Source organism: Panicum hallii, chromosome 8 (assembly GCF_002211085.1).
Source record: "Panicum hallii strain FIL2 chromosome 8, PHallii_v3.1, whole genome shotgun sequence".
NCBI lineage: Eukaryota > Viridiplantae > Streptophyta > Magnoliopsida > Poales > Poaceae > Panicum > Panicum hallii.
The window spans coordinates 41,146,757-41,288,821 of NC_038049.1; the positions used below are offsets into that span (position 1 = coordinate 41,146,757).

The following is a 142,065-nucleotide window of genomic DNA, read 5'->3' on the forward strand; positions in this document are numbered from 1 at the left end:
TTACTGCTTCAGGCGCGAGTTTGGCACAATTTACGCTGGAGACAAGAACATTGCAGGTCACCAAGGATTTTCTTCTATATAGCATAGGCTGTTGAAGCTGATCAAATGATCTGCGCTCTTCAGTTTCCACCACCATCTTAAGTGTCTCTGCTGGCTACCTTAACGCTACCAAAACATTTTCTGATTTTCATGCAAACGAATTTCTGCAAGGTTTCAGGCTGGATGCTACCAAAGCTGGTTTATATATAGACAGACGGACAGCACTATTTCTGCAAAGAAGTCTGTTACAAGAACGCAAAACTGACTTGCAGCTCATACTATGATCCTTTGTGTCACTCCTTTCCATAACGATTAAGTTAAAAACCATGCATCGGTTGCTTCAATGTCATGCAAAATTCGCCCAAGCCTGATTGCAGGGATGAGGCCTGCGGTTGCAGCACAATTCTGATTTTTTGAAGCTAGCTATAGACAGGCCGGTCTACATTGCTGACATGACGCATGAAGCTAGCCCATGCCTCTCCGGCGAATGGCTGGGGACGTTGCAGGGTAGGCTGGTTCTGTGTCCATGCCGTTTTCATTTCACGACATACTTCGCGTGTGTCATATTAGCGTCACCAGCTTTACCTTAAAAAAAACAGTCACCAGCCTAGTCAACAAAAAGGACATCAGCGCTCTAACTTGAGCAACAAAAATAAAGCCACCATTCCGCCAAAAAAAGTAGTATATGAGTGACAATATTTCCCAGGCATGCTCACATCACTATCACTATCAGCAGTCCTTTCTAATTGCACTGACAACACAATCTGGTCCATGCTGCAACAAATATCTGTGCTCTTTAGCAGAACAAGACTGAGAATTGCTCATTTAGAAAGATGGAAAAGCTCACTGAATTTTTTTTTGAGGAAGTAGCTCACTGAAATTTTGAACGTTTTATATGAATTAGAGCAATTATAATTTTGTATTACAAAAATTTCGAACTCACCACATGCACGAATCAATTAAATTTGCATTTTGGTTTCTTGGAGTCTTTTATGTTGGAATTGGATTCAAACTCAAATCCAAATTCTAAGTCAATTTCAATCTCTAAATACTCTCAGACCCAATCTCACCTTCCTTTTTCTTCACTTAGACCTGGCTCGTCAGTTTGCGTAACCGACGAAATGCTCTCTACTCATCTTGTTCTCTTGGGCTTAATACCCAGGATGAGCCCACCAGCCTATTCCAAGCCTAGCCGAGCAGGCCCATTCGCCAGGCAACACGTCAGGACTCAGGACCATCTACTGACTGTGTGTGATACTCCCTCCGTAAAAAAATAAATTATTCTAGAAATTCTAGGATAAATTAATAAAAAGATAAAATAAATTCTAGGACAAATTAATAAAAGGGTAAAATGATTATATTTGCCTCTATTTATTACTCATATTTGGCACTAATTGATTCTTGCATGCACATGCACCTTCTAAATAGGGTAAGATGATCTGCTTTTTGACAAATTTTGAATATAGCACGACTTGATCTTTAGGACGGACGGAGGGAGTACACATGAAACGTGACTGTTGGAACAAACGAGGTCACTCTTTTATTCTTGTCCTCAACTAAAAGAAATTATTCCACAGCGAACCTACTTTTTTTTGCAAAATTCGTTTCTGGTAATCAGATGTGAACAAGTGTCCTTGAAAATAGCAGGATTCTGAACCAAACTCCTGAAAGAGAGATGACAAAAGCACGTACCATCAGTGGCGGAGCGTGACGCGTAAGCAAGAGGGGGACAATTGCTCAACTATTTGTGCTAGTATAATTAGGACTAGGGGTATAATTGCTCAACTACAGGTAAATCCACCCTATTAGTAGAATTTGTTCTGGGCCGGGGGGGGGGGGGGGTGGTTGGGGGGGGCCAGGACCCAGTATAGCCTACACATAGCTCCGCCACTGTGTACCATTTCAATCTTCAGAGAAGCAGCATATGTTCATGTGAACACGCATACTGAATTACAGTATTGTGATTCTATGTACATATATAATACAGTGATGGCTGGAAGTACAAAGAATAACTGTACACATTTGAAGAAGTTGAAATGTTATATATATATATATATATATATATATATATATATATATAACCTGAATTATTGTTGTCTGCGCTACAATAAGTTTGATCTGAACCACCTTTTGTCTATCGTTTCGGCGTTCTGTAAACTGAAGAGCAGTCCTCCTTAGGATCAGTGATGCGAAAAACTACAAAGGCTAAACGGGTAGTAGATTCTTGCTGGAAAATGCAAAAGGGCGTCTAGTTCTGTAGAATGGACTGAATAATTCAGTACTGATTTTTGTTTAGAAAGCTGACTATGTACAGTAGGGCCACATATGTCTGTCATGTCCCCTTGCCATGTGCTTACATATTTCAGCTTTAGGATTCAACGAACTCATTTCAGTATTGCCATTCTGCAAAAACAGCTACTCTTCATCTTCCTTAGCGCCGCTGTAGATTGTAGTCACAGTCATGAAATTCTTCAGATGTCTGTCAACATCCACACACGCTGCTTCTCTGAAGATGCAACTTGTACAGAGGATCTGTTCTTGATCACCTACAGAAACTCCAGGCTCTGACACTTGTAATTTGCACTCGCTTATTCCTCCAATTTGTTATAGTATTAAATCTTTACTGCACAGCAATGCATGATTGAACATAATTAAGCTCTGACTGAGAAAGGAGGAGGCTGTACTGGCGCTGACATGTGAACGAAATGCAGTACGAAATGTTACTACGCTGGCCAGGAATGAAGGGAAGAAATCTCGGATAACTCTACCAGGATTTTGCCCTCCGCTTGCCAGCGAGATGAGGAGGCACAGGTCCAGTATCGCCGCCGGCCAGTGACGGCGCAGTAAACTGCACCGGAAGCAGAGGCCATGGAAGAGTCCTCCAATGAGGGTCAGCAGCGCGCCGCCGTCGGTCGGAACCGGAGACAAGGCATGCCGGAATTGGGACGACGGCAGCGGCAGCGCCCGCACGGCGGGCGGGCGGGCGGAAGAGAAGGTCCGGAGCGTGGTGCGATTTGTAAAATCCTGGACCCGGAACAGGGGTTATATGCAAAACCTCGGAGCGCGATTAGTAATCGCGATCCAATCCAGGGGGAATTTTGCATATATTCGGATCGCGATTAATTCAGGGGGCTTACTGCAAAGTTTCAGGGGCCATATTGCAAACGTTTCCGGCCAGCCGTGAGACAGCTAGCGAGGCCGCGCCGCCGCCTGGACAATCACGGCGACGCACAGCGCTCCTCTTCTGGCATGCCGTGAAGACCTCCAGGGCGCCCCCAAGGCTCTCCTCGAGATCCTGAAGCGCGCCGCCCGTCGCCGGGTTGCTGCTCGACATCCCCGCCCGCTGCACCTGTGACTTGACTGCGAGACGATGGCGTTAAGCCTGTCCTGAGCACGCGCCGGCCGGCTGATCTCGCGGCACGCCGGCACTCCTCCTCGTTCAGCCAATCAGCTGGGCCGCGTCCACCGCCTCCTTAATGGCGAGGCCGAGCTTGGCGATGTTGTCACTCAATTCTTCTTCTTGTTCCACGGATACATTACAGATGCGAGACTCTGCCGGGTCTTCTCACACATTTACAGATGGAAGGGTTTGAAAGCTCTCTCTTGTACAGAAGCCAGAGAATTTTAACGAACGAGAGCGAGCTAGGTCCCGGCGGCGGCGGCGGCGGAACCATGCCCGCCCGACGCTCAGCGGCTGCGACATCTCGATGTGCAACCAAAATCGACGGTAAAAAAAAATTACCGGCCGGGGACGGTACCGCCGGTAATACTAATGTCCGGCATTCGGGCTTTGACGAACTGCCAATTGGACCCACCAGCGTCTTCCCTGCACACTGATTACAGAGCTCCCCCGATGCCAGGTTGAACCCGAACTGGATGCTGCAACGGCAAGGTGGTTGTTGCCCAGCACGGCGCGCTCTCTGGGCTTCTGCTCGCCTCCGGTCGTCCGGGTGGCGAGTGGCGGCGCCGGTGCAGCGGGCTCTGCTGCAGAAGCACGCTCGCCGCGGGTCACGCACGCCCTCCGCGTTCCGACCCTGACGAGCTGAGGCGTTTCGACAGACATGTCTGGGCGCGCTCGCACCACCGCTGGCCGCCGGAGCCGGCGCCGAAGCCGAAGCAAGCAAACAAGTCGCTCCTGAGCCCAGGGGGTGGACGGTATTTGTAACACCGTCCACCCGGTCGGTATCTCAAACACCGTCCACCCTCTTTGGCGTCCTCATCCGCGGCTCTCCGGAGCGCCGCCGCGCTCAGGGCGTCCTAGCTTCCGTATCATTCCACCTTCCTCATGAGCGTCTAGAAGCCTCGCCCCTTGCATCTAGCCGCCGCCACGGCGCCACGCTCCGGCGGCGCTTGGTGTGGAGGCGTAGGGGCCAACCGCGACGCGACCGGCACTGGCTGCTGGGCGCGGCTGGCCGGCATGCGCGCGCAGAATGCTCTCTCATGATCTCGGCTCCGCGTTCTCATCCTCTCGGCGTCGGGCCGGCCTCTTGCGTGCGCAGTGACAGCGCGCTGACTGATCGAGGGCGGTCAGAAACGGCGGCTGCAATGGCCAGGCCCAGGCGCCATTGTCCGCCGCCGGTCGACGTTAGCGGTGCGCAGCCATGGAGGGGATTCGTGGATGCTCTATCCAGACGTACTTGCCGTCCATCTTCTGGTCCGATCCGCCGGTGTGACGCACACATCGCCGTACGTCGGCGATGACCAATTTGTCATCTCGCCGAGGCTTCTATGTGATCTCGTGACACCACACAACATAATAGGATTGACAATTGCAGAAGCTATCTGCAGAGTGATCACGCACGTTCTGAAAGATATAGAGCTCCAATGTCGGGAAAAAATATGCATTTTGCTGAAATTTCAGAGATGTGCAATGAATGACTTTTTTTTTGCAAATTTTAGGCTGGATTTCGAGGGCCGATATGTTGCAGATTATGGTCAAACTTTCGCTGAGTGTCAAGTTGGAACATAGGAATATAAGTTCTAGAAAGAAATATCTGAGAGTTTATGAGCAAAGTTTGGAGAAAAACTAGTGTCCAAGGGGTGGGTTTGTTTTTCAGACTTGGACGATTTTCAGGTTAAGGCTGAATACATGGATTTTGACTGCATTTTTGAATGTTTAAACTGACTTCTCAGATTATATATGCTGGGTTACAAACTTTATATTGGACAAGCGTGAAGTCCTCCGGGGCCGGGACTGGGATGGACGCACGGGAGCAGCCTTTCCCGCCGTCCTCGTGCTGTCGCGAAGGCCATCTACCAGAGACAACCGGCGGCAGCTCGGCGATCTCCTCGACATGAAGCACGGCGGGTGCGAGGGCATTCCTTCGCCCGCCGCCGCCACCGCGGCGCGCTGAGCCGCCCCTGCTTCGATCCGCCGCAGAACACCACCACGATCCAGACGAGGGGCCTGTATGTAAAAGTGGGGATAAATATTTGCACACAGACCCCTGAATTGGATCGCGACTACAGATCGCGATCCGATTCAGGTGGGTATATGCAATTGCTAGGGGCTATAGTGCGAAATACTGGATCCGTTCTAGGGGCTGATCTGCAAAGCGTTTTCGAGCCGGAGACGGCCTCTCGACCATGTCCTCCACACCATGAGACGCGTTCTCCTTCGCCGCCCTCAGCCTTGTCGTTGACCCCGAGCATGCGTTGATTCCTCTGCAATTAGACACCACGCTCAGTCTTTGAACTGAACCCAGCATATCGGCCGGTGGATCTCTTGAATTGATCTCGTATTGACAGATCAGGAAGAGGGATCTGAGGCGCTGAATCTACTCGGCCATGCCGACGATTCGATTCTCCATGCTAACAAGTGCAGAGCTCGCCGGTGCCAGACTGCCGACCTGAATGATCACAGCTGCCAGGTCTGACTTTCTGAGACGACAGCGACGGAGCCTCACCCCTGGGCTGCTGATCCTGCAGGCGCCGCGGAGCGGAGGCCGTCGCTGGCAAAGGGAGCGGAAGCTCTGCTCACCATGGCCACAGGCCACCGGCTGATTCTCCCTGTGACGCTCCCAATCTCGGCCGCACACGTCGCATCGGACGGCCGGTACGTGCCAAGGGGGTGGACGATATTTGAAACACCGTCCACTCGGTCGGTATCTTAAACACCGTCCACGCTCTGGGGCGTCGTCCTCCACGGCTCGCCGGAGCGCCGCCGCGCTCACGGCGTCTCTAGCTTCCGTATCCGTACTCTTGAGAACCTCGGAGCCTCGCCGTCTTGGCCACCAGCGTGCTGACTGATCGAGGGCGGTCAGAAACGGCGGCTGCAATGCCCAGTCGCCATTGTCCGCCGGCGTCGACGTTGGCGGTGCGCAGCCGTGGAGGGGATTCGTGGATCGATGCTCAATCCATCCCTTCAAGTACATCCGATGTTCTTTGGGTTGGCGCATCTTTCTCCCCAAATTAGCATCTCTAGAACATCTGCCATAGTGCCATGGCGGGTCGCTTCGCAGGCTTCAACTGAGTACACAGCAACCCAACCTCCACACACCTTTTAACTTCCATGAGCTGAGGCTACTTGACCAGTGCCAGATCAGATAACTCCTGCATTCCTTTATCTGCCACCATCCGTGCCTACAGGAAAAGAGAGAACAAATTTGCGTCATTTTTGTAATTTAATCGTAGTTGGATTGCACTACTTGATATATACACCACATTTTTGTAATATGAAGATGTCATTTTTTTCTTTTAAATCTCTTGCACACCAATCCTATGCCTGTTTTAATCATTACAGCTACTTTCTTCAGGATAAATTCCATTAAACATAGTAACAAAGGGGGCATATCTAATTGCTTGAAAAACACACACAATGGGGGCATATATTTGGTGGAAATAGGCAAATAAAATTGAAAGATATTGCATATGTTGAATTTTCTGTGAATAGTGCTTGTGATGCTGTGACTTGAATGCTCTGCATCAGAAGGCATACACATTTTCGTTGATTGTTGCAACTGATGTGACCATATTGCTTGCTATATTTCTAAAGACTTCTTTGCAACAGATCTAAAGAATGATAAACTTTTCAGATTTTATACATTTAACCAATTTTCACAAGATTTTTGAATCGAGACAAACTCCATTTCCATTGAAATAATGGAAATATTGAAAAGTCTTACAACCATAGAACGAGAAAAAGGGTGAGAGGAGGGGATGATCAGACAGAGTAAAGAAGCGTCCGAAACCTGACTTTCTGGCCAGGAGCGTCCCTATTGATCATCCAACATTCTAGGTTTTCTAGAAACCACCGAAACACCTACTGAGTTTGGAAAGACACGACCAACTAGAACGGAGCAAGAGCAAGGGAGTAGAAGAAGTAGTTTCCAGCCAAGGTCAGATCCTCCAGAACTGATGAAACACTGAATGACAGAACATAGAAGGCGGCGCTGCCAACATGAATAGTAAAAAACATTTCATTATTGCTTTTTAAAAGTCAGCTATTTCAAGTTTCCATCCTAGTGTTGAAAATGCTAATCCAAGCAATAAACATACCACTTGTTGTTAACACGAAGCAGCAGAAGTAGAGATGAGTATCATCTCTATGGTGTACATGTTGACCCCTTGGCCGTAATCAGGCTCGTGAGGACAAAGCAAAATTGGTGCATGTGCTTCGCTCAACGTTGCCTGACAGTTCTACTCTCTGATCTCGCTAAATTTGACCTTTTCAGTTTCCACTAACAGCTCACCAGTCTCTATTTATCTAAGTGTCACTGGAAACTAGCAGATATCTTGCAACTCTTGCTTCAACCATATCCTCCAGTTCCATACTCCACCTAAAAAATAATCTCATTGACGTGCCACCTCTGTTTTCTGAAGTTAATAGTTCTATTTATACCGCCTGTCCTCTTGCCCATGAACATCATGGTTTTGGCATGCAGTAGCGGCAAACTAATTAAAAGCATGACTAGGATGCTGCTACTTCTTACAAACCGCATCGCCAGGAACCAACTCCGGAAGCCATGCATTTGTTGTGATCTCTGAATTTCACAAACTATTTTCCCCAAAGAGCCATTGATTTGTAGGTCCTGAAAATCAGTTTTGCAGTGCCATGTTGTTCTGGGGCAAAATGATCGGGCTACTACTCGCTGAAAAGCCTTTCATCCGATCCATGGATGATGTATATTCAGTACGCCTTCACAGTCACAGCTGCTGCAAACTTTGTAACTTCCCCACACAAGTGAAACAACAATAATTCTGGTTTGTTATCTGTATCCAGGTTTGCCCTATTTGATCACAACTATGATCTGAAATAATGGTGTTATACAAAATGATCTTGATATTTTCATACCAATTGCCAAGAGTTTTCACCCGTGCCCTTGTGATCGCATTGTTTGTGGCGCACAAGGCTTGTTTGGAAATTCGTTCATTCCTGTCACACGCTTAAGAACCATATAGTTCATCTCTGGTAGCCAATATAAGACTGGTAGACTTGCGTAATACTCCCTCTATTTTTATTTGCATGTCGTGTTAGGTTTGTTCTAAATCAAACTTGGCCAACTTTCACCAAATTTATAGAAAAATAATAATATTTACAATACCAAATTTATTTCATTGAATCCACCATGAAGTTATGTTGATAGTGCATATGTTGGATAGTATAATTGTTGCTATATTTTTCTATAGACTTGATCAAAGTTAGCTAACTTTGACTTAGGACAAACCTAATACGACATGTAAATAAAAACGGAGGGAGTAGTGGGATGGTAGACGTTCTCGTGGTAACATAAAAACTATAGTTCAATGGCTGATGCTGGTGTGGTAGCAATGGAGGACCGGAGTGCGAGTCCTGACGGTGCTGCTGGGAGCTGCAACGGGATTTAGAAGAGAGAGGGAACAACAGGAGTGGGAGAGAAGATATTTTTTTTTCCTTATGCACAGGCCATAGCTATATGGGTGCACATTGCTGCTGCCTATAGTGCCGAAACCGTAGAGCTGGCCCTGCACCGAGCGGTGACGAGGAGGTTCGAAAGTGGTGGTGATGGCAGCAGCGGCGGGCAGGCTGGAAGCCCAGACAAGGGCTTACTCTGCATAGTGTGCAGCAGCCGGACTGCAGCTGCGGTGGTGATGGCGCTGGTGGCAGTGGGGGTATCAGAGTTGGCGGCCATGGGCATGGCGCTGCCCGTGACAGCAGAGGGCGTCGGATTCGTTGAAGGCAGATCCCGTGGCCGTGCTCAGGATGATGACACCAACGACGAACAGTTGCGTGGAGGAGAATATCATGTTGACCGCTCAACCGTTATCAGGCTTGCCGCACTTTTTCTGATGCCCAACTCAGCCTTCCAAGAATCCGATACCCTGCTTGGCACCTCTGCTCTCCAATTTGACCATAGTTTCCACTAACAGCTCACGAACCTCTATTTTTCTAAGTGTACTGGAAACTAGCAGATATCTAGCAACTCTTACTTCAATCACATCTTCCAGTTCCATACTCCATCTAAAAAAATCTCAGAGGTGTGCCACTTATATTTCTTGTTGAAGTGACTAGTTCTATTTATACTAGTATGAACTACTATTCGATCACTACTATGAATTAAAATAATGTGTTATATGAAATGGTCTGGATATTTTCATAGCAATGCAATTGCCAACAGAATTCACCCATCGTGTGTGATCCCACGTTTTTTTTGGAAGTGAAACATTTGATCTCGTCGTGCTTTTTGGCGTGTGCATTTTCTCGAAGAGAAACTCATGCACTAGTCGTTTTCCAATCATGCAAAGCTAATCAAACAACCTGTACTCATCAGAAATGGCAATCCACAGTGTAAGCAAACTAATCCATCACTAGTGCTGCATTGCAACTTGCATGAGCATGTGGCTGGAAACGTCTTGAGTTCAGTTTGTGGCCGGGAGTTTTAGTCATGACAGGGTTATGTGTGCTGGTCACATTTAGGTTTTTAGCCACAGAGATAGGCTGCTGTGTGTGTTGCAGTTCGGCGAACAAGATGGCCAGGTCTTTAGGAGTGGAGTGCGGTAAATTAGCTAGCTGCATGCATGGTTAGTTGGGCACGTCCATGTCGTGGCTCGAGGTCAGGTCGGCGGATCGTTTCATGCGGCGTACGTGCAGCACATCAGAGTTGGACGCTCGGAAGCTGGGGATAAGTGCGTATGAGACCCACCGGGTAGTAGTTGCTCCTGTATGCATGTAAGCTGGGCTACTTGAGCCATGTACCCTGCATGTTTGTTTATTGAGTTGAATACAGAGAAAACAGAAAAGGGTGTCTGTCGCTGCAAAGCTAGCGTGTGTTCATCACACTAGTTCTCGCGTGTGTGTGTCCGCGTGAGTTTTGCCGGAGATTGTTGCAGGAGGAGATTTGATCTTGGGTGGTTCCAACATTCGTCAAAGGCCGCTCTCATGGCCGTGCTTAGTATGATGACGCCGACGGCGAACATCTACGTGGAGGAGAACATCATGTTGACCGCTTGGCCGTTACCAGGAGAACATATCTTGTTAAGTAAATGGATATTTAAGTTAATGAATGAAGGTGGGCTCTGGCAGGATATTCTAAGATAAAGAAGTACTTAAGCAACAAGACTATGGCTCAAGTAGAACATAAACCAGAAGATTCTCAATTTTAGCTGAGTTTAATGGGAGTTAAAAACGAATTCCTAGCACGGGGTAGATTCTTGGTGCAAGATGGTAACCAGACCAGGTTTTGGGAGGATTTATGGGTAGAGGATAAACCTTTTATTTGAAAATACCCTACTTTATACAACATTGTCAGAAAGAAAAATGTTACAGTAGCTCATGTGCTAAGCACAACGCTACTGAATATATCCTTTAGACGTGCTATTTTATTTTAAGGGGGTAACTTGACTCAATGGCTTGAGCTGGTAGTCATAGTGGTGCTGCCTCAATTTACAGAACACAAAGATGAGTTTGTGTGGACTTTGAATAAGGGTTCATTCTTAATTAGCTCACTCTATAAGGATCTAGGAAGTAAATGTTTTGGACAATTTGTACCTCCCGGAAGCTAAAACTTCCATGATGGAACATCAGAAGCAGAATCAAGAACTAATCTTTAGTCTTTTGTCTTTGAGTCTTGGTTTTGCTCTTCTTATCCTTGGCAGAACCCTAGCGTGAAAGGCGTTTTGCATTTTCAGAACTGCCTTCTTTGTACTCTTTGGCCGTGAGCATCCACCCTGCGAATTCTGAGGCAGGAAAAATCCTTAATCTAAAAAAAATCAGGCTTGCCGCACTTTTTTTGATGCCTACCTCAGCTGGGGTTACCAACCAAAGATGGTGCCTGTGATTAGCTAAACCCTGCTTCCCACTTCTGCTCTCCAATTTGACCATACTTGCCACTTTCAGTTTCCACTAACAGCTCACAAACCTCTATTTGTCTAAGTGTACTGGAAACTAGCAGATATCTAGCAACTCTTACTTCAAATCACATCTTTCAGTTCCATACTTCATCTAAAATAATCTCAGAGACGTACCACCTCTATTTCTTGTTGAAGTGACTAGTTCTATTTATACTACTATATGAACTACTACTTGATCACTACTATGAACTAAAATAATGTGTTATATGAAATGGTCTGGATATTTTCATAGCAATGCAATTGCCAACAGAATTCACCCATCGTGTGTGATCCCATCAGTTTTAATTTACTTTTTTCATGCTTAAACATTTAATCTCGTCATGCTTTTTGGCGTGCATTTTCACGAAGAGAAACTCATGCACCAGTTGTTTTCCAATCATGCAAAGCTGGCCGGTCAAACAACCTGTAGTCATCAGAAATGGCAATCCACGGTGTAAGCAAATTAATCCATCATTAATGCTGCGTTGCAACTTGCAACATAAAATTTCAGATTTCCGAAGCTATCAAAATGGAGCTGTATTGCTGATAGCGTAGCCTATGCAATCTCTGTAGGTAACCGATGCGGCCCGTCCTAATAAGAGAGGAAGGGTGTAGGTGAGGTGCAGGAGGAGGCCGTTCATGCTCTCCATCTCGCACTAATAACAAGTGTTAGAAAGCTGACTTTGATTGTAAATAGGCACCAAGGCATAAAGCAATATCTCCCAGATTCCCAGCCAGGAAAAAGTGCTGTCACGAATTAGAAATTTTCAGGCTCCTGACTGCATTGTAGTTTAATTTGAGCTGCATTATAATCTATTAGTTCCACACATGCGTGTCGAAGTAACATTGAAATTTGTTCTAGCTGTGAGGGACAACGTACTGAATTCGTAATGGAAAGCCAAACATTGCACTACTAGTTCTCTTTCACTCTACAATTAGCTTGACAGTGAGCAACTCTACAATCTTTAGCAGAAAAATTGGTAACAATTGGGTTTTGAGGATCCACACGTCATTGAATCTTTGGAACTGGATCGAAATTATTGCTGTTTTCGGGAGAGAAACTGAAGAATGGCTATGCCTTTCAGGTAACGTGGTAAAAAGAATCGCAGTAGCATGCTAGTCATGTTTTGGTTTGTTGCTAGAGCAGGCCAAACCCATGATCTACTTGTAAGAAAGGCATGCAATTATATATACATATGAGTCATGTCATTTATCACAATGAATATTTAGTACAGGTAAACTAGGAAGGAGCGAGCAGAAAACAGAGAAGCAACATCTCTGTTTTCAGAGAACTCAGAGAAAGGTCTAAGGGTGTTTGAGGAATTGAGGTTTCTTTTCCATTGTTCTACTAGGAGTATGGATGGCAGAGTAGGATAAAGTCTAACAAGCTTTATGTGTTAGTTGTGTAAAACGATGAGTTTAAGGCAAATGCGGGTTTCTAGGGACAGAGAGAAAATCAGAGATGTTGAGATATTAGAGAGAGAGCTGAAATGGCCAAGCGAAGTAGCGTCGATATACAGAGCAGAGCCGTCAAACAGAGAATGTTGATCAAAGCAAGCAGATACAAATCACTTGCGAGGAAAGGACCTCACACACATTATGCCAAGGACGCTAACTGTACTAGATGCCAGAATCTCCTACACTTCTATGGTCGAGATGGCCATCGCCTCCGCTGCACCAGTCCAGATCACTCCATCGTTATGCACAGCTTGTTAGATTAATCTTGTTGGTTTTGCATTAGGAGCATGTTTAGTCTCGTGCATGTGAATTTAGAATGTAATAGGTTAGTCCATGTGAGAGGAGTGCGTGCTGCATGGCAAGGCAAATTAGAAGTGAGTAGTGAGCTGATTGCCGGCCAGGAGATGAGTGCATGCAGGTATTCATGGGTAGCCATGCAGAGAGTTGCGGCCAGGAGTTTGATCAAGTCATGGAGCATATTCAGAAGGAAGAAGTGGTCTGACCATGCAGATGTGCGTGGCGTGCGTTCCTGAAGAGATGGCGATGTGGCTGGTTGCGTTAGTTATGAGTCGTGCATGTAGTTAATTAGTGGACGAGTTTAAGCAGTTGTGATCCGACTCTTGCGGCTAGTTGAGCACGCGCAAGAGACAGCATGCCACCAGTGTGAGTTTTTAAATATGAGTATGTGTAATCAGTTCAGAATAAGAGAAATAAGAGGAAAGGTATAGTTGTGTGTGCTGCCGCAAGAGCTCTTAGTGTATCTCTCTTCCTTTGTATCAGCTAGCTTTCTTCCTTGCATCTCCATCTCGCCTAAGTATTTCCAACACAGCTCACTCAACACTCAGCTCTACGGTCTCTGCTTCTCTGCATCAGTCAGTAATGGTAGCCATATACACACCAACTCTTCTGTGTCGCAGAAGGCTTCTTCGCCGACCGATGGATTGTGTTCATTTCTTTTCCTTGGTGAATTAGCTTGTTTCATTTTGCATGGTTTAGATATCAAATAGTGTTTATTTGAGAGCAAGTTAGAAAAAGAGGGACATCCACCCTTCAAAATGCAGAGATTTGGGATTTGACATATTACTCGGCATCACCTCAGCAAAATATTTCTTTTAAGTTGATATGGTAGAGGCACAAAGGGATGCAGTAAGACACCACTTGACGTGACGGAAAACATCCTGAATCCTACAGAAGCAACACCGCGGTCCAAAAATACTTTGCATCATCATCTTCCCGCGCCGCCTCCCCTCAATCGCCCGTCCTTGTGCCGCCTCTCCTCCGCTTGGCCTCATCCACCTTCTCCGGGGCTCCAGCTGGAGCGGCTGAATCCACCGCCGCCTTAACCTTGCTCTTTCGAGGAGCTCATTGTGACTTCCTCACTACCTCCACCGTCAACCAGGATGTCTACCATAACCTGAGGCCGGTGGCGTCCCACTGCCTCACCCCCACGCAGGAACCGCCACCACTATAAGTACTGCTACCTTCAACCTAAGGCCTCCCTAGCTAGCAATGGCAGCACAAGAAGGGCGGCAGTTAGAGGAAGAAGATGCGGTGTGCGTGGGCCATCAGCCCATCATGGGCGCGAGGGGTCGATGGGAGAAGCCGGAGGAGGAAAAAATGCACATGAGACATGCGTGAGTAACAACTCATGAATTTGAAATGCAAATGATACATAGTCGTGATGGCCACAGAGCGCCATCCATCTACAATCAGTGAAGGGATGAAAATGAGAGGCGTCGTCAGCCAGCAGCGACAGGCTGCTCTGCTCGTTTTTTTATTGGGCCTGTTGAGATACCGTGGGGCTAGGACCTTGTGACGAGTGATTGAACAACACAGTGTGCGTGTGATATTTCTCTTGGTTGGTGTCGTTGCAGGTGATAGGTGGAGACTGAACATGCGGCGACGTGTGAAGAATGAAGATATGATGCCACGCCGATGGACCGAGAGCGGTGAAGGGTGGATCAAGACTTGCGTTCGAGGGATTTGAGATCGTGCGGTGTATGTCTACTGTACCTGACGACACAGCGAGAGAACGTTGGTGGACGGTTTCTTGGTTAAGCCACAAAACCAAGATCCCAGACGTTCGTTGCGGCGGACGTGGCCGAAGATGAGGACAATTGTCGATCGCGAGAAGATTCCGGATCGTCGTGCAGCGAGATCACGGGACGCCATGGTGCTAGATGGAAGGATCGCGGACATCGAGATTGTTTGCCGTGGAGGATGATATTGCGTGATACGCGCCGATTACGTTAATTTGATTTACGTAATGGCAAATTTGTAATTTAGGTAGTGCCACCCTATGGGTTATAAATACGTGGCACCTAGGATTGAGGGGTGTGTTTTTTGTTTTTGGGCGTTTGCTACAGTAGCCGCCGTGAACAGTCTGCGCTACAGTAGCCGCCTCCCTGGAGCTCTTCTTGCGTGCACTCCTCTCTCCAGTCTAGCCTAGGGTTTAATTCCTAGTGAGGGATTTTTGTTGATCTCTCTAATCAAGAGAGGGAGGACGATCGCGCGGAGGCTAGATGCAATTTTGGAAGAACAAGTACTTGATTTAATACTTTATCATTAAGTATTGTTCTTCGTTTCATTGCATCGTGCTTATTTGTTCTTCGTCAGGTTTATCGTCGGTTTCAATCTAGGTTTTCTTGATCCGCATTTTATACTTAATTTCCTTGCATAATATTTTGGGAATAGCTTTCTAGTGATCTTGTTAACCTATGTTTCAAGTTTCCTCGCGTTTGGATCTAATTTGCTAAAGTTCTTGAAATTTGGGAATTTGATCTGTTTGCTTCCGTGCAAAATTATTTTGAGTTGCTCCCATTCACCCCGCCTCTGGTCGCATTTTCCGGTCCTACACCTGTCAATATGCAGCAGATCATGGGCACATGGAAGTACGCTGGATTTATTTTTATGCTAAATATCATGCTAACTACAGATAGCACTTTTAGTATCTGTGGAATATTGTTTTGTACCTAGGCTCATCATTTTTTGAGGAAACAGGAGGGGAGGATACCCTACTGGATATGTATTAAAAATAAAAAAGTAATAAAATCACAAAGAGTTACCTAGGCTTATCATCAATCCATGTTTTAACCATGCACCTTCATGTGGGAGATGAAGCGACTTTCAAAGTGCATGACAGGGTTGATTATTAGTGACCTTCTACTGGATACGGTTATCTACCACATGTATATGGTAAATCAAAGAAACGTATACATGCACACTAGTATTCTGCTTCTAACTGCAAGTTTGTGTGAGCTAGCTGAACACTTAAATGTCGATGTCTGACCAATATAGGATGAGACCAGTACGAAAACCAGACAATATATGCATGATCGAACTGCAAAGGGTGACTGACTACTCACACCAAAGCTATGACAAGTTTTTTTTCTTTCTAAACTGTGGCTCACAAGTTTGGATCAGGAATTCCTTTTGGAGTTTCAATCTTCGTCCTCTTTCAGCGACCCTAATGGACCCCTATAAATAGAGGGATGGTGTGTTCACAAAACTTCTGTCGTCTGAAAATGACAAGTGCGAACTGAGTGGATAAGAAAAATGTTGGCTGAAGCTATCTCGAGATAAGCTAAGGTGTTGGTGGAAGCTGAATGTAGTATTGATTTGCAATCTAGAATGGTTGATCTATCTGGTTATATAGACTACAGTATGGTGCCAAGACTCTCTTTATGACTTCCTCTTTAACCCCAGAGAGGTACAGTACAAGCACTAGGAGTGCATCCTGCAAGTCACACTTTTGAACCTCCACAATTTTTTCAGCATTTCCAACAAGGGGGCAATGGACTTGAACATGATGTATTGTTATTCTGATATACAAAAGTATTCCAGTGTCCTGTTCTGTTAGCAAAACTTGTCACGTACAGGCTGTTCACCATGCATGAATCTCATCAATTTGTGTTGCTTGAGAGGAAAATCAAACATTTCTGTTTGAGATACCTGTGAGTTATTCTGTTATCTTAGAGGGGGTACAATTGCAATTTTCAGATTTACATATGTATATATGGAAATGGAAAAGTAGTGTGCACTTTCAAGAGTATATGTCTGATATTCGAAGTTTTGATTTTTTGCTTCCTGCATCATGGTGCCATTGATAGCGCTTGTCCTTTTGATCAAGATCATGTTACTTTGTTTTTTATGGGAAGAACAAAGACATGAAAATGGCCACTCATCAAGATGTAGTCATGTACTTACATGTGTTGCTTGTGAGTCTATAAAAGTTTGTCATGAACTGAGGTTGAGACTTGACAGCTTCACATGTGTGTATCTGCATTGTCATCATATTTTTTAAGCTGAGTGCACCTACATTACAATAGCTCTACTTATGAGAAACAAATAACTGCATTGCACTGCATTCAGTGAATCATTGGAAAGTTATATATAGATACCAAAGTGATAGAATTTGTGAGATAATAGGCACAAAGTATGGAAGTACTAGCCTACTAGGATGATAGTCGTATTTTTAGTTGGTAGCTAATAATGCAGGTGAACCCATGATGTGCACGAACAATTAATAAGTGTTAGAAAGAACTGTGAGATCCAAATGAACTACTGGAAAACAGAGGAGGCACACCTCTGTTCGTAGAGCACTCAAATCACGATACTTTTCGAGTGATTCCTTTCAGATTTTGAAGTATCCGGAGTTACATGCAGATGAATAGGTGGGGTTACGCTATTGATGGCTTGGCAGTGTGGAGTAGCATGATATTTTCTCCTCGCCAATAACGCCGTTAGAGGATCAGCTGAAGATCAACTCTGATGCTGCATATCACCCAGCATCGGGTGATGGAGGGTGGGGCTTTGTCATCAGAGATGCAGCTGGCGAAGTGGTCAGAGCTGGTGCAGGGAGAAGCTCATGTCTGCTTGATGCTGTTCATGTGGAAGTAACAGCATGCTACGAAGGGGTCAGGAAAGCAGCTGAATGCGTAATGGGGCATGTGGTGATCGAGACAGACTCGTTGATTTTGAAACAAGCTCTCAAATCTGATGATTTCTGCCTAGCAGCAACAGGTGGCTTGATCTACGAACTGAAGATGCTCATTCACTCGAGTTTTTATTTCTGTTTCTATTGTTCATGTTCCTCGCTCATGTAATTCAGTAGCTCACGCCCTAGCGGCGTTTGGCTGTAACTGTGCTCCAAATGTGCCCATGTCTTGGGACAGTATGCCGCCAGGCGTGGAGACAATTGTGGCCAGTGATCTCGCTGCGTCGTTACGTTAATGGAAAGTCCTTTTCCACTAAAAAACAATGGTAATCGAAATGTATTTCTGAGGACCCACAGGTCAGTTGACCTTTGGAAGGAAAAACAGCTCTGAAGTTGTTAAATTTGATTGAGATGTCATAATAGAGGATGCATGCCTTCATGAGTTCATGGCGATGTGGTAGGAAGTACCAGTATGCTAGTCATCGTTCTTTTAGTTTTCAGCTAATTCAAGCCAAACACCAGCGCAGGCCAGTCAGCTTTTGAGAGATGCACGGGCGCATACGAAAGGCTTGCAACCAGCTGTGTCCCCTTTTACCAAGGACCAACACGGCACTAAAAAAATGATTTTGGGGACCCCCATGTCAGTGGCTCCCTGGGAAAAGTAAGTATGGAAAGTTATTAAATTTTAGGTACCACAGCAGATGCATGGCTCCTCGAGTCTCTGTTCCTGGCCAGGTAATGTTGTATGAAGTAGCAGCATGCTAGTCATGCTTTTGGTTTCAGCTAAGGCATGCCAAACGCATGATGTTCATGGACAAGGCAATAGGCAGTATACATAGAACTATTAACTTGGGAAAACAGAGGTGCCACATCTCTGAGACTACTTTTAGATGGAGTATGGAACTGGAAGATGAGGTTGAAGAAAGAGTTGCTAGATACCTGCTAGTTTCCAGTGATATGTGAGATAAGTAGAGATTGGTGAGCTGCTACTGGAAACTGAAAAGGCTAAATGTGGTGAAACTGTAAAGCAGAGTTGCCACGCAGGGTTGAAAGTAACCGTGGGCGGCGGATGAAGTGTGGCCAGCCTGATCATGGCCAAGCGGCCAATATGGTGTTGTCCCCCAAGCAGCTGTTTGTCGTTGGTGTCATCATCGTCCTCTGCACGGCCTTGGAAGCAGCCAGATCGATGATTCCGTACCTCACCTGCAGCCTCCTGAACGATGAGGACGTTCGTCACAGCGGAGCCAGCCATGGAGAAGTTTACGCCGACGGGTCCACCCCATTTGGGCTTTCAAAGCCTGTACACCGGTGGAAGTTAGCCTTGCCCCATCAGTGTATATACCAACAACTTCATATGCAATAATGCATCGAGATGGCGGGGGCGGGGTACAACGTGCTAGGCCCATGGTGTGAACTCCTGGCAAAAGAGGCAAAGCAACACATAAGGAATATTCTTCTATATTTAGATTTTTATAGTGTGAAGCAATGCATGCATGATCCAAAATTGCACACTTAGTTTATCACATAAATTTTGTAGCATCTTGTTTTTGAAATAATGTACAGGCTGTTCATGGTTCTCCCAACGTGTAACGATGATAAAGGGTGTTTGATTCTACATATGAATTTTAGTTGAAAGAAAACTAGAAAAGGAATCACATATATTCAAACAGGCACCGAGTACCTGTTAGTCCTGTGAGGTTGCAACCTTGCAGCAGTAGTGTGAAAATATGCACGACCATGGGAAGAAGGTTGGCTTACTAGGAGTCAGGGTGTGTGTGTGTGAAATGGGGAGAATTGCAGACTCGCCAATGGGTGGTTTTTGCATGCATACAATGTGGCCAGGTGCCCTCACGCTGGTTTGGTATTTGGTAAACACAAGATAAGCTTGGCTGAAGGCTGCCATTGTACAAAATGTAAAAGTAGCATGCCTCCAGTCATGTTTTTAGTTTGCAGCTAATGCACGCCAAGCCCATTGGTGTACATGACGGCAGGTAGTATATATGCATATCAGTGTTATTAGCTTTGGCTAGTGGAGCGGGTCGAAATGGGTATTTCAGGTCGGGTATTTAGATGGGGCTTGTTTGGGTGGGTGGGAATGGGTTTAGGGATTTGCGGATCGGAGTGGGTTGGATATAATGGAATTGCGGGTTGGAGCGGGTAGAAGCGGGTCGGTCTTGACTCCTGTTGACCACGCGACTCAGCCCCCCTACCCCTCAAAACCTCTTTGCTGTCGCACGAGACTCGGGAGACCCGCCGCCGTCGCCGGCCGCCGCCATCTCCGCCCGTCCCGCAGGTACACCTCCTCCATCCCCCTTCCCCATCTCCTTCGCATCACCCCTCCCCAGTCCTCCTTTTCCTCACCGGCTCACCCCATTCATCTTCTTGCTAGATCTACGGTGGTTCGAGGAGGCTGCAAGGAGCAGTGGCAGCCGCTCCGTCCGTCATCCCCACAGGCCGCCCTTCCCGCCGGCCTCCCTTCTCGTCGGCCGTCCCCGCCAACCGCCGTCACCGACGACCTCCACTGCCATCGGCGCCTCTTCCGCAAAAAGGTTCATCTCCTCGAGCTCCCCTCTGACCCTTCCCAATCTCTTCCTGACAAGATTGATGCAACAAATAGAATTTGCCGTGCCTTTCTTTCTTTTTTCCTCTTTCCTGTGTGCCCTGGAAAGCAGTACTGTTACTGCTGAATTTTGGTTGGTTTCGGTTGAAGGATCTAGGCAGTACTTGTGCCTAATGGCGTACTTGTTTAAATTGGGTTAAAGGAAGAAGCAAGTAGTAGCGTTTGGCACTGGAATTAAACTCTGATCAGCTTGGTGAGTCAGCTTGTGAATTGGTGCCATGTTGGGACCCTGATATGTCATTGTGAGTTCCCGAGTTATAGAATGATATGTTTGGCATAATCTTTTCCCCTTTCATAATATAGCTATGTAATGGCTTGCCTTGATATAATAGAATGATATATGTCATGTGTGTTTGCAATGTAATTATGGCCTGCACCTCTTTGATGGCTTGGGGATGGCTGCTTCCATGAAATAAGCATGTTTTAAACTTGTATATCTCTCTGAAATAAAAGCAATGTAATTATGTTTTAGGATTGCATTCTTGTTAATTTTAGCAACAATTACTAAATCTGTTTGATATGGTGTTTTTAGATTAAGCTTTCTTATCTGCCAACATATGAAATTCTCTTTAGTTAGTAGTTATCTTCGGTTATATCATTATATGCTAGTAACTTTGATGAAATTCCCGCTTCTTCTCGTTGATTGCTATTTGTAACAATATGTTTATGATGTTTCTTTTTTACTATTGACAGATGTCTTCTCATCGTTCTGATGCCTCAACCACCAATGACAACACCAAAAACAGTTCCTTGCAAGAAGGTGGAAAGGCTGATATGCTGTTTGTTGGTGAGCATTTGCACATTAGATGTTGTGCTCATATACTGAATATATTAGTTCAAGATGGAATGAATGTTGCTGGTCCTGCAATAGAATTGATAAGGAATTTGGTTAGGCATGTCAATTCATCAGTGTCGCGAATTCAAGCCTTCAATGAAATTGTTGAAAGGGAATGCTTTCCCACGAAAGCTGGTTTAGTGCTTGATGTTCCCAACCGTTGGAACTCAACACATGGTATGATTCTAGAGGCAGTTGAGTATAAGATTGTGTTAAAGCGATACGCCACATCACAGCAGCAACCCTTTCCCACCGAGAATGAGTGAAGTAAAGCCGAGTCTATTGGTAAGTTTCTTGGAGTTTTTGAAGAAACTACAAAGGCATTCTCAGCTGATAGATTTCCAACAACATATTTGTTTCTTGTCAATGTGATTTACATCCACCGAGCTTTAAGAAGTCATGCATGACAACATCAGGTCATAAAAGAATTGGCATGAGCAATGGATAATAAGTTTGATAAGTATTGGATGGCAATTACAACATGATCCTTATTATCGCTATCATACTTGATCCAAGACTCAAATTTGATTTTCTAGACTTCTTCTATGAAAAAGTATGTGAGAATTTTGTTGACATTGAGTTGAGCATAAATTTGGCTAAAGATTGGCTACGCAAATACTTCACAAAGTATCAAGAGGTTATAAGAAGAAATGGTACAAATGCATAACCTCAAGTTGATGTGTCTAACAACATGGTGAGCCGCTCACCAGTGCTAATGCAAGGCAAGAGAAAAATTCACCAGGAATTTGATCAGTTTAGGTCTCAGAGAAGAGAGAGCTGGGTAGAAAAATCAGAACTTGATGCCTATTTGGAAGAAAAACCAGTGAGAGAAGATGAAAATTTTGAAATCTTACTCTGGTGGAAGATAAACTCCAATAAGTACACCGTGCTGTTAGCTATGGCACGCGATGTTCTGGCTATTCCATTCATCACCGTTTCTTCTGAATCTGCATTCAGCTTGGGTGGTCGGATTCTTAGTGACAATCGAAGCTCGATGACACCACAAACCCTTGAAGCCCTGGTTTGTTGCAAAGATTGGTTGTACAAATATCCAACCAATGAAGGTTATTTTAATTCACCCATCTGCACACTCTTGAAGTGTTATTTCTGCTGTACGTTTGCATCTGCAGCCACCTGACACATTGATCTTTGTTTGCGTGTGCACTCCAAGAGCAAGTCATGAGAAGCTGAGATGGCTCCTAAAGGTACACCTGACATAATTCCTATATATAGTTGTAATACCGATTATTTGCTCTTAATTTTTTTTAAAGTGGCTATAGTGGTTTATTTGGTTTCAGTCTTTCAGCAGAGTATCAAATTGGGTACTGGCTGTCAGGTTTTAAGAGATACTTGAGTACTTTTGAATCTTATGGAACTATTATTGTCTTCCAGGGAGAATTTTCCTCAGCTTTTCACTCTATGAAGAAAACAATGACAATCAGACAATGTTGTCATCCATGTCCCCTTCTTCAAGCTCCAGAAGTTGCACATCCTGGTTACCAATTGTTCTTCATGACAATGAGTTTGTACATTTGGTGCGTTGCAATCTGAACCTATTAGGTGTATAATTCGGGTGCACAAATTCCTGGCATTCCTTGTGCTTCATCAGACATTCGCTCCTGAAACTTTGGAGATACATTTGCCAAGGACCTTATCCTTTCCGTATTTTGGATTATTCTTGTACTTGTGATCGAGCAAGAGCTCATTAATTATTCATGTATTTCTTCGGTGATGACGATGATACTATTTGGAGGACGCTAAAGTGTTGGCGTATAGTGTTTTGGATTATGCTCATTAATTTTTGTAGCTTTTGTAGTAGCTTCCTTGTGCTGGATGTTGCTGACAGCTCTTTTTAATTAGCTTTGCAAGTTCTGAAATATGTAGAAGGACCCATGGATTTCTATGGGTTATCCGCTTGGAATGGGGTGGGTTGGTTAGAGTTGAGAAATTAAATATTTGGGTGGGGTAGAGTTGGGTACATAAGTATATTAGTTTTGGATGGGGTTGGGTAAGGTGCAGGTTACACCTCATTAGCAAGCCTAAGTGTTATCATTTACCAAATTGAACAAGGATCTAGGAGAGAACACAGCAGCAACATCTCTATTCATGTAGTACTCAGAACAAGGTTTTGGAGTGTTTGGACTTTTTTATAAAAAAAATTGCAATATGAAGCAGAGAAGGTGAGGTGTTGGAGGAAGCTGAAAAGACCAACCCAAGTATGTTCAACTAGAAGAGCAGACCCGTTAGACAAACACACTGATTGTGAGCTAATGTATCTGCTGCTTGTAGGGGCCAGAATTAGACCCTGCTGCTTTGCAAGTGTGTCTGCTTGGCCAACGACACGCATGCACCCCCAATTGTCTATGCAACGTCACGTTTACCTGACCAAAGCTATGCTAATAAATTTGTATACGTAGGCCCCGTGAACATGGTTAGAAAGTGAGCATGTCATGAGCGGAGGAACTCATGCATTTTGGGCATATCCACGAGTCATGATGGTTGCATATTTGTACATCCACTCATGCAGGGTTGTATCTATTTCTGCAGGCAACCCAATTCTTCTATAAAAGATTACATGTATCCACCGGTTCAGAGGCTGATGCGAACACCTAAAACTTAGGGTGGCCCTAATTTGGTTTGCCGCCCCGATGCATGTGGCAGGGTGCGTTCAGAATTTGTCCCTGATGTAGCTATTTATCAGTACCTAGGGGTTGCTTTTAAGCCATGCATGGACCGTCAAAAATGCTTTTAACCCAATTTAGTTGTAAATCTATTGGAACCCTAAACCTCATAGATCAACATCCATTGATCATTTAATCCAAATGGTTTATGATTGGCTCTTAGGCACATTTCCAACAAAATAAACATCACAAATGCAATTATTGTGTCATCGACCAGATTAGGATGGTTGCTATTTTCGCATCCATTTGTACAAGCAACAAAATACTCTTCTCTATAAAATTATATGTATCCACCTTTGTATGGTAGCTCTGATGCACACAACCAAACACACCCTTAATGGCTGGTTTTAACAGCGGGTCCCGGGATCAATATCTTTCAGGTTTGAACTCCCAAAAAACTCCTGAGCGATAAATCCGCTCTGCATGTAAATAGATTGTTGAAAAATAAAGAGCTGGACTACCAGATTGACGGTCGGTACTTTTAACATGTTTGTGCCTATCAGAATACAACATTGTAAAACATCTGATGATTTGATCTTCGATGGTCGAGGTACCTATCCTGAAATTCAACTTTCTAATAGCTGTGGTCTTTGTACGAAGGTTGCTCCTTTCAACTAAATTATTCCCATAACCTTTTAAAAATAGGATAAAGTTGTAGTTCACCAATAAGTTTCTGTATTCCTTCCTTCTCCTTATCATGGTTCAAAGAGAAGAAAAATGCTTTAAATATGCAGCAAAAATTAAAATAAACAAACATATGAGCAGCACCGATTTTGATCTTCCTTTGTGTTGTGGTTATAGGCAACGCACCGAGCTCCCAGACAGTCGGCACATTTTCTTTGTAATTAACCTAGCTAGAATAATGTAGCATGCATGTTGTTAGGCTTGCTTTTTAGGTTTTCAGCAAATGCATGTCAAACCCATGATACAAGCCAGGACGGCAGGCCGTATATATACGTGTTCATACAACACTCAAACTAAGGCTTGAGTTATTGATAACACTTTCAATCTGCAAACTACAATTTTTTCAATTGGTTTTCATACCGAACTCCTTTTAAAATTAAATTTAAATTCCAAAAAAAACTGACAATAAAAGTGTCAAGGCGGGTCAATTGTTCAATAGGCAGCCGTCGTCATTTCCACGAGCAAGGCCGCATCAAGGGTCAAGTACTAATCAGGTCTACTCAGGTCTTTGGACAGAAACAAACCCATCACTTTCCTGATCTTATTACGTGAGAAATTTTCAGCTTTAGCGATTGAGAAGACCAGAGGCCGTGGCCAACAAGTCTGGGATAGTTGGATCTTTACGTTGTCGTGCAGCTTTTAGGTACGTGAAGTCCGGGTCTGGGCCTCTGTCCGTGGAGAACGAATGGAACCTGGCATTTGCTAGTTGCTGGACCCCTCCCGAGTTGCATGATGACTTTATTTCCTATCATGCAGCTACATGCATCTACAGTGCACAAAGAGTCATCAAAGTTCCTGAATTCATGAGTGCCCGCATAGTCCCATGTCTTGGCTGTGCATCTAATATAAGTGCGGTGTATGCTCTGGTAAATGTTATTGCTGATTTATCATCATAAAAGAGTACTCTTGTTACTAACCGAGGCTGAAACACAAACGTAGAGGTTAACAGTTTTACTCAAAGTGAGGACGAAAGAATAAATAGGTTGGTGGGAGTTTGTGATTCACCCAGCATATAAAGTGAACATGCATGAACCATTTAGGGCGTTACATCAAGTGCTGGTGACAGAAATGCAAACAAAATTAATATTCTTACCGTTAGATCAAAGTTATAGTAGGTCTAGTCAGGTCTATGAACAGAAATGAAACCCATCACTACCTTGACCTTATTACCCCAAGAAATGTACAAGTAGGCCGACACGACAAAAAAGAACCAGTGGGTGCAAGGAGGCAATGGCCCTGCCTTGCTAGTCGTCGTCCTGTGCACCGGTCCACGACGACGACAGGGATGTGAGCGAAGGACAAGTGTGGAGTGATGATCGGTGCTGTGAAGACTAGGTCTGATGGCTACATGCCTACATTTTCTTGTCGCTGGACCCCTTCCAAATTGCACGACGTCCCGACAGTGCAAGAAATCTGTGAAAGGGAACCATTTTAAACATAGGATCAAAGTATGGTGTGTGCTCTAATATATATATGTTACTAGATTTCTTTCGATAAAAATATGTTACTAGATTTATCTTCTTAAACAAAGTACTTCCATTAGCAGTCATGGTTCATGGTTGCCAACCAAATGGGCCGGGGAAACTATTTGTTTGAGCATGCTTCCTAGAGTTCAGGTGGTTGAAAAGCATGAAATAATTAAGGCGGCCGTCGCCACGGTTGTGGGGATGTTTCCCAGCTGCTAAGCTTAGAGGACATCCTCGGAAGGCAACAAGCCGCCCCAATGGTGGAGGAGCGAGGCGGAAACAAGGCAAACCAGTAAGGCAGTGAGGATGATGCTACCGGTGACGTTGTGTGTGTCACTGTAAGATTAGAAACTATTGCCGAGAGTTCTACTTGAGTGGCCAAGGGCATTATCACTCATTGCTAGTTTCTCATCTCATGGCCGACAGTGAATCTAAACACTGAAACTTTTTATTTGTAATTATTTATATACGCAAATATTTGATATAAAATATTAGACTAATCAAACGACCTTATAAGGAAAAAAGGTCAACATCAAAATTGTAGTGCTCAACGAGATCTAAAATTTTGAAGTTGAATATTTTTATCTGAGATTGCCTTAGCATATAGAAATTTTAATATAAGATTTAAAAAAGTTAGTATAAATGAATAATATCCAATCACTTGTTACAAGTGACGGTGTAGTGTAGTGGTAAGATGGAGTCGCGGATGCATATTTCGCATATGAAATGTAAGAATCCTGGACGTTGGATATTGAGATGGTTGATTGTGCGGTGGTTGCTTGGATATTTATTTTTTTTTGTTATTATAAATCTTTTACAGAACTTTTAAAAAATTCATCACCGCCAGCTCGTAGCTCAAACCGGCCTTGAAATCCGATCATCACCGCAGCGGTGATGACCGAATCCCATCACTACTGACTCTAATTCAACTCCTCCCATTTACGGTGAAGGAGGACTTGAACCGGCCGTGATGGGGTGGTTGTAGCAGTCTCTCATGCCGATCGAGCACCCTAATAGTTTCCATATGGGCCCATGCATTTACGTTCAGTGGCCTGGCCGTCCAGATGCAGCGCTAGCTTCATTTCATGATACTGATAGCAATGACTTTTCCACACAGGTCGCTGCTTAAGATGCCCCCAAGTCGCCCGTTAACAATGATGCAAGACTTGCACCTTGAGCTAGCAAGGCAGCCATGCCCCTCATCGTCCTGCTCATGCTTGCTGGCTTCGCGGCCATGGTCACCGCCGAACCCTGGCAGATCTGCGGCAGCAGCACGTACACGGCCAACAGCACGTACCAATCCAACCTTGAGCAGCTATCCTTCTTCACAGGCACCGACCCCAGCCGTCTGTTCGACAAAACCTTCGAGGGCGACGTCCCCGACAAGGTCTACGGCGTCGCGCTCTGCCGCGGCGACATGGACCCTGATGCCTGCAGCACCTGTGTCAGCGCCGCGTTCCTGGGCGCGAGGCAGCGGTGCTCGCTCAGCAAGGACGCGACCATCTTCTACGACAAGTGCCTCCTCCGCTTCTCCGACAAGGAATACATCCTTAACTTGGACTCCACTGGCCGTCTCAACGCCTCCATGTTTGATTATGGCGCGCTCATCCTGATGAACATGAGCTCGGAGCCCATGCTACCTGCTGGGTGGGACACTCACAACCAGGCCCAGAAGACAAACTTCACCCAATTCTTCAGATCCATGCTGACTGACATAGTAGGTCAAGTTCGCTCCACGACGGCACACTACGCCGCGATCCGCGTGGATACGGATGATGGGAGCAGCACCAAATAATGCTGTTCCACGGCTCTACTGCTTGGCGCAGTGCGCGCCGGACTTGGTAGAATACGTCTGCTACAACTGCCTCACGAATTTCAGCTACCTGGCGGCAGCAAACTTCGCCGGACGGCGAGGAGGACGTGTTCTTGGTCTGAGGTGCAACCTGAGGTACGATACGGATAAGTTCTTTGCCGGTGAGCCGACGTGGAGCTCCGGGTCGTCGAGCGCTGCTCCGAGTCCAGCACCGCAGCTGGCACCGCTGCCACCATCGCCAGAACGCAGGAGTAGGCAGACCTTCCCTTTCTTTCCGCATCATCTACTAACGAGAGAGAAGATTACTTTCGTTGTCACCATATTAAGCTTTGCAGTGAACTAACCATTTGCACTCAATAGAGATTATAAGGAAAGGTTTGGTCATTGCCTTGGTAGTTCCACTACTTGCATTATTGATTTGCATCATCGTTGCCTTCAGACTGAGAAGGAATATGAAAGGTCAGCTATCTGCTAGACAGAAATTAAATGTTGTGTCTAAGCTATATCAACTGAAATTACCATATGAACTCTTAGGTAAGATGAATGAGCATGAAGATGAAGCACTAATTTGGGGGTTGGAAGGAAGAAGTTCAGAATTCAAAATTTATGACATCTCACAAATATTAGAAGCTACAGGTAACTTCTCAGAAGAAAATAAACTTGGGCAAGGAGGCTTTGGTCCCGTATACAAGGTAAGAAGGAAAATAAGAAAAAGAATGAGCATACATAAAGAGATAAAGTCTAAACAATAATGAGAAAGAGTACCTTTACATATTAATCATTAATTTACATATTATGCAATTAACTCTTCTTTAGCTGATTATCATGTTGTCCTTGACCAGTATACAACTCTCAAATGACAATTGAAAACTTCAAAATTGAGTCACTGCTAATCTATCTCTTTCGCACTTGTCTCAAGGGCCGATTTCCTGATGGGTTGGAGATAGCAGTTAAGAGACTTGCTTCTCATTCAAAGCAAGGGGTAACACAATTCAAAAATGAAATTCAACTCATAGCTAAGCTCCAGCACACAAATCTGGTTAGGCTCTATGGATGCTGCTATCAGGGGCAGGAGAAACTACTAATATATGAATATTTGCCAAACAAAAGCTTAGATTTCTTCATTTTTGGTATTACTTCTCGCTCTATCGTAGTACTGATAAAACCTTGGTTCATTAACTCGAACTATCAAAGTATTTTTCTTTAATACACCTGTTTGAACTGATTTTGCAGATGAAACAAGAAGGGCTTTAATAGATTGGAATAAACGCCTAGCGATAATAGATGGGATAGCACAAGGACTTCTGTATTGGCATAAGCACTCTCGATTGCGTGTCATCCATAGAGATCTAAAAGCAGGGAATATTCTCTTGGACCAGGAAATGAACCCTAAGATTTCAGATTTTGGGCTTGCAAAACTTTCCAGCACAAATGATAATGAAGGCAACACAAAAACCCCAGCTGGGACATAGTAAGATTTTCGTGTGAATCAATACATTCTAGCTACACACAAATGTAAAAATAGTGACCTCGCTTCACCGTTTCCCATATACATCCTTTCAGTGGTTATATGGCTCCTGAGTACGCTTCAGAAGGCCTCTTTTCAATCAAATCTGATGTATTCAGTTTCGGGGTGCTAACTCTTGAGATTGTTAGCGGAAAAAGAACATCAAGTTTTCATCGATATGGTGACTTTATTAGCTTCCCCATATATGTAAGTCTTCATCATTTAAATATATAATGACTTGAGTTTCTAACCTTCACAAAAATAGAAGGCACAATGTTTTGATTGTTTTCGACCATCCAATACTTACAAGAATACTAGCAAATATTCGTGTTTTTGTTTCACTTTTTTAGGAGGTCACATTTAGATATTTTGTGATCCAACACTTTGCAGGCATGGCAGATGTGGAAGGATGAAAAATGGTTTGAACTTGTAGATACAACATTAGACACTGAGTCTCAGAAACTACAGATGATGAGATGTGTTAACATTGCTTTGTTGTGTGTCCAAGAGAATGCGGCAGATCGACCAACTACGTCAGAGGTTGTTGCAATGCTAAGTAGTGAGAGTATGACCCTACCTGAGCCTAAGCACCCTGCATTTTTCAACTTGAGGGTGACAAACGAAGAGGCACCAAATGTTGTTGTGGCATCTACTGTTAATGACATCACATTATCTGCTGTAGAAGGTAGATAGTTTTCATTCTGTTCGAGATCATGTGAAAATATTTGGTATTATACAATGCCCCATTCGAGGCTGTTCTCCGTGTCATCTCTTAAATTAATAATGAAATGATAACAAGACAATGTTGAATGGCAATGTTATCTGGAGTGGAAACTATATATGTATTTACGTTGCATTATTAATTTTTCCACCGTTTGGTAGAAAATGAGATAGCCATTAGACCAGAATTTTTAAATATCCCATGTAACTGTGATAGAGTATTTCAGATGCCATTTTGGACATATAACTAATACATTTTGAGAAAACTTGAACAGAGAATTTTTGACATTTTACCAGCTTTCCGATGGGAGGGATATCATAGTACAACATGTTCATTGTTCAAGCGGTTTTAGAGCATACAATCGGCAGCTATTTGCACCTATTTCTTTTGTTCTTTCATATATTGATGGTGACGATCCAGGGACGCCTGCTGCAATTGGTGAAGTTGAAAGCACAGTTGGCGAGATCAGGAAGGCTTTTTTCTGATTTAGTAGCATGCTCGTCAAGATTTTTTTTTTCTACTATGCATTGCATACCAAAACCATGATGTACTTGCACAGGAGGGCAGGCAATACATATGCATATGAGTCTTATTAGCATACGTTGACTCCAAAAGGAACTGGTAGAAAACAGAGGAGCAACATCTCTGTTTATAGATCCAAAGCAAGGTTTTGGAGTGATTCCTTTGGGGATTTAGTTTTTGTTTACATGTAGCATGGTACTGGCTGATAAAATGGAGACGTTATATTTGTGTTGTGATTATGTAAAGAGTTAATAAGTAACTGCAGGCTTTAGGGTGAGAGGTCGGAGGAAGCTGAAACGAGAGTACATCCAATTTCGAGAGCAGAGCTGGTGAACAGAAGCCGTTCCTCAGCAGCCAGCATGCATATTACATGACTTCTTGGGCAATATGGACGTTAGCCTCAGCTTCAAGTGTGTCGGTGTTCTCATCCACTTCTGCAGCAGCGTCTCCAACAATCACCGTATGATTGCGGCAGTAGCACATTCCCATACGCATCTCTAAGTTTAACTTGTAAACAGCACAATGGTATTTCTGTAATGAAAGTGGGATTGACAGGTTGGAAGAGGGTATGATCACACATTAACATATGTTGCAAGACGTATTTCTATAACGAAATCTGGGATGGACATTTGGGAGCCATATTGTCCTTCTTTCTTCTGCTGCCAATGTTGGAAGAGAATACCATCACACATTAATGTAGGTTGCAAGACAAGAAGAATGGTTTAACCAGTACTTTTCTATGTGATATGAAGAACATTTCGTTTATTTTTGTGCGCGCCTAGTTAATAGGTTGACTCACTACACGTAACTGAGAATCGTCTACTTGGGTCTTTGACTCATGTGTGTTCGGTTGCATGTACCATTTGATCATAACAACTATGGAGTACATGAATTCAAATATACTAGTTGCTTGACATTTGACAACAGAAAAAAATCAAAAAATGTCCAATAAAAGGGAGACCTAAGCATTTTTTAGGACCCCACTTTAGTGGATCTTTTGAACTTCCCAGAATCGTAAAATTTGAGAGAACAGATGAATGCAGATGCTTTTCGTATCATGTCGTACAAGAATAACATTAGCATGCACGTCATGATTTTGATTTGCTACTGATGCATACAAAACCCATGATGAACTTGCACCGGTGGGCAGGCAATATATCTATGTGTACGAGTCTATAGTTACCCGAGTCACCAGTTAGCATATATAGACCCCAAAGGAACTAGTGGAAAACAGAGGAGCAACATCTCTGTTCAGAGAGCACTCAAAGCAAGGTTTTGGAGTGATACCTTAAGAGTGTCTGGATTTCTTTTACATGTATAATGGTACTGGCGGATAAAATGGAGGCAGTTTTATGTGTAATTGTGCAAAACTATATGAGGTTATGGACAACTCAGGCTTTACATTGACAGAGAAAGCAGACAAGGGTGAGATGTTGGAGGAAGCTGAAACAGTCAGAGGGAGTGCGATTCGACAAAAACTATTTGTCAGCATGCAGACATGATGTCTGGAGCGATGGTGACTAGAACCTTCTTTGCTTGGGATGTCCCATCTGCATTCTCCTCCGCCGCGGTAGAAGTGTTCCCAATCCTGATCTCATGATGGTGCTCGCTCAGCTGGCAGGCGCCATTTGCATCGCAATCTTAAAGCTTGTGAAAGCAAACAAATGTTCAACTCCATGGTCTCTGGACAAAGAGTGTATAACAACACATTAACATATTGTTGCAACGTAAGAAGATTATTAGTTTAACTAGGGCTTCTCTATATGGCATGAAGAATACTTTGTTTATTTTTTGCATCAAATAGCTTCTTACAGACCAAAGGGAGAAGAAAAATTAACAGGTTTCAACACACCTGCATGTAGTTGGAGTCTTTGGCCTATCAAATCCTGGCCAGAACTATGTGGATGATGTGAGGCAACTTCCATGGCGCTGGATCCATCAGCAGGCACCAGCCACACACTGCGGTTATGTGTTCCAGAACGGAAATTATGTTTGGGGGCGGAAATTATCCTGCTCTCCTTCTTCCTCGCATCTGTTCTACCAACACACAGCCTGCAAAACATTCAACCTCATGGGAACATTAACCGCTGTCACTTGTCTTGATCCACAGACAAGAACTGTATTGACAAATGATGAAAACAAGCGATGGCATGTAAGGCCCAAACTTCGCCACCTTATCTCGATCGTTGCACAAAACCAGCCTCTACTAGTGAGCTGATTAATCAATTTTGATAACTGTTGCTTTGTTAAACCGCCTCTATTGGAATTGTAATTAATTTATTGACATGCTTCCTTACAATGATACAGTTATGGGACTTAATTCAGAGGCAATTCATCATGGTGTGACTTTGACTAAGTGTCTTGAATGTGGGATCCTTTAGGAATTGTGAGAGAAAATCGACTATTTTGCCATGTCTCAGCGTGTGAAAAACACACCTATTTCTTTTTCCACTGTTGTATTGGAAACTTTTTCGAGTTTGCTGTCTGACAATCTCAGATGAGTACTGCAGCAATATGCCTAAAACTAAAAAAAAAAAGAGTCCAAAGAAGAAAAGTAGACTCGGAGCATCTGTTCCACACACACCCCTCTTAAATCCGATGGAGTGGTGAAGCTAAGGGGTATAGTGACGGCTTGTCAAGTGCCAAGGTGGAGCGCACACACATGATAGTGCTCTCGCGATGAAACATTGCGCACGGCAGCAACCAAACTTCTTTTGTTTAATTTTCTTTAGTGTTCTATGTTACAAATTTCTAACACATGTTTTTTTCAGAAAAAAGTGGTTTTCTTTCCACGTGATGAACACCATCTTTTTAGAAATGGAGCAGGCCATCCGCATATCTCTATACAACTAAAAAGAAGCAAATGGCTGCCGAGGACGCGGCCGCGCCTCCAGCCTCCACGGCTCGGGCCCCGACCCCCTTCGATCCCCGCCCCAGGCAGACGCCGACCCGATCGGCATTGCGCGCCGGCCGCCTCGGCCCGATCTGGGGCGCCACCTCGGGCGCCAGATCCCGCCACCCCCGCGCCTAGCGGTTCCGGCGCCGGACGCCAACTTGGCGCCCCAGAAGCGGTCCCAGCGCGGTGGCGGTGGTGGTGGTGGCGCCGCCGCGGGGGACTCCGGGGACGCGGTCATGGCGCGGTGGCTGCTGTCCATGGGCTACAGGCCTACAGCACCTCGCGGCGTCCTCGGCCGCGGGTGGGGTCGGGGCAGGGGGCCTCCGCACGGCGGCCTCGCACATCCTTCTCGACGAGAACCTCACGCCCAAGCTCTCCGACTTCGGCCTCGCGCAGCTCGGCCAGACGGGCGGTAACATGCCGGTGGCCTCGTCCATGATGGGCTCCTTCGGCTGCTGCCCGTCGGAGTACGACCGGAGCGGGCAGGCCACCATGAAGTCCGACGTGTACAGCTTCGGGGTGGTGCTCGTGCAGCTCATCTCCGGGAGGAGGGCCGTCGACACCAGCAAGCCTGTGACCGAGCAGAACGTGGTCACCTGGGTAAGGGAACTATACGCACTTCGATCTCTTGGCATGATACAGATTCTCTATGATGCGGTAGCAGTTACTGAAATTTTAGTTAAGAGGGGTCATGTAAAGAACAGGTTCCAAATCACGATCAACCTTGTTGAATGTTTTGTTCGATTAAATTTCTACCGTTACTAGTAGCTTAGGGTCCTTCAAAACAGGTCGATGACCCTGATAGGAGTGACTTTGACGGGCTTCTATCAGGGTCCAATCAAAACTGGGATACAAACCTTTCGTTCCAGTCTAATAAAGTCCACACACGCACTTGGACTGAGTATTTTTCCAAGTCCAAACAGGCTGCTGCTTTCTGAAAGGATGACGGGAAACCATTGTGCAGGAGCGATGATCGAAACCAGGGGTAGGCTGCTAAACCACACGCGGAGCCTCTTGGAGTTGCTCTTAAGTCAATCATTTGACCACCGTTTTAGAGAAGAGCATCAACCATTTATGAGACTTATTTGGTATCATAAGTATTGACATGTTTCTTGTATAAACTTGTTTAAACTTTAGTTGGTTTCACTTATGATTTCCTTTTTGCATGAGGGAGTATGTGGGCCATGCGTCGGTAGACTTCCAGACTACAAGGATTAATTATTTCCTTCCATCGTTGTCGCTCTTTCCACCGCTACCAAACTCCAACCAACCAGGTTTGGCCTCTTAAAATGGAGTCTGGCGGCTTCAAATTGTGGATGCGTTATTAGTTAGTTGCTGTTGCTGAGTGACATACATACACTAGAGCTAGAGGTGATGACGACTTGATCTGATGAGACTTATTCGCACTGCCATGATGCGTGTGCAAGAGTGCTGCTGATGGAGCCACCATATCTGATGTTATTGTGGTGTGACCATTTGTGCCGTTTGTTCCACGTATGTAGAGGTGACAAACATAGGGGCATCCACAAAATGATGAGCCATCTAGTCTTATTGATGTCACTGTACATGTCCCAGCATAACCGGACTCGTACGAAATATCACAATGGTTCCTTATTTTTATTCCACATCGTGTTAAAACATTTGACTTCTCAAAATTATTGTGGTGTAGTGGCTGCAGAGTAGCATTATATATATGTTCTTGTTCTTCCTGGATTTGGTCACTTAATTCAGATGTTTGGAGTATGCCATTCTACAATTCTACCATGGCATTGCTACTCTTTTAATTTAGTTGGACCAAATTTTTGTTTAGTTAAGCTTTCGGTAACAAGCGAAGAAAGCTAGACCTAAGAGGAATTAAACATTACTCCGTGCTTCAGAAAAGCCAGTCCAAAAGAGAGGTCACTATGCAGGTTCATGTTCGGTGTTGGTGCTTTTATTTGGTTGGTGGTGGGTCCGTTTCAATTTTTCCGGATGCTATTATTGAGTTTTTGTTGGTTCGGTATTATACTATACTCGGGACGTACAATTGCATGATGGAATTCACAAAAATTAAAGTATTCAATAATGCTGGCGTCCATCAGGCGCTGTACCTGGAGATAAATAAAGTCTGTCAATGCTGGCATCCATCAGGCATACTTTATTTATCTTAAAAATTCCTTTCAATAATCTCAACTTGGATTGCATTAAGACTGACAGGGACTATTGAAAGGAATTTTTAAGGCTCCCTTTTATTTATTCTTCTATTGCAGCAGCTTTGTACTGTACCTAGAGTTCTGACATCCGGCTCGGTGTGTCGGTGGCTGTTTTTGCTTTATTTTTGTTTGAACTTTGGCAAGTCAGAAACTATGTGATAATCATTCTACCAACGATGAGTGCATAAACGTACCAAACCAGAGAGCTCCTTGCACCAAACGCATACATTTTTTAAATTATGAACTGGACTCTGGACTTACCTTGTTGAATGTTTTGTTCGATTAAATTTCTAACGTTACTAGTAGCTTAGTGTCCTTCAAAACAGGTCGATGACCCTGATAGGAGTGACTTTGACGGGCTTCTATCAGGGTCCATCAATACTGGGATAGAAACCTTTCGTTCCAGTCTAATAAAGTCCACACACGCACTTGGACTGACTATTTTTCCATGTCCAAGAAGGCGGCTGCTTTCTGAAAGGATGACGGGAAACCATTGTGCAGGAGCAATGATCGGAACCATAGGGGTAGCCTGCTAAACCACGCACGGAGCCTCAGCCAAAGAACGGGTATATTTGGTTGGACTTTCCAATCTGCTTTTGCTTTTGCAAAAACCAAAAGCCAACCAAAGTTCTACAGCTGCTGCTAGTAGCCTAGTAGTAGCAAACATATGCTAGTTCTACCGGTGTAGAATCATTGGTTAGCCAGCCATGATCGCCGCTGTCCTTCTCGTTCTCGGCTTCATGCTGTCCTCGACGGCCACCAACGCTGGCGATCCCCTTGACCAATTCTGTGGCATCAGCAGCAATAACAACACTACCAAGAGCACCGAGCTCCTATCCCACATGCTCGTTAAGAACGCCTCAGCCAATCCATCCCCCTTCGCCAAGGGCTCCATTAGCGCAGTCTCGGGTACCATCTACGGCCTCTTTCTTTGTCGAGGCGATGTCGGCGCCTTCGACTGCAGCCAATGCGCCACCATCGGGTTCCAGGACGCACAACGTCTGTGTGAGTTCACTAAGGAGGCTACCATCTTCTATGATCAGTGCCTCATCCGCTTCTCCAACAAGGACTTCCTTGATCATGTTAGTCCTTTGGTGAGAGATTATATCGTCGTACGCACGACTTCGGATGCGTTGCCAGGTTTATTGGATCCCAACAGGCCCAACAGTGTCACCTTCATCAACGACATCATCAAGGTCCTACTGCAGGAGACGGCTAAGCAAGCCGCATACAACTCTACATGGAGGTTCGCGACTGGACGCATGGATGTCAACGGCAACTTCGCGCCGCTGTACTCACTGATGCAGTGCTTGCCCGATTTGACACCTACTGACTGCTGGGAGTGCCTCAAGAATATCAGCGAGATGGCAATGAGCCGGCAAGGAAATCAGGTTCTCACTGTGCCATGTAATTTGAGGTACGGCATGGTTCAGTTTTATGAAGGCCGACCCATGTGGCGCATCGTCATACCGTCGGCGGATGCTGTTGTGCCTCCAGATCATGTCATGCCCACCAACCAGAAGCACAAGAGTAAGCAACACAACATATTCTTTCCTTGTAGAGAATCTAGTAAATACAAATTCCATAAATACTACTCCCTCGTTTTGTTATTGTTTAAATATATGACATTTGGGGCAAGCTAATTAGTTCAAAGAGCCAACAGAAACAGACCGAGTACCAAATATCGATTCAGCATACCACAAAAGCATCCCTACCTAAGGAATTGTTTCATTTGTTCTGCTTGCCAAATGCCAAGATTAAACTTATAACTTGATTCAAACATTTTCAACTGGATGGACAATGTTTCCTGATCCAGAGTGCTTACTTGCCTACCAACAATCAAGTCTCATTTGTTCAGACTATGTCTTTGTTTTTAACCGCATGCAAAACATTTTAGAGAACAATCAGATATTCAGATTTGCTGATTGTTAGTTGATTACTTCCTGCACTTACTTCATTCTGGTTGCAGTATTTCTAGTTTAAACTAAGGCTGTTATAGTTTATATTAGACACTTGTATTTTAGTACCTCTATGAACTGTTTTCTCACTTTATCTGTCAGGTCTAGTCCTTAGGGCCTGCTAGGTAAGGTGCTCTCTTGTTTGGATTAAGAAAGAGTACTAGGATCCATCTTTAGGCATGGCATCTAGAGTTATCATCGAGCTTGATTTGCACCCAAAACTTTGGATAGTTATGTAACCAATAGATGACAGCAGTCCTGTCCGGCCAACATATTCCACCACATGACAGCAGTTGGTGCTGTAGAACTTAACGGTGGTCCGCACTGGTTCCCCTTCTCATCCCCGTCTGAGAACCATTCTAACCCGGGTGCCCGAAGTATACGGAGCTAGATGCAATAGTATTTCTTTTAGTCTAAGCTATGTGGTGCTAGTTCTTCACTACAATTAACTCAGGTAAGGCAAGGGCAGAGGCCACAAGCAACAACCGCCTCGGCCACAGGGCAGGTCGAGGTTGCGGTGGCGCGTGATGCGGCCCCTGCCACCAAGAGGAGGCCAGCCTCCCTCGCCGTTGCTGCCATCACCACGTGGGCTGCGGCTGCAACCATGGCCTTCACTTCGGCCTCTATGACTAAACCTGTGAGGGCTGCTTCTTCAGCGGTGGCTAGTCCTGCAATTTTGGTGGGGCGGTGGAGGAGGAGCGGTGCGATGCATAGTAGTGAAAACCCATCGAGCACAAAATCAACCAACTCAACCCAAAATACAGTCTCGTAGGTGACAACTACCCCTGCTTTATAAGTTGTATTCCCTACCCCCATTTCTCTGATGATGTGGAACTAAACCCAACAACTTTCCATAGTACACCTTTAACCATGGACAATCTCCCCCATTACCCAACCACCCAGGACATGATACTCAATCGCATCATACCTCTAGTGGTGACCCTAGAGATTCCTGCATCACCTTTTAGTTTTCAACTCTCTCCCATCACACACAACAAGTATGACTCCGAAGATGCTCTTAAGATTTCCAACAACAATGTGATAACCTTGTAATTTTTTTTGGGTTTCTCAACCTTGGGATTTCATACTTTTTTTAAAAAAAAGAAGCTACTATACCACATTGATTGCACTTAAAATTATTAATCAGAGACTATACTTCCATGTTTTGCATATATGCTTACTTACAAATGTTTGGTGACACCCAAAAGATAATTGTGCACTAAAAGTTTTTGGTGCAGATTATACTGATCACCTTACGATCCGATAATGTAGGGATAGGATCAATTTCATCACTATTCTTATTTTTCAAACTAAAAACTTAAGTAACTAATTTTTCTAAGACCACCAAAATAATTTATAATGATATTACGAACCATATGCACCAAACTTTGAAGGGCCTTGTTACAATGGTTGGAAGGTACCAGGCAGTACCTTTCGTACTATTTTTGTTGATTATTGTTGGCCCCTCATCTGATATGTCAATTAAAAAATAATTTTCGAAGGCAAGGTATTTTCGTAATCTCGTAATCTAATAGATTAAAAAAAGTGAATTAATGTCGGTATCAGCCTCACCTATTTTGGTACCAGTCCTACATATTTGGTACTTTTTCTAGGTACATCTCGTACCTCTTATATCTCAACCATTGATTTTACCGCGATGAAGGTTCCTTATTTATTCCAATCATGGTAAAATTTCTCAAATTTGAAATCATAAACCATTTTTTGTTTATTTTGCAAAATGGCTGCCTTGTTACATGTCAGGGAGCATGAGCAAAGTTTTGGTCACCGCCTTGATTGTACCACCACTTGCATCAATCTTTTGCTTCCTCTACTTCATATACAGCAGAAAGCACAGGAAAGGTAGCCGCCTCCTGACATTCTACACCCTTTCTCAAGTCTCAAGCCATTGTGCAGCAGTTACAACTAAAAGGATCACATGAAACTCTGATTACAGGTTCACAGAAAAGGGTTAAAATGAAAGTGAAGGAAGATGAAGCCCTAGATTGGGGACTGGAAGGAAGGAGTTCAGAGTTCACGGTTTATGACTTCTCCCAAGTACTAGAGGCTACATGTCACTTCTCAGAAGAAAACAAACTTGGGCAAGGTGGCTTTGGTCCTGTATACAAGGTAAGAAAAAAAACAATCCTGAGGTACATAGAGATAATTATCAAATTAATGCATGCTGAGAAATAGTCTTAACAGTTGTTTGGAACATTAGAATTTTTCCCTATTATTCAAAATTAAGCTATTTCCAACATAATTCCTGTGAAACTCCTGAGTGCCAAACATACCCATAGATTTGACAAACGAAAGTAGCTGTGCTTTTTTACTAAGTCATGATCATCAGAACAATAGTCAATTGTCTAAGTAATGACTGAAGTACAAACCGATCAACTTCTTTTGAACTTACTTTCAGGGCCGATTTCCTGACGGGATGGAGATAGCAGTTAAGAGACTTGCTTCGCATTCAGGGCAAGGCTTCACGGAGTTCAAAAATGAAATTCAGCTAATAGCTAAGCTCCAGCACACAAATCTGGTTAGGCTCTTAGGATGCTGCTACCAGGGACAGGAGAAACTACTGATCTATGAATATTTGCCAAATAAAAGCTTGGACTTCTTCATTTTTGGTAGTAGTTCTCACTTCACTGTAGTACAAAATCTCGTTTATTAAATCTGACAGGAAAAGGTATTTTGTTTAATATATCTATGTTGAATGATTCGCAGATGAAACCAGAAGAGCTTTGGTAGATTGGAACAAACGCCTAGTAATAATAGATGGGATAGCGCAAGGACTTCTGTATTTACATAAACACTCTCGATTGCGTGTCATCCATAGAGATCTCAAAGCAAGCAACATTCTCTTGGACCATGAAATGAACCCAAAAATTTCAGATTTTGGGCTTGCAAAAATATTTAGCAAAAATGACACTGAACAGAACACAAAGAGGATCGTTGGGACATAGTAAGATTTTCTTACCAATTATTCGATCTCAGATATACACATAGCTATCAATACTGTTACTTGACATCAGGATCGAATACATGTATCATTTCAGTGGTTATATGGCTCCAGAGTATGCTTCAGAAGGCCTCTTCTCAGTCAAATCTGATGTATTCAGCTTTGGTGTGCTAATTCTTGAGATTATCAGCGGACAAAGAACATCAAGATTCCATCGATATGGAGACTTCATCAACCTTCTTGGGCACGTATGTCTTTTCACTTTTGAACGTAAAAGTTTGTGTTTCTGATCTTTCAAAAGGGGTATGCACAAAGTTTTGAAGGGCGTAACACTGTTTTTGCTGTGATCAACGCTCTATCCTGCTTACCACAAGTACATTTCCAGGCTGTTAAGAAAGACCCAAATAGAGTTGCCAATGAACTTGCACAGTTGATGAAATATACGACTCAAATGGCGATGTGGCTTACACAGGTTCCCCTATGTGTTAAGTCAGTAGTTGCCAAGGAATGTATCCATGCCCCTGAGTAACCAATAAAGATCTCTCTTTCTCACAAAAATAAATTCCGCTAGTGCACCACTAACAGTACTCATCTAGAATCTGCAGCTATTCTTTTCACTTCTCCAGTAGATCATTGAAGCATTTCGAAATTCAAAAAGATCCGTTACATAATTTGTGATCAGAGTCTGTATTTTGTGCTCATACACAATTTGCAGGCATGGCAGTTGTGGAAAGAAGAAAGATGGCTTCAACTCGTGGATGCATCGATTGCCGAGTATCGTACTCCAGGGATGATGAGATGCATTAATATTGCATTGTTGTGTGTCCAAGAAAATGCAGCTAATCGACCCACCATGTCAGATGTGGTTGCCATGCTAAGTAGTGAAAACGTGACGTTGCCTGAGCCTAAGCACCCGGCATATTTCCATGTAAGGGTGACAGAGGAAGAGGAGTCCACACTTGTCGAGCCATGTAGTCTCAATGATGTCACAATATCTGGTATTGATGGCAGATAGTTTCCAAAATTTCGTTTTAAATCGTGTTAAAAATTTAGTATTTTGTTCCACTCAGTGACTTAGCAAGCCTTAACTCTGTAATTTTTGGTCATTCAGCACCAGCAGAGTATATGTTTTTCTTAACCAAAATGGAGCAGAGTATTTCATTTTGTAGTTTCTCGTTTGATCATTTCATTCAGAGCATGATCTGTATACATCTGCCTGCTCCTTTGGAGTTATTAAATTAGTTATCAGTACTACTTGTTGGTGGCAATGTTAATATACTGCCTGTCCTATTGCAGCACATGATATGGATGGGTTTATTAGCATGAATTAGCACCAAAACAATCATGACTAGCATGTCATTCTCTACTACATCAACAAGAGGACATGCATCCATTGTCATCACCCTTGTTTTTCCATGATAAGAAAATGCATGGCTGCTGTGCCATACTCATGCCTTCCGCCTTGACTGAGGTATTTATTGCATTGTCTGCGGTAATCCAAGAGCAAATGATAGAAATATTTCAGATATTGTTATGTTTTGTAATCAGTTTCTTGTAATGATATGGGGTGTAACAAGCTAACAATACAAATACTGCCTGATTGAAAAAGATTTGTATAACCGATTCTGAATCGTTGTTGTTCCATTCCTGTCTCAGTGGATTTGATACTTCAATCAACATATGTCACCTTAGGAATTTTAGTATGATATTTTTAATATTGGTAGATTCCAGGTTTCAGCTTTTCAAAAGTGTTCGTAGGAAAAAAGAGTAATGTCTAATTGCACATATTCAAACTAAAAACTTAACTTGTTAAAATTTGCTCAATATATAGATTTGCAGTTGTCATGCATGTTCTTGAGGAACAGAAAAAGAGAGACGAAACCCTATCAGAGCAATTAAAACTATTTCATGACAGCATCAAGAAAGATACCAAATACATGCATTTCTGATGATGAGGGATGCAATAGCATGCTACTCATGGTTTTAAAGTTGGTGTCTGCAACTATATAACCCATGTGACCATGTTGTACTTGGGCAGAAGCAATGGCAGTATATATATGTACATTCAGAAAGTAGAGTAGAAATGGAGTCCAGAAGAACCTGCAGAGAAGAGTGGCATTTTCTGTTCGTGTGTATTTTTTATGACAATTTTGGAGAGGAAATTGAGCAAGATGTTGGCGGAAGCTGAATTGACCAACACATCCACCGAAGCTAGATAGGACTGTCTATGAGCGATGACAAAGTGACTCCCCAATAAAGTATCATATACAGATCAATAACTTTGAAGCTAGAAAATGCAAAGCGCCTGAGCGTTCAGGGTGAAAGATTTTTATCACAACTACTTCATTCAATGACTTGGAGAGGACAATGGTCCAGCAGCATGAAGAAGCGTGGTTCCCTTTAGCTAATATTAGATTGTAGTATTTCTATAGGATGTCATCCGATTACTAGCAGTTTTCCTAATCTGACACCGATATTAATTTTGAATAAGCTACAATTTCATTCTTCCACGAAAAGACACCACTGCAGCATAAGTGCTTGACATCTAGAGAATAACCTTCGTCTGGTGAGCTCACAGCTTGATGGAGGAACGACATTCACCATGAAAAGGGAAGAAAAAGCATTGCCTGTTACCTCTCTTTAACTTCTCATGTACGGGGAGCTAGCAGCCACCAGAGGACTCTGGCATACACTCGAACAGAAGAAACCGACAATCGCGTATAGGGTTCTGTGGTCCGGGAGGGAGATAATTAGACGACACCATGCCAGACACGTGAGCTTAAGCACGCAGCTGCTAGCGCTTCGAGGCAGCGCGCACGCATCCGGTTGATGCCGCACGAACATAGGTGGGGTGTATTCGTACGACAATTTATAGTTGCTGTTAAAAATCGATGGCATTTGTATCCTGCATTTATATTGACGAAAGAATTCAAATTATCAAAATCGAGCTCCTCCCACAGTCATTTGTATCTGAAAGCAAAACTAATCCACAATACAAAATGAGGAGCCATGTCATAGTTGTTTTGTGAAAGACAAATAGCGGAAGCACAATTGAGAGCATATGTCAGGCAATCAGGATAGACAAAAAAAATACTCAAAGCTTAACCGACCCAATTACTCCCTATGGCAAATCCTACTGCAACAGTTCAGAAACATTTTTAGAATTTTGATTTCCATCCTAGGCATCAGATGGCCATTGAAGTAACAGAAAAATCATGCCAAAGTCATGATGTACTTGGGGTCATGGGCAAGGCAGTATATATATATATACATATATATATATATATGCGCGCGCGCGCGTGCCTTATCATAATAAGTGGTAGCATGTGGTGGATATACTAACTTCAAAGGAATTACAGAATAGGTTTGCCAATTATCTTACGGACAAGAAAGCAGAGTGAGTGTTTGGACTAGTCCATTGATAACATCTTTCTTGTGTAGAGCGTGAAGATATGAATTCCATACTGTTTTTAGTATTTCCTATGAATTGGATCATTGGAAAAGCAAAACCCAATGAGATGTTGGTGGAAACTGAAATGGATCTGCCATCTAGAGAGCTGAACTAGTGACTGCGATCGCTGTCTTTAGGGTAGTTGAGCATAGTCTTTGCACCTGATCAGTATCTGACACAAAGACTTTCACTAATTGTGTCAACAATATGAGAGGAAATAGATCACGATGGTATTGACAAGATATGGCATTCAAAACTTCAGCACTGATTACTTTTTTGAAAGAGAAAATGGTAGTGAAAGGTCTCCTCATATTACTCGCTTGATAACACTTCTACTTCTGGTACCCCTCCTATCCTCTCTATTCTGCTTGTTTATATATCTGTGGATAGTTAATTAATTCTTCTTCAATCAAAATCTACACATGTTACATTTTTTATGAAAAAAATATAGTGGGAAATACACTTAGAATATATAAACCAGATTCTGAAATTCTCTTTCATAAGTTTTACTTAAGTTAATGCTGTTACCCCTGCCATTTTGTTGATTCAAAAGGCGGCTTTGTATGATGGACTTGGTGAAAGAGGTGAGTCAATTAAACATTATGTACCATGTTGTTTCTTAAGCTGTTAGGTACTTATGTGTAGTGTAGAGAATGCTAAAGTGTTCAACATCTCGCATTCAAAGTATCCATATTTAAAGTTGGCAGAAGCAGTCATCTTCCCTGGTAAACGAGGGTGATGATTGAAGAAAAATGGTTTCATAAATCAATCTTTGGAGAGAGAGAAAAATGCAACTCATAATGAATGCATCTCAAGTGCTAGAAAGTGGCATTCTAGTCATGCTTGTTTTGCTGCTAATTCATGCCAAACCCATCTGGGGGACAGGCAGTACATAAGTATCTTCATCTGAACGATCACAGTGAACAAGTAGTATTACTAACTAGCTGTCAACTCCAAGGACCACTCTGTTCGAATTGTTCGTATAGCAACCCAACAAGGAGTTTGAATGATGCTCGGTTTTCTATTTCTGTGCGTGCAGGAACATGTGCAGTCAAGTCTCATGAGAGGAAAGTCACATGTTAGTCAGACATTGGAGGAAACTGAACTAATCACAAGGCAAAACAGAAGCAGAGGTCCATCATTCCGAAGCATGCTACAGTGTTTTTGCAGAGGAGTGCATGCCGTACCATCTACGTGCAGTTTGAAGAATGTTGTACCTGTCCCTGTGTCAATCTGACACCTATGTACCTTTTTTTTTCCCGGAACGTGATGTTCCAAGAATGTTGTGCCCCTTAAATTTTTGTCTCCGCCATTGTGAACGTGATTCTTACAAAAATGGTCTCATGTCTAAACACGAGTAGCATTTCTTTCCTACAACGTAATTTTTGCAGCTTCCAGATGCAAGAAAACATATGTTGTGTTATTTGTGCAGAATCGTCAAAAAAAACTATTATTTTGCACAAGAGCATCTTCAGCGAAACCTGTTTCCCCAATCCAACTACCATATTATGAAAGTTTGTGTAAAAATTATGATCCAGCAGATCCCCTTTACCTTTCCATTTTCTTAATAATTATTAGGACAAACCAATAATCCACCCCAACCCTTCTCAAATAAAGGAAGCGTTGCAGCTCTCCAAAACAGTAGTTGGCTTCGGATGAGATTATTGGAAAGCGAGTTTTCCAATAACCATGAAAGAATTATTGATCCCCTCAAAAAAAATGAAATAATTATTGAGACATCCCCGTTAGCTGGTTATTGGGAAAAAATTATTGGGAAAATATTGGAGATGCTCTAAGAAAAGATATTATATACTAAATGATTCCATCGAGAATCAACAGGGTTGGCAGAGCGAGATGTTGGCGGAAGTCAACAAATAACCAATGCGCCAAAGAAAACTGAAACATTCATGTACAAGGGGTGCATTTGCCGCAGATCATAAGGTTGTTTCAAATAGCAGTTAGGGCACACATTTTTCGCAATAACATGCATGCCTTTCGGATGATTTTCAGGAAGCGTTGCCTGTACTTATAATTTTGCAGCTTAAACACACATGAACTTGGGCAGAAGGGTTGGCAGTATATATGCGTGCATTCAAGACGGTACCAGATGAAGTTGCATGGAGGATCATTACATATTAGTTGATAAATAACTACAAATGAGGTTACCTGATTTAATTGATAATTTTTCTTCATTTTTGTACTTCAAGCTTGAGTTTCAAATCATCAAACCTAGGTGTGTATTTTCAGTTTACAACTTTACATACAGAGATTCGAGTGAGATGTTGGTGGAAGCTGAAATGAGAGAGATGAATGACCCTTGGTTCTTCGAAGCTGAGAAGGTGCATAGTGTTGTTCAATGTCGTCAATGATTTTTCAACTATATGGAGCATCTCACTCTAGCTAGTTGTATCCCTATATCGAATCCCATGTAATCTCTCCTTGGCATTACCGTGACGTTCTATTATTAATGTTGTTGATGGTCTATTTTACTAATGTTGTTAATTATCTTTCGATCAATAAGGGATTGGTATAAGGCGCACACGTAATATGAAGTTGAACACTGATATACCTTCTCGAACATAAATTCTTCTTTGCAAAAGAATTGGTCCTAACTCTTCTTCAGGTCAGGTGGCTGACATTTTATTTGGATGCTAGATATTAATCCGATTGCCCATATCAGTCGTCCGTTTTCTCCTTTATAAGACCAAAATGTGACGTCATATATCTCTCAACCATTTTTGAAAAAAAAAATGTTCGAGCTAACTCCTTTTTCTTAGGCCCTCTTCTCTCTCTCACCATGCTTCCAAGATCCGGTTCTCTCTCCTTCTCGTTACTCTGCATATCTGACACAAACCGCGTCACGTATTCCTCCTCACCTCCCTCGATCTAATGCAAGAGCAGCGTTCAGATTTACCACGTCGTTAATCGATCAAATTAGAGCTGTGAAAATCGCAATCAAGGTTCGCATTGCATTCCACTCCGATTCATCCATCGCGCATTTGCACATTAATCAAATTTTGTAGAGTGTTTTTTTATCTTGTTCCGATTATTGTTCTTGATGTGGCAGATTGGTTGATCGAATCCAATCGGCAGCTCGGGAGCGCGAGGTCGGCCATGGCGAACAAGAGCAGCTCGGGGGCGCGGAGCCCGCTGAGCCTGGTGGTCGCCATGGCGCTGTGCTGCTTCTTCTACGTGCTCGGCGCGTGGCAGCGCAGCGGCTACGGCAAGGGCGACCGCATCGCCGCGGCCGTGAACCGGCAGACGGCCTGCGGCGGCCCCGACGCCGCCGCCGCGGGGCTCAGCTTCGAGACGCACCACGGCGGCGACGCCGCAGCCGCGACCGCGAACGCGTCGGCGGCGGCGGCGGCTGCGGCCGGCACGGCTCCGGAGTTCGCGCCGTGCGCGGCGGCGCTGGTGGACCACACGCCGTGCCACGACCAGGACCGCGCCATGAAGTTCCCCCGCAAGAACATGGTGTACCGGGAGCGGCACTGCCCCGCCGACGGCGAGCGGCTGCGGTGCCTGGTCCCCGCGCCGCCGGGCTACGTGACGCCGTTCCCCTGGCCCAAGAGCCGCGACTACGTGCCTTTCGCCAACGCGCCCTACAAGAGCCTCACCGTGGAGAAGGCCGTCCAGAACTGGGTCCAGTACGAGGGCACCGTCTTCCGCTTCCCCGGCGGCGGCACGCAGTTCCCGCAGGGCGCCGACAAGTACATCGACCGCCTCGGCTCCGTCGTCCCCTTCGCCGGCGGCCACGTCCGCACCGTCCTCGACACCGGATGCGGCGTAAGCACCTGGGCTACCTTGGCCGACCTCGTCGATGCCACCGCCTGCAGCTGCTTTCCCTGACTGGCTGACTGACCGATCGATCCATCACCTCGCCGTCCGTGAGTGCAGGTGGCGAGCCTCGGCGCGTACCTGGACTCCCGCGGCGTGATCGCCATGTCCTTCGCGCCGCGCGACTCGCACGAGGCGCAGGTCCAGTTCGCGCTGGAGCGCGGCGTGCCGGCCTTCATCGGCGTCCTCGGCTCCGTCAAGCTCCCCTTCCCGCCGCGCTCCTTCGACATGGCGCACTGCTCCCGCTGCCTCATCCCCTGGGGCGGCAACGGTGAGCGTCCTGCCCTGTGTCCTCCTCGCCGGCGGGCACCTCCATGAACAAGCAAGAATTCTGACGCGTCGCGTTTCACGCAGGCGGGATGTACATGATGGAGATCGACCGCGTGCTCCGGCCGGGCGGCTACTGGGTGCTCTCCGGCCCGCCGATCAACTGGAAGACGAACCACAAGGCGTGGGAGCGCACGGAGGCCGACCTCGCCGCCGAGCAGCAGCGGATCGAGGAGTACGCCGCCATGCTCTGCTGGGAGAAGGTCACGGAGATCAACGAGGTCGGCATCTGGCGGAAGCGGCCGGACCCCGCCGCCGCCTGCCCGAACAGGCCGGCCGTCCGGACCTGCGACGAGGCCAACCCCGACGACGTCTGGTAGAAACGCCACCAACTTCTGCGGCCAAGATCAGCACACTTGGCTGCTCGTAAATAAAAAAAAACGTAACGTGGCAACGTCGTTGGCCAACGCAGGTACAAGAACATGGAGACGTGCATCACGCCGCCGGCCGGCGCCGGCGCCGGCGAGCTGCTGCCGTTCCCTGCGCGCCTGGGGGCCGTGCCGCCGCGGATCTCGTCGGGCGCCGTGCCGGGCTTCACGGCGGAGTCGTACGCGGAGGAGAACCGGCGGTGGGAGCGGCACGTGGCGGCGTACAAGAAGGTGAACTACAAGCTCAGCAGCGAGCGGTACCGGAACATCATGGACATGAACGCCGGCGTGGGCGGGTTCGCGGCAGCGATCTTCTCCCCCAAGGCGTGGGTCATGAACGTCGTGCCGACCGCCGCCGAGCTCTCCACCCTCGGCGTCGTCTACGAGCGGGGCCTTATCGGCATGTACCATGACTGGTAACACAAGCAGAGCAGGAGCTGCAGTTTAATTTCATCTATCTGGATTCTGAAGAATGACACGAAAATTTGTAATTTTTGTTCTATTGAATCTTGTTCAGGTGTGAAGCATTCTCTACCTACCCAAGAACATACGACCTCATACACGCCAATGGGATCTTCACCCTCTACAAGGACAGGTGAATCAAAATCTCATCATTTACAAAATTCAAATTTTTGTTCACCATTTCTCCTCTTAGATGTTACCTGATGAATAGACTCTTATGAATCTGCGGTCTGTGCCTGAAAATCTGATCTCTGAATTTGGAGCATGCAGGTGCAAGATGGAGGACATCCTGCTGGAGATGGACCGGATCCTGCGGCCCGAGGGCACGGTGATCCTCCGGGACGACGTCGAGATCCTGCTCAAGGTGCAGCGGACGGCCAAGGGGATGCGGTGGAAGACGCTGATGGCGAACCACGAGGACAGCCCCAACATCCGCGAGAAGGTGCTCTTCGCCGTCAAGCGGTACTGGACCGCCGCCGGCGAGGGATCGGCGTCGGAGGAGCAGAAGAACACGGGCAGCTCTCCGGAAGGCAAGGGTTCAGAGGATTAAAATGGTGAGCGAGATGAGGCAGAGCCAAGAGGGTTTAGGTGATCGGGGTGGACGTGTGGATGCTCTCAGTTTCCGTCAATGTTTTGGTAGATCTGTTCGGCATTCAGAAGGTTAAGCGTTTCTGATGCTCTGGATTTTGCAGTTTTTCAGAGCCAATGCCAGTGAAAGTTTTAAAAAAAGAACAGTATAAGCCCATGAGACTTGAATTCGGCCCGATAGTAAGAGGCCCGGCCCAGGTCCTGACAACCCTGTGGCCCAACGAAAATCAAATTCTGCAGTGGAAAATAGAGTGGAAATGGAGAGCCCGACCACAAATTGGTGTCTTGATAATGCTAAATGGAATCTGAAATCAAACATTCGGTAAGTTAGTTAGATTTATTATAAATCGGTATTTTAGCACTTTTGCACTGGGAAAGGCGAGCCCGGCCACATAATGCGAACTCTATTGTCACAAGCATATTTCAGCAGGTAAATATTGGAGCCCAACCTCAAGTGTAGTAAAGCACAGATGTTCACCCAAAAAAATGGACAATAATAAGTCTGGCTTTTTCAGCTACTGCTCTCTCCGTTCAGATTGTAGGTTATTTTTATAAATCTAGATGTATAATTTTTATTATGCATCTGGATATACATTATGTCTAGATATATAGTAAAAATTATATATCCAGATTTATCAAAAGATGGATAACTCGGAACCGAGAGAATATTTCTTTACTTTCTACGGGCCTGCCTGCCTTCTGCGTACCGCTTCTCCCAATTCGTGCTAGTGGTTCCCAAAATATTTCGCCCATGGAAATTTGAAAATCGTTCGTTGGCAGCTACTCCCAATTTGTGAATATGTTTATCTGCACTACGAGTATTGGCAATTTATTTTACCTTTTCTATATGCATGTAAGAAGAGTAGACTCCATGGCCGCAGGTCGAGGTCAACGTCAACGGACCAATCCCGGCCTCTCTCACTCCCTCTCCATGGATTATCAGAAGAAAAGACTGCCAATTATGCCAATAATGGAGGGAACCTCCCTCTCCATGGATTATCAGAAGAAAAGACTGCCAATTATGCCAATAATGGAGGGAACCTCCCTCTCCATGGATTAGCAACTTGTGATAAGGATCAAAAAATAAAAGTCAAGTCAAGGCCTCAAGGGCCCGGCGACAGCGAGAGGTCCCATCAGTGACGACCTTGTCGTCGTCGATGGAGCTGATCGAGAGAGCTTACATCTAGATCTAGATTTACGAACAACAGTTGGCAATGGCTTCATCGCATGTATAGTATAGCGCATAGCAGGGCTCGGCGGCTCGCTCGCTACTAGCCTATCATGGAGGAGATGTGGGGCGGCCTGTCGAACGCGGCGAGCGTCGCGCAGCTCATCGGCGTCGACCCCCTCGGGCTCCTCTCCAAGATCTGCCAGGCGGCGCGGGCGGCCCGGCAGAACCGCAGGGACTGCGAGCACTTTGCCAGCCGCGCCCGCATGCTCACCGAGCTCCTCCCGCGCCTCCGGGACCCGGAGGCCGCGCGGCTGCTGGCCGGGCTGGGCGACACGCTCGAGGAGGCGCACAACCTCATCGTGTCCTGCCAGGGGCGGGGCCGCGTGCACGAGATCTTCATGGCCTCCAGGAAGGCCGAGCAGTTCAGGGACCTCGAGAGGAAGATCGACTCCTACCTCCAGCTCTTCCCCGTCATCAGCCACATCGGCATTGCCCGCCGCCTCGACGGGATGGAGGCGCCGCAGCCGAGCTCCCACTCCCAGACGACCCAGCTGCAAGAAGGGGATAAGGAATTCACGCTGGCGGAGATCACGGCGGCCACGAACAACTTCGCCGTCGTGCTCAGCGACGGCGACTCCTGGACGGTGTACAGGGGCAGGCTCCGCGACGGGCAGGAGGTGGCCGTCAAGCGCCTCAAGCCCGGGCGGCGCGGCGCCGAGGACTCCTTCGGCACGGAGCTCGCCATCCTCGCGCCGCTCCGCCACGACCACATCGTCCGCCTCCTGGGCCGGTGCGCTGAGGCCGGGGAGCGCGTCGTGGTCACCGCCTACGCGAGCAACGGCTCGCTCCGCGACCACCTGCACGGGCGCCGGGCGTCGCCCTCGTCGTCCCCGGTGACGGCGTCCTGGGAGGCGCGCGTCCGGGCGCTGCTGGGCGCGGCGCGCGCCGTCGACCACCTGCACCGCCGCGCCGTGCCGCTCGTCATCCACCGCGGCGTCGCCTCCTCCAGCGTCCTCCTGGACGCCGCCTGGGCGCCGCGCCTGACCGGCTTCGGCGCGGCCGTGTGGCGGGCCGCCGGCGTGGAGTCCCAGCCCGTGGAGCCCGTCGCCGGCGCCGCCGCGGGCGGGTACGCCGACCCGGAGTATCTCAGCACGGGGCGCGTGAAGCCGGCGAGCGACGTGTACAGCCTCGGCGTCGTGATGCTGGAGGCGCTGACGGGGAACCCACCCGTCGTGACGGTCTGGGAGGAGGGGAGCAAGAGCATGGCGACCATGACCCTGGCGTCGTTCGCGCTGCCGAGCATCCAGGCCGGGAGGCTGGTGGACGTGCTCGACCGGCGCCCGGCAGCGGCGCCGACTGCGTGGCAGCTCCAGCCGCTGGAGCTGGTGGCGAGCACGGCGGCGCGATGCCTGTGGCTGCACGGGGATAACCGGCCGGCCATATCGGAGGTCGTCGCCAACCTCGAGCAGGCGCTCGAGCTGATTTGCAGACATGGACATTTTTAGTTCTGCAGTAAAATTGTCATATAGCTGTGGAAGATTCGCGAACTGCGCCAAGTTGTGGTTTAAATGAGTACATGTGTTTGTACCGTATTAAGGAAAAAAGAACTACGGAAGATTTGTTTCAAACTGCATGTTTGAGTAATTGATGAAGATTAGAGATTAGTACGAGTAGAAGCTAAAATCGTTAGATTCGTTGGCTTCATTGAACTCCGTATGATATTCATGGAGAAAAATAGATCCCGTGAAGCATGCATTTTGAGAACAAGTTTGCCTTTAAACAATTAAAAATGCCCCATGCACCCTGAAAAACTTATACACATATTTTCCAATATTTTAAATAGCAGGTTATAGCGGCGCTACAGTGGTTTCACGGCAGTGCCGCTATACCCACTGTAGTAGAAATAACAAGCTAACTATGGTGGGCTACAGTGACGCTAATAGCGGTTTTGGCCCCTGCTGCTAACTCTCATAGCCCGCTATTTAAAACATTGATATTTTCTATACTATTGCTTTATGTATAAACTCTTTATGTGGGTATTTTCTAGGCTGTTATGTTGTATAAGAATTTGTTAGACTTGCTACACCTCTCCTTTTTTTTCATGTTGTTGGTTGATTCTCCAAATTATCCTAAGTTGATTCAAGTTTGTTCACAGAGCTTTGATCCGCTCCAATTCTGTTAGGCCCCGTTTGGAACCTTGAAATTAAATTTCATTCTAATAATCATAATTTAGACACAAATCTATTAAGATGATATAATTATATACGGAATATATTTGTATACTATTGCTGACCATATGAGGGAGATACTTATGTGCTACATTTTTACCGTAGAAGAGTGAGCCAAAGAGCGTGCTATAAATTACGGAATAAAAATATAGTTTGGTGGTGTATAGAATCAATTTCCATTTGCCATTCTATAAATTTAGCATAGGCTTATATCCAAACTTTGAAAAGTTATTCGAAAGTGGTGGGACGTCAAATTCTAAACCAAATAGTCTAGTTTATTAAGTAGATTTCAGTTCTTCCAAAATGAGAGGATCCAAACGAGCGGTAAAGAATCCCTCGTTTTGACATTGGGCATGTAAACGTTACCTATACCAAGCATCAAACCAGTTCCGGTGTCCTAACTGAAACCAAGTTGTTCGATGCTAGGTAACTCGGGCAAGGTAGGCCGTGAGGGCGTTGGCGTTGCCCCATGGAAGTGTTGTCAGCCCAATAACAAGGGACAAAGCCACGCAACCCACGCTTGTCGTGAGAAAGAACACCTACAGCCAATCTCAGAGAAAGAGTCGTCATTTTTACCCTTTAAACAGAACATCTCCGATTCTCCGTATCCTTCCTCCGGGGAGTATGTTCGCCGCAGCTAGCTGTGATTTTGGAACTCATTTCTCTTTTTTTTTTCCATCTTGCTCAACCTTCGCCCTCTGCTCGCTGTCCACCAACACACACACAAGTGCCTAGCCTGCCTCCACTCAGGCCGATCACCTGAAGAAATCTCACGTGGGCTGTTATCTAGAATTTAGCCCGATATATAAACTTTTCGATTTGTCTTCAGTTTTATGTGGCCTATCAGCTCGAAGGCCGCGCTCGAGACCCCCACCTGACCACCCGCATCCTTTCCTTGCTCGTACGGTAGTGGCAGTCAGGCAGAGCTCTGAGTTATCTATTCTTTCCTCATTTTGGCCGCGCTGACAGAGCTTTTCTCGTTCTTTTTTCCCCTCCGTTATTTGTTTATCTGTTTCCCTGCTGGCAGAGCTCGAGCCCGTCAGCCCAAATCACTTTCATTTTCTTCATTTCTCATTCTTTTTTTTCCTCCGTTATCTGTTCCATCTTCTCCCGTCTTTTTCCTTCCTGTCGTCACTTTCTTTTTTCTTTTTCATTTTGCTAATCTATTTAGTTTATTTTTTCTATTTGTTTCTTTCTCTTTTCTTTTATTGATTTATTTAAACTTTCTTCTAATTCACATGCCGATGTCTTTTCTCTCTAATTCATGCTATTCTATTTTATTTCTTATAAAAGGATGCAAATAAACTCATAATAGATTATTTTATATTCATAGTGGTTGTTTTGATGTAAAGATCTATGACATATAGTATATTTGAGATTACTCTCAAAATAAAAGTGTTCCAAGTATATTGTATTTGCTCTGGCAGTGAAAATAATTCATTAAGTATCTTCTATTTAAAAATAAGATTTAGTAGTATTCCTCTGTATATTTGTTTACTCTATTTGTAAAAGTATCAATTGGTCTATAGTTTCTTTTTCTTTTTTCTTCTTATTTATTATTCTTTTTTCTTCATTGTACTTTGTCAGATTCATGTCTTCTCGTGCTCTTTTTCTCCCTTCCAATATTCTTCATGTTTTCTATCTAATCATTGTACATATTTATTTTTAACCGATATGTACATATTATTTTTATAATATTATTTATTCTTAATTTTTATAACCATAGATCTTGGTAAATATATCTATAGTTTCTTTAGCAATAAAAACAAAACTCGACGTTCCATGGTATGTTTATTATATTGTTCCCACACATATTGATCTTCCATTGTTTTCTATTTTGTTCTTTAATATTTTATTTTAGTTTTCTCCCTTATTTACTATCTTACTTTTTCCTTGCCATTTTCTTATTTCATAATATATTATTTTCCTCATTCTTTCTTTACATATCCCCTCTTAAATATTAATTATTCCATATTACTTTATATACCTAAACTTATCTATTTACGTTTCATAAATTATAATATACATTCTATGTATGCAATGTATATGTTTCAGATATGCAAATCTTTGTTCCGCCTATAAAAATAGGTTGTTCGCAGTGTGGATGCATTTTGTTCTGTGTGTTCATATAATCTGTTCTGGGGTACATATTTTTATCATGTAACTTATAATTTGTTCGATGTATATGATTATTTTATTTTGCGAGTTCACATAATTTGTTCTGTGCATACATGTTACGTAAAATGTTTTGAAATCTGATTAAAAATATCTCATAAAATGTTCTAACTATTTGTTGTTTTCTATTTTTTTCTAATAATTTTCATTTTTCTTCCCTTTCTAACACATTGTGTATATTATTATTCCTTGTTTATTCTTTTCTTGTTATTTATCTTTATTGTCTCGACTAGACTAGTTGTTTTTTCTTTTTATTGTTTCTTGTTATTTACCTTATTTTTTATTTTTATTTTTCCTTTTTCTATTTTTTCTTATATTCCTTTGATGTATATTATCTATTTTTATTTATGTTTTTTCTTGTTTATTTTAAATCTCATGTGGATATTTGTTCATCAAATTGAAACTTCTCTTTATCACATTCTATGCTAATTTTTTAGCATTGTAGATTGATTAGTTAGTGTGGGAAATAATTTATTTACTTTATATACTAACTTATTTAGCACCTATCCATATTCTACTTATCAAAAAATAGTTTATTTTGCTTTTATTTCCCATCACTTATCCTATACAATCAAATATTCATGATGTTTAATATTTTCTTCGTAGCACATTATTAATTGTTCGTCATGTTTAATTTTTTGTTCATAGAAAATAATCATTTGTTTGTGTTGTTAAAATATTTGCTCACAATAGCCGAAAATAATTATTTAGTATTAAAAATGATTTTTTAAAGTATCATGCAAACATAGGCGAGTGTGGTCTTTTCTGAAGATCTTATCATAAGAAAGATAATGGTGCAATCAGAATTTAATTTGGATACTCGATTTAATAGTTATAGCTTTTTTAGTTTTGGATTTGCATGCATGTGGGTGGCGTCAGCATTGTAGTCTTCATCTGCATATATGCACAGATTCTCTACTATTTAGCTGGCAACATACACGCTAATGGGCCTAATCTACATCCCAAAACTACATCCGCACCCGCAGGAAATTTAATCATGCCAAGGTGATGGTGGGTGGAACCATCACGTGAAGTGATGTCTAATCGCTCCCCGGCAGACCTCCTCTCTTACCCTTTGCTGCAGTATTCTTTCTTTGGCTATAAACATTCATTTGTGAATGATCGAGGCAGGATTTTTCCTTAATCTAAAAACACCCAAACCGAACTCCTAACCCTAATGCCCACTGTAGCACCACCAATCACCGGAACATTTCCAAACATCAATCAGAATCCGAGAACGATGGTCTAAGTTCTTATTTCATCCATCTCTATTCTTATTACTTCCAACATCCCCTTCCTGCTTCATCTTCCACCAGCAGATACATCTGACGCCGGGCCTTCGCGTTAAGGCCAAAACATGAGCCGTCTCATTGTTAGGTTCTACGTTACATTAACTACTAGACGAGTAGTTGTGCATACACACACACACTAGTTACTCAAACATTGTTTCATGCCTCACACAACAGTCACATTGAACACAGAATGTACATGGAGTCACTCTTGTTTATTAGAACAAAGACAGTTATTTAGGAGTACAATGCAGTGCATGCTCACATACCATGCATGACCTTCATAACAGTTTTCTCCATCTTATTTGTGGATTACAGTAGATATATATCAACAAACTTGATGATTAAGCTAAAGTGAACCGGGTCCGAAGTTTAGCTGCTGCTGAGGTAGTGGTTCTTCTTGTCGTAGTACCTGTTCCAGATCATGATGCCGCCATAGTTGGGCAGTTTCTGCGCGAACTGCAGGATGCCGTAGTAGAGGTCCTTCTGCGACATGTACGCGTCCCTGTCGGCCTCCGGCGACGCCACCACGCCGACGAACACGCGGCTCCCCGGGTACGCCGCCGCCCACTTCTCCCACGACTCCCTGGCCGACCACGTGCACCGGAGGTCGCCGTAGAGCCGGACGTGGACGCGGTTGAAGAGCCCCGTCGCCAGCGCGCCCTGCAGCCGGTGGTCCGGGTACGCGCACCGCGGCGCCGCCGCCAGCGTGATCCCGCCGCCGCGGTAGAACCTGTTGTAGCCGTGGAGGCGCCTCGCCAGCTCGTCGTAGTGCTCCGCGCCGCCCTGGTCGACGAAGAGGTCGACGCCGTTCACCTGCGCGTCGCCGAAGGGCCGCGCCACGCCCGCGCGGCCGCCTGCGAGGAATGCGTCCCAGAGGTAGTCGGCGAGGTCGGCGGCCGCCTGCGACGAGGGGAGGGTGTACTCGCCGCCCTGCCCGCCGATGGAGAGGAGCACGAGGACGCCCCTCGACTGGCAGTGCTTGATGTCGTCGCCGACGCCGGCGAGCGGGTGGCCCGAGAGGTCGAGCGCGTACCTGCCGTGGCCGAAGGCGCTGAGGAAGGCGATGAGGACGGTGGTGTAGGCGCCCGTGTCGCAGGCCTCGCGCAGCGTGCCCTCGTCCTTGTTCCGGCCCCAGTACACGGCCACGTCGCCGGGGCCCGTCGCGGCGAGCCCGGCGGTCAGCTGGGAGAGGAGGAGGGCTGCCAGGAGGAAGAGGAGGCAGGGACGGCGGTGGTGGAACGCCATTGTGGTGATCAATGGATGGAAATGGATTGGTGTTGTGAAGATTGTAAGCGCGGGGGCTCGTATATTTATAGGCAAGCGCGGGAGGACGTCGCCGCCGCCGGTGTCCTGTGCTCCTGTGTGCGGCGAAAGGACGACGAAGCAAGAAGAAGAAACCAAGCCGGACCAGGGTTGCTTTGGATTTAACATGGGCGCCCCCTGAAAAGCACCAGTGGGTAGTGAGAAGACGCATCCTGACCGTGTTGACAGTTACAATGGTCAGAAACTTCGACTCCTCTCTGCTAGCAGCCGGTGTTGACGAAAAGCACCATACTAGCATTTTTTGTTGGATAAGGATAAGTGCTTTGTAGTTAGCAGCTGACCATCCATCCATGGATTGCATGTTAACTGATCCAACTTTATTTTCTCCAAACTCCTTTTATATATCCTGCCCCTAGCAAAATCTTTTGAAAAAGGAGTGAAATACATGAATGACCATTGTACTTTTCTCTGTTTCAGAGTGCTCACTGTACTTGAGAAAGTACGCACATTCATGTACTTGAGCCATTAAGCTCACACGAACACAAATTCTGATGCCAAGAACTACGCACATTCAAGCCTTAGGTCTGTCTACTTATCTGTCGTCACAGAAATAGGCTCCAAATCTGTCGAATTTTGGACCAGGCCCACATGTCATAGATATAGTAATGAATAGCAAAAGCGAGATTTAAAATTTTGTTATGGCATGTGACGATTGTATCCGAATGCGAGTCTAAGCACCGACAAGCATTGCAACAAGCAACAGTGTCCAGTTAACAGCCACTCACTAATCATAGCACGTGCATGAGCCTCTTTCCGGAAATTATGGGCACATCATTGTCGTGACCATGGGCATCATTGTGCTCATCTGGGGTGTTTGTTATGTGAGTAAGAGTAACAAAAGGCTACTAATGGAAAAAGGAACTGAGATCATAAATAATGATCATGATCAATAGGTGAAAATTTTGAAGATTCATCGATGCTGCTTTGACAAAGGCGAACAGACTATCAATGTGGATCAGTAGGTGCACCAATGCTCTAACATAAGCTGATCATTTCCTTGCATGCAAAGAAAACATCTACAGGTATGTTGAGCTCTAACATGGTTGCTACAAGCTACAGAAACTTTCCAACAAGAAACCATGCAGATGAATAATTAGTACAGGCTGGATGCAAAACAATGCTACTGTTTCTGCATTACTCTGATGATTTTGTGGTAGTGAAAATATTTGGCTTTCTCCAATGTCTCACTGCGAGAGGCACCCGCAATTTAATTGGACACTCCTGGAAGGGAGGAAACACATCGCTGAGAAGTGCTAGAACAATGTAACTTCAAAATGAAATCGGGCAATCTGATATGGCTCAGGTAAGTACACATATTGTGGGTGTATATATATGTGAAATTTTTTGACAATACATGCATGAATGATGAATGCCCCCACAAATGGATTTCTGCGCTCCAAAAGCATGAAGGTGAAAAGAAAAGCATGATTAAGTGCTTGGTAGCTGGGCCAGCTTCATGTAAACAGGATGCTGGTCGTCCTATTGGGAAATCCTGTACTAGGACCCCAGGTGTCAATGTGTCCTAGCTACACGCAATAGCAAATGCAGGATTTGGAAAGTAAGCTCAAATGATGGTTTTTTCTTTCACACATGTTTCGTCTGGTACATGAGTCTTCAAGTGAAGTTGGAAGGCGCTATGGGCAAGTTTCTTACATGAGCATACCCTATACATACTGTATTCATCATGGAGCAACAACTTGTTACTCTGATGCTAAAAGGGTTCCTATCAAATTTAAAAACTAGAAGTAGGATAATATACCTGTACTGCAAGTATAATGCAAAGCGCTAAACGAAACCATCCCAAGAAAATTACAGTACGTAGTAAAAGGTTTTCTGGGAAAAAGGGATCAGCAAAAATAAGGCTTCTTTCTTCCTCCGTGTCTGTTCTATTTTCATACAGTCTAGCATCTGTAGACTGCAGTATCATAGTCAGGACAATGAGCTCTGGTTTGGTTCTTCAAAACCAATATCTCTATGCCTATCTTGTTCTGAACTAGCAGTTTGATCAACGTCTGTTACCCGTGCATCTTTTAGTCAGCACTCTGCAGCCAATGGCGGTCAAAGAAAGCAACAGGCGCGCATCGATTTCCCATCTTCACGGAAGGAATCGTAGGGCCTCTGTGTCTCGTCTCCCGTACCTGCTCATGGCAGCTCCGGCGGTTGGCTGGCGGGGAGGGGGCGCAGCGTGCCTGCTATGGGACCAACGACATCGAGTCGCGGTGGCTGCTCGGACTGGTAGTTCGCCTCCGTGCTCGCTTGCTCCGGGAGAAATAGAGCAGGGGATTTGTCTTCGTGATCCCCACCGGACGCGCGGCGGGTTGCCTACCAATCATGCTCCTCCTCCATGCTCCATCTCCTTGATTAAATCCACGTGCTCAGCGCTTCCATCTCGATCGCAACAGGCACCACCACACACACCACAATGGCGTTCCGGCGGCGTCCGAGCAGCCTCCTCCAAGCGCTTGTCCTCCTCCTCTCCCTGGCCCTGCTGGCGGTGGGGTCGCTCGCCACCACGGGGCCCGGCGACATCGCCGTGTTCTGGGGCCGGAACAAGGACGAGTTCACGCTGCGCGAGGCCTGCGACACGGGCGCGTACACCACGGTCCTCATCTCCTTCCTCGCCGGCTTCGGCGGCGGCGCCAACGCCTACTCGCTCGGCCTCTCCGGCCACCCGCTCGCCGGCGTCGGGGACGACATCAAGCACTGCCAGTCCAAGGGCATCCTCGTGCTGCTCTCCATCTGCGGGCCACTCACTCCCCACGGCGCGGTCCGCCGCGGAGCTCGCCGGCCACCTCTGGGACGCCTACCTCGGCGGCTCCCGCCCCGGCGTGCCCCGCCCGTTCGGCGGCGCGGCGCTCGACGGCGTTCATGATTCATCAATCCCTGATAACATAGGAAGATTGGTTTGTCTAAAGTTCCTTCAGATTTCACCTGTGATATTACGAAATGTCTCTCTAGTGTGATATTGGATTGCGTACCGTGAAATAATGCAGAGTTAGCCGGTTGAGAACTGTTGAAACTGCTAGTTTTTCTCGGACATCTCAAGAAATCTTCCTTTTCTTTTATTTCTCGTTTCGGTTAGGGGCATGCATTGTGGTGCAAATGAACAGCCCGGCGGCTAGCCTATTTGGTTCTTTTCGGCATCTTACGTGACATTGTAATTGGTGAACACAAATGAGCCTGCAGTCATATATGTCATTGCTGCGGTTCCCTCACAAGGTGTGTCTTCCGTGGAGACGAAACGACATTCTCAATCAATCATATGCTAACAAGCCTTTTTTGTTTGTATCTTTTTTCAAGTGAGCATGCATTTGGCTTTCTCCAATATCTCAACGGACAAACTAGAGTGAGGCTGTCATGCTCATACCAGCTAGAAACCTTGAGGCATATATAGCTAGCCCTTCAAAATATAAACATGCATGTATACAGAGATCTCATGGTTGCATGGCCTCCTTTTTCTTATTTCATCATGCATTTTTCCTTCAACTTCACCATCTTTTGTGTTTTCTGGGAGATATTTTCGCACTACTTTGATGATTTTGTGGTGGTGCAAATATTTGGCTTTCTCCAAGTCTCACTGCGAGGTGCACCCTCAGTTTACCTGGATAGTGGACACTCCTGGAAGGGAGTGGCCGCATCATTCAGAAGTGCTATAAGAAAGTAACTTCCAAATAATCAACTCAGGCAATCTGGCTCAGGTAAGGGCACCTATTATGGTGTGTATATATGTGTGCAAATTTTTAACAATGTATGCATGGATGTCCCCGCAATGGATTTCTACATTTCAAAAGCATGAAGGTGAAAGAGAAAAGCATGGAGCAACAACTTGTTACTCTGATGCTAAAAGGGCTACTGTAGAATAAAACTAGAAGTAGGACAATGTATGTACCTGCACTGAAAGTATACTGCAAGGCCCTAAATGAAATTGTAGAATTAAGACCTAAATGCAAAGTATATATAGTTGTAGAATTGGCACCCAAAGCTTGTTGACATGTGTCACTTGGATTAGCACCCGAAGTGACAGAGGTGGCACAATCGTACAAATTCATTAAGGACCGGTGGTGCACTTTACTCTTTAAGTTGAACACGTGCGCCATCCGTTAGCCTTCCACATTGGTGCTGAATTAACTAGTGGATTGATGAATCTGCCCTGAATTCACCGTGAATTTGCAAACTTGGATAGTAGTGCTAGGAGCCATCTCCCACGCTTGACCATTGTGGAGCCCTGGGTCTACACCGAGCTTTTTCCGGTACGTGAACTTACCACTCGTTCGGTCATTTTCACTCTTATCATATTTTGCACATTACATTGATCAGATCCATGATGGTAGATCATCATCACGCATTAGCTAACTTCCACTAATACCCCGGTAGATATTTCCGACATTTCCTTCTGTATAATAGCACAGTCTGTAAGTGCTGATTGTACCCCATGTTGTGAGTTTAATTAACAATGTCTCGCCTCAGTTCAAAGCCAAAAAGAAAATAGGGTGCCAGACCGGATCATGGATTCATGATCTGCCAAAAAAAAACAGTGAACTGCTGAACCCTCTTGCACGTTGCAGCTAGCATAGTCACAAGAAACATTGAACAGATGATATATAGATGTCCTGTTCCATAACAGTTTACTCTTCTTCCTCCATTTTATTTTTGCATAACACACTTCTTGATTATTACCTGAACACTTGAAGAGATTTGGCTGAAGTGAACATGGTCGGAAATCGGAGTTGAGGTTTAGCTGCTGCTGATGTAGTGGTTGATCTTGTCGTAGTACCTGTCCCAGATCATGAGGCCGCCGTAGTTGGGCACCTTCTGCGCGAACTGCAGGATGCCGTAGTAGAGGTCCTTCTGGAACAGGTACGCGTCCCGGTCGGCCTCCGGCGCCGCCACCACGCCGACGAACACCCGGCTGCCCGGGTACGCCGCCGCCCACCGGTTCCACGAGTCGAACTGGCCCCACTCGCACCGCAGGTCGCCGCCGTACAGCCGGACGTGGACGCGGGCGAAGAGCCCCGTGGCCAGCGCCGCCGAGAGGTCGGGGTCCGGGAACGCGCACCGCACCGTCGCCGTCAGCGTCACGCCGGGCCGGCCGCGGTAGCTCCGGTTGTGGGCGCTCAGGCGCCTGGCGAGCTCGTCGTAGTGGCCGGCGGTGCCGCCCGGCTGGTCGATGTAGAAGTCGACGCCGTCGAGCGCCGCGTCGCCGAACGGGCGGGTCACGCCGGGGCGGGAGCCGCCGAGGTAAGCGTCCCAGAGGTGGCCGGCGAGCTCCGCGGCGGACCGCGCCGTGGGGAGGGAGTAGTTGGCCCCGGCGCCTCCGGCTGCGGCTGGCCCGCCGATGGAGAGCAGCACGAGGATGCCCTTGGACTGGCAGTGCTTGATGTCGTTCCCGACGCCGGCGAGCGGGTGGCCCGAGAGGTCAAGCGAGTAGGCGTTGGCGCCGCCGCCATGGCCGCCGAAGCCGGTGAGGAAGGAGATGATGACGGTGGTGTAGGCGCCCGTGTCGCAGGCCTCGCGCAGCGTGCCCTCGTCCTTGTTCCGGCCCCAGAACACGGCGATGTCACCGGGCCCCGTAGCAGCGAGCGAGCCCACCGCCAGCAGGGAGAGGAGGACGAGGAGGAGGAGGAGGAGGAGGCTGCACGAACGCCGCCGGAACGCCATTGCGGTGTGTGTGGTGGTGCCTGTTGCGATCGAGAGGGAAGCACGGAGCACCTGTATTTATGCAAGAGGAGCATCATTGGTAGGCAACCCGCACGTTGGCACAGAGAAGATAAGACGCAGAAGCGTCGTCACTGAGAGAGTGGAGGACAGCGCTAGACGAGCTTGCACATGCTGACCAGTGACCATGCATGTGTGGGTGTGTCAGGGGTCAACGACGCTGACCATGGCGGCTTTGCCAGATAGCCGGCGAGGTTGACGTTGACCGCGGCTCGAGCCGACAACAAAAACATGCAAAAAGGTTGGAAATAATTTAATTATCATGGAAATAACTGGAATGAAGATCTCTGGTCATTTCCATAACAAACACATTAATACATTTCTGGATTTTAGGACCCAAACAATTTAAAAGCTTTTGCGAATGTATTTTGGTTGTTAAATACTTCCTCCATACTGAAATACAGGGCATTTTGGTTTGTCCTAAGTCAAACTATTCTAAATTGATAAAAGTTTACATAAAAGAGTAATAATAATATTTTGAATGTTAAATAAGAATAATTAGATCCATTATGAAATACATTTTCATAATTTACTTATTTGATGTGCTAGATATTAATGCTATTTTCTATAAATTGAGTTAAACTTAGATTACTTTAACTTCGGATAAACTAAGGTTATATTTTAGAATGGAGGGAGTATTAGAGGAATCTAGCGCTCCGGTTTCATATTTCTGCAGTATCGTAGCAATGCCGGCTGGTAACTGCTCTCCTTGTCTTTGAAGAAGAGCCTAATCTTGCGGGAAGATAACATTGTGCAGGCCTATTTTTTTACGAGGCAATTCCCTACAAGCCAATAAGAGATGTCTAAATTCTTGATCTACCACTGGAAACTAACGTGCCATTGTTTTTTTTTCTTTTGGATTCCTTAGTACCGCTGCTGTCTAAGTTCCCTAAAATAAATGATGGCTAACAAGAGGTTGCAGTGTCTATTTTCCCCAAGTCTTCCACCTTGCTCTTCTCTGCAACTCAAGGAGTAAATGGACTTTGTATCATATCCTGTTTGTGCCACCATCCAGGCCGGTTCTATTGGCTATCCCAGAAATTAAATTGCATGCAAATCACATATCTTAATTGGATAATGTTACGGCAGGTCGTAATATTAGCTTTCTGTACGGCTATATTATTTTTGAAATAATAAACTTGCCAGGTCATAGCACGCTTCCATTTTTTGTCAAAAATTGCTAATGCTATTTTTTATGAGGTGTTGTACACGCTTGTGCTGTACATGCTTGCGAAGAGGAGAATAAAAAAGAAGCACATGCATGTATGGGAGAGAAAAGCATGGGCTTCGTTTTAAAAAATTAAAAAAGCTGTAATTTTAAAACCGAGCATCCAAATCAAAAATCCGGTTGTGCCATTGCACTTGTTTCAGCAAGAGCTTCAAAATAAGATCCCACATCAATATATTTTAGTGATATTTTTCTGCTGTGAGAAAATACTTTTTAGTTTATTATAATTTGCTTACTATTTTCGAAAAAGTTGCTTATGACGTTACAAAAGATTGCTTCAGCCACCTTTGTTGAATTAAATGGATATTTATGATGATATTGTGAAGATAAATTGGATGGTATGATCAGAAAGAGGGTAAATAATTGTGTTTTGGTAGTTGGATGTTTTATGCATGTTTAACAATAGATCATTTTGGCAAACCAATTAAGCATTTTAACTAGTTTGGTTTAGCATTTTTATATTCTACGTAAGCAAATTAAGTCTATTTGAAAAATATAGTCAAAACATATACAAGTAGGATCTTATTTTGAAGGTGTTGTTGGAAGAAACACAATTGTGCAATCGGAATTTAAATTTGATGCTCGGTTCAAGAACTACAATTTTTTTAAATTTTAAGATTGGTTACATGTGATAAAAAGGTCCAAACACATATGTAATAGAAAAGTTACGAGAGTGGTGCACGTAATTTCACGAGAAAGACGAGGCACGATGTGCTGAGATAGAGGATAGGATCTTTGGTCCGCATCACCGCAGCCATTCCAAATTACTAATTTACGGCTAGCCAACCTGAAGTCTTTACCATCTTAATTTACAACTTTCGGAATAACTTCAAATTATATTGGGGGCCCACAATTGCAGTACATATGACTCTTGGTACCCCTACACAACGTGGTTGTTGCTTCCCAAGATCCTTTATTTGCTGCAAACTCATCTTTCAGTTGTTGAATCAACTTGGTTGTTGCTGCAGTAGAGGAGCTCACAATGATGATATCATCTGCATATATCAGCAAATACACTGTCACTCCTCCATGCCTAAACAGGAACAAGGATGTGTCAGCTTGTGATGGTCTGAAGCCTAATTCATGCAGCTTACTTGTCAATCGAGAATGCCAAGCTCTTGGGGCCTGCTTAAGACCATAAAACGCTTTCTTGAGCTTTCAGACATAGTTTGGTGGCTAAGATTGATCAACATATCCTGGAGCTTGTTTCATGAACACCTCCTCTTGCAAGAGAGCCCATGGAGAAAAGCATTCTCAATATCTATTTCGTGCAGATCCCATCCTCTAGAAATTGTCAAAGCAAGTATAACTCACACTGTCGTAGGCTTAACCGCTGGTGGGTATGTGTCAAAGTAGTCAATACCATGCTGCTGCTTGAACCCCTTCGCTGCTAAACGGGCTTTAAATCTGTCAATTGAACCATCTGATTTTCTTTTCAGTTTGTACACCCATCGACACCAATTTCCATGTGTCATTATTCTTCATCAATGCTGAGCACTCCTCATCCATGGACTGCTTCCATTTGGGATGCTCCATGGCCTCCTTAAATCCAGCAGGCTCACTTTGTCCAACGGAATCTACATGTTCAGCTGATTCAGTCTGTTCTGTACTGCAAGAACTATTGTCGGATTTTGGACAGACACCAAGCCACCGAAGCCACGCTGACCTGGATATCTTAGGGTGCCACCTGTGAATTCCTTCGGGTTCAAAATATTATCAAGAAGCCTTGTACGCATGGGATGCTGGCTCGATCACCACAACGGTTGATGGAGAATCACTAACCGGATCAATTTGTTGTTCAGTCTGTGTTCTAGAAACAGTGCTGTCAGTCTGCATCATAGGAGCAGCACTGCCAATTGCTGCTTCTGAAGAACCTGCAACAGAGGGGCTTGCAACAGTGGCATCAGCATCACAAATACGATCAGATTGACTATCACTCTGAGACGTACCAGTGGTTCATGTGGAGGTGAGAGTTCAGTGGAAGGTGTTCCTAGAAGAGCATGCTCTTGATAATGATAAGTGATTGGTTTGATCAGGACAGGGAGAATTGTAGGATGGTTAGAAGATTTTGGTGGCATGAAGCTGGATTTTTCGGCGAAAGGGAAAATCTGAGCCATTCGCAATCTGAACTTGATCTCCACCATTGTAGCGCTCTCTTGTGGTCAGGCGCTCCAGATCGGCGGTAACATGGTCTGTCGCTCTTGTGTCGACGTCCCAATCAGGAAACTGTGGCTAACCAAGCTAGCGCTAACAAACATGACGTGGTCACCAGCTACAAATTAACCCGGCGAACCACATACAAAATGTACACGTGCACTAGCCCAAATACAAAAACACGTTTAGAATTCTTAACGTCATGAACTAGCTAGTTCACTTATTTGAAGCTTCCTTCATTCAATCGTTTCACAATAGAGAATTAATCTTGGTAATTAATATATAAATTAAAGGTGTAAATTAAGCATATAAGGTACAGTCTCTCTCATGCTTCTCTTATTAATTGAATTACATTTTGCTGCTGCCTTGTATTATTCTCCCCTCAGCTCGAAGATAAGCTTCCTAAACTTGTCCATGCACTCCAAATATTATTACTTTTTGAGATTTTCTATAAATTTGGTCAAACTCAGACTACTTTGACTTAAGATAAACCAAAATATCTTATATTTCAGGATGGAGGGAGTAAGATCACGCATGCTTCTCTTATTAATAACTAATAACTAGCAAGGTGGCCCGCGCTAATAGCACGAGTAGCTAGTTTGTTTTTTATTTGCAATTATTTTTTACCTTTTTACTTTAACCAAAGAGATCTTTTGGTATTTTATTTACCTCTGATTCGCTTTCGTTAAATATTGCCCGCAGCTTTCTATGTATATGCATTCATATCAATCATTGACTTTTAAGTTGCTTTGTTCCATATCATGTTGGCATATTTTAATACTTTAACTTGCAATTTCTAAATTTGAGTATTGAGTTTAATATTAGGTCACCTTGAATATGGGTGCACATTATAGCACGTAATATCTAAGTTGGATGATTAATTGTAGTATGGTATAGGTTTGTCGTAGTTATTAAATATATTTATCTATATGTGTTAGTGATGTTGTCAAAGCCTACAACTTGTAACTTAGATGTTGCACTTTGATTTGTGCCTTGATTACTATTTAGCGAAAGAATCTCTAGTTTAGTTGATCTAGTTGTTAGAATATTTGAGCAGCATCCAACAAACCTAGACCTGACTTCTTATCGGAGTGAATTAAAAATGGGCATGGATTAAATATAAAGTTATATTAAAAATAGTTGGGCCCTCCCTCTTGACTTTGGTCAAAAATATTTTGTTTATTTATTTTAATCTATCCTTGCAAAACTTATATATATATAGATATATATAGATATATATATTTATATGATGAGTTTTTTCTACACTCACGTGTAGCTACTTTCATCATCAGTATACCACCATACGTATATCTTCATGCTCATTTACCACTTTAAGTATATTCATATACTAATTATAAGATACTTCAGAAGGATATATATGAAATTTTTGAAAAGCATCCTTATTTTTAAGTATATTATGATTATACCTTTGTACTAGTATATAAAAATTAGTATATCAACATACTCTATGTATGGTCACATATCCAACGTATATACCATCATAGATGGTCTAGTATGATAATATACTCCACGTACATACTTTCCATTGGATCAGATACGTCCTGCATCATGAGATACATACATGAGAGTAGCTACAAGCGAGTGTAGAAAGGATTTTTCATATATATATATATATGCTATATTAATATATATAATTTTTTATTATTTTTATTCAGCCCAACCTATTGGTATTTCTTCCCACTTTGGTTGCTGTACATTCTTAGTCTTTGGTCTATCTGACTGCATAAATTACTCCACTTTAGAGTTGTGCCATCTGTCACTAACTCTTTTCTTTGATTTCCATTTGCTCCAACTATTTTTACTGATTTATCCCTCTTCCATTTTCTTCCTCCACACATTTGAAATCGATTAGTATGTTTGGCGTTCGATGCACCTAATAGAGAAGTTTCCTATGGAGTTCGAATCTTGCTAAGTTTAGACCGTGCATCAGAGCTTGCTTTGGTATAGTTGTTAGAACATCTAAGTAGCATCCAACAAACCTAGACCTGACTCCTCGTCGAAGTGAATTAAAACGGGTATGGATTAAATAAAAAGTTATATTAAAAATAGGTTGGGCCCTCCCTCTCGACTTTGGTCAAAAAAAATTTGGTTATTTATTTTCTCCTATCGTTGCAAAATTTATATATATATATATTAATAAATATAATTTTTAGTTTTATATTCAGCCCAACCTATTGGTATATTTTTCCACTTTGATTATTGTACATTTTTTATCTTCAGCCCATCTGACTGCATAAATCCTTCCACTTTAGAGTTATGCCATCAGTCTCTAACTCTTTTCTTTGATTTCCATTTTCTCCGGCTATTTCTACCGATTTCTCCCTCTTCCATTTTCTTCCTCCATACATTAGTAATCGATGTGTGTGTCACATCCAATGCACCTAACCTGTGGAGTTCGACTCTTGCTGAGTTAGATTATGCGTCAGAGCTTGCTTTTTTCCTGAGCGAAGAGAAGCAACGGCAGTAGCTGTCGGAATCAATTTTTTGTATATAGTAGACTATCAACTTAATCGGCTTGGTAATACTTCAATTGGCATGGTGCTGCTGCTGTTTTTTGGCATCTTTGAGGGGATTAATATATTATTTGTTAAATATCTTAGGGGGAGCAAGATATTTATTTTAATTGTAGGCGTGGTGTTTGTTTGTTCGTCAAAGAGCATTTTTCTTAAACAATTGCTTAACGTGAGCCATATGTCTCAAGTTTCCACTATCCCTATTATGTCTGATACGTAAGCCTCGTAGCATATATAACAGTAATTTGATACCTTGCTATTATATTTTTTTAGCAATGCTTGACTATATATTTCCATTCACGAAAATTGTTATATTTGAGATGACATTTTACAGGAGAATTATGTCGTGCGGTAATCTAAATATGCAAAGCATTATCTATAATTGATTAGAAGATCTTCTTGTAGACAATGTTCTTACCTTATTTTCTTGACAGATCTTTTTCCAATTCCAAGTACATACATATGTACAAGTTGTGGAATATATGGAATATTTTAATACATGTAGTGAGCTAAGCGGTTTTTTTGTCATGCCGTAACTTTAGCCTGAATTGGACTGTTTTGATTAGTTTAAACTATTGCATTTTCATTGAATTTGATATGGACTCTTCTAATTATTTTAGACCGTTAGATCTTCGTAAAATCCGACAGCGTAAATTCTTATTTCTTTTAGATTATTATGAGAATTTCTAAAATCTTTAGACGAACGTGGTGGGTTCTTTTAGTATTTTTTTAATAATATAATAGATAGATAGATAGATAGATAAATTACATTTTGCTGCTGTAAGTATTAACGCCTTGTATTCTCCCCTCGAGCTCGAAGACGAGCTTCCTAAACTTGTCCATGTGCTCCGCCTGCAGCGAGATGGCAACAGAAATGCTGCCGTCACCCTCCGGGCTTGGGAGGACGAACCCCAGGCCCTCACGCGCAATGCCGCCCGGACCCATGAACACCGGCCGGCCCCACCCGAAATCGGCGTCGTGCACCGGCATGTGCGCCCAGCTGATGAGCCTAAGGTTCACGCCGTTGAAGGTGCTCGCCCCACGGCGCAGCACCACCGACGGATCCGGCTGCAGCTCCAGGTAGTACAGCGCCGAGCGGTAGTAGTCCCCGTCCACTCGGTCCACCGCCGCCTGGACGGCCGCCGCCGCGCCAGCGCGCCGCCGCGGTGAAGACCGCGTTGCCCAGGTAGCTAGCCGTCGGGGAGCGGGGGCTGCAGCCGCCGCCGCCCGCTGACGGCGGTGAACATCGTGGTGGGCTGCTCGGGGCGCAGGCCGCGCGCGAGGCAGGCGCATCGCCAGACGTGGGCGGCGACCACCGCGAATGTGCTGAGCCGCCGCGCGCCGCCGCCTTCACTACTGGCAGGACGGAGCTGCGACTGCAGGCGGCCGAGGTCGGCGCGGGTGAGCTTGAAGATGGCCACGGTGGTGGCCGCGCGCAGATGGTGGCGTGGACGACAGCAATGCCGGTGTTGCAGGATGGTACTCGATATGCTGGAACTGTGGGGTGGGCCGATCACGAGCACGGAGGAGTGTGCGGTCGACGAAGGGCATGGAGGCGATTTGGGCTCCGCGGCAGAGTGCGGACAGTGAGTTGATGAAGTGTGAGGCGGACAGGCCGTCCGAGACATGGTGCTGCGTGCCAACACCAAGGCAGACACCTCCACACTTGAAATAAGTCACCTGCAGCACAAGGAGCGGGAACGCAGAAACGTCGTCGGCGCACTCGACGGCCGGAACAAGGCGCTTGAGCTCCGGCGTAGGCGCGAAGTCGCCGTAGTCGTCGACGGCGGTGCCGGCGGCGTCGGCCTCGACGAAGAGCGCCCCCTCCCCGTTGCAGTCGAGCTCGAGCCTCCCGTCCGCGCCGCGCCCGAGCCGCCCGGCCAGCGGGTAGAACGGCACGAGCGCCTCCGCCAGCGCCCGCCGCATCCTCTCGCCGTCGAAGAAGCCCGTGTCACGACCCAAAATTTAAAAGCATGAGATTAAAAATTAAGCAACATCATCATGAGCATTATCCAAGCATTATGGAGCATTATATGCACTTAATTACATCATGGTCATCCATTTTCTTGTGTGGATTATGTGTAAGTTGTGAAGTGAGTTTAAATTTTGCCATGTGGCTGTGCCCCCAAAACATTTTACTCAAATACTAGATTTCAAATGATGATTTGTAGATATTTTTATTCGATTTTTGGATGTCTCTGCCGAGCCACAAAATTCTTGGAAACTTTGAAAACTGCAATGTTGTTTGAATTTTTGTGAGCAATCCATATTAGATGTTTATGATCTTGTTATTGCATTGTGTTCTTGATGATTTAATCTAGCTTCAGTAAAAATTTGGTGATTTTTGGAGCCCGGGAAATACATGTTTTCGATTTTACAAGTTGAACCGTTGCTTTATTCTTTTTCCCTTCTCCCGGCCCCACCTGTCAGCCTCCTCCCCCTCTCCTCCGCGCGCCTGGGCCCGCGCGTCAGCCTCCCCCTCCGCGCCTCCCGCGCCTCTGCGCCCGCCCGTTGGGCGTCCGCGCGGTGGCGCACGCCGGCGGCCGCTGGCTCGTCCAGCGTGGCCACCGCCGCCCCTTCGAGTCCCGCGCGCCGCTCTCTCTTCTCTCCCCGCCGCTTCGCCTTCCTCTCCCCGCTCCCCATTTGAACTGCACGCCCGAACCCTAGCGCCGCCCCTTCCTCTCCCGAGCCGCCGCCGCCGCCGCAATCCCCCGCCGTCGCACCACCTCCGCCCGATTCCGCGCGCGCAGAGCTCCCCCGCCACCTCCTCGCTCAGCCCCGACCCTCAATCGCTCCTCCCCTCAACCGCCCGAGCCTCCCCACGCTCGCTCCCGCCCGCCGCCGCCGCTCTCCCCCGTCCCGCCGTCTGCCGCTCCGCTCCGCCGTCACCCCGCCGCGGGTGAGCCTCGCCGCTTTGCCGCGCTGCTTCCGCGCGCTCCACCCTTGCGCGTTCGCGCCCGTGGGCCGCGGCCCCGTGCCGGCCGCCGCGACGTCGCGCGCGCGTTCGCGTGCGGGCCGCGCCACGGCGGGTCAAGGCCACGGCTGGCCTTGACTCGGCCCCGGTCCCCGCGGGCCCACCTGTCGGCGCCCGCTGGGTGCTGGCCCGGGTGGCCCTAGCCCTTTTGGGGCTGTTGTGTTTTGTTTATATGTGCTGCAAGATTGTAAAATGTGTAGAAATTGTTCTAGGGCTCTAAAAATTGTGAGATTTGTTTGTTTTGTTTCCTCTACAATAGATCTACGCAGTAAAATTACTTTCAAGCATGATAATATCTTGTGCAAATATTTATGCCCTTCCTTTTGTAAAGTAAGAAAATTGTTTAGCTTTTTGTGTAATATCCTAAAAATGTCAAACTAAAGTTTGTTACATTCCCTGTAAAATGCTTTTTCTCATAGTGCAAGTTGTGTAATTGTTCCAGTACTGTTTGATAGGTTTTTAATGTGTTTTTAGTTTTGCTGCCTGCAATCTTATAAAATGAATATCTTTTGGTAGAAAATTGATAAAATGGTAAAACCAGTTCTGTTATCCTTGTGATCGTGTCTTGTATCTCTGGTAATTTTATTAGGATTTTTGAAAATGTTTTGAGTAGCCTTTAAGATTTAAATTAATTCTAGTAGCTGAAATTTGCAGAAATCATAAGTATTTCCACAAAATTAATTTAGCTGCAAATCCAACTCTCATGATTTTCTCTTGAGATTCTCTGTGTGCAGAATTAAATCCATGAATTTCTCTTGCCATTTGTTTTGTGAGTAGGTTCGCCTTCGGGCTTAGATTTACGCTTTAATCGCGCTTCGTTGTGTTCTTGCTAGCTCGCTTCCTTGCTTTGAGTGGTGCTTCATTCCAATTCATATCATATCATCTCATTTCATGTCATCGGCATCATTCTAATGCACGCGTATCATTCATGCATTTTAGTGACCGAGACTCCGGAGGACGAACCCGTTGAGCCCTCCGCAACCGTCGAAGCCGAGCCGGGAGCCGAGTGTGTGGTTGAGCAAGAAGAGAACCAAGGCAAGCAGCTAAGCATGATTCCTTGACCTATTTAACTTGCTTAAATTTAGTTATTTCACTTGGGTATCTATGCTTATATTAAATATTTATCTATTGCATCGTCGGTCCTACTTTCATGCAATGCCCTCTCTTGACTTGTTTATCCATGCCCTTGGCACACGTAGTCACTTGCAACTCATTTAACTAAATGCTTAGTCGTGTCTAGGGTTGGTGCATATCTTGTAGGGAAAATTGGAATAGGATCACTTGTTTCACCCACTTTGTGTTATCTTAAACGTGCTGTCCGGTGTCGGAATGTTGGTTCGGATCGGTCTAGTTGGAAGTGTGGTGTTGGTTCGAGCGGAAGGTAGGGCCTAGAGAGAGGAGTCTCGAGGTTTAGTCTGCTTGAACCGATTAAGGACCGTCCGTGGATGACCTTGGAAATTGAGCACTTATCGTACTACCACATATCCATTCATGGGGTGGATAAGCCGAATACCCTCTAGTTTTAATCGTTGATGCACGGTCCTAGATGCGTGGCCGTGGGGCTTTGTAGAGAGGCTTAGGGGTGTCCCCGGTGGACCTAGGTTACTCTCCGCGCAAGTTAGGCGTGATGTTCAACGGTTATAACTCGTCGGGAATGGTTGATGCGAGTACCCCCTCACCCAACGTGATCGGTTGGGCGAGTCGCATGGTCCTTGTGTCGTGTGGGTAAAGTTGTACACCCTTGCAAGGTTAATGAATCAATTCGAATTGCCGCGCTCTCGGTTATGAGCAAGCTCAAGTTTCGACGAATTCTTCGTAGTTGTATCGGTCTTGGTCGCACGTGGTGTATGATGCTTATGTCACTTATTATGGTTGGTCAATGTTTAACTAAAATTTTATGGTGGGTTGGGCAAGATAATAAAAATGCTAGGATTGCTAGAATAGGTTTTGGTTAGAAAGTTCATGCTTATGCTAACAACTTAACCCTAAAGCTTTCTTGTGAGCCCTCATTTGCATACTCCTTGTTTACTTATTCGCGTAAGTCTTGCGAGTACCTTTGTACTCATGTTGCTATATTTTCTTAACTAAGTTGCAGGTGAGCCGGAAATTGTTTTTGGCCACTTCTACCCCGCTGATCCCGGTGCGGGCGAGGAGTAGGTTATTGTGGTGTCGACGGCGTCCTTGAGCAAGGCTCCGTCTCGTTGCGCGCTTTATTTTTCCGCTGCGTACTCGTCTTTTAGGGAATTATCATGTCACACTAAACTTCATGATTCATGTCCCTTTTAATTTGGATTGTGAGCCCAAGGCTTGTAACTTGTGTTGAACCTTAATATCAAATTTGGACTTGCTATTTAAAATTGCTCTTTGTGGTACAATGGCGAAATACTAGGTTGTGAACGGTATGTGTATATGCATGATCTTGGGCGTATGGTGGAGCACATACCGGGACTACCGGATTTAGCCTCATTTTGGGTGAATGTCGTGTTGGTCGTCGTGATTTAGATGTGGGTTAACACGTGGCACGCCGAAGCGCGAGCGCGTGTTAGCTCTCCTCTTAATTATAACGACCGGCGATTCGTCTAAAATGGTATTAAATTGGGCGGTTCTCACAGCCCGCGCCGTCGTCCGGGCGGCGGCGGTAGAAGCGGACGCTGGGCGTGTGCATGCGCGGCGCCACGAGGTCGAGGTTGGAGAGCCACAGCCTCCGCCGCGGGCGTCTCCCGCGCCGGCCGCACCATAGTCGACCGCCTCACGTGATCGCCGCCATCTGCAGCAGCTAGCTCTCTCGACGGACAAGCAGCGAGCTCGATTTTACTTTTGGTGAGAGGAGGTGAAATGGCCCCGTCCACGACGCCACCGGCCAGTGGGGTTGCTGACATGAGAGGGCAAGGTGCTGTCGATCGGTAGGTGGACACCGGCCGGGCATCTTTCTTCGCGCTTGGCAGCATATAGCTCCCGAGCTAAATTTTGGCTTTGCACGCGAAATTTAAAATTGTTTTGAGTGTAGATGCATGTGCAAGCAGTCAGGCACTTGATCTACTGTAAACAAATCTGACTACACGGAGAGGACAGTTGCTTAAAAATTAAATACGCGCCAATGCTTATAGCGGTTTATTTTGTAGACAAATGCGTGAGCATCTACACGGTACAAAGTAAAAGCTGTTATGGGTAGCCGGAGGGCCAGCCCATCTATCCTTGATGTAGAAAGATAAGGATTAGGAGAGAGATTAGATTAGTAAGTTGGTTTATGAGGATAATTATAAAATTGTTAGCTGCAAGGCTCTATATGTATATACACTGCTACAACTACCGATCACAGACGGTTCCAAACCCTGCTTCACCGCCAGTTGTAGGGTCGTTGGATTAGAGTTGACGGTAATGGGTTCGGTCATCACCGCTGGTTTGAGCCAGGATGGCGGTTATGACCGGGTTTCACTGTCGGTTTGAGCCAGGAACTGGGCAGTGATGAATTTTCTAAAATCCCTGTAAAAAATTTATAATGATAGCAAAAAGCATTATTACCCAAGCAGTCACCGCACCATTAACCATCCCAACATCTAACGTTCACAATTTTTACACGTAATATGTGAATATGCATCACCTGTGATTCAAACTCAGGATCATGAGATCGTGCCAATCGTGCGACTACTCCATATCACTGCACTACACAATCACACAATCACTTGTGATAAGTGATTGGATATTATCCATTTATACTAACTTTTATAAATTTTTATATGTTAAGAAAATCTCAAATAGAAATATTATCAACTGCAAAGTTTTAGATCCTGTCGAGAACGGATGCTTTGATGTTGATCTTTTTTCCATCTAAGACCGTTTAATTGGTCTAATAATTTATATCAAATATTTACGTATATAAATAATTTGAAATGAAAAAACTACAAAGTTTTAAATTTCGTCGAGTTCTATACTTTTAATATAAAAGTTATCTTTATCCGATTTCGTATGAAAAAGTTATAAATCTTTTCATGTGAACAGGTATATTTTCAGTTTAGAAAAGGGTGGGGATTTTACGATTCGCTTACGCTACATTGTGTGAGACAACATAAAAATCCATCATACCATGAAGGGACAATAAAAATGACTGAAATAATGATTTCAGATCATTCCATATCCATAATAAATAATCTTATAAAAATAAAGGTACGATAACTTTTTGCCTTCAGAATTTTAGGACCCACTAAAACATATTTTTAGAAGAATCAGACGTATCTATCTTTGGTTGTAAACAATTTTTTATCAGAACGCTTTTCGTCAAGAGTACATTTTGTGATATGAAATATTATCACGGTCCATCTTACATCTTACAACTTCAGGGGAAAACATATGGCAAAGAGGGGTGAATTCTGCTTTACAAGTTTGATCGGCATGTATCAGAAGTATGGCCAAATATGGCTGGGAATTTGCAAAGCAAGCACCAGTCACAGTTCAGTAGTCATAGTTCAGTATAGAGTAACTATTAACATCAAGTCCGAATCAGTTTGATCAGCATCAGAACTAAAGGCTGACATGACTAGGGAGTTTGCAGAACAAGCGCTACAAACAGAGTCACAGTTCAGAACTGGCCACCTATAACATTAGTTCTGAATCAGTAAAGGGAGGGGATTCTCGGTATTTACAGGACAATCACTACCGCCAAATACTGATTCCAGCATCAGCAATCTGCTAACCGTTTCGCCGTTCTTTTCTGCTGTTCAATACATCACTGCTGCTTTCTTCTTGAGATGATTGTGTAAGGCTTAAGCAAAGCTGACCTGGCAATGAATCGGTCAGGCTTGAAGAGGTGATTCCTGCACGTCTGAGGTAGGAACATTCACGCTCTGGTGACGACAACGCCCCTGGAAAGAGCTGCAGCTCCTGAGGCTGTGATGCATAAACTTGAACATCATTGGTAGAGTGAAGCTGAGTGTGCAGTGGTGATACTGTATTCGTTTGGTGTGCCATGGCCACAGAGCTTATATTAGGAATGCTGCTCCACATCTGATGTGGCATGAGGTGAGTCGCCAAATCAGGACTTCTTGCGTTCGCCACTGGATGTGACATCCCAATGCTGCTATTCCCCATCCTTGCACAGAGCTCTTTTGCTAGTTCTGATATTTGGGATTTGAGTGTAGCATTCTCCTCTTGCAACTCGTTCTTTTCTGAACTGACCTGTCAATCAGTATATTTTAGGTTTAACATGTGCAATGCAGATAGTAATCTAAAACGTCTACCAAAGTGCTACATAAAGCAAGCAGTGCAATTAGTGTAGTAAATTCAAATGAGAACGATGAAATGTTAATGAAAGTCTATTGAATATGTCTTTCGCATCTCCAGATATTTTCAATGAATCATTGACTGGATTCACAAAAGATAAGATGTCCTACTTTTGGAAGAACGACTCAAGCTAGATGTTTATCCTTCTGAACAAGGAGAGTAATAACTGTAGATGATTTATTGGTTTTCAAAAGTGTAAACTAAACCCCTTCTTCTGGTTGGTTTATAATTTGTCTCCATCCTTTGAGAATCACAAGAATTCATGCAGCATATAGCATGTTTAAATTCTTTTATCAAGAATATATAAATGCTTGAATTAGGGAACTCACATATTGACGTTCCGATAGGAGAGCAGATTGTTCCTTTCCGAGAGATTCTACTTGAGTGACCAGGTCTCGCAGTACTCGCGCAGCATCACCTACTACTGTAGCTTTTCCTGTATTTTGTCGATCAAGATCTGTAATAGCAGAACTGTGTTGATCAGTGCCTTAGTTATTTAAAGCTAAACCAACAACCCTAACATACGAACTGTAAAACTAAGGCAATGTTCTGCAAACAACAGGAAGACACGATAATGATTATGCAATCATATTTTATGGCACACGCTGCAAAGCATAAAGCATCATAAGTATGCCGTTCAGCAGATGGCACTCCCATCAGAATAGACGGCTGCATGGTACATCAGCAAGAATTCTCCAAAGTGTTGTTCCATTCAAAATCACGGCGTAACATTAATAGCTTAAACACACATTAACTTTTTTAATAAGAAACATACATTAACTCTGAAGCAGTAGCAAATTTAGAAGTTGCACTTTGGCAGCGAAATTAGCAGTTCTTTGCATGGCAACAATCACAAACGCACTCAGTACAGATGGTGCTAGCATGCTGATGCGTAAGATGACACAGAAATATCCTTAATGGCATGGTTTATTCATGAAGACGCAATAGTACGATGATCCGTAAAAAAAGGAGAACGAAAACAAGCAAAGGATTGCAAATAATTTTCAGAATCAATAAAAAAATCTCTGTAGGTCTAAATAACAAGTTGGTGTTTGTTCTCAGAGTAACATTAACATGTTGTGGAGCACTCAAGTTTTTTTCTTTTTGAGCAATTTTAAGGAATGGATTCAGTAGACCTTTTAGACAAGAATGGAAAATCAGATGAGTTCTCTAAGGTGACACGTTAACATACCAAATTGTGCAGACATACTATGCACTGGATCCTAAAAACAGAATATAAGCTAATTTAATTTATAATTTCAGTCCTCACTGAAAGTGCATGTGTGCTGGCTGCCATTAACAGATGAGCCCAAGTGAAGAACAGAATGATGGAATCTAAGTGCAGATACTGATATCTCTCAAGAGAGTAAATTAATTCCATAACAGATAGTCAATAGGTGGCGCATATTGTACTAACCTAGCATACTGCCGAGCTCAAGAAAAAGTTCATTCAACTGATCACGCTTGAGCTTCTCTCGTTCAGCCTTATGAGTTTTCTTTGGAGCCTTTTCCTGAGATCTTTGATCAAGAGACCTGCAGCATAAATATGTCCAGGAAACAGGGGTAAAAATGCAGCAGCAATAAAATGGGTAGGCTGAGTGAAGGGGTACACTACTAGAGCAAATAAGTATGAAAAGAATGGACAGCATTATATTTCAGAATAATCTAGATGCTGAAATGCAAAAATAATCCATTTAGAATTATTGGTAGTTCTAGACTAGGTAAATCTGAACTCCAAGAGATATCTGAATATCAACTTCAAACAGAACATATTCTCAGTGTCAGTATCATATAAAATTGCAAATTAACACTTGCTTCTTTGATTTTGCCGATCTGATTGAGATTTAAAATAATAGCATGCTGGCAACAACTACTATGGTTGATAGACCTCATTCTAATGTGGCAAGGGGTGATGTATAAAGTTCATTCGAAAGCTGCCAAACTGTAAACCTCTTTTATGACTCTGTCCCAGAGCCTAGAGGTCCTACCACGGGATTAAAGAGCAGGAACCCATCTGCACAGCTCTTGTCCTACACAATCTTTTTAGTCCTACATGGTTTCTTCTGCTCGGTTCAGTATACATGTGAGTTATGCTTTATATGCAGGGAACTTTCCCTTTCAAATTTTGTTGTGAGTTCAGATAAAAGGGTTACTTTTCTTCAAAAAAAAGATAAAAAAATTACAAAAACTAGGAAGAAAAACGAAACGCACAACTTAAAATGTTGACTAGTCTCGCTTTTATATGCATGCAGGTGAAAATGACAAGCCTATGGGACCAAATGATCCTGCTTTACTTGTGAAGCTACAGTAACTTATAGCATACAGTTTTCATCACTCTTCCTCTTAGATCATAAGTTTCATTCAAGTTGTGGCCTTTACAGGCCGATCAAACAACTCCATATGACATGGAAAATAAGCAAGCAGCAGAGGAGCTAGACAAAGAACTATAGGTGAAGAAGCAAACTAAGTCAAACTAGAAGGTTGTACAGAAATGCAAGATTTAACCATAAAATACTTTTTTTGAGCCTTTTGAAACATCTATTCACAGATCAGCCTACCTTATATTGTGCATGAATGAACAATGCTCATTTTAATCATGTGTAGCTTGCACTAGATCAGATAAAGAATGTGAGGATATTGTATTTATCTGATGGACATTAGCATTTTGTATGCAAGTGTTTTCTCTGCCACAATCACCCAAGATATGTAATTGACTAACAGCTGATGAAGTAGTAAGTGGACTTGGGTTCATCTGCATCGTAGTTCATGATAATTTTCTATGCCTTTATAGTTATATACTTTAGACTCTACAGAAAAATTCATAATCTCAGAAAGATACATGCTACTAGAGTCGGGAAATGATCTAAAATGGGAACAGATACAGTCATGTGTGTCATAGATTAATCAGCCATACTGTAAAAAGAACAATAATTACTGGTATGAAATAAGTATTACTTATCAAGTTATCATATAATTAGAGGCTAACCCATGAATAGGCGTCTCGACAGCAGCATTTGAACTTCCAGGAAGTGAATCTGAGCTTTCTGTGTCAGCCACCATACCCAAATTAATGTTCCTGTATCACAAAATGAGTATTTAAGCAATAAAAACAGATGAAAGCAAGTGTCAAACAAGGCCAGATAATACAGGCCGCAAGCTATCAGAACACCAAATTCAATCCACTTAAAAAACCCTGGGGTTTGATGGGAAGCTATACCACGGCCATTATCAATTGCTCATAATACCACAAAGAAGTAAACTTTTAACCTCCTAAGAAAAGAAATATGAACCAGATACGAGCCGCACGTAATCACATCAAGAAATAAAGGTTATGTGTGGACTTTGGAGTTTGGACAAGGATCAGACCAACAACACAAAAATCCATCTGAACCTGCATCGAGAACTCGATATGGCTACCTTTACCAACTTCTATTAATACCAATTGCTCCAATAGCCTATCAAATATGTTCGGTCAACTTTACCAATCCAACAACAGAAAGAATCCTAAGGACAGTAGAAGTCAAATCAAGCTCTCTGCTGTTTCTTTTGCAGCGGCAACCAAAACCTTCTTGAGCTGCTAATGCAATCCATCACGAAGCTGAAGCCAATTAAATCCTACTAACTTTATCCGAAACCAATCCACACGAAGAATCCAATACAGATATTTCAAAGCACAACAAAAAAAAAACTCTGTAACACAGCAAACAGCACATGAACACGATGAGCAGCCCCTTCTCCCTAAAACCCTCATCAGGAAACCATCTTCTTTCTCTCCCGCCGCAGCAGCTAAACCAAGAACTGTGCAACCTATCCAATACCGATATCAAGGTACCAGCTTTTGCAATGAATGAATCCATATAAATTAGCAACCTAGACACCTCAAGAAACTAACCAACCTTCTACTACCCTCCCTACTCCGTACCAACTGAACCATGCCCGCACAAAGAAGCAAGCTTTGATCCCCCCACGCCCACCCAAATTCAGATCAAGAAACGATCTTTGTGGTGCAGGTACCTCGGCCTCGACGGATCTTGATCCCCAGCCAGATGGTCCGCGGCGGCCGGCGGAGGTGGCTGACGACAAGAGATGGAGGGTGGCCGGATGGGAGCGGGCAGGTGCAGCCGTGCAGGGGACGGCTACCTGGGGAACTGGGGAGCTAGTGCGCGGGGGAGGGAGGGAGGCGATCAGGCGAGCACACGCACGCGGGCGCAGCGAGCGTGTGGCGGCCACCCACCCGCACACTTGGGTGACCCAGGCGGCAGCGCGGTGACACATGGCGTCGCCGCCGGCCCCACCGGCCACGGGAATTCCCTGGGTCGACGCAGATATGGACGAGGAAAAAGCTCTGATAGGATTGGATCGGGACTGGACGATGAATAAGCTCCCAGTTGATTGGGATGGGATGGGAAATTGGTCCCAGCCAGGTCGCTTCATCGATCTGTGGCTGTTGTGCCACGTTGACATGTAAATCAACTTTGCTGGAATCCTTAAAAAAAAGTTTGCTAGAGAAAAATTTACTAATTTTATTAGGATATTAAGATTGTTATTATAGGCAAAGAAATATGCTTTCAACTAAATGGTTGGAGTATATCTAAAACTAAGCAAACTTAAGGTAGTCAGCATGTGCTACAATAGTTTTAGTTATTATGTCAATACCGAATAATCTTTTATGATATGCACACCCCCGCCAGACAGTCCCTACCATATTTCCTTACCTCTCACACCATCGTCTCAAAAACCAACACCGGCGGAAACTTTAATAACTTAAAATTTTCACAGAGTCTCACTACTTCCTTCATTGGTTCCTTTGTGTTCTCATCCCAGCCCCATCGTACCCTTATTCCATATCCCCGAATATATTTATCGTTAAATTCACCGTAACACCAACCTATTAGGTCGTAATGCCTCCGCTAGCCACCATGGAAGCGGTGATCCTCCACATCCTGCGGTCAGTGGCGTCGCCGCCTTAGCCTATATTTGCAACCGCCTCCCACGGCTTTCTATTAAGCCAAGGGGAAACATGAGCAAAGCACAAGGAAAACAAAGAGAGGAACAATGTGAGTCCACCTTGGCAATGTCCAAGTGGATGGCCCTCCAAGGCAACACCCCCTATTTATAGTAAAATTGTATGCCTTCATGTTGAAGTTTTCAATTTATTTAGTAATTGCATGTTTTAGAAATTTAGGGGAAGGACACCTAAGGGGATATATGGCATTCATATGTCATGGAGGAACAACGCACAGACATCTCACCTTGTCATGTGTCATGTATGGCTCTGGTGGTTTGAGGAGTTGATATATAAACAAACTAATGTGGTGTCAGCATAAGGCATCCTAGTAATTTGAATATCTGGCAAACTTGTGAATATTTGGATTTCAGAAGGACAACTGTTTGGAGGTGATTTTTGGAACTAATTTGTGACGCCCTGAAATTTCGCCAAATTAAATCGCGCGCTAGAATGCTTCGTTTAAAGGTCATTCGTCGCCAAAACCCTAGCCCTAATCCTTTCTGACCGACGCGAGCCTGACCGCCGCACCGCTTACACGCTAGAGTAATTCGTAGAAACGGTTCGACGACAAAATCCTAAAACCTAACCAGATCGCTGCCCCGTTCCGCTTCGCTCGATGGCCTGTCGCTCACGCGCGACCGCCCGCCGCGATTAACGCCGGCGCGACTCCTTTTCTTTTCCCCTCTCCTCGCGCGAATCCCGCGCGCGTGGCCGACCGGCCGCGGTCGCCGCCGCGACCGGCGCCGACGCACCCTCTCTCTCCCTCTCCTTCTTCTTTCCTTTCTCTCTCCCATTTCTTTTTCTTTCTTTTCTTTTCTTTTCTTTCCTTTCTCTTTCCTTCCTTCTCTCTTCTTTCTTTCCCTCCCCCTTCCCTCTTCCCTCCTCCTTCCCTGCCGCACCCGAGCGCAGGCTGGTCGCGCGTCTGCTCTGCCGGGCCGCGCCGCGACGCACGCGCACGCACAACGCGTGGCCGTGCGCCGCGCCGCGCCGTCCGTCGCCACGACCTCGCCCTGGCCCGCGCCGTGCCGCGCCGCGCGCGCCCGCGCGCACGGACGCCACGCCGCCCCACACGCGCACGCGGCCGCGCCGCCCGTCGTTCGCCGCGCCGCCCGCCGCTGTTGCACCCCGCCTCGCCGCCCGTGCCGCTCCTATGCCGGCACAGCGCCACGTACGAAGCTCGGCGCCCTCCCCGCCATGCCGCTTCGCGACGGCCGCAAACGGCCGCACGCCATTAATGGCGCCCACCGAACCCCCACACGCCGCCGGCCTCCCCACCGCCTTCCTCGGCCTATAAATAGGCCCTCGCGCAGCCCCTCGCTCCCCCACAACTCCCACCGCCGCCACCTGCCCCTCCCCGTGCCCCCATCGCCGCCCCCGCCGTGCCTCCGAGCCGCCGCCGCCCTCTCCCGTCGACCGGCCTCCACGTGCCGCCCCGACCCGAGGTGAGGCCGGGAATCAATCCCCCTCACCTCCCTCTCCCTTTTGCCCCCATTCCCGGCCACTGCCGCACTCCGGCCTGCCGGAATCGGCCGGCGCCCGAGCCTCCTCTCCCTCCCCTGTTTCCTGTTAACGGGAGGAGGAAGAAGGGGGGCATTTTGCCCATAACCCCCTCCCTTTTTCCTGTATTCCCCAAAGAGAAAACCCCCTCCCTTAATTAACTCTTTTGCTAAAGGAACCTTGCTCTTTTTAATATTTCAAACCAAGCCCCCCCCTCACCACGTAGACCTAATTACACTTGACACCCGTTAGCATGCCCTGAATATTTCTAGTATTCGCAAATAAGCCCCCACCCTCCTTAGATAATTGTGAAAAGGCCCCTGGACCCCCGTTTAAGCCCTAAAACCCGCTTTAGTGCGTCATTTTATGTGCGAAACAACCTCCGATTGACCCGAAACTTTACCACGCCCTTTCTAGTATAGTTTTAGTCATGCAATTAAGAAACCACCCAAAGATATCATCCCTAACTCCGTAACTAAATTATTTCCGATTCAAGCTCAACGATAAAAGCTTTTAGTTCTTGCGCTTGATTGTGTGTCTGTTTGTTTGCGTCGTAGAACCCGGAGTGAACGAGGAAGGACCTGACTGCGATCAAGTGGACGAGGACCAGTTCCGCGACTCCGAGCCCGAGGGGCGGTGCTACGATCAGGACTTCTCGCAAGAGTTTGACGATGGCAAGTTCAATCCCGCCCTTTGATGCATGCTTCTGTCCTAGTTTTTATAAACACAACCCAGTGGCCTGTTTCATAAAATTGCATGGTTTTGCGTGTTGAAAACATGGTAGGTTAGCCACCCTTACTTGAGACAACCATACTTTGACACCTGATTTTATAAAGAAAATGTGTGTGTGTGGGAAGGGATAAAAAGTGGTTTGAAAAGTGAGTTAGACGGGATGGATGGCATTTCTGTGTGAATTGCCGTTGGTGTGCTCGTACCTGTGTGGTTGAGCGAGGAAGGGAGATATCCATCTTGTCACCCCTAAGGACCGAGTTGATGTGACATCTCACCTAGCTTCTTGTCGTGCGAACCACTTGACCGTTGTATGGGCAACGGCTTAGCATAAATCCCACTAGTTGGCCTGCTAGCCATCAGGAGAGCTGAGAGCAACGGGTGATCAAGGAGAAGGGATAAGCTCTGTGTGACTTATGCCCCGGTTAAACCTCGGAGATAGGTCGAATGACCCCTTGATGGAGCCCGTGGTGGCAAGTCAGGTCTAGCTAAGGTGGGTAATGGTTTTGTTGGGATCTGCACCGGCACTAAGGTGTTCGTGCTGTGGTACCCCACCTGTGGGTAAAGTTGCACACCTCTGCAGAGTTAAAATCTATTCGAATAGCCGTGCCCACGGTATTGGGCAAGTTACGGTGTGGTCACATAACTAGTGTTTCTCTTGGGAATGATTGGGCTGGTGTGAGTTGTTTGGAAAGTGTCCGGCAGTTGTGCCGTGTGCTACGGCGGACGGGGAGTCCGGTAGCAGTTTAAAACTTGGATCCTGTGTGGATCAACATCGTGTACTCCTTGGTATTGGAAAACTTGTTTTGAAAATGTTATCAAAATGAACCCTTGCATATAACCGAGTTTTCCGCAAATAAACCCTAACCGTACCCTTGGATTGTCCTTTGCATTAATCTCTGTTATACCCCCCCCCCTCCGTGGGTGTGATTGGACTTGCTGAGTACGTTCGTACTCACCCCATTCCTATTTTTACAGTGGAAGACCCAGACTACGTCCCCGAAGACGACGAGTAGGGTTTCGTCCTGCACCCAGTCTTGCCTGTGGTTGAGGCCACCGTTGGATTCCGCATGGCGCAAGACTCTGATGATTCTCTTTTCGTAGCTAGTGTAGTAGTGTGGGTTCTGGTTGTAATCCTCGCGATAGTGGCGCTTCACTGCCCATTACCGCGTAGAGTTGTATGGTGATGTACCATCTGATGTAATAAAAGTGTTATCAGCCTCCTGGGACTGATAAATCGACACTTTTAAGTCTTCCCTGATGGGGGGACGCTTCAGGTGGTATCAGAGCCGTAGGCTGGCCGTAGGACGTGACCCTAGGAGCGAGACCCTTTTTCAGGCTCTAGAACTTGTCCCGATTTAGAAATTTTCTGCACAAACACTCACCACTGGTCTTTGCCTTGTTCCAGATGGCTGGCAATGGATGGGTTAGCGGAATCTGCCACGCAGAGCCCGGTCTCCCCAAGTTACTATTGCTCAGCCTGGAACGCGTTGGGATCATGGAACCACCGGAGTATGCCTACCGTGAGTACCTCGCCGGAGGCACCCTTCGGTGCGACATGATGGTTTTTGTGGAGAGAAGCACCCGCTACCCCGATGTGGACCCTTGGTTCATCTCCACTGCTGGTTTCCGCTTCCCCGACACCTATCGAAAGGCCGCTCGTAAAGCCCTGCGACGGCTGTGTGTGCTCTACAGGCGCCACTTTCAGCGGACCCCCATGGGATTTTTCCCACCCGCTGAGGGGAGAGGACGCACTTGGATTGCCCGAATGAGGGGACTTAGACGAGAAGAAGAAGACCTAGAAGATACGGTCTCCCACCTATCCATCTACCTTACTGGCTTGGATGCACTCTGCCGCGAACAGTCGGCGCAACTGAAGCAGCTAATCCGTGGGATTGAAAGGATAACCCAGGAGCTGGAGGAACAACGGACAAGAGCTACAAACGCCGAGTATTCCTTAGCCGCCCTCCAAGCCCAGATGCAAGAATACGAGAACCGCAACGGAATAGGTGGATGGATAGAGGAAGAAGAAGAAGAACCCATGGAAACCCATTGGGATAAGGGTACTCAGACCGAAAACGAGATGGATCGGTTCCTTCCAATAAAGAAGCGCTCTATCAGGACAGAGGAAGAATCCCCATGATAGGATTAGCACCCCTAGCTAAAACCCTACCCTAATAACCACGTGTCTATGAAAACTGTACCACCCTTGTTGTAATAATAAATATCATCTACTCCCTTTTGCACCTGTACCAGGTTGTTTACCCTGTTTCTGTTTCAGATGGCTGAGGAAGGATGGACCCAGGGCGATTGCCAAGCTGCACCTGGATTCCCCAGCCTCTTAGTCAACACCCTGGAAGACCTTGGCGTTACGGAACGCCCAAGGTACTACAGCCGAGAGTACGAGCACCATGGTACCCTCCGCTGCAGGGTGATCCTGGTTATCGCCAGGAGCAACCGCTACCCCGACATTCAGCCTTGGCGAGCGACCGCCACAGGGTTTAGACACCAAGACACCTACCCCTTGGCCATCAGAAAAGCACTCCGTTATTTGTGCCGGATTTTTGAAGAACACCTCGCCTCCACGCCAGCGAAGTTCTTCCCGCCGGCCATCAGAACCCCAGTCTGGGAAGCACGCATGAGAAACCTGGAACGACGCCGCCACGAAGAAGGCCCCCTGTACCAAGTGGCCACTTACCTAGCCGCCCTGGACCAACTCTTTGATGAGCAAGCCAACCTTCTAAGGGAGCAGACCCATCGAGCCGAGCAGGCAGAGCTCGCAGTAAGGATACAGCAGATCCGAGCCACCCACGCCGAGGCGAGAGCCGCAGCCGCGGTCAGTAGCGAAGCAGTCGCCCAAGAAAGCCTCAGGCAAGCCCGAGACCGGCGCATGCAAGATTGGACCCGGAGTGGGACACCAGTTCCGGCGATTGGGGAGGATCATGTTTTACTCGGGACGCCCATCATAGGATGGGGACCCCTTTTTGGAAACACACCAGCCCCACCCGGAAACCCTGAAAGCTCGGCTGCCGCCGTCGAAAGGAATGCTCAAGCGCAACCCCTGACCGGTGGAAACCCAGAGGACGGCGAGCAAGGATCACTCGCGCTCTCCGCCCCAGAAGAAGGCCTGCCCCGCGAGTAAAATGACCGGCACCACCCTAGTGATGTGTCCCCAGCCACTGTTGTTGTTGTGCCTGATCCCAGACGAGTAGTACGAGACCTAGCCTTAGCCTAAGTTGTACCCCCTTGCAGTAATAAAATGGTTTGTGCTTGTTGTTTGTGATGTGGTGTGCTGGTTTGTTGTGTGCTGATTATTTATATGAGTACCGGCAGGAGGTAGATTCTGCCTTATATATATACGAATTAAACAACTTAAACATCACATAAACGTAACCCCAATCTACCCGATCAACAGGTGACCCCCCGGAATGTCGCGAGGGCCTCCCGTGGCCGGAACCCCGTAGCTGCTAGTGTCGGAGCACACCCCGTTGAACAAGATCTTCCCCAAGGAGAACAAGAAGTAAGCCAGAACCGAGGGGGAAGTCAAGAAGGAGAACAATTACCACCACCCCCACCCCTCGGAGACCTGGCGCAGATCATCCATAACCAGACCCTCATACTGGAGACTCTGGCGAATGCCCTCATTAACCGGCAGCCGCGAGGGCAGAATATGAACGACAAGCTGACGGCCTTCCTAAGGACCAAGCCACCTACCTTCGCCGGATCCTGCAACCCGTTGGATGCTGACGACTGGTTGCGAGTGATTCAGAGGAAGCTCGAACCATTCGAATGCCAGGACCGGGATAAAGTCCTTCTGGCAGCCCATCAGCTCACCGGAACAGCGTTATCCTGGTGGGAAAACTATTGTGCCGCAGCCGAAGATGCCTCTACCATCACCTGGGGAGAATTTGTAAGGGAGTTCCGCCGCTACCACATCCCTTCGGCCACCATGAAGCGCAAGGCGGATGAGTTCCGCGCGCTACAACAAGGAAGCATGACGGTGGAAGAGTACACCCACCGGTTCATAGAATTGGCCCGGTACGCGCCGGAAGAAGTGAACGATGATGATAAGAAGCAAGACATGTTCAAGAAGGGGTTAAGCCCAGAACTCCGGACCTTGCTTACCCCACAAATTTATCCGGACTTCAACACCCTGATGAACAAAACTATCCTCACGGAAAGGGCCAAAGCCGAAGAGCGGAAGGACAGCAAGCGGAAATTCCTGGAGAGCAAGGCCCGCCAACAAGACCGCTACCAGAAGCCGAGGAACTCCAACTACACTGCACCAGGATCTCAGGCCCCGATGCAGTATAGAACTCAGTCGCAAGTGACAGGACCACAGGCCCCACCCAGGAGCCAGAATACCACGAGGGCTCCGCAGAGCAATACAAGCCAGGTCGCCCCCGACAACAACAATGTTAGGGCCTGTTTCAACTGCCGTGAAATAGGGCATTACATCGCCAATTGCCCATATGCCAAGAACAAGCCGGCCACATCAGCCTTCTCCAACTCGGTGAATGGGCCCAAACCAGCCCCGACCGGTGCCAACCAAGTGCCCGTCCGCAACAACGACGGCAGCCAGCAGGTGAAGCAACAATCATTTGGACGAGCCCGCGTCAACCACATCGACGCGCAGGAGGCTCAAGAAGCTCAGGGCGTAGTGCTCGGTGAGTACTTAGTCAACTCAGCTCTGGCAACAGTACTATTTGATTCTGGAGCATCACACTCGTTTATATCCTCAAGCTATGTGGAGAAACACAAAATACCTACAGTACTACTAAAGACACCCCTGTTAACCCGGACGCCTGGAGGCGACATCAATTGTCAATTAGGTTGTCCACGGGTAAGGATCAATTTAAGTGGGGTAGACTTTCTAGCAGATTTGGTAGTACTTAAGCCTGGGGGAATAGACGTGATCCTTGGAATGGATTGGTTAAGCCGACACAATGGTCTCATAGGCTGCACTGATAAAGTGGTGCACCTAACAAACCCCAAAGGAATACAAGTGATCTGCCATACCCGGGATAGTAAGTTTGACCCAATGATGTTTAGCATGGAAGCCAAGCCCTTAGAAGGAGTCCCGGTAGTAAACGAATACCCAGACGTGTTCCCCGAAGAGCTTCCCGGTATGCCGCCAGATAGGGATATAGAGTTCGTCATAGACCTTATCCCCGGAACATCCCCTATAGCCAAGAGACTCTATAGGATGGCGGCCTCAGAATTGACAGAATTGAAGAAGCAACTAGAAGAGCTGCAACGAATTGGCTTTATCAGACCAAGCTCGTCGCCGTGGGGAGCCCCAGTGCTGTTTGTCAAGAAAAAAGATGGGAGTATGAGGTTGTGTGTGGACTACCGAGCACTGAATGAGGTTACCATTAAGAACAAGTACCCCCTTCCCAGGATTGATGACCTGTTCGATCAGCTAAAGGGAGCCAAGTACTTTTCCAAGATCGATCTAAGGTTAGGGTACTTCCAGCTCAAGATTAGAGAAAGTGACATCCCTAAAACAGCTTTTGTCACCCGCTACGGGCAGTTTGAGTTCACCGTAATGTCCTTCGGACTAACCAATGCCCCTGCCTATTTTATGAACCTCATGAACAAGATATTTATGGACGAGCTGGATAAGTTTGTCGTAGTCTTTATCGACGACATACTTATCTACTCCAAGAGTATTCAGGAACATGAGCAACATCTGCGGGTAGTATTGGAGAAGCTGAGGACACATAGGCTCTATGCTAAGTTCAGCAAGTGCGAATTCTGGCTGGAAAGAGTAGCTTTCCTTGGGCACATCCTGACCGCGGAAGGCGTAGCCGTGGACCCAGAGAAGGTCGAAGCAGTCTCCAACTGGCAGCGACCAACTAACGTTAGTGAAATCAGGAGCTTCCTTGAGTTAGCCGGGTATTATCGGAGATTTATCGAGGGATTTTCCAAGATAGCCCGACCCATGACGGAACTTCTTAAGAAGGAGAAGAAGTTCGCCTGGACGGAAGGTTGTGAAAGAAGTTTTCAAGAATTGAAACAAAGGTTGACAACCGCCCCAGTGCTGACCCTACCGGACATCCATCGGGACTTTGTCATTTATTGTGACGCATCCCGACAAGGATTAGGGTGCGTACTGATGCAAGACAGGAAAGTCGTTGCGTATGCCTCCCGCCAACTCAAGACTCATGAGCAGAATTATCCGACCCATGATTTGGAATTAGCAGCCGTAGTGCATGCCCTTAAGATTTGGAGACATTACCTGATTGGAAATAAGTGTGAGGTTTACACCGACCACAAGAGCCTGAAGTATATCTTCACCCAGCCGGATTTAAACCTAAGGCAAAGGAGATGGTTGGAGTTGGTCAAGGACTATAATTTGGAAATTCAGTATCACCCCGGAAAGGCGAACGTGGTGGCCGACGCCTTAAGCCGGAAAACCTATGGACCCAAGGATGATCATCTATGCGAGGAATTGGCACGATTAAATGTGCACATTGTTCCTCGAGGTTCCAGCCAAGTGCTGAACGTCCGATCAACACTAGAGGATAGGATCAGAGAGGCTCAAGGATCGGACCGAGAGTTAGTAAGGATTTGCAAACAAACTGGAGAAAACAAAGCACCGGGTTTCAGAGTAGACGATAAGGGGACGTTGTGGTACGAGGATAGGATTTGCGTACCCCAGGATGAAGATTTCCGGCAATTAATCATGGACGAAGCCCATAACTCGGCTTACTCCATCCACCCAGGATCCACCAAAATGTATATGGACATAAGGCAAAAATATTGGTGGAATGGAATGAAAGCGGATATTGCACGATTTGTGGCACATTGTGATACCTGCCAAAGGATCAAGGCCGAACATCAGAAGCCGGCAGGATTATTGCAACCCTTGCCTATCCCAGTTTGGAAATGGGATGAGATAGGAATGGACTTTGTAGTGGGTCTACCTCGATCACAGAAGGGACACGATTCCATATGGGTAATAGTGGATCGACTCACTAAGTCGGCTCACTTTATACCCGTACGAACCACTTACGGTGGGGAAAAGCTGGCAAAGCTTTATCTGGAAAATATAGTAAAGCTACATGGAGTGCCTAGCAGAATTGTCTCAGACAGAGGAACCCAATTCACCTCTAGGTTCTGGAAAAGCTTGCATCAAGCCATGGGCACCAAGTTGGATTTCAGCTCTGCATATCACCCACAGACGGACGGTCAAACCGAAAGGGTAAATCAGATTATGGAAGATATGCTGAGAGCATGTGTCCTGACCTACGGAAAGGACTGGGAGCAGAGTCTGCCCTATGCGGAATTCTCGTACAACAATAGTTATCAAGTCAGCTTGGGCATGTCGCCATTCGAAGCTCTCTATGGAAGAAAGTGCAAGACTCCCCTGATATGGTCAGAAGTTGGGGAACGTGCCCTAATAGGACCCGCGCTCATAAAAGAAGCAGAAGAAAAAGTAGCGGAAATCCGCGAGAAATTGAAAGCGGCTCAGTCCCGACAAAAGAGCTATGCGGACAAAAAGAGGCGGGAAATAAGTTTCAATCCGGGAGAATTTGTCTATCTCAAAGTCTCACCCATTCGAGGGACACGAAGGTTTCAGGTACAAGGAAAATTAGCCCCTCGATATATTGGACCATATCGAGTTCTGAAGAGAGTCGGAGCAGTAGCGTACCGACTGGAGTTACCAGAAGAAATGTCGGATATACACCCAGTGTTTCATGTTTCGCAATTAAGAAGGTGTCTAAGAGTACCCGAGGGAGAACATGTGCCGGTGGAAACAATAGACCTGCAGCCGGATTTGCGATATCAAGAAGTGCCGGTCAAGATTCTAGACACTGTCACTAGAAGGACAAGAAACTCCGAAGTACGGATATGCAGGGTTCAGTGGAGTAGACATGGAGTAGAAGAAGCGACATGGGAACGCGAGGAGGCTCTCAAGAAAGAATTTCCCCATCTATTTAGGAGCCAGCCGAATCTCGAGGACGAGATTCATTTAAGTGGGGTAGGTTTGTGACGCCCTGAAATTTCGCCAAATTAAATCGCGCGCTAGAATGCTTCGTTTAAAGGTCATTCGTCGCCAAAACCCTAGCCCTAATCCTTTCTGACCGACGCGAGCCTGACCGCCGCACCGCTTACACGCTAGAGTAATTCGTAGAAACGGTTCGACGACAAAATCCTAAAACCTAACCAGATCGCTGCCCCGTTCCGCTTCGCTCGATGGCCTGTCGCTCACGCGCGACCGCCCGCCGCGATTAACGCCGGCGCGACTCCTTTTCTTTTCCCCTCTCCTCGCGCGAATCCCGCGCGCGTGGCCGACCGGCCGCGGTCGCCGCCGCGACCGGCGCCGACGCACCCTCTCTCTCCCTCTCCTTCTTCTTTCCTTTCTCTCTCCCATTTCTTTTTCTTTCTTTTCTTTTCTTTTCTTTCCTTTCTCTTTCCTTCCTTCTCTCTTCTTTCTTTCCCTCCCCCTTCCCTCTTCCCTCCTCCTTCCCTGCCGCACCCGAGCGCAGGCTGGTCGCGCGTCTGCTCTGCCGGGCCGCGCCGCGACGCACGCGCACGCACAACGCGTGGCCGTGCGCCGCGCCGCGCCGTCCGTCGCCACGACCTCGCCCTGGCCCGCGCCGTGCCGCGCCGCGCGCGCCCGCGCGCACGGACGCCACGCCGCCCCACACGCGCACGCGGCCGCGCCGCCCGTCGTTCGCCGCGCCGCCCGCCGCTGTTGCACCCCGCCTCGCCGCCCGCGCCGCTCCTATGCCGGCACAGCGCCACGTACGAAGCTCGGCGCCCTCCCCGCCATGCCGCTTCGCGACGGCCGCAAACGGCCGCACGCCATTAATGGCGCCCACCGAACCCCCACACGCCGCCGGCCTCCCCACCGCCTTCCTCGGCCTATAAATAGGCCCTCGCGCAGCCCCTCGCTCCCCCACAACTCCCACCGCCGCCACCTGCCCCTCCCCGTGCCCCCATCGCCGCCCCCGCCGTGCCTCCGAGCCGCCGCCGCCCTCTCCCGTCGACCGGCCTCCACGTGCCGCCCCGACCCGAGGTGAGGCCGGGAATCAATCCCCCTCACCTCCCTCTCCCTTTTGCCCCCATTCCCGGCCACTGCCGCACTCCGGCCTGCCGGAATCGGCCGGCGCCCGAGCCTCCTCTCCCTCCCCTGTTTCCTGTTAACGGGAGGAGGAAGAAGGGGGGCATTTTGCCCATAACCCCCTCCCTTTTTCCTGTATTCCCCAAAGAGAAAACCCCCTCCCTTAATTAACTCTTTTGCTAAAGGAACCTTGCTCTTTTTAATATTTCAAACCAAGCCCCCCCCTCACCACGTAGACCTAATTACACTTGACACCCGTTAGCATGCCCTGAATATTTCTAGTATTCGCAAATAAGCCCCCACCCTCCTTAGATAATTGTGAAAAGGCCCCTGGACCCCCGTTTAAGCCCTAAAACCCGCTTTAGTGCGTCATTTTATGTGCGAAACAACCTCCGATTGACCCGAAACTTTACCACGCCCTTTCTAGTATAGTTTTAGTCATGCAATTAAGAAACCACCCAAAGATATCATCCCTAACTCCGTAACTAAATTATTTCCGATTCAAGCTCAACGATAAAAGCTTTTAGTTCTTGCGCTTGATTGTGTGTCTGTTTGTTTGCGTCGTAGAACCCGGAGTGAACGAGGAAGGACCTGACTGCGATCAAGTGGACGAGGACCAGTTCCGCGACTCCGAGCCCGAGGGGCGGTGCTACGATCAGGACTTCTCGCAAGAGTTTGACGATGGCAAGTTCAATCCCGCCCTTTGATGCATGCTTCTGTCCTAGTTTTTATAAACACAACCCAGTGGCCTGTTTCATAAAATTGCATGGTTTTGCGTGTTGAAAACATGGTAGGTTAGCCACCCTTACTTGAGACAACCATACTTTGACACCTGATTTTATAAAGAAAATGTGTGTGTGTGGGAAGGGATAAAAAGTGGTTTGAAAAGTGAGTTAGACGGGATGGATGGCATTTCTGTGTGAATTGCCGTTGGTGTGCTCGTACCTGTGTGGTTGAGCGAGGAAGGGAGATATCCATCTTGTCACCCCTAAGGACCGAGTTGATGTGACATCTCACCTAGCTTCTTGTCGTGCGAACCACTTGACCGTTGTATGGGCAACGGCTTAGCATAAATCCCACTAGTTGGCCTGCTAGCCATCAGGAGAGCTGAGAGCAACGGGTGATCAAGGAGAAGGGATAAGCTCTGTGTGACTTATGCCCCGGTTAAACCTCGGAGATAGGTCGAATGACCCCTTGATGGAGCCCGTGGTGGCAAGTCAGGTCTAGCTAAGGTGGGTAATGGTTTTGTTGGGATCTGCACCGGCACTAAGGTGTTCGTGCTGTGGTACCCCACCTGTGGGTAAAGTTGCACACCTCTGCAGAGTTAAAATCTATTCGAATAGCCGTGCCCACGGTATTGGGCAAGTTACGGTGTGGTCACATAACTAGTGTTTCTCTTGGGAATGATTGGGCTGGTGTGAGTTGTTTGGAAAGTGTCCGGCAGTTGTGCCGTGTGCTACGGCGGACGGGGAGTCCGGTAGCAGTTTAAAACTTGGATCCTGTGTGGATCAACATCGTGTACTCCTTGGTATTGGAAAACTTGTTTTGAAAATGTTATCAAAATGAACCCTTGCATATAACCGAGTTTTCCGCAAATAAACCCTAACCGTACCCTTGGATTGTCCTTTGCATTAATCTCTGTTATACCCCCCCCCTCCGTGGGTGTGATTGGACTTGCTGAGTACGTTCGTACTCACCCCATTCCTATTTTTATAGTGGAAGACCCAGACTACGTCCCCGAAGACGACGAGTAGGGTTTCGTCCTGCACCCAGTCTTGCCTGTGGTTGAGGCCACCGTTGGATTCCGCATGGCGCAAGACTCTGATGATTCTCTTTTCGTAGCTAGTGTAGTAGTGTGGGTTCTGGTTGTAATCCTCGCGATAGTGGCGCTTCACTGCCCATTACCGCGTAGAGTTGTATGGTGATGTACCATCTGATGTAATAAAAATGTTATCAGCCTCCTGGGACTGATAAATCGACACTTTTAAGTCTTCCCTGATGGGGGGACGCTTCATAATTCTTTCACATCTTAAAAATAAATATTATTGCGCTTGGGCCTCTTTTAGAGATAGGATTTGCTTTTTTTTCTAGGTTGATCGGTCTAGCTCTATGTGGTGGGTTGGTTCTGCAATTTGTACGCTCTTGTAGGGCTTTTTGCAAAGCATATCAAGGGATTTTGCTCTAGGTCTCTAGGAGTTAGTTTAACAATGCTCTTGTGTGTAAAATACAATATTATAGGTGGAGTTTGCGCTCGTAAAAGGGTTGTTGCATCTGTAATCCAATTGGCAATCTTTTTCTATCAAGAAGATCTTTTTAACTGATATTTGATCTCCTATAGTAAAATGCTCCACTAGGAAAGCATACATTTCCAAAACAATGTAATGTTCATCTTAGAAGACATGTACCCTAAGTGTAAGATGTAAATAACTTTCTTTCATATATGAGCGTATGTATACAATCGATATCCATGTGTGTATATCGATCATGTTGTTGTGAGATGTACATATGTAACCAACTTACATTGATAGATACAACTAGATGATATGTGTGTCACGTGCGTGATGAGCATGAGGTGAGGGTCAAATATGCTATAGGATTTGATCTATAAAGAGCTTCAACAAGCTTCTTACAACCATCGCACCGATAATAATAAAACATCAAGATACATACTAGGTTACTCCCGACGTATCATGACATATTTTGATACGCTCAGTACACCATTTAATGTGTCACATAGCACTTAGGGAACTACTCGACTAGAGAAATTTTTAATTTACTCCATTGTTCATAGCCACATTTTGGTGGATATAAAAAGAAAAGAGGTAGAGATGGGAGACAGTCCAACATCAGTACCTCATACATATAGTAGTAAATTCGGAAAAGATACAGTACAAACCTACTATAGGAGAAGATCTACAAAAGTAAATACCAACCAAACACCAAATCTTACATTTATCATCCCATGAAAGTGATGATTACGCCCCCATAATAATCTAATACTCGATGAAGAATTGGAATAATCCAGCTCGGATAAGATCTTGGGAGATTCGGGCATAAACATTGGAAAATATAAACATGAGCACAAAAAAAAACATGTAGCAGCATCCGAATAAACCGGCAGATTATCCACCCGATGAGCTGTGGGCCTGCATCTCGAACCCCTCGGGCCTCGGCGGCAGGTGTGCCAGTGTGCCAGGACAAAAGGAAACGGAATCCCAGCCGTGCAATTATCAGTTACTTCACCTCTCGTGTATGTGCTATTTTCTGTTCTCCCCACCCGCTAACATGGATATTGCACCTCGGTCCTCTCTTTTGCAACATCTAAAACAGCTAGACAAAATGTGGGTGCCCTTGCATGAGACTGAAAAAAGATGCTCCTTTTCCTCATCTCAAACAGCTAGTTGAGCATTGGTTTGGGTTTTGGCCAAAAACTATTTCTTCATTTGATGGATTTCGGCAAGGTGAACCATGTCAAAAGTCCCAAATACTACATGACAATATTACATAGCTGTTTGTTTGTGGTGTCATATTTACAATACAATACTAATAGTTAATGCGGAGTTAATTGCCAAACTATCGCCTATTGGATTTGCTCCAAATAGCTGTCAATTTTGACCATGTAGTTTCGTAAGCACAAGAAAAAACGAGGGGTCAATTGGGTAGACACAAAAAAGATGAGCAAGTTGTATACTAGTGAGTATTTAACATTTAACAAATTTATTTTATAAAAATACACCTATACAAAATATAACTGGAACACACTGGCGAGCAAATAGCTAAGAAATGAATGTAGCGCCTCTGCATACGTTGCCGACGGATTCACAAAGCAAAATTTATAGATATTTCAGAAATAAAATTCTACACGCATAAATCCTTCCTCTGCATCTGCATGTGTGCTCGTGCTCTGTTGGGCTCTGCTTAATTAACAAAGTTGAGTTTTGCAAAAAGTAAAAATAACTAAGTTGATAGCACCGTAATAAGATAAGTTCCTGGGGGCTTTTTTGCATAACCTCCTCCTCTGTTCCCGTGCCGGTGCTCTGTTTCGGGCTCGTCACTTCCACGCCGGTCTCCCGTCGTCTCGTCTGCTCCACTCCACTTCACTCCCCACCGCACTTTCCTCCCCCGTGTTCTCTCCCCTCGAGACCCCAAAAGCACCGAAAGGGGAAGACGGGGGGAGAAAAGGCGGCGGGTTCAAGAGCGCCGGGACCCTCCCGACCTCCAGAGCAATCCCCTTTCATTCCCACCTCTCCAGAGCGCCGATTTGGGGGCGGAGGCGGCCATGGGCTCCGGATCTTTGCTCAAGGTCCTCGCCAAGAACTTCGACGTCCTCGCAGGGTCAGTCGGCCTCTCTGTCAGTGCTCTCTTACCCGTCCCCCTCGATTTCTTTCTGGGATATTCCCGCTCGCGTACTTCTTTGCTCGTCCCCGCGGCGGTTCCGGCAGCGGAGTGATGCAGCCGCGTGATTCCGGACGCTTCGCCGGCTTCGGTGTTCGGCATTGCTGGAATACAGATGCTCTTCATTGTTCGTGAGGTTGAATCGGTCGAGGCTTGAAATGGGCTCAATGGCGTAGTTTTTAATCGGCGTCAGGTTTTGAAAAAATAAAAATTCTCGCGTTTGGGAAGAAAAGGAATCCTTCTTGGTATGGTTCAGTTCTTAGCCTGCAAAATCTCGCGCAACTGAATCGACTTCGTATTTCGGTGTGTACTGATTAGCTGGAGCCCTGTTGTGTATAGATGCCTGCATTTTTGTTTGTTGGAGAAAAGGATTTATTTTTTCTTTTTCGAATTTTGTTGGTAGGAGGACTTGCTTTTAGGGGGTTCAGTGACGTTCATGAGCGCGTTCTGTTTTGCAGCGTTCATTTCCGAGTCTTCAGTTTCGCTCGTCTACATCAGCACGTCTCTTTCTATTGATCTGATTCAGCACCTTTCTGAATGCAAACCATTGCCCAAACGAAAAGTTAGAATGTGAAATGTGATGCACGAGTAAGCTGTGGATGAAGATAACCAAATCCGAATGCATAGATCAGCTGCCCAGTTCTGTCACTTGCTACTTTTCCCTCAGTGGTTCAGTCCTTTATAAAAGCGCAGCGATTGCTTTTAGATTTGTAGTTTTGCTAGTGTCTGTAATTGTAGGTTTGTTGCTCAATTCCACTTTCCTGTTTGATTTTTTTATGTATAAATAATGTCCAGTCTTATCTTTTGGCTGTTTCACATTCCTTTCCATGCAGCAAGTTAGGTCTTAGGTCACATGGAGAAGAATGGCCCAGCACAATCTGGTGCTGTTTTCTTATAGTTTAGTGGATCGTGGGTTATGTCTTGTAGCAACTGTGATGCATCATTAAAGAAATGGGTGACCGTTTTGGGACCAGGATTTATTAAATCTTCTTAGTGTGAACCGATGTGTGTTGTACCAGGGTACACTGAGCTTCATTTATTTACGAAGCTAGTGCCACTGCCACATTCAGTATTGATGCTGTGATTCATGTTGTTGTGTTGGATCAGTACGCTTTGACATTTCTTGCTGTTATTGTGCTGTAACATGTAAAAACACATTTACGAAACAATCCCCCTCATTTGTTAGAGAGCTAATGCTTACACCATAGGTGGTGAATAAGTTTCTTGTGAGTTATTCATGTGTTCCCCTGGTGGAGTTTACTGATGGTTTCCTGTTACTAACACAGGCAGGCTAGGGCCACTTTGGTCTTTTCTGAATTTACCATTCCTCTTTCTGAAGTTCTTTCCTCTGGCTCATATGCAATTATTATGAATCAAAAGTTCATGCTTTAACTTCAGTTTATCTTGTTTTTCTCTGTAGGCCTTTGGTTGCACTGGCTTATCCATTGTAAGTTGCTCACAGCTTGTCTTTTACTTCTAGAAACTCAACTTTTTTTATAATAATTTGTTAGTGCTAAAACACAAATGTAATTGAGTGTTATTACAACTTACAGGTATGCTTCAGTTAAGGCAATAGAAACCAAAGCTCCTGTGGATGATCAACAATGGCTCACATATTGGGTGCTGTACTCATTAATAACACTGTTTGAACTCACATTTGCATCAATTATTCAGTGGTAAGTTCAGTTGTGATTGTTATCTTGTTTTTCAGTGTCAATTCACTATTCTGTGTGAAAGTTGGAGATCCTTTTGGCTTTTGTAAGGCTTATTAGTTATCGCTATATCTCAGGATTAGTGTACAAACAGGACATATATATTAGTATTAAGTCATTTACACTATGAAGTCCTTGTAAATCTTAGTCTGCTAATCCTTGAAGATTTTGGTCCTTTGTTTTTAAAATTAAAGTACAGACTACAGAGTATCATAAATCAGGCTTCACAAAGTTATTTTAATTTTGAACCAAATAACAATGAACTGGCTAGTAATGTACCTTCAGTTCTTCGGGTTTCAAAGCATCCATGTTTTGTGAAGGAAGTAGGAAGGTTTAACACCGCTGGTCCAAATTCTTGGATTTGGTGATTTAACATTATATTTTGGTTTTCAAAGCATCCATGGAATTGTCATAATTGGATGGGTTTTTTACATCTGACCTCAGAATTTTCGGTTAAATGTACTAAAGATCATAATGGCACATTACTCACAATATTCAATGGCTTTCCCATGCTTGATTTTGACAGGCTTCCTTTCTGGCCTTCACTGAAATTGATCTTTATTTGCTGGCTTGTTTTGCCATACTTCAATGGTGCAGCCTATGTGTACCAAAATTATGTGAGGCCTGCCTTCATAAAGAACCAGATGGTCAACATTTGGTATGTCCCTCAAAAGAAGGGCCTTTTTGGGAAATCTGATGACTTCCTCACAGCACTTGATAAGTTTGTTGAAGAAAATGGAACTGAAGCTTTGAAGAAACTGGCAAACAAGGTATATGCAACTTATATATATGTGTCCCTACTTTGTGCAAAATGATTTGAATTTAACCTAGTTGTGCGTGCTTGTTCATTCTGGTTCCAATTTGCTCTGATCTTCTGGTGATGATTATAATCATCCATTACTATGCTTATGTTGACAGCATTTTGATTTTGCTGCTTACCTTGTCTCAAAGCTAAAGTTTGATGATTATTATTTGTACTCTCAGCTAACTCATTAGTACCTGTCACACTGGGTAGTTCAGCTCTAGTGCTCTACTATCTTTGTTGTTTCCTTAAATTTGAGTAGTTCCTATGGATCATGCATTGATTACTTTTGAGAAAAAGAAGCTGAGAGTGCCCTTCTTTTGTTCCAGTGAGAAGTCATCATTCTTATGTCTTTTGTTTTGTATTGCAGGCTGGCAAGTCATTTAAACAGTCTGGTAAATCGTCGAAGGATTCGAAAGAATCAAAACCAGCAAAGGATTCAAAAGAATCAAAATCATCGAAGGATTCAAAAGAACCCAAGGCATCAAAAGATGCAAAGCAACCCAAGCCATCAAAAGATCTGAAGGAGCAGAAGCCATCAAAGGATTTGAAGTCACCCAAGGATACCAAAGAACAGAAGAAGGCAGCACCAAAAGATCCAAAGAAAGCGTCCCTGAAGGATTCTAAAGAACTGAAGAAAGCACTGAAAGATTCAAAAGAACAGGAAGCTCTGAAAGATCCAAAGGAATATACACCGAAGAAGCGAGTGACATTTGCTGAGGTGGAGCCTGAGAAGGAGCTCAAGGCCTCCAACAGTGAGTGGCACCCATCCTCTGACTTCCACAGCACGTACCCTGAGCAAAACTCTTGGACTAGCAGCTTCATGATCTTCGAGGATGAAAACACTTACTGGAACCAGGGCCCTCTCGTTTGGTAAACCCTGAACTCATCCTAACCATTGCATAAGTCCTAAACTGCCTTTAATCTCATCATCGTGTTTCTTGTGAGGTTCAGATATGCATCAAGGCGGGCATTTTTTTGGTTCGCTTGGAGTCACAAGGTCCACCGGTTCATCTTCAGCCGAGGAAATGGAGCTTATTCTCGCCTTTGGCTACTTCCATCTGCCGTTCGTGCTGACTTCCCGTCATGTAACATATTTGTTCGACATATACCAGTAGATGAGTAGTGTAGAACTCTGCAATGTGGATGGTGGTGGTGAACTGGATGCTGCTGCGTTTGAGGTGGTGAACCTTATTTAGTTAGGAGAATTGAGATGATTGTGGTAGCAGTGTGTTCTAATCTTATCTCGTGTCTGAATGTGTTGCTCGCTGCTATTTGATGCATTTTCCTTTCCAGTATCTACAAAGGCCCCGTTTGGTAGGTGGTAGGGACCTGGCTATAGTGGAAGCCGTTTTGGAGCTTCATGTGGGTTTCTTGATTGAAGCTGTTTTATTTTTACCTTGGTAGAGCTTCACCGGAAGGCGTTGGAGAAGCTGGTGAAGAAGCCCTATGCTGAGTCGTCTGATCTTGTAGTGATCAGTCCCATATTTGAAGCACCAGATCTATGTTGAAAATTGCTAGCAGAATTTCAAAAAAAAAAGTTTCTAGGTTTTTAAGGTAAATTTTACAATACGGCCACAATCTTGTCCTAATTGTCACAAAACCAGCATTTCTGGTGCCTATTTCACAAAACTACTACCACTTTGGTTTCTCTTTTCACAAAATCACAACCTACCACCTTTTGCCTCCTATAATCTTTTTGAGCATTTGGTCCCACCTATCAGTGCCACAAAGTGCAAAACAGAGCGGGCCCAACTATTTTGCCCTATGTGTTCGTTGACGACTGGCCCGAGTGCTCAACTACTCAAGAAAATGAAGAGGCAAAAAGTGACAGGTTTGTGAGGAAAGAACCCAAAGTGCTAGTTCTGGCATTAGAAGTGGTAGTTTGGTGACAATTAGGACAGAAACGTGGTATTTTTGTGAAATTTACTTTTTTTTCAGGAAAGAAACAGTTTAGCTTTTGTACTATACTTAAGGAGACTATTTCATTTCGATAAGCCTCAGGACAGGAAATCCTACAAACATGCAGTTAGGAGTTAAAATAGGGGTAGTTATGCAAATGGCCCTTTTATTTTTTCCCAGCATATTCGTACTAGCGTATACCGGGCCATTATCTTAACGAAGAAAAAAAAACAGAGCATTGTACCGTGGGCTGATGGGCCGAAGCCTCTTCTCTCTGGCCCAAAACGACATCTTCCGCGGGGAACTTTTTTTAGAAAAGGATTAAAAAAATTAAAATTCGAAAAAGGGGAGCCGGATGGGGGAAATTAGGAAAATGGGTGCTTCCCGCCCACTGAACGGGCGGGAAGCGTGGGGCCGGGGACCTCCCGCCCAACCAGCGGGCGGGATGTCCCCCGAGGGCTCTTCGCAAATAATTTTTTCGCGGAGAGGTCCCTAGGAGGGCATCCCGCCCAACCAAAGGGCAGGATGTTGTGCTTAGGGGCATTCCGCCCTTTGGTTGGGCGGGAGGTCCCCCCATGGGCTATATAAGCCCCAACCTGCCCCGAAAATTCCATTTTATCCAGCAAAAATCAGAAAAAAGAGAAAGAGAGGAGAGGAAGAGAAAAGAGGAAGAGAGAAGAGGAAGCGGCGAAGCTCTGTCCACACGTCGATTTGGAGGTATATTCTCATTCTAGCCGTATAAGTACTTGAAAATGACTATAATTTAGGAAATATTTCTTAGAGTAGTTATGTTTTGAATAGTTTTTAGTATTTTCATTTATTTTTAGTATAATTTATAATCTGAATAGTTTAGAATCTATAAAATATAATCTGAAATTTAGGATCGTCGTTCGTTGTGTATTAATATGTAGTATAACTAGTTTATTAATGATTGACAGATATGTCTTCCGAGAGGGGTATTTTCAGTATATATTACGGAGAAGGAAATGTGATTTATGGGCCGAATGGGGTAGATTTAAGTGAATTCAACTGTGCGGTTAGAGGAATTACCAGGCCGCACGAGAGAACATTTGAATCCCTATGCAACTGGTTAATGAGGGGATTAAGGATTAATCAGGAGACACACACTGTGAGTGTTCAATGCGTCATATATCGTACCACTCACGCTTTGATCTGGGAGCTGATGCCACTTGCAAGCAACGAGGACTGGTTAACTTATCTGCAAAATGCAAGTCATTGGCAGTGGCCACTGGTACTCCTTGTCAGTGTGCAACAAAACCCTTTGATAAACATTGAAGCTGCTCCGAGGGATGAAAATATTGATGAAGAAGTTGAGGAGGCAAACATTGAGGCAGGTGGCACCGAAGCACCTCAATGTGTGGCTGATGAGGGGGAGAACATACCCTTTATTGTTGAACAGCTGCAAGACGAAGAACGTGAATTGGATGAAGCAATGAATGCCGATTCGTCTGATGATGATGATGATGTGCCTCAAGATTGGGTAAGCAGTGACTTCAGTCATCTTGTCGTAGATGACGGATCTAGCTGGCATTCGGATTGCAGGGAGAATGAAATTATCCAGGGTGCAAGGTACCATTCAATTGAAGAGGTGAAGAAAGCTGTTAAGTGCTGGTCTCTCTCTCTTATGCGAGAGTTTAAGACAGTGGAGTGCAAATCTCGTAAGTACGATGTGGTATGTGTGAAGGATGGCTGTCCATGGCGGGTGCATGCCTACAAGGGTAAATGGAAAGATTATTGGGAATGCTCCATTGTCACTCAGCACACTTGTCATTTGCCTGGGGTGCAGAAGAGCCATCGCAACCTCACGTCGCAATACATCGCAAATGAGATGTACGGGACGATAGTACAGAACTTGTCATATGAACCAAAGTCTATTATCAGGTACATTCAGGAAAAGTAAAGTATACCATCTCATACAGTAAGGCGTGGAGTGCAAAACAAAAGGTGTTGGAGATAAGGTTTGGTACGTTCGAGGCTGCATATGATAATGTTCCTCGAATGCTGGCCGTCCTATGTCAGAGAAATCCTGAAAGCTACTATGACCTGAAAACTCTAGACAGAGGAAAAGGTCCGCCCCACATATTGCAGCGGGTCTTTTTCAGCTTGGGTCCATGCATTAACGCATTCTATCACTGCCGGCCTATCCTGTGCATCGACGGGACCTTTCTCACAGGAAAGTATAGATTGCAAATGCTGACAGCTATTGGAGTGGATGGAAACAATCAATTGCTGCCTGTTGCTTTTACTTTTGTTGAGAGTGAGAACACAGACAGTTGGTACTGGTTTCTGGAACGGGTTAAGCTTGCAGTCGTTCGGGATAGGGAAGATGTCTGCCTGATTCATGATCGTCACGCCGGCATACTGAGGGCAATTCTAGATTTGCAGCAGGGGTGTGTGGAGACCGGAGAGCCGCCCAAGTGGCGTGATATTCGCAGTAGGTGGTGCATGAGGCATATCGGTGCAAACTTTTTCAGGCAATTCAAGAACAAGCACCTTATGGATATGTTCAAGAGGCTATGCAAGGAAACGAATCAGCAAAAATTTAACAAGCAGTGGCAGAAACTTGATGAACTGACCGGGAAGAAAAGAGCAGAGGACGCATCAAAAAACATAACTGCACAGGATGAAGCAGAGGCTTTGTGCTTTTTGCCAACAGATACTGCACGTACTCGCAGAAGGTCTGGGTCAGCGGTGAAAAAATTTTCTGAATGGATTGAGAATGAACCTAAGAAGAAGTGGGCGTTACTTTATGATACCGATGGTGCAAGGTACGGTATAATGACCACCAACTTCGCCGAAGTTTACAATTGGGTGCTGCGAGGTGTTCGTGGGCTTCCACTGGTTGCAATTGTTGAATTCATTGTCCGCGGGTGTACCGATTACTTTCGGGAGCGGTTCACTAAAAATCAGATATTCATGCGAGATCCAGACAGAAATTTTGGATTCAAGGTAACAGAATATATGACTAAGAAGGCAGAAAGCGTCCGGCTACACCATGTACGGCAATGTGGAACACAGGAGCTCAAGTTTGAGGTATCTCCTAAAGATAGGGCGCGACATGGCATGAGACGTCAAACTCCTGTAAAGGAGTGCATTCTCAAGTTCGATGGAACTTGTTGTTGCTCATGCATGAGTCCCAAGTTGCTGCACTTACCTTGTTCTCATGTAATGGCTGCTTGTGCGGATATTGGACATCCTGTCGATATATATGTTTCACATTACTTCAAAAAGGAGACAATTGCTAGCACCTGGCAGTATGAGATCTATGGGTTCCGTTTGGTTGGATCGTTCACTGAGACAGCGAATCCTATTATCTATATTCCAGACCCAAGATCATCACGGGTTAAGAGAGGACGCCGTCAGTCACGGCGTATTCGTAATGATATGGATGAGTCAGAGCTCCGTCCGAGGATACAACGCTGCAGTGCATGTAATCAGATTGGACACACGTATAAACGTTGTCCAACCAATGATGCTGGCCCCAGTTGTGCTGAAGCTGGCCCTACAGGTGATGCTACAGATGGAAGACCTCCGGTTGCATCAAGAAGTGGGAGACGTCGCCGATCGAGTGCTAGTACGTCATCAGGCATCATTTAGTTGTAATTTTATTTAAACGTTGTTTGCTCATATGTAATATTTGCTGCGTTGAGATTCTATCAGACCTAGATACGTATTTGTAATATTTGCCGCATTGACTGAAGACACAATATTTGGATTCATGTATTTGTAATATTTGTAATGTTCATTATCATATTATTTTATTTTAAATGGCTTCATGTATTGTACTATCGTAATATTTAGATTCTATGTTGCAAACGTTATCGTTTAACTATCTTCGTACGAGTTTTAGATACCGTAATCTTCTTTGGAAAATTGAATTAAAATTTTATATGCATACATAAGAGTATGGCGAATGAATCTTATATTTGAAAAAATTCTGAATTTCAAATAGTTTCTGAAACAAATAATCTAAGAAAAAATATAACAAAAATGGACCAGGAGCATAAGATTATAGGTTTTAGAACTTTATAGGTTTTAGAACTTTGACTATATATTAGATATTAAATAATATCACATTAGAGAATAACAATAGATTTTAATTAGAAAAGGGTTATAATTAGGTTTAGTTAACATTTCAAATTTGAAAAATTCAAGACAAAAGAAGTTAAATTTACATCAAATTTGAGTTTGAAACTTTGCACAAAGGTACCTAGAGTTCATAGAATAGTCATACCAAACTTCATAAACAACAAAGCATGAAATCCTAAAGTTAAGCATAAACTTTCCTTAATCTTAGTTTTAAAATATGGGTAAAAGTATTTTGTTTCAAACTAAACTCCATTAACAAAAGTTATAGAGTTTGAAATCTAGTTTCTAACAAAACTAGTTTTGCTATTTTTGGATTTTTCTGTGAATTGTTACGAATTTTGGAAGCCAGAAAACACACACACATGAAATAGCAGTGCACCAAGGCGGCATCCCGCCCAGTGGCCGGGCGGGAGGCCTGCTTCAGGGACCTCTTCGCGAATAAAAAAGTTTTCTTATTCGCAAAGAGGTCCCTGGAAATTTTTTTTGAGCATCCCGCCCTATGGTTGGGCGGGAGGCTCCTTTCCGCCCTTTCAGCGGGCGGGAGGCACCCATTTCTCTAAATTTCTCCAACTGGCACCCCTTTTTCGAATTTTGTTTTTTTTTAATCCCCTTTTTACAAAAAACTCTTCCGCGGGGGTGGTGCGGTGGTGCCGGTGGAGGCGAGGAGTCCCCCGGCGCGGCGGCCTCGGCGAGCAGCAGCGAGCACGAGGACCTTTGCCGCCGCCGCCGCCCGGGAACCCTAGCCCCTCATTCCCCAATCCACGCGCCTCCCTCCCTCATCCGTCTCCCGCAGTCTCGACGGGGTTTCAGTGGAGTGCCGGCTCGCCGCAGCCGGAATACGGCAGGGGCAAGAAGCCCGGAGCAGCGGCGGCGAGCACAGCAACCGTAAAATGGAGGTCAGCTTCCGGCACCCGAGTCCTTCCTCTCTTGACACAGAAATGTGTGTTTGATTCAATACTTCAACGAAAATGCGAATGCACGGCAGGAGGGGATTGGAAAGAGTGAACGCGTAATGTATTATTTATTTATTTTGGTTGAAATGCAGATATTAGTTGAGGGATTGGGAAATGAAGAAGAAGAAGAAGAAGAAGGCGACAGTGGATTTGATGTCCTTGTGGGAAAGGGCCGGGAAGGCGCCGAAGACCGCATCAACCTCAGTGTCGGCAGCGGCAGCACCTCCGTCAAGTTTGCTTCGATGCTTGAGGTTTTTTCTGCAGCAAGGGCTGGCTTTTCAGGGGCATGACGAAATCGAGGACTCACTGAACGAAGGAATTTTTCCTGAGCTCTTAAAATGGCTGGCAGAACATTTGTAAGGAGCTGACAAGGCGGTTCTGGAGAATGCTTTGAGTGATCCTCAAATTACTTCTCAAAACATGCTGAAGGATCTGGTCAATGCTTGCGGCAGAGAAACCATCAGGCGTATTGTGCAAGACTTTGGCGAGGAGAATTTTGCGATACTTGCTTGCCTGTTTAGTGATGCTTGCCACAATGAGCAGTTGGTTGTTTGCTTGCGGTATGTTGATAAGAAAGGAAGGGTGGTTGAGAGGTTGGTTGGCATTGTGAATGTTGAGAACCCAGATGCTTCCACAATTAAAGATGCGATTGAGTCCTTACTCAGGGATCACTCTTTGAGCTGGTCAAGGGTCCGTGGGCAGGGATATGATGGAGTAGGCAACATAAAGGCTCACGTGAAGGGTCTAAAGAAACTAATAACGGATGAGTCTCCTTCTGCTCATTATGTTCATTGCTTTGCCCAGGAACTGCAATTGGCACTTGTTGCTGTTCTTAAGATCGATGCTTGTGCTGATTTCTTTGAGCAAATTGGATTTTTTGTGAGTGTTCTTGAAATTTCCTGCAGAAAGGCTCAAATGCTTCAAGTAGCTGAAGCTCAACAAGTTCTAGAAGGATTGGATCCACACAAGGCCTTTAGTATAAAGGATGATGCTGGTTGTGGATTTCATTATAAAACTATCACACAAATTTACATACTATATCACACCATCCGAAGTGTTCTCATCATGGTTGGAGAAGACTGCACTCAAGGCGTGGAGGCTGTGAAAGCTCGAAAGATATTGGCTTACTTTGAGTCGTTTGAGTTTGTTTTCATGACACACTTGTTGAATGTGTTGGGATACACTTATGACTTAAGCAGATGTTTCCGAATTTCAGAGATGATTTTATGGCAAATGCCATTAATTTCATTGGTTTGTCAAAGAATCAGTTGTACAAATTGCGTGGGAATGATGGATGGGATACATTTCTTAAAGATGTAACTACTTTCTGTTCGAAGCATGACATCAAAGTCCCTAGCATGGATGATATTTATGAACCAGTGTTAAGATCAAAAGGATCCTTCAGAAAAGTCAAGAATATCCACCACTACCGTGTTGAAACTTTCACAAGTGCCTTTGATGGGCAATTTCAAGAGTTTAATGACAGGTTTGATAAGGTGAACGCAGATTTTCTTCTTTGTGCGGCAGCACTTGATCCAGCTAAATCATTTTATCATTATGACAAGGATAAGTTACTTAAACTTGCTCGGTTTTATCCCAAAGACTTCTCAAGCAAAGATTTGTCACAGCTTCCCATCCATCTCACACGCTTTATTGCTGATATGCGTGAGGATGAAAGGTTTAGAGAAGTGAAAAGTTTTGTTGAGTTTTCAGTTATGCTTGTTGAAACAAAGAAGAACCTCAAACATCCTAATGTTTACAAGCTTCTTAAATTGGTGCTAGTTCTTCCCATAGCAACTGCTAGTGTTGAGAGGGTATTTTCTACAATGGATCTTGTTATGGAAAAGCTAAGAAATAGAGTGGGGGAGCAACTATTGTATGATTGCCTGATTACATTTATTGAGAGGGAGGTTTTCATGCAGGTTAAGGCTGATGCCTTGATATCTCGCTTCCAAGCCATAGTTGGAGTGTAAGGTCACAAGGAGCATCTGGATGTTGAGCTGAAGCTAATGGCTGGGTAAGTCAGTGTGGGCTGAGGTGCAAGAGGGAGGGAGTTGTGGGTTTTAGCATGCTTGGTGCCAAATCCACAAAGCAAGGGACCTGCTGCTTATTCTTGACTGGTTCGTCTTCAGCCAAGGAAATGGAGCTCACTCTTTGCTTTGGCGACTTCCATCTGCCGTTTGCGCGTAAATCCCATCATGTAACATATTTGTCTGACATATACCAGTAGATGAGTAGTGTAGAATTCTGCAATGTGGATGGTGGTGGTTAGCTGGATGATCCCGCATTTGAGGTTTTGCAGTTCTAATCTTATCTGGTGCCTGCCCTAAAAAAAAAAGAAATTATCTGATGTCTGGATGTGTTGGCTGCTGCTATATGATGCATTTTCCAGTATGCACAATGTGCCCCAAATGTCTGGTCGTGCTGAACAGATCCCTAAACCGTGTGATCTAGCAAGCATCCAAAGCCATGTTTGAACCCCAAAATCTCGTAAAAAATTATCATCAGAATTATAAAACTACTATTTTTATTCCAGGGGAAGAAACAAATTAGTTCTTGTACTATAGGAAAATATTTGCAGTATTTTTTTATGAATAGAAAACATTCGCATTGCAAAGCCTCTAGGAAATCCTCCAATATGGATGATCTTCACATTTTCCCAGCGTGGTGGGTGCTAGCGCATTGGGCCCATAAAGCTACGGGGACATTATTTTCAGAAAAAAAGTAGAGTATTGGGCCATAGAGTTAATGGGCCGAATCCTCTTCTCCTCGGCCCAAAACAGGATCTCTCCGCCTCCGTGGTGGTGGCCGGTGGGAGGGGGCAGCTCGAGCTCCCAGTCCTCCTCAGGGCGGCCTCGGCGAGCAGAGCCATTCCGCCGCCGGCGCCTGGGAAGTGGGAACCCTAAACCCCCATTCCCGCAATCCACTCCACTCCCTCCTCATCCGTATCCCGCGGTCTCGTCTTGTTGCGGCGGAGTGCCGGCCCGACGCAGCAGGCATACGGCGGGGGCAAGAAGCCCGAGCGGCGGCAGCGGCGGCGGCGAGCAGAGTAACCGGAAAAAAGCAGGTCAGCACCCAACACCGGAATCTTTCCTCTCTTGACTTGGAAATGGGTGTTCGATTCAGTTCAACGAAAATGCGAATGCCCGATTCGGTGGGGAAATGGAAAGAGTGATGCATTTATTTCATTTATTTATATGGTTGAAATCGAAATGCAGAGATTAGTTGAGGGATTGGGAAATGAAGAAGAAGGCGAGAGCGGATTTGAAGTCTATGTGGGAAAGGGCCGGGAAGGCGCAGAGGACCGCTCCGACCTCGGCGCCGACACCCCCATCGATTTTGCTTCGGTGCCTGAGGTTTATACTGCAGCAAGGGCTGGCTTTTCAGGGGCATGTGGAAATCGAAGACTCGCTGAACCAAGGAAATTTTCCTGAGCTCTTGAGATGGCTGGCAGAGAATTTGGAAGGAGCAGACAAGGAGGTTCTGCAGAATGCTCTGAACGATCCTCAAATGACTTCTCCAGAATCCCTGAAAGGTCTTGTTAGTGCTTGTGCCAGAGAAACTACCAGGCGTATTGAGCGAGACCTTGGTGATGAAAACTTCGCAATACTTGCTTGCCTGTTTAGTGATGCTTGCCATAGGAGCAGCTGGCTGTTTGCTTGCGGTATGTTGATAAGAAAGGAAGGGTGGTTGAGAGGTTTGTTGGCATTGTGAGTGTCAAGAACCCAGACGCTTCGACAATTCAAGCTGCGATTGAGTCCTTACTCAGGGATCACTCCTTGAGCTGGTCTGGGGTCCGCAGGCAGGGGTATGATGGAGTAGGCAACATGAGGGCTCACGTGAAGGGTGTAAAGAAACTAATAACAGATGAGTCTCCTTCTGCTCACTATGTTCATTGCTTTGACCAGGAACTGCACTTGGCACTTGTTACTGTTCTTAAGGATAGCAATGCTTGTGCTGATTTCTTTGAGCAACTTGGATTTTTGGTGAGTGTTCTTGAAATTTCTTGCAGAAAGGCTCAAATGCTTCAAATAGTTGAAGCTCAACAGGTTCTAGAAGGTTTAAATAAAGAGAACGCCTTTACATCTTGTGATCCTCGTTTGGGATTTCACTATAAAACTATTGTACAGATTTGCGTACTGTATCCCACCATCCGAAGTGTTCTTATCATGGTTAGAGAAGACAAGACTCAAGGTGTCGAGGCTGTAAATGCATGAACAATATTGATATATTTTGAGTCATTTGAGTTTGTTTTCATGACACACTTGTTGATGAAAGTGCTTGGATGCACCTTTACCTTAAGCAGATCTTTGCAAAGGAGAGATCGGTTTATAGTTAATGGCATTCATCTCATTGGCGTGACAAAGGAATGTTTGGACGAAGTGCGGGGTGATCATGGATGGGAAACATTACTTAACGATGTCACTAGTTTTTGTGCGAAGCATGACATCAAAGTCCCTAGTATGGATGATATTTATGAGCCAGTTCTAAGATCGAAAGGGTTCTTCAGAAAAGTCAAGAATCTCCACCATTACCGTGTTGAAATTTTCACAAGTGTCATTGATAGGCACTTCAAGAGTTGAATGACAGATTTGATGAGGTAAACACAGATTTTCTTTTCGGCGTGGCATCACTTGATCCAGCTAATTCATTTTATCCCTGTGACAAGGATAAGCTACTTAAACTTGCTCGATTTTATCCCAAAGACTTCTCAAGGAAAGATTTGTTGAATCTTCCCATCCATATCACACGCTTTATTGCTGATATGCATGAGGATGAAAGGTTTAGAGAAGTGAAAAGTTTTGTTGAGCTGTCAGTTATGCTTGTCGAAACAAAGAAGAGCCTCAAACATCCTATTGTTTACAAGCTTCTTAAATTGGTGCTAGTTCTTCCCATAGCAACTGCTAGTGTTGAGAGGGTATTTTCTGCAATGGATCTTGTTATGAATAAGCTAAGAAATAGAGTGGGGGAGCAATTACTCTATGATTGCCTGGTTACATTTGTTGAGAGGGAGGTTTTCGTGCAAGTCAAGGATGAGGCCTTGCCGCCTTGGTATCATTTCCAAGCCATTGTAGGAGCATAAAGTCACAAGAAGCGTCTGGATGTTAAGCTGAAGCTAATGGCTGAGTAATTCAGTATGGACTGAAGTGCAAGAGGGAGGGAGCTGTTGTGGATTTTAGCCAAATCCATAAAGCAAGGGATCTGCTGCTTACTGTTGATGAGAAGAACCCTTGCCATATCTTCAAGAGTGAAGTTCTGCTTTTCTGCATGAAGTTGTGATGGATTCCTTGCTGACAAGCAGAGCATGCTAGAGTACATCATTGCTCTCCTGCAGAGTGCTTCCTGGCAAGGTATGCCCGACTCTATCCACAATACTCTGAAGTTCTTGTGGTGATCCACACCTTAGTCACATTTTGAATATCCTATTGTTTTACTGGTACAGGGACAGTGTGTTTACCTCTTAATCCTTTACGATATCACTATCCGTCTTGATCGTAGTAAAATGTTTATTTCTTGTTTCTTATTGTTGTAGCTGCACAATAAATGATCTCTAGCAGTTCTTGCCTTGTTGGTTAGTATTAGTGGTTAGCATATTGGCGCTTTTGGGCTGGCCATTGGCTAAGTGCGCATTTGCTTTCCAGTTCCTTTTTTGTTACACTTGGTATCCATGATAGTTCATATTATCTCCATTTGATGAGTGTTGAACTGTGAATCTATTACTCTAGTTGATGTTGGACAACGTTCGCCGGAACAATCTTGTCTGCTAAAACCATCATCAGATGACTCTTCCTTGGGGCGTTTTTCTTTCTTGCCTTGTCATGTATGCAAGTTCCTTATGGTTTAGGGGGTCTAGGATAACGTTTATAAAATTTTAAACACACTGGTCTGTACGGTCCATACTAGATAATTATCGAACAAGTATATTTTGTTAGATTGAACTGAAGAGCCAGTGGTCTCTTGAAAACTTAGTGATGCAACAATGTTTCCTGATGCTCAGCTCCAATAATGTCTGTTTGGTTGATTAACCCACTGATACCATAATGCAAACATGTTACTCTTGGTGATCCTTTAATCATTTACATTGTCAAGTCGGTTTCTTTTGTGAAACATTGATTATCAACTTTTGGATCACTGTGCAGGGTTGACAGGTGAATTGTCAACATCCCCTTGTTTATGGTGAGGGTCGAGTCTGAGAGGCACATTGACCTGTCATTGACAGGCCCATTCGGTGGTGGCGGTCCCCCAGGTAGGGTGAGGAACCAGAAGAACTGAAGAAGTCAAGTGGGCTGGTGCCTATGCCAGTGGTAAGGACAGAGAGGAGACATGCGAAATAAAGGGAGCCTAGTAGTTTAACGATATGTAATCGCCTTAAGATGTTAAGGATGTGAGTGGTATGTGTAGCCCAGCCTGAGATTCACAAAGCCTGTGTTGCATTTCAGAATTTTAGCAGGCTGTCCTGTAGATAGTGGCTTTCTTTTATTTCGCTGTGTAAGGTAGCTCAAGCTATCATGTGTTTGGAGACGTCTAATGTCTGAACTTGGAAGTTGGAATATAGTTGCACTGTCCAATTCTTTTTAGTACAACCCTATTACATTATATCGCGTTAAAAAAGGTGAAACTTCTTGAAAGAATTAAAAAGAAGCATTATTTTTTCAACTTACTGTTACTATATCAGGTTCTGCCTGTTATTTGCATGGTCGCATGATTGGTAACATGTCGATGCTCTTCTCCACTTTTATGGTGTGCTCTAATGCTGAACTAACCAAGGGAACATTCGAACAATTATTGATGTTCTATCCTGTACCATTCTGCTGTAAAAAAACAAAAAACAAAAACAAAAGTTACCCTTCAAATACGTTGAAGTATCGTGAAGATCACGATCAGATGTAGAGGTTGGAATAAAATGTCATTCCAAGAGCACGAGCCAGGCCACCATTTGCCAAGTTGGGGCAGCCGGTGGTGCCGAAGCAGGCGTCGTTTTCCAACAGGGGAAGTTCGGTGAGCCGGCTTGGTGTGATTCTCATGACATGGACAGCCTCCTCTTCACAATCATCCATTAACTCCTCTTCTTTTCCTCTTCCATTTTTATTGAACTGTACAAGACAAGCGAGATTGTTCCTCTCACAAAACTCACGTCAACTTCAGCACTGCCTTTTTTTAATCTTTTGGCACCAACTAACCGCAATTGAGAAATGTTTGTCTTTCGCGGGTTCTCGAAAAGAAAAATAATAAGGTGAGAGAGAAGGGTTTGTCTTGATCTCCACTTAGCCATGCAACATCCACACAAATTAAAACTTCCCCTGCAAAAGTGTGTGATGGTTTAAGAAACTTTGCCTTTTGTGAAGATCAACCACAATTTTTCTGAGGCTTTGTAGGATTCAGTTGCAGGACTTGGTGATCAAGGAATGATTGTGTTGCAACCACCATCAACTAATAAAGGGCTATGAATGATATCGAATGGATAGGCACTGGACCTGTAGCCTCTAGGCTCCTAAAAGATATTTGAATTTGAGATACAATAGGCTGGCATGTCTCAAGGATGTTTAGAGGGCAATAGTGCAATATGTTAGGCTATGGGATAAATAAGATACTAAGAGAAAGGGCAAGAATGTTGCATTAAGGGGAGACCACAGGGCCCTTTGGATTATAAATTCTCAAATATCTAATGTGCCAATAATTTCCTAGGAATGTTGAATGGACATAAATAGATAGAAACAAGGAATAACAGATTTGGAACAGTTAATTCTCACATATGTGGAGAAGGCTGGAGCTGTTGAAATTGGATTGTAGCTTAAATGAGGAAAAACTGCACACATCTTGATCCATGTGCATATATGCAACCTTAGTCTAGCAGTTGGGAGAACAGCTCATTCAGAATAACTGGAGTGATGATAAAAGCACTCAACTGCCCAGGTACACACCACAAAGTTGCAATCTACAAAGAAAATTTTCTCCCTTTTTTTTCCTCAAGAACCAAAGAACTGCAAAAGCATAAGGGGCACCTGAATGCCACAGCCACACCATGTAATACTTTACCAGTTTAGATGCAATGAGCATTCTGTTATGGACCACAAGGGAACTGAAGGCATAGATACCTGCCAAGCTGTAATCGCAGCCAATGCAAGAGCACCATTTTTTCCAACATGTAATGTTCGGTAACCTGCACTCATCCATTTCCTGAGATGACAACACCAACGAAGTTACGAAGTAATAAGCTTGTGACAAAATTTTGAAGTCCCTATTGGCATTGCCTTTTGCCTCGTACAGCAAATGGCAAGTGAAGGATACACAAGACTGGCCTGAGTCCTGAGGCATCATCACTTGAGTCTGCCTCAGTTGGACTTTTTCAATACGTTTGGTAATGACTTCCCTTCTCAAGGACAAGGGCAACATCCACAAAATAATTGAGCACATCCTTCAGCCCATTGAGTTGCATCTAATCTAACTTTCTAGGTTGTGACCTGAGCAAATTAATAGGGGGGAACACATCATTGGACTACAAACCAACAAAATATAGACACATCATGACCATAAAGCAGTGACATTAGCAACTTTATGCACCAAAGTAGGTGCATCAAGAACAATATAGCGCAGGACAAATTCCTTAGCGATAACTTTATGCCCCATCTTGCTTTGGAGAGGAATTTCTAAAATACCCAAATGGCAGATTTACATCATACCAACTGTGACTAAATTGACTCAGACGTGTAAGCAAGAAGCTTTTACATACTCACCATTGATTTCCCCTGCATAGATTATTCATAGTGCTCGAGTTTTGATACTTGCCATCAAAACCTTCACCACCATGTAGCCACCAAGACACATGCAGCTAATGGAGCGGTTACGATGGAGATTCTACCAAACTTGAACCCTGCATCGCATATGAAGGAAATGACGAACCTGTGGTTAAACAATTAGTGGGAAAAAAATCAACGGCATGTAATTAAAGAACATCTCCATCAGATGTAGGGATGGATTCGATTCTTTTTTAGAGACTTGTCGCACTTGTGAGTAACACTATTTGTTTGATTGCTTGTCCTTTCTGCTTCTGCTTTTCTTGGTTCTCCAGGCGAAGCACAATGCCATATACTTGTTCCATGCTTTAGTTTGTTCTCCACTGAAATTATCCCTAGAAAAGAAGGCATTTTCTCTTGGTTAGTGAGAAGAGCAATCCATAGATATTTGGTCCCAATAAATGAACATGAACATAAACTTGACATTCTAGAAGTTACTTTGGGACAAGAACTGACCAGATGAAAGCCAACCACTTTGTTAATACTGTGTTCAGAGAATGGGGGACATATTAGTTGTAAAGATGTTATTCGATGTCAAAGTCAACCAATAGAAATCGAAGTTTGTATCAGCATATATACCGCAAAAAAAGAACAATTTATGTTACAAGATACCAAAAGGAGGAAAATAATAAAAGGTGCAAGTATGCCATCAAACCCAAATGTCACAGCATTGTTAATGGGGTCTTGACAATTTGTCAAAATCAAATTGTTAATAAGTAAAGCATTTAAACTCCTATATGATAGCATGAACCAAAAACAACTAAGAAGAAACTAAGTTCAGATAAACAGTAATAAAGGTAAACTGACCAGATTGATTTGTTTTTGAAACACAGAAGATATCTCACCTCTTATTTGACTTATATTCTTCTGTGCGCATTAAGTAGCCTATATTAGCACAATTTACCTTGGATGTAAATGATAAGAAAGAAATGCTACTGAAAAATGTTCTAAGACTTTCTACAACAGGAGCTAGAATGATTAACTAAACTGCAGCTCATTTTAACCATATTTTGCGCTCTGTTAATAATATTCCAGTATTCCACAGTGTAGAATGGCACACAAACCAGCCACAGTAATTAGCTAAGACATTGAGCCATTGATTTCTTACATGTCGCATTTATGTCAAAATGAACTTAAGGTTCAAATAAACGCATGCCATTGCACTACTCAATGAGGTGGTACTTATTGATCAGAAATGCTTTACATCTTGCTCAAAATATTAGAGATGCCTTAACTGTTTAATGAACCTACATGTTTACATAATTTTAAGTGCAAACCTTCACAGTTCAGGAAAGATATAATGTCTGAACTCATGCACACCACGGAACAATATCCAAATATGGTCAGATTTAACAGTAATAACTACTAACTTCAAATTAGGAAGAAAGAAAACCATACAAATGCATGATATCCACAGAATGGGCTTACATATGCATGTCTGATGTGTCCTCTCACCAGAGTTATTAATCGTCTGCTAAATCCACCTATCAATTTCGGTATGATTGAACTGACTATTATACAAACTAGACTACCCAACCACCAAGTATATGCTAAATTTCCCACACTAGTCACCATGCCCATAGGCTCATGAGGATAATGGGGTATCATCCTACTTGTTTCCTTCTAGATAGCTTACCTGTTTGAGCAGGAAGAATATATACCTTTAAGCATTACAGAGGTTCTTCAATAAGCATGAAATGCACTACGAAAAAAAAATTGAGCCACCTTATATTTAACCAGAGTGGTGCACAAGTTTAACAGGTTAAAAAATAATCATTGGTATCATAAATTCTCTTGACTGCTGGAAATAAAGGAAAGCTATAGCAATAGCCATGTAGGCATGAAGGACTTGTTCCCTAGAAATGTTGTTCGGAAAAAGGAATCTCTCCCCATATTACCACAAAATGTCAGAGGTATATATGCCCAGACAGACGGAAAAAAATAGCCAAATGCTAGCAATTCAGATGGTCACTTCAACAGAGTAATCCCTCCAAAAATGAAACCAAAAGTTTCAATAAGATCATCTATCCTCCAAGAAACTTTGGTCTTACAGAGACACAGACTATTGTGCAAAAGTTGCAGGTCATTTATTTTTATGCTGTCTCTGGACAAAAAAACAAAAGCATGTGAACTCATCTATACCATTTCTTTAACACTGATGCGCTTTTAAGACACCCCTACAACTTAGAAACTGGTATGCTGCCACTCATCGGTAGTGCAAAGCGATCCATATCCCCTTTTTAATGGACAGAGGAATATAAGATCATTCTTAATAGAAGAAACAGGAACAGACTTCCGCAATGGTTACAGTAAAATTTGTCGTTTCTGCTCACCACTAGTATCTTTCAAGTCAATATAGAATAATTTAAATATTGTGTATTCATCCAATATAAATGAATAAAATGCACCATGTTTGAAGGATCTGGCCTAGGGAACTCATTACACAACAGAATTAACTGATATGAGAAGAATAACATAAGTAAGCATAAAAGTGCAAAGGGGGCCAAAACAAAAGAAAGCATAGCATACAGTAAAGCACACAAAAGCCAGTAAAAGTGTACATAATCAACAAAATGTGCACATGCATACAGAAAATTTATTTCTTGCTAGTATCTATCGTCTGTATTTCACCTAACTGCCACTTCAGTATACCTATCAGCAGGAATCAAATGCCTAATGGAACGTCCATCATAGGAAAACCAGAAGATGCCTCACAATAGGTTAAGGTTAGTCAGGGAGCTTCTACCAGAAGAGAACCCTTACATTATTAATAGGCTCAGTTATTAGCCGTTTGGTCATAGAGTAAACTTGAATGCCAATAATAGTTGAAGCTAAGTTAAACATCCATGTTAAGCATAGACACTCAGCAAAATAAATAGACAATTCAAGATAAGAGAACTTAGCAATAAATTTATACTAAATTTATCGATTACAAAAATGCTTATCTGCTACCAAACATATGCTAGTGATAATTCCTCAATATGTAATATAGTTTAAATCTAACCTGCAAGCCTCAAACTGGACTCCTTCCATGTTGCAGCTGTGGTGATAATGCTCATGTACTAGGAATCCTATATTCTTTTGATATCCCTAAGATCATCCACTGTTATTTTGCAAAGGAATTGAAACCTTAGAAGCATGTCACTTTTATCATTCCTATGCTACAATTGGGATAATCTTGAACATGGAATAACATATACGCAGCGTCCATTTAATGCAACCATCCACGTAAATGGTCAAGTGAGCTTCCTACGGGACCATGTAATCTCAGCATTGAATAGCTAGAGAGAAGGAAGGGGGAAGGGGAAAGGGAGGAAGGGCACTACATTAGCAACCTACAAGGAAAGAGATCTAACAAAAATTTATAGAGAGTAAGTTTAAGTGCCAACTAATCTCCCAAGACATTCACACATTCCAAAACTAGAATGTTAGTTCGCAATGACCAAAACAAGCTTTACAAGCTCAAGAAGCAAACTTGAGACAGAATCAAATCTTGCAAAAAATTTGCATAAAAGATTCAAGGAAATATTTCAACAATATCCGATCACTATTAACCAAGTAAAGACAAAGAGAAAAGGCAACGATTGTCAACAAGGACATATTTCTTTCTTCCTTTATTTCTTACAATCTATGGGCAAATGACATGCCAATGTAAGGCTACTCTCTGGAGCTAAAAAAACTTTGATCAAGGTACCCAGGGAAGATCAAAATGTTTGAGGTTGCACCAAATTATTAATCTAATGCTGCACTGCATGTCCAATTGCAGGCCCTCCAAATGGAATTAAAATGAAGAGATTAGACATAAGCAAGTAAGAAGCTACATGAGAAAGTTCTATCCAACCTTCAGCTCAGCCTAAAATGCCAGGGGACAGAAATTCCCCATCATGTAGTAAACAGGCTCAGCAGAATTTGCCTTCTTTATCCTTCCTTTTGGTCAAGATGTACAGTTTTGATAATGTAATAGCCCTTGTATGTCAACAACTCATCACAGCACAGTTGTATACAAAGCTTCCTGAATGGCGGGTGCCAATAATCTTCCAATCAGGCAGTCCATTATTGGGTACCCAGGAACAAATTTCAATCACCCCACTACCACCAACACTCATTCCACCAATGACAATGAGCATATCTCCACAGCTGCGAAAAGCTAAGCCCCAGCCATGAACTGATGTATACCTCCCAGGTAATGATCCAAGAGTGATCCAAGCATTATTTACCTTATCATACTTTCTAACCTCCTTTGATGCATAATCAGCAGCATAAAGTTCATTATTCACAACAGCAACAAGAGGTGGAGCACCACTCCCACCATTAAGGCCTCGCGCCATATCTGGGATCAATCGCCAAGTGCCATTCTCCAAATCAAACTCCTCAGCACAACTAAGGATCTCATTGTGCTTCTCAGCCTTCCCCCCAATGACATAGAACTTGCCATCCATGAAGAAACCAGAGCACATCTGCCGCGCCTTGTTCATGCTTGGAAGAGTGGTCCAGGTCTGCATCTCAGAATCATAAAGCTCAGCAGAGCTCAATGTACCATTCTCACCGATACCACCAGCTACAATAGCCTTCTCACCGAAGCTTGCTGAGCCAAACAAGCACCTCGGTGTGTTCATCATCTCCCCAGTTGTCCAGGAGTTAGTTAGAAGGCTATACCTCAGCACAACATGGGCCTCCACCCTCCTCCCGAAGACAAGGATATTGGTGCCCACAGCCAGGGATTCTTTATCAGCAAGTGTGAAGCATTCTATGGCAGGCATGGAAGTGATGCTGAACCACCGTTGGCGGCATGGATCAAAACCATCCCACTCGAGCACATTGCATGAGCAATAGATCATCTGCTCGACAATCCGGACCTCCCGTCTCAACCTATAAAGCTCCCCAGACCTTACAAGGGAGTAGAAAGACCGGTTGACACATGCCACGTCATAATAGTAGGACCGGGGAAGACGGAGCAGGCAGGAGATGGTCAACTCCCGACCGATCCCGCCGATGAGCTCATTTGTGTTGACTTCGCCATTCTGATCAGCATCCTCCATCCCAGAGCCCCAAGATTCGGTTGCAGGATTCCCTGAAACACTGCCAACCTTATTCTTCTTGCTATAACAATTCACCACAGCCTCCACCTGTCCTCCCTTCTCTGCCCAAGCCACCTGCAGGCTCTCAGTCACACAGTTGCTGCTTCCAGAACTGAGCTCTTCAGAGAGGGTCAAATCAGGGGCCGAGCTTGACGAGCTTGCTGAGTCTAAGGCCGATACCATGCGCTGGTCCCCCAACATCACCAGAACAGCCTTCAAACTTCACAACGACTCCTCAGCAATCCTAAAGGCTGCATGAATCTCCCAGCAGCCAAATCTACACAAGCAAACTAGTTGCAAACTGGAAACGGCCGCTTTTCCCCTCCTTAAATTCAGGATTGAACCTGCAAGTAGGAGAGCACACGACGGTCAGGTGAAAACGCAAAACCACGAATAACGGCAACCGTTTCGGCTGCAAGATCCAGAACACCGAAATTCTTGCATCAAATACTCCAACCAAATCTCCCCTGCCCCCAAATACGCAGCAAATCACAAACGCAAACACCAGTAACCGATCTTACCTCCGAAGCAATCAAGAAATGAGCGCAATCAGGGGAACCGATCTCGAATTGCGCGAGAAGTAACATGCCTTGCCGCCTCGCCGCCCGTGCATTCCACCGGCAAGGTCTGACCTTCAACCGCCGCCGGCACTTGAGAAGCTGCACCAAGATCCGGCCTTTTCATCAGGAGCAATCAGGAGAACAAATATCCCCAAGGAGCCTACCGGGAAACTCAAGAAATCACGAAAATTCGCCGGCAAATCAAGGGACAAAAGAAAAGGAAAGATGAGACAACCCACCGGACGACTCACAGATCAGTCCAGCGCCATTGGCGCCTCCCGCAGCGGCGCGCCGCCGGAAGGAGAACAGTGGAGCCGCATCTCGGGCGCCGCCGAGCCAGAGGCCTCGCTGTGTTTATCTCTCCCCCACCTCCCCTCTCCCGGTTTTTTTTCCTCCCTCCCTCCTTCCCCTGTCTTCTCTCTCTCTCTCTCTCTCTCTCTCTCTCTCTCTCTCCCCCCCCTGTTTTTGTATTCTATCAGCAACTCCAACTGTGAAAGGGAGGGAGTGGAAGGTGGTGATGGTCTGATGGAGAAGGTTTGCCCTTTGGCCCCTATTTATATTGGTGCTTAGGCTTTACCGTTTTGCTAAAATCCATGGATGCCACAAGGTGCGCATGAAGAGGTGTGGTGCCATCTCTAACTTTATTTAGATTCAAAAACAGTCTCCAACTTTATTTGTTGGAGTTTTGGAGCTAGAGTGACGATAATTGTTGGATTTAGCGTGACAATTAATTGTTGGAGCTAGAGTGATGATGTGTGTTGGTGTTTTCTTGGTTGTTGATTAATGCTGGCAATAGAGTGACATGTATTCGGCGTGTCGTTTTTCTAGCTGTTTTTTATGTCAAAGGATATGCATAAGATGTGGCTCTAGCTCAAGCTTTAATTGTTAGAGATATAGTGATGATGTGTGGTAGTACTATTAGCTATAAATGCTAAGGGTAGAGTCTTGTATTTGGTGTGTGGTGTTTGTAAAATGTTGTTGAGATTTTGGAGATACATATGAGATGGCACGAGGTGTCAAATGTGCGGAACTGGAATCTCATGTTTCTTGTTGTAAATTTGGAGTGTGGGCTAGGTATTTATTGTACTACAACTTTAGACATATACCAACTAATGGTGAGGTAAGAAATATAGATGGTGCCTACCAATGATTTTTAATATCTTCTATTAATGATAGAGATATACTAATTTGATATATATTCGCTCAACTAAATTTTCTCATGTTTAGAGAAATCAAGAGGTGTGTATTTAATTTATTATATCATCTTTAGCATTATTGAAATATTTATAGTCCATACATGAATTTAAGACATTTTATATGATCTGCCTTCCATATGCTGGTTTGTAGCATTATGATTTATATTGGACTATGGATAAAATGGTAAGTCCATAATATAATACTCAGAATCTATGGTATAATACCATACTAGATACAACTACTTTCTTAGCAATGTGTAATTGATATGTCTAACACATATATTTTTCCCGTTGTTTTTTTCTAGCATTGAAATACTATCTTCCACCAGTGAATTTAGATGGGCCAGGGAGTTTGCACCTTGCCATGGTAAATAGAGGCCTAGTGGCATGCGGCAGCAATGCAGGCACGTAACTTCCACTTGTAGAAAGGAAGGAAGACTAATGTAACAAGGGCATTGATCCATGGGGACTACCTCCACTCTTGGCATATATATATATATATATATATATATATATATATATATATATATATATATGCCAAAGTGGGTGAAACACATGTTAATATATATATATATATATATAGCCTCACCACTACCCGCATCACTCCATTTGATGAACGATGTTAACATGTGTTTCACCCACTTTGAGGTAAACATAAATACCAAGATCAAATAAAGTTAACAAAGGTCCAATCCCTAATGAGTATATGATTTTGCACATGGCAAGATTTGAAGATCTCATCATATATTTTTAAAATTCATATCTTGATTTTGCATGCCCAATACAAGGATTGATCAAAGGAATTTCAAGACACTGAAAATGTAACTCCTGCGGTTATCCAGTATGTAAATAAATTGATACAACCCTTCTAGTTCGCTACGGCAACCACTTCTTTGTTCAATACTTCCATCATCATCATCCATTTTGGCAAACACTACAAATTGTAATGAAAAAAAGGCACCAGGACCTATGATGCACCAACCTCGGTCACTATGAAAAAGTATGTATATAAATTAGCTGGTAGGCCCGAAAATGGTTTATGCTTGTACACAATGTGATATTCATAAACTAGTATTCTTAATTAGATGAGAACAACGATATCTCTATGTGTTTGTGACTTCAGAACCCAAAATATAACAAATTGGGCACTTGTACCGTGGATAGCATTTAAGCTGCATGGAATGTCCATTGATCTATGAGTGCATCGCCCATCTTGTGCATGCATGTGTTCAGAAATGAAATAAGGATCTACCAAATGTCTAAGAAACCATTTGATCGGACGATTAGTTCTCCTTTCTCATGTGGGGTTATACTTTCCTAGGAATTTAAGAAGTTTTTATTATGAACAAGCCGTACACTCCACTAAAACATTTACTATATGAACTTTACATGAATTGCACCCACAAATAGAAAAAATATGGTTGTCCCAGATAGGTGTGGGTGTTTGCATATATTAAATTCCCATGCCATGACCTTTTTTTTTATTCGCAATTGTTTTTATTTGCCCTGGCTAGTAAAACAGATCCTTCATACTTGTTTATTCACATGCGAAAAGGCTGAACGAATCCACTGTAAACTTGAGTTTGTTAAATAAGATCACTTATTCAAATGTGAAAATTAACAATGTACCGTTTGCTATGTGGGGCATTTTAGTTTACATGCCTTATGTCTGCGCGCCTCGCAGCGCACTTGCTGTGTGGCCTAGCATTTTGCATCATCCAAGTGCCAAAAGGACACAGGCACAGGCGTCAGAAGCTCAGGACTCTTTTTTATCCAAGGTAAGAAATGTGACGCCATTTCAACATTTCATTCCCAGAAGAAGGTAGAATTTGACAGTGTACTATGTACGAGCTGCCGTTTTTGTCTGTGGGGGTAGTACGATGGATGACTCATGACTGACACACATACAACCTGGAACTTGAGAAAAAGAAAGTGCAAAAAAAAGGGAGAAACATCCTTGCTCCCATGTAAGTATAATCTTAAAATGTCCCTTGTGTCAGTTAATTTTCTCTGATAAACTGACTGGAAATGTAATTATTTGACCAGATGATGTAACTTTTTCGAGAAAGGGTTTTGGGCATTTAAGTAATTTCTAATGGAGAACTAATAAGCATATTTTCTTTTTTTTCTTTGCGAAGAACTAAGACATGCTCTCAATAGCATTATTAAGAATTAATGCACTGAATGAATAGTTAATTTCAACAAACCTTTGCCTCTCCGTGCCACATAGACAGATACAGTGTCTCTGAAGTCTGAATTATATGCATGCATGCCTTTCTTAAGTCATGATTTTCCCGGTTATCATGACTCTTCCTGTACCACAGTGAAGTGCAGGAGACTGACACATTATCCTTGATATTATTTACTTCTTTCAGGATGGTTACATAATGCTAATTAATATCGATATATATATATATCCCTCTTGGAATATTTGATAGAAGCCCAATCATTTAAACATTTGGAAACAAGAATATCGTCTTTGAATTTATGGGGGCAAAGTATGACCCGTTGACTAATTAAAGCACTAAAGGGACGTATGGTTTCTAATACACTCACGTGCTAAAAAGGACCAAGCCATCGCACCATATCGGAAGCAATGCAAATCCACACACGCAGCTCGACCAACACCGAAAGGAAATCATCATATATAGCACGTTTTGGTTAGCGGAAATCGGTACTGACCCTAAAGAAGATATCATTCATAGCATCCGAGTTCATACCTTACTACGAAAGCTATTTCTCTCCTATATATCTTATGTATGTAACGTCGTTGTATATATATAATAGTGATTTCCAAACTGACACCATCAGACATCTTAAGGAATCAAGGACTTTCCCAATGCAAACACCCCGCGAGACCGCCCGCTCTTCGAGACCTGCCGCGTGATCCTTCGAGCTGCGGAAAAGATCAGCGTATAGGGAGATATCCATCACTGCTAGCATATATGCTCCATAAAAGTGGAATTGGAGGTCATCAGAGCAGGAGGGCAACTCCATTTGCTGCTGAAAGCAACCGGAGGCTGATTGGCAGCCGCAGGAAGGAAAAGAGGAGGACAAGTATGGACACCTGGCTACCTGAGGCGTTGATTCGGTTGGCTTGTGCGTGAGGTATCTGGGCGCTATGGTGAGGTTCGTGACGCTTTAGTTTTTTGCGCCGGTTTGAGTGAGTCCTTGGGGCGCCTGTGGCATGGGTTCCATTGGCTGCTTCTGTGCTAAGGGTTGGTTGCCAAAAGAGATGGGCACCTTGCTTTCCTCATGTGGATATATGGAAATGGAATCTAGCTAGAGAGATCTTGAGAGCATGATGTGTTCTTGTTATTCTTCTCATAATATATGTTATGGTCTTAAATCTTGGTGGACGAACATTAAAATAATAACAAGGACATATAAAATATGTAGGAGCGTGGTGCGTGCATGTAAAATATATACGTAGGCAATTTGCTTAAAGGAGTGTGTCAGCGTTCTGCTCGCGGTAGATTTCACCGAGGAGAGAAAAAATAGAACACCTGAACCGAACCGCTAGATTAAGTTATACTCCCTCCATTCTAAAATATAACGTAAGTTGTTTTAATTTTTTCCCTAAGTCATACTTGAACTTTGATCAATTAAGTTTTATAGAAAAATGCACCAATATTACAACATCAAACTAGTTTTATTAAATCCACAATAAAATATGTCTTGGTAGTGTGTTTATTTGGTATTAAATGTAGTAGTTAATATATTTTTCTATAAGCTTAGTTGAAGTTATAAAATTTTGACTTAGGGAAAAACTAAAATAATATATATACATTTTCGAACAGATGGATCGGAGTACCATTTCGCGAGTAGATGTTTGGAGCCCATCCAACCGTAGAGAGAACGCTAGCTTTTTGAATGGTCAATAGATAAAAAGGGGCCAAGAACACAAAAGTCCCGAACAATCATCACCCATGCCACAAGTGACGTCCAAATCACCAGCAAATAAATAGGTTAGCCAGGAACTCGTCCATCCATGCACGCGCTTTGTGTGGCGCTTGACTAGCTCTCTCCCACCTATCTACGTGCCATCTCCATCGGAGCCAGCTCCATCCAACCATTGGACACCACCGGCGTCAAAGCTTTCGGTCGTGGAAGAAACACAATCATTGCCCATAGGCCGGCCTCACTTTCCACACAGATCATAGCCGCCGTCACATCGGATTACGAGCGAGCTCTCTAGCTCATTATGAAGGCGATCAGTGCTCGATCAGCATCACCAAACTCTGCTTGGTCACGGTCATGGCGTACGTGGCAGTGTCATGCATGCCCTGATGCAGTGTGCTTAGCTTGCTTGCGTTGGGCCCCAGTTCTTGGATTAGGAAGCGTAAAACCAAGAGTGCTAGCTAGCTGCCAGACGTACACGATTTTTTTTTTGAAACAAGTTTGTAGCTAGTAAGTGGTCATCGTCACTAGAGAGAGTACTACGTACAGTGACGAGGCACCAAATTGTTCATTACTAGAAAGAGAGTGTGCATGTAGTACGAACAATAATACTAGCTAGTCTCTGAAAAGAAATTAAATAGATGTGTTCGTTAGGAGATCTTTAATTTTGTATGTAGCTACGGAGCACCAAATTATTTTTATATACATTTGATCAAATTTAAAATTATTTGATTTCTCGGGAAGCGAGAATTGTATTCTTCTTAGGACGGAAGGAGCAGCACGAAAGCACTGCCCCATCTACCAATGCAACAATAAAAAGTGTCCACTGGGATGGAGAGTGCACATATAATACAAAAAACATGACATATAATATAATACTTGTTTATTAGGAGTGATGAGGCGGTGACAGGACACGTGTCAACGTGACGAGTGCCGGCCAGGGACGTTTGTGGGAAGTGGTTGGTTAGTTTCTCGTTAGTCGTGGGAGGAGAGTGAGTGGATTGGGGCGTGAGTGCACTCTTAATCCACTTTTGACTAGTTCATGACAGTGACACATGAGGCTGATTGATATTTGATGCATGATGCTGCTGGTATCCTTTCACCTTCAAAATGCATGCATGGTCATTTTTCGCAAATAATTGGGGTTGCGTATTTACCATGCATGGTTAATTGACTGCCTGTGCCGAGTGCCAACCACCTACTACAGGTAAAAAAAATCAGGTGGTCTCAACTCTCAAATCAAGAAAACTAGCTCTTTGTTGTGCACATATGGAAGTTTCCATCTAAAAAGAGCCTGGGCAGCTTGATCCCACACTGATGAAAACACAAGCGATCCATGACACCTTTTTCTATTTTTTTATCTTTTTGCGCTTCTTCCTCCGGAAAGTCTTTTTGAGCCCATGCTTAGCTTGGCATGACAACTCAAGAACCCTAAAGTCTGCAAGGCACCCAAGCAAACCTCATCGATCTGGCCAGCTGCCTTTTCCATGCAGCACGCACGCACGCACTCAGGAAGAAACAACAAAGACGGTCTTGTAGTTTGGCAAGGCACGTAAAGAGGCATCAAAGGTGATTGCTTAGAAACCAAGAACACCTCAAAGCTAGCGATGCCAAGACGCTCGCTCATGGTTTCAATGGAGTGCTGGGGTGAAAGGACGCATGGTGCGGGCCCACCGCAAGGGTACAAATGCCTCGGCAGGAAAAGGTGGCCGAATTCCTACTCTCCCCGGTCACCAAAATATTCCAAAAACAGTTGGTCAGTAGCCTTTTTCTCTTGCATCATTGTAGATGGATGGATGCTTTCCTCACGAGAGAGAGAGAGGGAGAGGGAGAGGGAGAGGGAGACAGAATTTGTCCATTTTAGTGACATCGGCTAGGAAGAACTGGATTCCCTTTTTAAGTTCATTTGTATGGGTATCAACGTTATTTCTTGACATTTATAGTTGAAAACTTAGATTGTCTTCTCATTATTAGGGGTTGGCTTCTCATCCATGGTAACCTCTCTTCACTTCCAAAATAATTTACCTTCGCCTTTTTTGGTGTTCCATTTGGCTCGACTCTATAGACCATAGCAGTAACCAAAAAGGTGCACATCACATTACTTGTGGCATATAGAAAAGATATGTGACTTGTTTCACTGTAAGTAGAACCATGCGTTGCAAACAAAGCCGAGTGACCTAAAGAAAAGACAAAAAAAGTACAGGTCGCGAGAAGCCAAACACTGTTATGAGAGCATGCACGTCAACAACACATATGTACGCCAATTTTGTGAGTCACCAAAGTTTTTTTTGACGAAAAGTTGTCCATGAGGAAAATTGTGCAAGAAGTAAAAAAAAGGACAAATCCTTTTCTTGCAAGGCGAATTTGTGACTTTTAAATTGTGAAATGACCTTAGTTGGCTTTTATACGAAGGCATAGTAATTATTTTTCAAGTGAAAAACATGTGTGCAAAATTTCAGCCAGGTGATGAGTTTCCATTTTACAGAGGTTATGCTGGCATGCTGGCAAATGTTTAAACTAGCAAAAGCCAATGACACAACTAGTCAAGTTACCATTTGCTCTACCATGCTGTGCGGTTCCACTCACCAGAAGGTTTTAAGTGACGTGTGCATGATGTGGTCATATTTTGTTTGCTACTTTGCTCTGTGTGTGTGTGGACAAAACATGACGAAATGTTGTTTTTTTTTCCTTTTAAGAGAGAAGAAAAAAACAGGGACAAAAGAAAGAGGCGGTCCAAACAACAATCGGCGCGGCCACGCGGCTCGGCCCACTAAGCAAACCCATTAGAGCCTTTGATCCATCGCCGAACCTGCTGCTGGTTGGTCGGTCGGTAATCAGGCCGAATGGGAGCACCTAACTGGGCCTCGCTTCGCCCGGCCCAGACCAACGCTCCCGCTCCAGCCCGCCAGGTCCGATCCTCCCACAGCCGCAGAGATCCCATCGTACGGCTCAAAATCAGCCCAGCCCGGACGGCAAATGATATACCGTCCTCCCCCCTGGTCGGGGACGTCAGCGACCCAGCGGCCCAGCGAGCGCTCGCGGCCGGCACGGCGGCGCCGGCGACGTCCGGCTTCCTCCTCCGTTGTCCGCTCGGGGCTCGCCGTCACCGGCCCCCGTCCTCCCCCGCGTCCTTTCTCCTTCGCGCTTCGTCGCGGCGGCGGGGAGGACCGGGAGGCACCGGCCGCCTTGCGTGCGTCGCCGGCTCTTCGCCAGCGCGCGCGTGCGCCGCGGCGTGGCGAGAAGGGTGAGGATTCAGATGCAGGGACGAGGAAGGCGCCATCGATGGCGCGCCTCCTCTCCGGACGAAGCTGAACGCGGGGCGCGCGCGAGAGAGGGTCGTCCAACTCCATCGCGGCGGGATAACACGATCGATCGAGCTTTGCCGCCGCCGACGCCGCCGAGCAATCGGCGCGGCCGCTCTTCGCTGTGACGTCTCTCGCGAGCCTGGCGTGGCGGCCTCGTGGGATCGTCGATGCTTGTGGTGATGGCGATGCACGCCACGCCCCCTGGGTTCCCACATGGCCTCGCTCGCCGGCTGAGCCCCACGCGGTCGCCCGTTGCTTCTTCACGGCCATGGCGAGAGGGGGCACCGCGAGCGAGGCCGAGGTGGTGTCGCAGGCGACATGCCGTGTTCATACGTGGAGAATACCCGCTGCCGTTCAGAATAAACGTTGTTTCAGAATACCCGCTTGTCGAACCTGACGAACTTTTCTCGACGATAAACGAAGGATCTCGTAGATTGACAGTGCAGCAAAGATCTTACTAAACTCATCGCAAAAAAAAAATACTACTACCATAACGTGCTTAATAATCTTGATTTGGAATGGTGTATTTTCGTTGAAATTAGTAGACAATGTCATTTTCTTAAACGTGATGGTGCTATACGTTAATTAATGTCTCCCTAGCTAACAGAGATTGGGTAACTAAAATTTCCCAGGTCAACCCAATGAATCACAGCCAATCAAACCTTGAAAACATAGCAGCAATTAATCACATCAACAGGCAGCAAATAAATAAAAAGAATGACTAAATGTTATAATAACAGAGGAGCGTAATAGTGAGCACTAATACATTGCCAAACTTGCCACAGCCCTTTGATCACCTCCCATATAAAAGCATGGGCAGATATATAGGAGGAGCCGCAACGCGATCGAGATCAAAACGCTACAAGAGAACAGCACAGGAAGGATATATAAGAAGAAACTAGTTCCCCTCCCATGGCGCCTATTCTCTTCAACAAGGATGCCAGGGTTCTCTGCTGCTTGGCAATAACCCTTGTTGCCATGGCCACGCTGTTCTCATCCAGCCATGCTCAAGGTAGTGGTCGTTGATCCCATACGATATCTGTACTACTTCCTTCCTGTCCGTATCTACACATCTACGTACATCTTGTGCCGGTTTGGGAGTTTAGTTAACCGCAATACGTTGTGTCTCCGATCCCTAGGTGAGTGCAACCCGCTCCCGCAATGCAGCGACAAGCTGTGCACATGGAACTGCCAGAGGCTGGGGTACGACAACCCTAGGGCGCACTGCGTCCGCGCCAAGCCGGGCCAGAAGTACGCCACGTGTTGCTGCCAAGTAGGAAGCATGGGGGTGCGCCCATCTCCTCTGTCGAAACGATGAACCGGTTTCAGAAAGACGATGGTGTGGTCGATGCATGTATCCTGAGTTCCTGACAACCGTGGATGTTGATCATATATGAGAAATTGAGAATAATAAAGAATATGTGGTAGCCTCCTCGCCGGGCCGCCTCCCTCCTCGCCGCGAGCTCACCCCTGCCATGTCGGGCGCCGGCGGCGAGCACCGGAGCAACCAGCATGGCGGCTGCTGAGTTCTGAGGCGACACCAACGCTGCACGCTACTAGGAGGCTACGGGCCTCGGCGAGCTAATGGCGCACGGCTTGCTCATCCTCCGTGAACGGATTGTTTCTGCACCGCCGCGCGCACGCGCTTCTTCGCGGCAGGGATCGGACGACGGGTGCTGCCCGGCGCCGGTTACGTGCTTGCCATTGCCAATGCGGGCCGCGACGCCGTGGCGCGGCGGGAAGGCCGCGCGAACGATGAGGTGTGAGCGCCGCCACCGATCGCCCGCGTCCCGGCCGGCGTCCACCTCACCCGCGGCCTCTGCTGAACGGCCGGTTCCGTGATGCCTCTCCGTGCGCTACGTAGCGACGCGCGCGCGCGCTCCTCCGCGACTGCCGGGACGCGCGGCGGCTCTCCGGCGAGGCAAGCGAGCCGCGGACGAAGCCGAGGAGGCGTTCTCGAGCGGGGCTTCCTCGTCCTTGTCAGCGTTTCATGCCGGCCCTGATAAGCCGTCTGAATTTTGGCGCAAACAGAATTTTCCCGGAGCGCACCTCTCCGTGGGTCTGTTTCTTCTTCAGTGGTCGCAGTTGCCTCGTGATGCTGGATGTCCTGCGTTTATCTCGTCTGAATTTCTGGAGTTGCTAACAATATGAGACCAATTGAGCAGCAAATATTGACTTACCATTACAATGCTATAACCACCAAGATGGTGTTGTACGCCTGGGCTCCAGTTATCAGATCCGCTCATCTGTCGCAACTCTGCTTTCGTTGTTGGTTAAAGAACCAAGTGGACGAATTGTACTGCATCCACTGTACATGTAGATTTGGCAGTATGACTCTGTCAACAGTCTCTGTTTTTGTATCACTAGAAATGATGACAAATACTGTGAGCAAACACAACTGAAGTAGCATCCGTTTCTACTTGCCGCTACCGCCTATCCGATTCCATTGTGCTCCCTCTGATCCCTTGGCAAGCTAGTATAAGGATCACTGCATACATTACAAGATAAATGCACATGTAATTTAAATACACGAGCGGTAAATATTCAGAGTAAACTTGTTACCTGAACATGTACTTCATTTCTGATCCGGCGGTCCAGGAATTAATCTTCATCTTCGTGGGGTATAGTCCATAGCGCGTGACTTGATATGCCTGATCTTGTCGTGCTCTGGTGAGGTACCTGTTAGCAAGGTCTCGTACAGATTGCTTGGTCCTACTGACATACGATGCAGGCTATCGCTAGCAATTTGGTTGTCCTGGATCACGACCGACTCTTTTCTTGCCATAAATTCAGCAAAGGAACGCATCACATCATGCATTGTGCACTTGTATCTAGTGATATAACTATCTTCCGTGGGTTCTGTAAGATTCCTTGGATTAACTCATTGTAGTATTCGGTTCCTATTTCTTCTAGTTGATCAACATGTGAACTGCATCCATCCTGAGGTTGTATGAATCCCTCGCTATCCACATGGGAATAACATGGTGCCACTGAATACTTGTACCTTTTGGAAAAAGTGACAATACAGGAAGCATTGCTTGAGTTGGGGAGACAAATCCTCATAGCTCAAGTAGATTCGGTTATCCAGCTCCTTAGGCAATCCATCTACTGACCAAGCACGATGGTTCAGAACAGCCTCCCACTCACACTCGCTTCCAGACCTCGCACTTAGCATTGCTCCCATCACTTTGACGGCAAGTGGTAAACCACCACACTTTCTGATGATTTTCATCCCGATATTCCTCAGGTGATCAGTTCCAACGGCCTGCCAACAATCGAAGGCTGCTTGTTGAAAAATAAATTTGATGCTTGTATGTGTGCATTTTTCATTTAAACATGAAATTTACAACACTCTGGTTACAAAACTATTGTACAAATTTAACCAACTAATATGAATCCATTTTCACTCTTCACTCATGAAGAATCATAAGTTCCCTCACTTAATGGCGTCATATATTTAAGAACGGAAATAATAATTCATAAGTTCTAAGCTTTGGATTTACATAGCACCTCCTGATTTATGTGCAAAAGTTCTAATAGTGAACCATTAGCAAACCACTTATAACCGCAGCAGGATCATCTACTATTATGTTCTAGTGGGATCTTTTGTTATTTTTTTTTGGTTTAAACTACGCTACGATAAGGATTTTGTTGTTCTATGTTCTAGCAAGGTCTCCGTGCTGCATGATTTGGTGTTGTTTTTCTCAATGCCCGTATTTGGTCTCGAGATAGATGATGATGATGCAGGCAATTGGTTATGATCGCCTCAATTGCTATATTTGTTTCAGATTGGATGGTGCTGATTGTTGGTAGATTGGTTAAATTAGAATGATTGGATGGATAACTGATATTAGAAATGGTTTAATTGGTTATGCTCGCCTTAGTTGCAATTTTTCAGGATTGATGATTCTAGCATTACCTGTATTTATATGGATTTATGGAACTGTTACTGGCATGTACTTTGCTGAATTGGTGGCCTGCTGTATTGCGGGTGCAGAATGGTGAAGATGAGTGGGCTGTTGGAAACCCCAATCGGGTCGTGACGGAACAGAAGGTATTCTTATGCTTTGGTTGCTGTTTCCATCTGTTATAGTGTTAGACAAGGTCAGAGTCGAGTTAGTTGACTCCTAGTTGGTTAAGAGTCCAGGCCCTTTGCTTTTGGTTAGGCTCAGTTTGGCAGTTAGTAGTGCAGGTGTTCATGCCTGATTTTTAGGGCTAGTAAGGCCGAGTCTTGCGGCCACCATAGGCATCATCTCTTTTTAGTTCAGTTATAACGCATCTGAAGCGTGTTCATCTGCATTTAGTGAGTTGAGCATAGTTTTGCATCATATTTGATTTTTACAGTGTTTATTACTTATTGTGACTATTTTTCTAGGTGTCATTTACTCCAGTAGCCTTCACCACAGAGTTCACTTTCATCAAGACCAAGAATGAGGAGCTCCAAGATCACTATGAGACAATGTTCAGTCTTGGTAAGACCATCATTAATGTTATAGGTGTGTAGGATCAGCAATCCAAATTTATTCCCTTAATTGCTATACATAAATTTATTAATTTAGTCTTTTATAAATTATATTTTTGTTCGATGAGTTCATATAGTTTGTTTTAGGTATACGCATCTTTGTTTCTAGAGCTCGTATAAGTTGTTCCAGATCTATAACTGTTTTGTTCCATAAGTTTGTGCAGTCTGTTCTAGGTGTACAAGTTCATGTTCTGCCGGTTCCTATAATTTTTTCTCGGTGTATAAATCATTATTCCGTGAGGTCACGCTCTCACAAGAATGGTCTCCATTGTTCCCGTTCAGGATCCAGACTCGGTGAAGTGGGCAAGATTTCAGATATTTCTACAATCGAGCATACAAATTTATATTCTTTGTATACAATATACATTCACATTTCACAAAGCAGGACGAATAGGAGCTGCACCGCCAGATTAACATAGGAAAATTAAGAAGAACTAGCTCTTCCGCGTGCACTTGCCAACAGGGACACGAGTGTTCTGTTATATGCTTGACGACACTTGTTTCCATGGCCATGCATGGTATTCTTGTTCATTGCCCCCTCCATTTTTCTACATCTGGTTGAAGGTGGGCTGACACACTTGCAATATGCCGACAATACAATCATTTTTCTAGTGTGATGATCAAGTTTATCTCAGTGCTAAATTCCTCTTGTTATGCTTTGAGAATATGTCAGGTTTACGAATCAACTACCAAAAAAGTGAGGTGTTTGTGCTGGGGGTAGATGAGGAGGAACAAAACAGGGTTGCTGATCTATTTAACTGCAATATAGGAACTTTTCCTATGAAATATCTTGGAGTGATGTTAAGTAGCAAACACATGTGTGTCAAACTTAGCCTACATACATCAAAAGATCTCGAAGAGGTTGCCAACATTGCAATGATGTAACCTATCTTCTGGAGGGAAGATGGTCCTAATTGAATCATGTTTGAGTTCAGTCCCAAACTATTCTATGGGTATTTACTTACTACAGGATGAGCTCCATAGTAAGATGGATACTGCAAGGGCAGATTTTTTTTGGCATGGGCCAGGACTGAAAAATAAATATCATATGGTTAAATGGGATGCTTTGATGACCCCCAAAGAATTTGGAGGGCTAGGATTTACAAATACCAGGGTGACGAATGAATGCATACTAGCAAAATGGATCTTTAAGCAGGAAAGAGGGGATGAAAATGTTTGCTTCAACCTTCTCAGGAAGAAATACCTGGGCAATAAAGGCTTCCTCAGGGTCCGTTTGGTTGAGCTGTGGATTCCTGAGAATCTGATTTCTGCTGTCAGCTGTAGAAAATCAGCTGTGAGCTGTCGGCTGTGGGAAAGCTGAAAGCCGTTTGGCTGAAACTGCTGCCAGCTGTGGATTTTTGGTACAATTGTCTGTTATACCCCTGTTATGTCACTGAGTTTAGTTTTAATGTTCATATGTATTCATTAGCAGTGAAGTATTAATATATATTCTTATTAATTAAAATAAGGTATATTTAATAATATATTTAAAAAATAGTTAATAAAATAAATGTACCCATATAATTAGTTCAATTAGAGAATGCTATTATATAGTTAATATAAAATATAGATAGTTTACAATATAATTAGTTCACGTAGTTTCACACGAAAGATACAAAGTGGAGTACAATCATGATTATGTAACCAAAGAATTCGCTATGTTGTCACGAATGGTATTCATGGAAATCTCATTCTCCTCCTCAAGAACAACATCATCATCTTGAACTACTTGTTGCCCTTCATTAGCATCCTCATCCTCATCCACAGGCATGTAGTCTTCATTTTCATCACATTTCTCAAAATCATCATCTCTTAGTGCACTATCACGAATGAAATTGTGCAATGCCATGCAACCGATAATGATCTGCGCTTGTATTTCAGGTGAGAAACTTGGTAATTTTTTCAATATGCGCCACTTTTGTTTAAGGACACCAAATGCACGCTCAATGACATTACGGAGTGATGAATGTAAGTAATTGAACATCTCATACTTCCCTTGTGGTGCACGATGCCTACGAAGATGAAACTCCGGAAGATGGTACGTGCTACCTTTGTATGGAGCTAGGTATCCGGTACGGTTCGGATAACCGGAATCCACTAGATAGTACTTGCCTATAAAATTGATAAACAACATGTTAGTACATAATAGACACATAAAAAATCTAAATGCATATGAAACTAGCATCAATACCTGCAGGTGGCTTTAGAAATCGATGACCAAAGTTTGTCAAAGTATGATTGAGAATTCTAGTATCATGTGCAGATCCTGGCCAACCAGCAACCACAAAGGTAAACCTCATATCAAAGTCACATATGGCCATAATATTTTGAGATGTGTATCCGTGTCGACATGTGTGATTAACAACTTCATCATTAGGCACTGAAACTTCAATGTGTGATCCATCTATTGCACCAATAGCATCTTTGAAGTGAGGCCAGAAATGATCTTCTCTCAATTTAGGATGAACAGTACTGAAACAAGCAAACATTGTTGGAAAAAAAGTCTCCCTTCAACTCTTATGGCAGCTGCTTCATCTCATGCTGCCTCTGCAACCAATCAAGTCTCCCTCGAAGTGTTTCAAAAGTTGCTAGTAGCTCTCTAAACTCAGGTTTTACCATGACCAAACTGGAAGTATGCATAAGAGCAGTCCCCTCCTCCACCTCACATTCTTTCACCATCTTCATAGCTTCTGCAATGGTAGGAACATGGCTTGTCGTAGATTTCGACGAAGCTTCAATGCTTGTGCTTATTTTGTCCACTCCTTCTTCTATCTTGCTGCAAGCTTGCTTGTACAACCGTAAGAATGGACTGCTCTTGTCTTCCTTATCTTCCACACTAGCTGAGGAAGATGCCTTGCGCTTCTTGTCATTTGGGTTCCTCGTATTCAGATTTGCATTGGTTATACTTCTTTGTATCTCTTGTACATCATCATCAGTTGAGTTAGCAGAAAAGTCTCCTGGTATGGTGGCCGATGCCCCTGTAACATGGGCACTCCCAAACATAATATGCAATGATTCTAAATTAGCCGGGCCATATTTTCTAAATTGCACATGCTTACATTTCCTTCCCTTAGGTGGATCATGATATTTCTACAATCAGATACAAAAGAAGCAAGTGAGTTATTGTCCAACAATCATAAATAATAAGAAAATAGGTACACAATGTAGTACATACCGCAAGATGTTCTTCCCACCATTTATCATCACAATCCACTGTTTGTCTCGTCTCATTCCATCCAAGTCCGGTAGCACTATTTTTTAACTCCATAAAAATAGTGTAAGTTCTTTTGAGGTTGTCCCATTTATTCTTGAATTGCAAGTGTTCAAGTTTCCGACCCGATTCTTCCATGAACTTAGCTTCGACATTCTTCCAACCAACCTTATTAAGGTGACCTAATGGCCTATATCCCGCAAGAACTTCGTTTGCGCATAATTCACAAAAAAGCTTCACATGAGCAGCACTCCAATCTGCCTTTTCACCCATTCTAATATACACATAGAGAGCAATTTCAATTCATCAAGTAGATAGCAATTTCACCCAATCATAATTTATAACAATAGTTCCAATTCATCAAGTAGAGAGCAATTTCAGTAGCAAACATTGTATCAAACATACACATGCATCACCACTGTTCTCGCTACGAATACTACAGGTCATTCTCTAGCAATCTCACGCAGGAACATGCAACATTGCGCAAGAATTTCACCTGTGCAGGAGATTGGGGCCGGACCTAGCACGGGATCGTGTCGGTGCTCACGCAGGTGCGCCTAATTCAAGGATCTGCAAACATGAGTTTCATATACTTGTAAGGGGAAAAATCAACCAAATGTCAGGGGAAAATTTAATGAAACCCTAGGTAACCTAAGAAGAGTGACGTGCAGATCTGCTGGTTGGCGAGCGGGGCAGGGGGGTCGGGCCGGCGGGGCAGGGGCGGCAGGGCAGGGGGGGCCGGGGCGGCGGGGCAATGCGAGCCCGGGCGGCGGGGCAGGGGAAGGCCGGGGCGGCAGGGCAGGGCGAGCTCGGCGCGGGGGGCCGGGGGAGGGCGGGGCGGCGGGGCAGGGGGGCGGGGCGGCGGGCGGCGGGGTAGGGGAAGGCCGGGGCGGCGGGGCTGGGGGGCGGGGCGGCGGGGCAGGGCGAGCCCGGGGCGGCGGGGCCGGGGGGCGGGGCGGCGGGGCCGGGGGAGGGCGGGGCGGCGGGGCAGGGGGAGGGCGGCGGGGCAGGGCGAGCCCGGGGCGGCGGGGCAGGGGGCGGCGGGCGGCGGGGCAGGAGGAGGCAGGGGGGAGGAACCGAGCTGCGCTGGGGAGAGACGCACGGGAAGGAGCTCGGGAAACAGATCGCGAATCGGTATGCACATAGGCGGTGGCAGTGCGGGTAATTTCCGCCCGAAACGCGGTGAACGCACGGGTCTGGGCGATTTTCCGCGTGAACTAGCGGAACGTAGTGCGTCACGCGAATCAGTGCGTCGTGGGTAGTCGTTTGGTTGAGATTTTTGCGTTTTGGACGCGAAGTTGAGATGGAACGCACAACCAAAGGCACCCTCAGTTGTAATTGTAGAGGGGCCTCACAATTCTGGACAAGCCTGCAAGGTGCAAAGCTCAACTGTCTTAGAGGGATGAAATATGTAGTTAATAATGGAAAGAAAACCAGATTTTGGCATCATGTTTGGATCAGAGAGTGTCCTTTCCTTATTGCTTTCTGCAAAATTTATGAGATCTGCAATCAGCAGCATTGGACTGTGCATCAGGTTCTGCATGAAGGGATGGTGAACTTAACATTTAGAAGAGCTCTTGGAGAGGAGGAACTGATAGAGTGGGAAGAATGCTAGGTTTAATGGATGGACTGACCTTATCATCAGAATGCCATACGGTTGTTTGGGCATTAGCGAAAAATGGGACTTTCTCAACAGTTTCTCTACATAGAGAGATATTGTTTCCTAGTTATATCAATAACTATATGGTGGCCATTTGGGAAACAGCTCTACCCATGAAAATTAAAATCTTCCTTTGGCAGGTCAGCAATGATAGACTACAATCTGCAGAATCAGCAATGATAGACTACAATCTGCAGAACAGTTGGCCAAGAGGAACTGGCCGGGGGATATAGAGTGTAAAGTCTGTGGACAAAAGTTGAATCGACTGATCATATAATCTTTAAATGCGCTATGGCGCAGTTTCTATGGTGCGTTTGTAGAGATTCGTTGAATTCGATGTCACTACCGGATAGTGTTCGTTCTTTTCAAGAGAGGGTGCTTGAGGGGGTGGATTATTTCAAAACGAAGAAACTTCTCATCTTCATTTTTGGCTGCGCTGTGTGGAGCCTATTGCTGATCAGAAATGATTTTGTGTTTAATAATATTGTTGTTTCTTCGCCTGAGGTTTGTGTGTACCGGTGCATCTCGTTTATGCAGCGATGGGCGATCCTGAACAAGGAAGAGGGCCGGCTTCGGGTGGACGAGGCGCTCCAGCGACTCCAGCACCGACATTCATCTTGGCGATCTGATGTTGGCGATTAAAAGAAGACGGGGGAGGGCCCCTTTTCTTTCCTTTTTTTGCTCGCTGTTGTCTTCTGTTAGAGGATTTGAGTAGAATGTGTGTTCAGTGAGGCTTAGGATACGTTCGTTTCTTAGGGTCTAAAGTTTAGACTCGTCACATCAAAGAGAATTTTATTATTTAGAAGTATTAAATAAAGTCTAATTACAAAACTAATTGCAGAACCTCAGGGCTAATTCGCGAGACGAATCTAATGAGGTATATTAGAACATGATTAGCGGATGATTACTGTAGCATCACTGTGGCAAATTATGGATTAATTAGGCTCATTAAATTTGTCTAGCGAATTAGCACCTATCTGTGCAATAAATTTTGTAATTAGACTTTATTTAATACTTCTAAATGACAAGATTCTCTTTGATGTGATGGGTCTAAAGTTTAGAGGGTAGAAAACGAACAGACCCTTGTACTGTTTTTCTGCCTCTTCTGTTTCTCCTAGTACGAGTTACCCAGAACTCTTTTGCTTCGTAAAACTGGTAACTCCAGCCCGAACATTATATTGCTTTCTAAAGCAGGGTCATATGGTCTTTGGTTTTAAAAAAAATCTTGTTCATTGCCCTGTTATTTGCGTTGCAGTACCATGACTATCGGCGACCTCCGGCAGAGCAGGATCCTAAAGTTCAGGATTCAGGCGTGGTTGGTCAAGGTCTCCATTGTTCTGGTTCAGGATTCAGACTATGTGAAGTGGACAAGATTTCAGATGTTTCTACAGCCGAGCATATGCATGTATCTTCTTTGTGTACATTCACATTTTACAAAACAGGACGAATAGGAGACCACCAGAGCAACATAGGAAAATTAATCACTGAACACCATGGCACCATTCAACACAAATGAACATTCATTGATTTTAAGTGATAAATATTGAGAAGAACGCGTGCACGCTTGAGCTTTTTTTTTAGATTCTGGAAAATATCCAGCCTCAGCTAGCACAGAATGATAGCTTGCAGCCAATGAGTACAAACTATGCGGTTCTAAGCCCGGCAACTTAAGCGTTTACAAAATTCAGAGACACAAAAACCAAGAGACACTAGTTCTCAATCCTATTTCTGAATTTCCAGCCAAACTTGTTGAAGATCTCCACCACAGCTATAGCTGGCCATCCAGCCCGAGACCCATGGGCCGGCCCACAGCACGGGCCTGGCACGGGTCTCGTGCCATGCCTGGGCCGATGCCTCGGCATGTGGGCCAGTCCGGCCCGGCACTATTTACCTTGATATGTTTAGATCCATTCAAATAATAGCCCATCAACTCCACATCAGCCCATCCCGTATCAAACC

At 44.8% G+C, this 142,065-nt stretch overlaps 10 protein-coding genes, 1 long non-coding RNA gene and 3 pseudogenes across 22 annotated transcripts; 9 read left to right on the plus strand and 5 right to left on the minus strand.

The window, feature by feature from the left end:
• The first annotated feature begins 27,203 nt into the window (after positions 1–27,203).
• LOC112902339 lies at positions 27,204–30,162 on the plus strand (annotated as a pseudogene).
• Positions 30,163–33,549: 3,387 nt separating this feature from the next.
• On the plus strand, positions 33,550–34,426 carry LOC112902342 (probable serine/threonine-protein kinase PBL26). The gene has a single exon (XM_025971366.1). It carries the CDS (start codon positions 33,903–33,905, stop codon positions 34,248–34,250), a length of 348 nt encoding a protein of 115 aa, XP_025827151.1. The 5' UTR covers positions 33,550–33,902; the 3' UTR covers positions 34,251–34,426.
• Positions 34,427–36,256: 1,830 nt separating this feature from the next.
• LOC112902341 (cysteine-rich receptor-like protein kinase 10) lies at positions 36,257–42,236 on the plus strand. Of its 2 annotated transcripts, none has more exons than XM_025971364.1 (8): positions 36,257–37,207; positions 39,397–39,495; positions 39,590–39,762; positions 40,052–40,265; positions 40,360–40,597; positions 40,692–40,842; positions 41,310–41,592; positions 41,891–42,236. In XM_025971364.1, the coding sequence occupies exons 1-8, from the start codon at positions 36,385–36,387 to the stop codon at positions 41,923–41,925; spliced, it is 2,016 nt and encodes a 671-aa protein (XP_025827149.1). In that variant the 5' UTR covers positions 36,257–36,384; the 3' UTR covers positions 41,926–42,236. The 2 variants fall into 2 exon arrangements, with proteins under 2 accessions (XP_025827149.1, XP_025827150.1); XM_025971365.1 differs by having other exon boundaries at positions 36,258–37,207; positions 40,052–40,262.
• Positions 42,237–47,159: 4,923 nt separating this feature from the next.
• On the plus strand, positions 47,160–49,589 carry LOC112903053 (probable methyltransferase PMT2). The gene is made up of 6 exons (XM_025972260.1): positions 47,160–47,831; positions 47,943–48,153; positions 48,237–48,525; positions 48,622–48,993; positions 49,095–49,172; positions 49,310–49,589. The coding sequence occupies exons 1-6, from the start codon at positions 47,160–47,162 to the stop codon at positions 49,587–49,589; spliced, it is 1,902 nt and encodes a 633-aa protein (XP_025828045.1).
• Positions 49,590–50,878: 1,289 nt separating this feature from the next.
• LOC112902816 (putative serine/threonine-protein kinase-like protein CCR3) lies at positions 50,879–52,462 on the plus strand. Its single transcript, XM_025971997.1, has one exon. It carries the CDS (start codon positions 50,909–50,911, stop codon positions 52,301–52,303), a length of 1,395 nt encoding a protein of 464 aa, XP_025827782.1. The 5' UTR covers positions 50,879–50,908; the 3' UTR covers positions 52,304–52,462.
• Positions 52,463–56,686: 4,224 nt separating this feature from the next.
• LOC112903309 (xylanase inhibitor protein 2-like) lies at positions 56,687–57,750 on the minus strand. The gene has a single exon (XM_025972552.1). It carries the CDS (start codon positions 57,736–57,738, stop codon positions 56,863–56,865), a length of 876 nt encoding a protein of 291 aa, XP_025828337.1. The 5' UTR covers positions 57,739–57,750; the 3' UTR covers positions 56,687–56,862.
• A 2,488-nt stretch (positions 57,751–60,238) lies between these two features.
• Positions 60,239–60,815, plus strand: LOC112872318 (annotated as a pseudogene).
• Positions 60,816–62,351: 1,536 nt separating this feature from the next.
• Positions 62,352–63,489, minus strand: LOC112903027 (xylanase inhibitor protein 2-like). The gene has a single exon (XM_025972233.1). The coding sequence runs from the start codon at positions 63,472–63,474 to the stop codon at positions 62,551–62,553; it is 924 nt and encodes a 307-aa protein (XP_025828018.1). The 5' UTR covers positions 63,475–63,489; the 3' UTR covers positions 62,352–62,550.
• Positions 63,490–70,212: 6,723 nt separating this feature from the next.
• On the minus strand, positions 70,213–75,300 carry LOC112872319 (annotated as a pseudogene).
• Positions 75,301–76,813: 1,513 nt separating this feature from the next.
• LOC112901881 (transcription factor BHLH062-like) lies at positions 76,814–81,909 on the minus strand. 2 transcript variants are annotated; one of them, XM_025970745.1, is made up of 6 exons: positions 81,713–81,909; positions 80,685–80,774; positions 79,116–79,231; positions 78,028–78,155; positions 77,366–77,593; positions 76,814–77,280 (listed from the first exon to the last, which is right to left on the minus strand). In XM_025970745.1, exons 2-6 carry the CDS (start codon positions 80,756–80,758, stop codon positions 77,212–77,214), a joined length of 615 nt encoding a protein of 204 aa, XP_025826530.1. In that variant the 5' UTR covers positions 80,759–80,774; positions 81,713–81,909; the 3' UTR covers positions 76,814–77,211. The 2 variants fall into 2 exon arrangements, with proteins under 2 accessions (XP_025826530.1, XP_025826529.1); XM_025970744.1 differs by having other exon boundaries at positions 76,814–77,593; positions 81,713–81,899.
• Positions 81,910–98,048: 16,139 nt separating this feature from the next.
• Positions 98,049–102,212, plus strand: LOC112902021 (HVA22-like protein a). Its single transcript, XM_025970917.1, has 6 exons — positions 98,049–98,340; positions 99,821–99,847; positions 99,954–100,076; positions 100,639–100,882; positions 101,285–101,787; positions 101,869–102,212. Coding segments are annotated over exons 1-6 (954 nt in total). The 5' UTR covers positions 98,049–98,284; the 3' UTR covers positions 101,870–102,212.
• Positions 102,213–107,816: 5,604 nt separating this feature from the next.
• LOC112872320 lies at positions 107,817–109,852 on the plus strand. The gene is made up of 5 exons (XM_025935423.1): positions 107,817–107,822; positions 107,972–108,130; positions 108,309–108,569; positions 108,684–109,021; positions 109,096–109,852. The coding sequence occupies exons 1-5, from the start codon at positions 107,817–107,819 to the stop codon at positions 109,850–109,852; spliced, it is 1,521 nt and encodes a 506-aa protein (XP_025791208.1).
• Positions 109,853–110,570: 718 nt separating this feature from the next.
• Positions 110,571–115,074, plus strand: LOC112902268. The gene is made up of 3 exons (XR_003230537.1): positions 110,571–110,946; positions 111,098–113,230; positions 114,020–115,074. It is a non-coding gene; the product is annotated as an uncharacterized LOC112902268 (long non-coding RNA).
• A 559-nt stretch (positions 115,075–115,633) lies between these two features.
• LOC112902267 (F-box/kelch-repeat protein At1g26930-like) lies at positions 115,634–122,808 on the minus strand. 10 transcript variants are annotated; one of them, XR_003230533.1, is made up of 6 exons: positions 122,552–122,808; positions 122,274–122,411; positions 120,516–122,096; positions 116,615–117,009; positions 115,976–116,057; positions 115,634–115,882 (listed from the first exon to the last, which is right to left on the minus strand). XR_003230533.1 is itself a non-coding variant. In XM_025971250.1 (3 exons), the coding sequence occupies exon 3, from the start codon at positions 121,951–121,953 to the stop codon at positions 120,649–120,651; it is 1,305 nt and encodes a 434-aa protein (XP_025827035.1). In that variant the 5' UTR covers positions 121,954–122,096; positions 122,274–122,411; positions 122,552–122,808; the 3' UTR covers positions 120,201–120,648. The 10 variants fall into 10 exon arrangements, 1 of the variants encoding a protein (XP_025827035.1); XR_003230534.1 differs by having other exon boundaries at positions 115,634–116,751; positions 116,886–117,009; XR_003230531.1 differs by having other exon boundaries at positions 115,634–116,057.
• Positions 122,809–142,065: the final 19,257 nt, after the last annotated feature.

Excerpts from the sequence above, each read along its gene's own strand:
- LOC112902342 (XM_025971366.1), top strand. The coding sequence starts at position 33,903 with ATGCCGGTGGCCTCGTCCATGATGGGCTCCTTCGGCTGCTGCCCGTCG.
- LOC112903027 (XM_025972233.1), bottom strand. The coding sequence starts at position 63,474 with ATGGCGTTCCGGCGGCGTTCGTGCAGCCTCCTCCTCCTCCTCCTCCTC.
- LOC112902341 (XM_025971364.1), top strand. The coding sequence starts at position 36,385 with ATGATCGCCGCTGTCCTTCTCGTTCTCGGCTTCATGCTGTCCTCGACG. Across the intron at positions 37,208-39,396 it reads CACCAACCAGAAGCACAAGA|GGAGCATGAGCAAAGTTTTG; the intron begins GTAAGCAACACA and ends GTTACATGTCAG. Across the intron at positions 40,266-40,359 it reads GGACTTCTTCATTTTTGGTA|ATGAAACCAGAAGAGCTTTG; the intron begins GTAGTTCTCACT and ends AATGATTCGCAG.
- LOC112902267 (XM_025971250.1), bottom strand. The coding sequence starts at position 121,953 with ATGTTGGGGGACCAGCGCATGGTATCGGCCTTAGACTCAGCAAGCTCG.
- LOC112901881 (XM_025970744.1), bottom strand. The coding sequence starts at position 80,758 with ATGGTGGCTGACACAGAAAGCTCAGATTCACTTCCTGGAAGTTCAAAT. Across the intron at positions 78,156-79,115 it reads TGAGCTCGGCAGTATGCTAG|ATCTTGATCGACAAAATACA; the intron begins GTTAGTACAATA and ends CTGCTATTACAG. Across the intron at positions 77,594-78,027 it reads TCCTATCGGAACGTCAATAT|GTCAGTTCAGAAAAGAACGA; the intron begins GTGAGTTCCCTA and ends ACTGATTGACAG.
- LOC112872320 (XM_025935423.1), top strand. Across the intron at positions 108,131-108,308 it reads AGTTTGCTTCGATGCTTGAG|GATCTGGTCAATGCTTGCGG; the intron begins GTTTTTTCTGCA and ends AACATGCTGAAG. Across the intron at positions 108,570-108,683 it reads ACTCTTTGAGCTGGTCAAGG|GAACTGCAATTGGCACTTGT; the intron begins GTCCGTGGGCAG and ends TGCTTTGCCCAG.
- LOC112903309 (XM_025972552.1), bottom strand. The coding sequence starts at position 57,738 with ATGGCGTTCCACCACCGCCGTCCCTGCCTCCTCTTCCTCCTGGCAGCC.
- LOC112903053 (XM_025972260.1), top strand. The coding sequence starts at position 47,160 with ATGGCGAACAAGAGCAGCTCGGGGGCGCGGAGCCCGCTGAGCCTGGTG. Across the intron at positions 48,154-48,236 it reads CATCCCCTGGGGCGGCAACG|GCGGGATGTACATGATGGAG; the intron begins GTGAGCGTCCTG and ends CGTTTCACGCAG. Across the intron at positions 48,994-49,094 it reads ATCGGCATGTACCATGACTG|GTGTGAAGCATTCTCTACCT; the intron begins GTAACACAAGCA and ends AATCTTGTTCAG.
- LOC112902816 (XM_025971997.1), top strand. The coding sequence starts at position 50,909 with ATGGAGGAGATGTGGGGCGGCCTGTCGAACGCGGCGAGCGTCGCGCAG.
- LOC112902021 (XM_025970917.1), top strand. The coding sequence starts at position 98,285 with ATGGGCTCCGGATCTTTGCTCAAGGTCCTCGCCAAGAACTTCGACGTC. Across the intron at positions 98,341-99,820 it reads AACTTCGACGTCCTCGCAGG|GCCTTTGGTTGCACTGGCTT; the intron begins GTCAGTCGGCCT and ends TTTTCTCTGTAG. Across the intron at positions 99,848-99,953 it reads GTTGCACTGGCTTATCCATT|GTATGCTTCAGTTAAGGCAA; the intron begins GTAAGTTGCTCA and ends TACAACTTACAG.